Genomic DNA, 144179 nt, shown 5'->3' on the forward strand with positions numbered 1-144179 from the left:
AGATGAAGTATAGCTTTGCTTTTGATATTTTTAGTAGTAGTCTAAATTGTTCAATATAAGAACTGTGATAGTAAATTACAATTATAAATCTCATGGAGGCAGGACTTGCTTCACTACCATGTTAACCATCATGTGTTCCCCTAGTCAATGGAATAGAATAGAATAGAATAGAATAGAATAGAACAGAACAGGTTGGAAAGACCTTTGAGATCATTGAGTCCAACCTATCATCCAACACTATCTAATCAACTAAACCATGGCACTAAGCACCCCATCCAGTCTCTTCCTAAACACCTCCAGTGATGGTGAATCCACCACCTCCTTGGGCAGTCCATTCCAATGTCCAATCACTCTTTCTGTGAAGAACTTCTTCCCAACATCCAGCATAAACCTCCCCTGGTGCAGCTTGAGACTGTGTCCTCTTGTTCTGGTGCTGGTTACCTGGGAGAACAGACTGACCCCCACCTGGCTACAACCTCCCTTCAGGTAGTTGTAGAGAGCAAGAAGGTCTCCTCTAAGGCTCTTCTTCTCCAGGCTAAGTAAGCCCAGCTCCCTCAGCCTGTCTTCACAGGGCTTGTGCTCCAAACTCCTCACCAGCTTTGTTGCACGTTCCAGCGACTCAACATCTTTCCTAAATTGAGGGTCCCAGAACTGGACACAGTACTCAAGGTGTGGAGATGGCTGGAATTACACTCTTTCTATCCTCGCTTCTATGTTTCTTTCAGAAATCCAACCTGGTTGCGGCAGTTACCTCTCAGGAAGTTATAAGAATGAAGCAAGAGGAGAACATATTTATTTTTCCTTTTGGCTCAAACACAAAAGGTCAAATATATTTAGATTATAAGTGTTCTCGTAATCTGGATGCCATATACAGATAAAAAGTCTTTGGTCAGTAAGGTCTGAGGATCCCACAAATTTGATAAATTTGGATTTGGATCTTGAATGGCTTTCAGCCCTGTTGATTTCAGATGTTCTGGAACATGAAGCTTGCTTTAAGAGGGCTGTTCATTTTATGCTAAAGTTGAAAGCATTAATCCACTTTAGATTCTGTGGAGTTTTGTGTGTCTTACCATTTGTTGTAGAACAGGGACTGTATAGACAAAGTGGCTAACCATGTGGCTGTTAAAGTCAAGTGGTAGAATAGAATAGAATAGAACAGAATAGACCAGGTTGGAAGAGACCTTCAAGATCATTGTGTCCAACCTGTCAACCAATCCAACCCACCTAAACAACTAACCCATGGCACCAAGCACTCCATCAAGTCTCCTCCTGAACACCTCCAATGATGGTGACTCCACCACCTCCCCGGGCAGCCCATTCCAATGGGCAATCACTCTCTCTGTATAGAACTTCTTCCTAACATCCAGCCTAAACCTTCCCTGGCACAGCCTGAGACTGTGTCCTCTTGTTCTGGTACTGGCTGCCTGGGAGAAGAGACCAACATCCGACTGTCTACAACCTTCCTTCAGGTAGTTGTAGAGAGCAATAAGGTCACACCCCAATGTTGGCAACATGGGTCCATTTCATGTGACAAGGAGATATACAACCTAAATGTGATTATAAGTTATTGATATATTAAGTATCACAGTATCATCAAGGTTGGAAGAGACCTCAAAGATCATCGAGTCCAACCTGTCACCACAGACCTCATTACTAGACCATGGCACCAAGTGCCACATCCAATCCCCTCTTGAACACTTCCAGGGACAGTGACTCCACCCCCTGGGCAGCACATTCCAGTGACAAATTACTCTCTCAGTGAAGAACTTTCTCCTCACCTCCAGCCTAAACTTCCCCTGGCGCAGCTTGAGACTGTGTCCTCTTGTTCTGCCACTGGTTGCTTGAGAGAAAAGACCAACCCCTTCCTGGCTACAACCACCTTTCAAGTAGTTGTAGAGAGCAATGAGGTCACTCCTGAGCCTCCTCTTCTCCAGGCTAAACAATCCCAGCTCCCTCAGCCTCTCCTCATAGGGCTTGTGCTCAAGGCCTCTCACCAGCCTTGTTGCCCTTCTCTGGACACACTCAAGTGTCTCCATGTCCTTAAACTGAGGGGCCCAGAACTGGACACAGTACTCAAGGTGTGGCCTAACCAATGCAGAGTACAGGGGCACAATGACTTCCCTGCTCCTGCTGGCCACACTATTCCTAATACACGCCAGGATGCCATTGGCCCTCTTGGCCACCTGGGCACACTGCTGGCTCATGTTTAGGTGGCTGTCAATCAGCACCCCCAGGTCCCTCTCTGTTTGGGAGCTCTCCAGCCACTCTGACCCCAGCCTGTAGCTCTGCATGGGGTTGCTGTGACCAAAGTGCAGCACCCGGCACTTGGATTTGTTGAATGTAATAATAGTTAGCATTTATTCATGCTTTCTTTCCTTGGATTCCAAAGCAGCTCACAAGACCTTTTACAGTTTTGGCCCTAGTTTAGAGATGAAATTGCTAAATGAGAAATGAGTTGTTCAAAGTCTTAAAGTGAACCAGTGGCAAAACTGGAAAGGGTTCAAATTTGATGCCTTTTTCTTTTGGATCTACCACTTTATAGTTTGTTTTTTGTTTTTATTTTCTTTGTAGGTTTTTATAAATGATCATCAATTTTTTGATAGTGCAGATGGGTGCTTGTATTGTTCAGGCAGTTTTTACCCCTTGCTTTCCTTGAAGCTGGGCTTTTGGGCGTTGAAAACATAAGTAAATGGGTGAAGTCTGCATTTCTGCCTCTTTACACAGAATGTATTTAAGTTTTCCAGTAAAGCTATTTTTGACTTCCTGACTTTTTTTTAACCATATCTGTCTAGTACTGCTAGGTACTTCAGCTGGTTTTGACCATACTTGACCAGGCTGTATCAGGAAGAACAAGAGGTGATTACAGCTCTTAAGATAAAATCACCAGCAATCAGATCGACAAAGGGGTTAAAAGTGAGAGAGCCCTATCTTTTACTTCAGTGGTAGTGTAGTTGTTGATTTAAAGCTCTCAGTAAATGATTGTTGGAAATCTGCCATGTGTAGCGCAACATTCAGAAAACATCCCACAGACTCTGCTTCCTGCTAACACAGAGTTTGTCTGGCAACATCTCACTTTATTTGTAGTCTTTTAAGGCACCAGAAGGCAGGCAAAACTCAGCAGCCAGCAGCCATGGAAGAGCATGTCTTTACCAATGATTATCAAAATGTCAACACCACTATCTATGAGATTCCAGACTCTGAGGAAGACAAAGAGAATAATCTTCATGATCATGTCCATGAAGATCCAGCATCTCCTTCTTCTATCACTGCTACCCTAGAGATGATGGATACTTGTCAAGAGAGTTCAGAGGATAGCTGCAGTATTTCTATGGCCTCTCAGCGTGGGGCTGATGCGGAGGATGGTTCTTCTTCATCTCACCACAGTGCTGAAGAAGACCACCCATACCAAGAGATAGATCTGATGAGCACAACTCTGGAAGACAAGCAAGCAGAGGACATCACGTTTGAGAGAAATGTTCATTTTCCTCCAGATTTCCAGCTGCGTCGAAGCCAGGGCACTTCCAGCTCTTCAACTTCCCTCAAGTTCCCCTTTAACAATAACTTTGGAGAAACTGACAACATTCAGGAAGACTGTGAGATTTTCATGTTTGTAAAGGTGAGAGCTTGGGTGCTCCTAGGAATTACATTAGCTTTAAAAGTCAAATCAATGCATGTGTCCTCCAAATCAGTAAAATACAGCTGCCCACTGCTTTGTCCCCAGCTCTGCTGCCTATGTGCTGTGAGGGGCAAATCCATTCACTTACCTCTTAAGGCACAGAAAGAGAAGATTTGTGTTGTGTGGAGATGCCTGGGATTTCTTCACTGCAAGTAGGAGCATGGTGAAAGTATTCTGGTGTGTCTGCAATTCACTTATTCTGTGAAACTTCCCTGCTGTTGAAGCTAGACTGCTACTACTTGAACTGGTTTAATTAAACTAGTTCAGCTATCCCTTCATTTCACTACCTATCCAGTAGCTAATAGCTCAAAAGTGATAGTTATTAATGCTATAAGGAAAACTAAAGAAATAGTTTAAATAATGGCAATGAAATTTACACAAATACCCTCGAAAGATATCTTTCTCTTATTTCACTTTCACATTAGATGAATGTTTCTCTGAGATCAGTTAGTGTATTTCTGTGACAATTCTACCATATTTTTCATTAATTTCAAGTTAGGTATAAATTACTAAGGAGTTTTACACTTTCCCTGACCTTATAGAGTATTATTTAAATTTCTAAACCATAAACATATATGTTCTTAAATAAATATTATACTTTCCTTCATAAAAATCTCTCACATTGAACCATTCTCTGTATTTATTAGTCTTAACACAGACCTGACAATTCCTCTTTTTTAACTACATAAGACATAAACTGTGAAGTTTTTGTTTCCCTTGAATAGGACCATACACCCTGAGTGTAATACTGTGGTATTTTAACAGAAGACTTGTGAAGTTTGTCACTCTTTAAGATAAATAAGATTATCAAGAATATGTTCCTCAGTGCCACAGATGCTTTAAATGCAAGATAAGAGATTTTGCTGCCCCACACAGTGAGAATTATTTTCAGCAGTGCCTGTATTTGTTAATTTAGTTCATTTAAACATGAGCAGACTATAACCTTTTAATTGGTGTTATCTTGTATGAGCTAGGAGAGATCACGTGGCTTGGTGGACTCTCCTAATACTTCATTTGATTTATATTGCAAGTCTTGGATTTCTTGGAAAACAGGCTTAGTTAAAAAGTTATCCTACATTTACTTGTAGTATTAAGGAGAATGCCTCCATAAAGTGCCAGCAGATTCTTTTGAATGCATTAAAAAAGTTAGATTGAAATATTGTTCCTTAGTGTCATATCTTCCTGCAGGTAAAAAAATTGATGCTATTCCTCCTTTGTGTCATTCTCCTCTGTGGAAGATCCTTTGTGATTGCTTTTGTAATGTTTTCATAGAGGTACATTATTTAAATTATTGTCTTTAAAGCAGACAACCAAACACACCAGAAATGGCTATTTGCATAAGACAAGCCATAAAACTCCAGCCTTTTCTCCTGAATTTCAGTGTAACTGCAGCTACTCTTATAAAACTGTGTGGATCCTTCAGAAGGGGAAACACCTGCTGGGTTGCAAATCGTTCTGGGTCCATGCACACAAAAATCCTCATGAGTTTTCTGCTACTGGTATCTGTAGCAGTGGGCTGTGAGAGCCAAGTGTAAGAGCACTCAGCCTTTATATCATCTTCATAGCTTGTCCACTCTTTGAAGTGGCAACACTCCTGTGACTGGATCACGGTTGTTGCTAAAAATATGTTAATTAGCTGGGCAAAGTAAGATCTCATATGTTCTTTCTACTTCCTGTCTCTTCTTGTGGTCCTGCATACATAATGTAAAAGTTGCAGCAGTCGAGTATCTTTTCTTTCTTAGCAACTTCATGGTGTTAGCAACTTGTATGTTGTATTTTGGCTTTTAAACAATCTCTATTTCTTATTCTTTCATATGCCTCTTGTTTCAAAGTAACCGTGTTCTCTTTATCCATGAGAAAAAAGAGGAAAGTTGGGCAGATGCTCCCACTTAAGCAGAGATGTGTGGGTTAGTCTGGGTTTCTGAAAAGTGAGAAGAGGGGCATTTTGAAAAGAACTGTCATGAAGGAGAATCAAGGAAGTTCTTTTCCTTGCTTTTGTTGTGCAGAGTAGCTGAGTATCCCATAAAGGGGCTTATCAGCTAGTCTAGAGAAAAGCACAAACTTTGGACTCTATTGAATTGTGAAAACACAAGTGCCTAGTACCTTTGAGATGTCCTTGAGCCCCAGGACATCCCTACCTGGCTGGAAGATGAGTCTTTAAGGTGACTCATACTGTGATGTTCCTTTAGCAGGAGCTGGAGGCCTGATGGGCAGGGCACTTGATATTTCTGTGTGGGTGAACTCCTATGACAGCGTTTTATTCCTTGAGAAATTGATGACATTTCATTTTTTGATTTTTGCTTTTCTTTCTTTCTTTCTGGTATCAAGGTAATAAAACACTAACTCCATGGAGGGCAGATCCAGCTTCACTCTAATTATCTAGATAGCAAAAGTCAATCTATAAAATGGAAGGTCATAGAGTAATATATAACAAGAATTGTGAAATACCTGAGGGACATTGGTTCTTGCATGTAGAAAACAAATTTCTCAGTTGTGTCACTGTCTTATAGGTGGTTCCTCTCTCTTATGGTCTCTAATTCACCTGAGGCCAGCAATGCTCTGAAATTGGGTTAATCTTCTGGATTTGTTCTTTGCTACAGACATTACCAGTGACTGCAGGACCTTTTGCTGTGGACAACAGCGGTAATGACACTTCTGCCACTACTCGTAACTTCCTTTGTAGCACTGACAAACCTTTGTGAGTTGCTGGAAATACAATTGTCAGACAGAGGTCGCTGCTGGCTGACGCCCAGAGAAAGTGGGACGATTAACTGGTGTCTAATTTACAGTCTAGGTGGCTTAGTTGCAGTGCACTGCAACTTAACTTCATCAGAATATTTGAAGCGCTGTTGCACTAGCACCACAGTTGCTGGAAAATCTTTTCTATAGTCTGTTCTGTGCTATTAGACACCAAGAAAATGTTTAAATCCTATTAACTCATCTTTCACTGACTATCAGTGCTTTGTAACTATGTCATCATCAGTAGACTAATTCAGGATGTGCCAGAAGGTAAAAATTTAATAGCAGAATGTAGCAACCTGGAGATGTTTGTGTGAATTCAGCATGTTCAGGCTTGCCAGAGCCACCTTAATGCTCTTTCAATAGTGTTGCAATTCTTCAAACCAAAGCCTTTGGCATTTGAACGGAACTATGACTGACATACTGGCCATGTTACTGAGTGCGTAGAAGAGCTGTTGCTCAGAGGTACAGCTTTTCCACTCATGCTGTATTTCCCTCTTTAGCAGCGTGTTTGTTCTGAAGGTCAGGTTTCCTTGAAAATGTTAACTTTTTTTTTTCCCCCCCTGTAATTTGAGATTTTAATTAAAGAATAGACCCTCTATTTTCTTTGCAGAAGAAAATTATTGCCCTTCTGGTTTATTGACAGTCTGAGACTGGCTGCAGATTATACCCTCTCTGCACACATTTGTGGCATAGAAGCACAGTTCCTAAAAGAAGGAAAGGTAATTCTTTACACTGAGCAATAAACACTTTGTGCTATGCAAACAGTACCCTATTTTAATACAGTGGGTTAGCATCCTGAACATGTGTGCACTGAGGTAACAGAGTTAGGCCATACCATGAGTACTGTGTCCAGTTCTGGGACCCTCAGTTTAGGAAAGATGTTGACTGGCTGGAACATGTCCAGAGAAGGGCAACAAAACTGGTGAGGGGTTTAGAGCACAAGCCCTATGAGGAGAGGCTGAGGGAGCTGGGCTTTCTTAGCCTGGAGAAGAGGAGGCTCAGGGGAGACCTTCTTGATGTCTACAACTACCTGAAGGGAGGTTGTAGCCAGGTGGGGGTCAGTCTGTTCTCCCAGGTAACCAGCACCAGAACAAGAGGACAGAGTCTCAAGCTGCACCAGGGGAGGCTTAGGCTGGATGTTAGGAAGAAATTCTTCATAGAAAGCGTGACTGGCCATTAGAATGGACTGCCCAGGGAGGTGGTGGAGTCACCATCACTGGAGGTGTTTAGGAAGAGACTGGATGGGGTGCTTAGTGCCATGGTTTAGTTGATTAGATAGTGTTGGATGATAGGTTGGACTCAATGATCTCAAAGGTCTTTCCAACCTGTTCTGTTTTGTTCTGTTCTGTTCTGTTTTATTCTATTCTATTCTATTCTATTCTATTCTATTCTATTCTATTCTATTCTATTCTATTCTATTCTATTCTATTCTATTCTATTCTTATGGATGCTGGAAGGCACCTCTGGGGATCAGCTAGTCTAAGCCCTTACTCAAAGAAGGATCACCTAAAGCAGGTTGCTCAGGGCCATGATTGGTAAGATTTTGAGTATTTCCAAAGCTGAAGAGTCCACAACTTCCCTGTGCAACCATTCCAGTGTCCTACCTTCATGATAAAAAAATCATTGAAGTAGAATTTAGTGTATCTCAATTTGTGCCCGTTGTCTCTTGCCCTTTGACTGGATACCTGTGCTTATATTTAAGAAAGATACTTCTTTTAACTTCTCTGTACATCAGAACTTAAAGTTTTACCTGTTTCCATTGGGATTATTGCATTCTTTAGTAAAATTTCTTTAAGACAGTAACTGGGAAAGGAAGACAACTTCTTTGTTGTCTTGCAAGATGCTTCCCACTCCCTTCTTTCCAAGTCAAGAAGGTCTGAGGGCTCGACCTTCATTTCACAATCCTGTGCTAACACTCTCCTGACTCATGCAGTTGAGATGAACTTGTATGAATGACAGACCTTGTTCTTAATGGGGACAGTGTTATTATTTCCTTCTTTTACTGCAGAATTCATGCTCCTTCCCATTGAGTTGGCTTTTCTGTTGCTTTATGGAGCACTTCAGTATCTGTTGAGAAAGTTTTGTCTAAAAACGTGTATGAACAGTTTTGAACATGAAATTACAGGACCTAGCTAACTTTTAGCCTGTGTTAATCAAAAAGAACAGAGCCAACATAACCCCATGGATGCTCATTCATCAGTTAGGGGGTATGCTTCTGCTTTGCTGAGCAGAACTGAGCATTTCTTCGAAGCAGATGAAAAGTAAAAGAGTACCTGTCCTGGATGAACCTTTGTAGCTTTCTGCAGGAAGTTCTGCAGGTATGGGGTCAGATAAAGTGATTGATATTGATATGAATGAGAATACCAGGCTTTCAAGTTTTCTGCCACTGATTTTTTTTTTACTATGTTCATACACTACAGAGTAAACCAGCTGCACTTGCAATTATGGTGTGATAGACTTTATTGCTCTACAGTTCCCTGAAAAGAGATTGTAGCAAGGTGGGGATTGGTCTCTTCTGCTAAGTACAAGTGACAGGATGAGAAGAAATGGCCTCAGGTTGCATCAGAGAAGGTTTAGGTTTGGGATTAGAAGAACCTTCTTTGCTGAAAGAGTTTTCAACCACTGGAAGAGGCTACCTAGGGAGGTGGTTGAATCCCCATCTCTGGAGGTGTTTAAAAGATGCAGAGATGGGTTGCTAAGGGACATAGGTTAGCACCAGACTTGGTAGAGTTAGATAATTGTTGGACTTTTTGATCTTAAAGGTCTTTTCAAAATGAAGCAATTCTATGATTGATTTGCCAGCATAATTAGGTGTCCAAATACCTTTTAGCAAGGTAAGATGCGTAGTCTTTTAACAGACTCCAGTACAGCCCCTAAGGGTGGTGTTAAAGCCTATCATCTACACTGAGGTCTGCAGGTAGTAAAATGAGTTCTGTGTAAAGCCAGCTGGCAGCTGTAACTCTCTGCATGTACATAAAAATTTGACTTTTTATGACATTTTAGATTTTTAAATGGTTTTAATAATAAATGTAATGAAAGTATGCAAATACTATTTTGATCTTATGAATAAGCTTAGAAAAAGGTTAAATGTTTCATAATCCACCTTTTAAATAGTGTTAAATGGGCAACTTGAGCAAGGAAAAGATCCATTTGGTTCAGGATTACAAAACTCATCCTCCAGTCCTGCTATTTTCCTGATTAATGCTCCTGTAAGGGTTTCAGCCATTTGTCCCCTGTCTATTTACAAGCAGTTGTAGCACAGTGCTACTGTGTGGCTTACACCTGCAAATGGTTGACTTCAAGAGCATTAGGTTTCTCCAACTGATGTGATCAGATTGATCACCCACCACTGGAAACAGCATGGATTTGAAGTCAAAGAAGTGCTCTGATATATGTATGATGTGGAGCGTACTCTCATCACTGCTTTTCCTCTACTAAGAAAATAGAGATACACCTGTGATATCTCTGCACCAGACTATGCAGACACAACATGGCTTTATGGCTACCTCCTACACCCACCCTATCATGGACAGAAGACTAGAAATCTCTTAAGTTTCAACATAAAAACTTAGTAGCTTTGTAACTCTCAGTTCTGTGGAGGAAAACTGTGTTGTGGGTCTCTTCATAGTGTGATTTATGCTTATCTGAATTACTCTGTGTGTGAAAAGATTAGCGAATGGCAGTTCTGTTCCAGATAATATCCAGTTCCCCAGCTATCAGTCATGAACAGAATGTGTGCTTTAGCAGCAGGGCAGAGCAGTTTGCTTAGTGTTTTGGATACAAAGGGTAAAAAGGTCTTGCTTCTGACCTCTGCTGAATCTGTGCCTTGCTTGTGCACCTTTTCTGTCTCCATAAAGGTCTGTGAATCAATTTTCAGCTGACACTCCTGTGCTACCTTCAGCTCTTGGCTCCAGCTGCGACTGGGTATAACATAGTAGCGTAGCAACAGCTTCAAAATACAGACCCATATTGTCTAGGAAATTGTTACTGCACGGTGACTGCAGCAATAGGAAACACAATGTAAATATGTAGGTCATACTGAGAGAAAATTAAACTGGGATTTATTTGCTTGTGTATTTTCCTTATATTTTACTTTTTGTGACTTCCTATTTGAGACTGATATTCTGAAAACAAGACTGTTAGCTTCCATTGTTGGGGTTTTGTTTGTTTGTTTGTTTGTGGTTTGTTGTTGTTGTTGTTTTGCAACATCTCAGCTCCTACATTTTAAGAGAGGAAAATGTTGGAATTTGTGGATTGATTACTTATTTGCTGTGCCTCAAAATTTATATATGCAGCAGCACTGTCAGCTCTTAAATTGTTCCTCTCCAATCTAGAGTGATTTGTATTATTTTTGTTTATTGCAAAAGTACCTAAAGAGCAGCTCTACTGAGACTTGATGTTTTGCCAAATGAAAAATAATAGACACTCTCTGCAGAGCAACTGGTAATGATATATGTAATTTATTTTAGAATCTGCAAGAGGAGAGTTGCTTTTCTGTTCTGATCTTTGTTTTCTTTACATATCAAAGGTTGGATTTTTGGCTCACCCAACTTAAGGTGCATCTGTAAGGTGTTAACTACATCTCTGCAGGATGTCTAGGCTCCTTTTGAAACAAAAAGATATCTGAAATTGTGCAGTGGGACGTTAATTCCTGTGGCCAAGTATAGACATCAGCTATAGGGTGAGGCTAATTGTTCTGTAGACCTCATTTGTTGTATCAAGAAGGAGCTGAGTTTGTTTTTCCAATCATAGGTATCTGGTGCTTTTTCAGATACCTTAAGGTTTCCCTCCTGGCCTTCAGCTGCCTCTGCATAGATTCTTTCTCAAATATGTGTTTACAGATTTCCTCAGCTATCCTTGGGCCTCTCAAATGCTATTGAATACTTAGTTTTATGGAATTGAATCAAGCCATAAACTTTCACTATATACCATGGTGTTAAATAAACTGAATGCCACCAGGTACAGTTTAAATGCAAAGCCTGGATTACTAGTTTAGACTAGAAGTTAATTCTGATAATGGGTATCTGGAAACAAACTCCAAACTGATTTTTGTTGTTGTTGTTGTTTAGGCTGGGTTTGGTGGTGTGGTTTGTTTTGTTTTGGGGGTGGTGTTGGGGTTTTTTTGTTTGTTTCTTTTTTGTTGTTGTTTTGTTGGGGGTTTTGTTTGTTTGTTTTGTTTTCCAGGCTGTTTAAGTATCCTTTTCTTTCAGTGTCCACAGCTGAAGTGCAGCAATGAACGAATATTGCAGTTATTCTGTTCACTGGACAGTCTTAATCAGATAAAATCACCCAATACATCTTAGCATCTTTCCAAGACTGAGAGCAAGCACTTTTTTCAGCTTCAGTCAACTTTTATCCTTTTTTTAAGAGCAACTCCCATATATTTTTCTTTCAACTATATTTGGTTTGAAGTTACTTTTTATTTTAGACACCATAGTGAAAAAGAAAAGCCATCTAAATTTACTCATCTTGAATTCCTACATACCAGTTCAATCACAGCTTGAGATTTTAATGGTGAAGAGAATAATGTGTTGTTTCTTTGGCCCATAAGGTCCTGCATGGGAGGGATATTTTGCACTGGTCTGCAGCTGTATTTATTGGCCCATTAGGAGTGTGTTTTATATTCCTAGAGGAAGTGTTCTCTTGTGCACAGTGATTATGGCTGAAAAGGGACACCTGAATGTTTTTGTGGATTGGTGGCAATTTAAAAAATGCTTGCAACTGTCTAATGACAAATGTTACAAACCTGTATGAAACTACCTTCTAGGAGGGAAGAAAAACAACAAAAACCCAGGAGACAGCATGCCACTCTAAAAAGAGTCATTGATTTGTTATCTGTAGGTATGATTTTTGTATTTAGATGTATAGATCATCCTTTTCCTCTCAATTAATGATTCAGCCATTGTTGACTTTTTACTGTTGGTACATCTCTGATAATGCTGTATGATGTCAGTGATGTTCATGAAGTTATAATGGTATACTGAGGAATGGATGTGAAGAGAACTGGTTAGTGCATAGGTCTGGTTTCAGTGCAGCAAAGCAGGGTTTGAAGCCAAGAGCTTAACTCACAGGTTAATTGATTTTCTGTTGCAGCCTCAATGCAGTCACTTTAAAGCAGTCTACAAGTGTTAATGAAGTAAGACTTGAGAACACAACTTCCAAGAGAAAACCAGTATTTTCCTGCTCATATGATTATAAAAATGAGGCACAGAAAGGGAACATCTTTGCATGCTCACCAGGATAGTTGTTTTTCAGGCTTCTTGTAATCTTAAAAAAATGTCATGGGACTGGAGTTGACCCTTTTGAACATGAAATAGAGTCCTTTTCTGTCCCAGCCTCCTGCTACGATATATAATTCATAAAATGACGAAGGTTGATCTAGAAACTGAATGGCCATTATTATTGATTTTGGAGGTCTATTTCTGAACATCACCATCCTGATGGCTGAACAGCTTACTCTAATTTCCAAATGACATTTATTCCTGTGTAGCTAGTAGATCCTTGTTCCTCTGCCAGCATGATCCCTTAGCATTCATTCTTTCATTTAGTGCTTTTAAAAATCAGTTTAGGCTTAGATATCCTCAGATTTTTCTGGACTAAACCAGAGAATGCTTTTTGTTGCCATTTCTTCCAGTTGTCATAATAATCCCCTTCTGCACCTATCTGCCTTCCACAAAGGTGCTCTTTTTGTTTTCTTCACAACTGCATCTTGTCTCAGGTTGTTTCTACCTTTATAGCTAGACTAAACAAGCAGCAAGATTTGTAATTTTAATAGCCTCCTGGTTTCAGCTACCTATGATTAAGTAAATGCATAGTTTTATTTGAAGTGAAATATCCTGCTATAAACACGTTAGAGTCAGTCAGAGAAAGCTTACTTTTTCACACTTCTTGAGTGCCTTTCTCAGTTTTTCACCTACACTGACACCTGTTTTTCTTTCAGCAGCAATGTTGCTTTCAGCAATAAAGTGTTTCTAACATAGAATCACAGAATGGTTTGGTTTGGAAGGGACCTTAATCCCCATCAAATCACTTTCATGGGCAGGTCAAATCACTTCCATGGGCAGAGACACCTCCTACTAGTCTGGGGTACTCAAAGCCCCATCCATCCTGACTTTGAACACTTCTAGGCTTGGAGCCTTCACAGTTTTTATCTGCAATTTGTTCCAGTGCCTCACCATCCTCATGGGGAAGAGTTTCTTCCTAATGTTTGATCTAATCCCCTCCTTCAACCTGTTGTCCACGCTTCTTTCGATGCAGCCTGATAATCAGTTGGCTTTTTAGGCTACAAGCTCACATTGCTGGCTCATACCGAAGCATGGCCAGCAGGTTAAGGCAGGAGATTCTCCCTGTCTACTTTGCTCTTGTAAGAGCCTATCTGGAATATCGTGTCAAAGTCTAGAGCCCCCAACATAAGAAGGGCATGGAGCTGTTAGAGTGGAACCAGAGGACAGCCAGAAAAAATGATCAGAGGACTGGAGCACCTCTGCCTTGAAGAGAGACTGGGAGAGTTGGGTTTGCTCAGCATGAAGAAGGAAAGGCCCCAGGAAGACCTTATAGCAGCTTTCCAGTATTTCAAGGGAACCTACAGGATAGCTGGAGAAGGACTTTTTACAAAGGTGTGTAGTGATAGGACAAGGAGTAATGGCTTCAGACTGGAAGAAGCCAGATTTAGGTTAGACATTAGTAAGAAACTCTTCCTCATGAGGGTTGTGAGGCACTGGAACAGGTTGCCCAGAGAAGTTGTGGAGTCACCAACCTTGGAAGTGTTCAGAGCCAGATAGGATGGGGCCTTGAGCAACCTGGGTTAGTAGGTGTCCCTGGCTATGGCAGGGGCTTGGAACTAGATGATCTTTAAGTTCCCTTCCAACCCAAACCATTCTATGATTCTGTCACTACAGTGTCATATTTCTGTGCAAAGATGCTAAATAAATATATTGGACAGAGATCAAGTATCAAAAATTTGTTAGGTGCTGTGTGAGCTATTTTGAAGAGGCACCAGCCATTGTTCCCTTTGGGGAGCACATGGATTTGTAAATAATCAGCAATAAGTAGCTTTAAGTTACGAGGTGACAAAAAAAAGAACACCTTTGTAAAAACAACAGAGGTTATATCTATATCTATATACCTATATCTATCTCAATCATATTGCAGGATTGTGCACTTTACTGGACTTTATGAGGCACATAAAATTTACTTATTTTCACCAAATACAGGCAGAATGCTTATCTGTTGAATCAGTAAATTCATCATGGTCCTAACTCTTCATGTACTTGGATGCCCTAGCACTTTGCCCTGTGTTAAGGAGCCTGTAAAAGGCACAGCGGAAGTTTGGAGCAGCAAATCCACAGTCATTTGGCTCCTCCCTGTGAGACAGGAGAGAATGAAGTTTGGACAGGAGCAGAGTTTCTTGCAGGCATCGGGTGCTGATTGGCCCTGTGCTGATAACAGCTAAAAATAGCTCAGGTATAAAAGCCCAGAGAACAGCACAGCTACCCTGGCATTCCCTCTTCGACTGCCAGCGAGGGAGGAGACAGTGTTCTCCAAGTCCCTGCAAATATGCAAGCACAGAACATTGTGCTGCTTAATTCCACTTAACAATTAACTTGTCAAGTAAAGACGCACACTGGACTGTGTGAGTCATGGGGAAGTAACCAAGTTCTACTTTAAAAAAAACAACAAAACAAAACCAAAAAGAATTACCCCACAAAGTGAAGGGCAGATTTTCCAAGCAGGTTTTTCAAGCAGAGCACGATAGGTGGGCCAGCAGAGTGTCTTTGGAAGTGTGCCTGCAGAATACCTGTGTTTGTCTGTACAAGGATGTTATACTTGTGTATATACTCACATAATGACCCATATAAGGAGCATGCTCTGCAGCAAGGGAATTCTGAACACTTGGAAAAAAAAATGTGTTTTTATTTGACAATAGTTTGACTAAGCTGGTGTTGAGGAGTTGAGGAGTCTATTCTTAGCCTGGCTGTTGATTCTGGGGAAATCAAGTCACTTCCTTGTATTTCTGTTCCCTTTCAAGCTCTGCCCATCCTCTGTTTGAAACTGTAGACTTCTAGGGAACAGTGACTTCAATGGCTGATTATATTGGAAGATAAATTTTTGGGTGCCCAAAGCACTCTGGATGAGTGAGGAAGGCAGACACCTGTGCTGAAAGCCTCCCATTTTAAATTCTAGTTCCAACCCCCCCTGCCATGGGCAGGGACACCTCACACTAGATCAGGTTGCCCAGAGCCACACCCAGCCTGGTCTTAAAAACCTCCAGGGATGGGGCTTCTACCACCTCCCTGCACAATCTGTTCCAGTGGCTTACCACCCTCATGGTGAAAAATTTCTTCCTAACATCCAATCTGAATCTACCCATTTCCATTTTTGTTACATTTCTTCTAGTCCTATCATTACCTGACACCCTAAAAAGTTCCTCACCAGCTTTCTTGTAGGCCCCCTTAACATACTGGAAGACCACAATAAGGTCTCCTTGGAGCCTTCTAGAATTGAAAACAGGGCGCACTTGGGGACAGCATTAGGAAGTCTTAAAAACAGGTGGCAGTATCAGTCCTGTCAAGACTAAACTATTGCTTCAGGTATTAATTTGAGTTGCTCTGAGTCTTCCTTTTTGATTTTATGAAGCATTTCATTTGTATGGCTGGATTTCCTTTTAGTTTAATTATAGTTTTTTTCTGGTTTACAATCATATACACTGAAGTTTTATAATATTCCACAAGACTAACAAATGACCTGGCTAATTTGCCTCCAATTTGATTCAATATGCTTAAGTTTCTGAAAAGGTCACTTATAACTGCTAAATCATTTCCCCTTTCATAAGAACATTGAATTACCTTTTAATTTATTTTTTGAGACAGCTCTCATGGCAAACAGGAGCTAAGTTTAGATGAGACATTATGAAGAAATTCTTTACCATGAGGGTGGTGATACACTGGAACAGGTTGTCCAGAGAAGCTGTGAAGGCTCCAACCCTGGAAATATTGAAAGCCAGGTAAGATGGGGCCTTGAACAAGCTGGTCATGCAGATGTTCCTGCCCATGGCAGCAAATTGGAAATAGATGGTCTTCAAGATCCCTTCCTACCCAAACCATTCCTATTCTGTGTTGGTAGGTAGTTCTGTATGCTAGTCATCTTTTTCTGGTCAGGAGACCCAGCATGAGCAGAGGTGGTAAAAGCTCCCACACAGTGGCTTCCACCTTGATAAGATACAGAGCTGAGGGGAGTAAATCCTTACAGCACACCTTCAGAACTCTTCACCTTTCATCTCTGAAAGTCAGTTTTCTATGTTACCATGTAGCCAAGAGATAACCTGAGAGTCCCTTATTGGTGCCATCTTCCAGAGGAGGACGCAGGCTTTCTCTCGACCCACTGATCATTTGATAACAGCTTGAAGTGATGCACTAAGGAAAATGAGTTTGTTCACTGGCAAACTTTGTGGAAACCTTACCAGAGAAGTACCAAAATGGTGAAATGAAAAATGAATGAGGGCAATTTTCTGAGGAGAATGAAGGAGTTCTACAGTTCACTGTAAGGCTCAAGGTCAGCCATGTGTGTATTCCAGGCACTAATGAGGTGAATCATAATATACGCAGAGATTAAACTTTGGCACCATAAGGAGAGATGTAAAGATGATGCTTCCTGCTGTTGCACGCTGGACAAGTGTAGGTTTAGAAAGGAGCTGAAAGCCAGAGGCCCTTTTCTTAAGCCAAGTAGCACATGTTCCACAGAGGATCCTATAATCCGCTGTGCAGGTACTTTATGGATTCATCTGGCACAGCTAGATGTTACTGATGCCAGCTTTTGAACCCATGGGAACTAGTCTGAGTCATGAGTAATTTCAAGGTGAGTTGTTTAAGGCTTCATCTTTTAGAAATAATGTGCATCCGAATATAGAAAGCAGTTTCTGCTTTCAGCCAAATCGTTTGCCAAACAACAGTGTAAAACACAAATGTAACCAACAAAATCAGCAGCAGTTGAGCATCTTTTGGGCCTTATTTACTGTAAGGGGGAATTAAAATCTGGGATTTGAGCTTTGTGTTGTCTGCTGGTCTTCTTCTTGGAGTGATTTATTCCTCATTTACATGCATCAAGTCCTAATTAATTTAGACTTAATTTATGAGATTAAACATACCAAGAAATGAACAGAAATAATCTAAATAGAGACTTGTACTAAGAACTGTCGTAGATTAAGACAGGGATATGCATTAGCCTGTTTCAGAGTTCCAAGTAAAACCATGCAATTTTGGTTCTGTGACAGTAGCAAGTCATGGAATCAGAATAGTTTTGGGTGGAAAACATTTAAGATCATTTAGTCCAACCATTATTGAACTCTGCCAAGTCTACTGCTAAATTATGTCCCTTAGCATCACTTCTCTGGGTCTTTTAAATACCTCCAGGGATGGAGATTCGATCATCTCCTTGAACAGCCTATTCTGGTGCCTGGGAACCCTTTCAGTGAACAAGTTTCTTATAATCTCCAATCTGAACTTCCCCCAGTGCAATTTGAGGCCATTTTCTCTTGTCCTGTCACTTGTTACTCAGGAAAAGGGACTGACCCTGACCTTGCTCCAACCTCCTTTCAGGGTGTTGGAGAGAGCAAGAAGGTCTCTCCTCAGCCTCCTTTTATCCAGACTAAACAACCTCAGTTCCCTCAGGCACTCCTCATAAGACCAGTTCTCCAGACCCTGGGTCAACAACAAGGGGTATATCACACTTAGGTGGTGCTGTTTTCCTAGCAGTATGGAGGACTCATTTTTAAAAAGCAAGGAATGAGGATATCTACGTTCCTCTTTTCATTAGCTATGTTACCCATATAACCCAAAGCCGAGGGGAATCTGTTATACTCTCCATTCTATCCCATACAATACAACTTTCTAGAGCAGTCTCAGTCCTCTTTGGAAGTATCTTTTGTTTTTAATTGAAATGACAGTTGTTGGAATGATAGTAAAATAAAGGAATAAATCACTGCCCTCTAGAAGCTTCTCTATTGCGCACAGCATTAGGAGTTGATTTCATGCCTTCTAAATGCAACTTTCTTATGAATGGTTAGCTGTGACTGTCTCAGTGTGAGCACTCAGATAATTATCTGTACTGAAATCCCTTTTCCCACTCGACAGTGCTGAAGTTGTCAATGCTTATTAATGTTATGACAAAGTTTGATACTGCAGCCATGTGAAAGCACAATGACATATAGAAATAATTTCGTGCTTTTGGACTAGAACTGACTTTACAAAACTCCTGTCTGAGCTACTCTGAGTGATCAAGTGGTTACAGACTGGACTATCTAAAATTTGCCAGCTAATGAAGTGCAAAGTTTTCTCGCCTAAGTTTTGCCATCCCCTCCTGTTTCTTGGGACATTCAGGCTGTACACCTGTTGTTATAAGTTATTGACTTTTGTTCTATGCCCTTGAATGTGGGACAGTTTCTAAGAAGGAACAGGATTGCAGTTCCTTCTTGTTCCATCAAACAAACACATTTTGAGGCACTGAACATCTCTGCCCACCCAACCTCTGTATGTGACTGCTGAGAAGAGCTTTGTACATGTTTGCATGTTTTTTACATCTGGGGAGAGGAACACGCAGTCTGATCCCAAATATCTGAAACAAATCCCTTTCAATTTTTCTGAAAATTGAATAAATTGATAATTGGGATTCAGAAGGAAATAAAAAATATTGGATTGATTATTTTCATTTGTTAACTTCCTTAATAAGTAGCACGTTGAAGCTATTAGCATGCAAGAAATGCAGTTACAAATTACAAGAAATTCAGTACTGACCCCAGAAGATACAGTTTTGTAAGCCATTCAAGATGCTTGTTTAATACCTGGTTGCTGCTTAGTGTTGGTTTATTAGTCAACTAACCAGTTAAATAATTCCTGAGTAGAATCATAGCCTCAAATAGTATCTACTGCAGCTGCATCAAGATTGTCTTTCTTCTTCTCACCGATAAGAAAAGTTTATTCACAGCATGAAAAGTGTTACCTCTGCTGTGTAAAACTTGTAATGCTTGCTCTCACAGAAGCACCAAGTGGGCATGGGGGATGGATATACTCTGTGCCCTGATCCTTCTCAGTAACTTAGCAGTCTGCTGGAGAACTCCATGATAGAGTTACATTCTGGATGCTTGGCCTCTGATTCACCCCCTTGGAACAAATCTTTGCTGGAAGTGAAGCTTGGATCAGGCTTGTGAAAGCTGATAGTGCATCAGAGTTCACCTACAATAGACATCTTATGTGGAGATGTTGCAGATCCTTTTTTGAAGCCGTCCTCTTCTTTTATTCATGGGATGATGTGCTCATTCATTTATATATGTCTCATAAACCTCCAACTGTAATGACTTGGCTTATGGGGACTTCATAATTCAGTGTCTAATGTTCTTGTACGTAACTCAAAGCCTCTGCTACTTCTGGCTTGTAAGAAAATGATAGGCCATACTAAGCGACTCATTCTTTGCAGTAAAATGAGAGTGCACTAATAATTTATTAGTATCTTACTCTTAATTTGGCTGAAGAAAGACCTGATTTCATAGTACAAAACAGAGCCATGTAGATAATAATAACCATTGTAGTCAAAAAGGTTCCACCCAGATGTAAGTGATAAGTCAGTTTTATATGACAGCAAAGCAATAAATGCATGAATAGATTTTTAAGCAGTACACACATATATATGTATTTCCTCCTACTCACTGCCTCTTACAATATTTATCTTACATCAAGCTCTCAGAGTTTATTTTAAAAAACACAGTATTTATGTGAACAAGGACTTCATTTTGCTTAATCTCTTCTATTGGCTCTGTAGGAGGACTTTTTGGAAATCAGGTTTTTATTTTCTTCTGAGGTGATCTGAATTTTTCTCTCTGTGGATACCTACAAACACAACTGGAGTACCAGATGTATTTACTCTACTGCTTCTGTAGCTTCTGAGCACCTCATATCAAGTTCTGGCACAGGGGATGAGTGCAAGGTGGCACTTTCAGGGGCACCGCTGCCCAGAAGCTTCTTGAACCAGATGGGGTCTGGCCCATTCCTGCAGTAGATGATATCTGGGTCAAGACAGAAACAGCTTCAGGGCAACTTAGCTCTTTTTCTCTGTATTACAGTTTCCCTTCTGCTTTGCTGAGCCTCAGCACAATAATCTTTGTCTTGCAAACTAATTATAATACACCACTACACCCAGACAGTCATTGAGAAGTAAGGATTTAAATGTTTTGACACAATGAATCTCTACTGAAATTGCTACATTCAGAGTTTAACTTTCAGAAGCGCAAGGCATGCACAACTTCTGAAGTGAGAGATGACACATGCATAGAAATCAGGCAGTAAAGCCACAGATTTCCTTTACGTAATAATTACAGTGGGATTTATCTGACCATTATAGTGTCTTCATCTGGGCTTGTTAGCCTGGGCTCCCTTTATTAGTACTGGAAAAATTCTAGGGCATATTTTTTCATTCTAAATTAGACATCTAAGTAGGCCACATGCGTCACATCTTGTAAGTGCTGATATTTTGAATACTGATTTTATTTAAACATTTTGACCAAGTGTTAGTGGTATAACCTCCTTCCTCTTCTCATTGCTGACAGTATTTTCTCTTCCAGAGCCGATACACGTGCTCCTGTGATTTAAGTTGTTCAAAGTGCTTGCCTATAACGAAAGTGCTATTTTCAACTACAGGTAACCTCAGTCAAGATGATCCACTTCCCATTTTTTCCTGGAGTCCTCATTAAAGGGAAATTGCATCATCACTTGAGGTGCTAAATCAAAACAATTTTTCAGCAAAAATTAAAGCTAATAATCATATAGTTGTTCATATTTAGGAAGGTGTTTAAGAGATACGCTGACTACATGTGTTTTTGGCATACTTTTAGAGCTGTAATATATAATTACAATGTAATGATTCTTTTCGTCACATGTAAGCACACTTAGCCCATGTCCTTGGAAGTTTGCCTGTGGGCCTAAAAATAATTATACTATAAATGCTTGGTAATTAATGTGCCTAGTCCAAAGATTACATGTAAAAGTTTGAAATCAAAGGAGTAATAACACTTAATTCTCTTATAGTTAACCTTCCAGTTATTTGAATGAGCGCTAATTAGATCTAAAAACCATAAGCACACTTTTACACTAATTAGAATGTTGATTAAGTTGTAATTACAGTTGCAACAGCATGATGAGATTTACTCATTAACCATTTCAGTACTTCATGGAGTGCACATGGAGCAGTTGCTGTGGGAAATTCCCATAGAGCTTACCAAAAGAACTGTGGCGATGTTGGCTGCCACTGCTCTGGACCTGTGTCAAATGCCTAGAGGTCACAGGAGGGAATTAAAGATCACACAGCTAGGAACACTTTCAGGAAAGGCAAATGTTTGATCATGTCAAAACCATACCCAAAAGGCCTCTCTTTGGCAGAAGTAGGAGGTAAAAAACTGCTCGTGTCTGGGGGTGCGAGCTGCCAACAGCCTGTAAGCTGGAGCTGTGGTTGTCCCAAAACAGGATCAGAGGGCAAGGAGGGCAGATGTGCAGGAAGGGGTTTCCCAAGGGCAGGAGGGCAAAAAGTCCCTCCAGGACTGGCAATGAGAAAGAGATCCCACCCAAGCCCTTTGCTATTGTCTGCTGTCCTCTCCTGTGCCAGCACGCACTTCCTTCACAACTTAGCTGTGTCAGGCCTTTCTGTTCCATGCCACCCCTTGCTTAAAGCTGCAGTGTGGTGACCCCTGAGTCACACAAAGAATGCAGGGTGAAGGAAGGGAGTATAAATGACAACAGTATGTCAATAGCAGGCTGAGGCCCGTGGAAGTTTTCTTCCTTACTCCACCCCAGCATATCAGCAGTCATCTGTTCCCTACTGAGAAATAGTTATAGGGCCCAAATATTTTCTTTTCCCAGGCCCCCGAAGCTCATTGTTCTCCTGCATAACCCCATTTCTGTCACTCTGCTTCTGAACACCACTGGTGCTTTCTTCACCTAAGAGTGCTCAGTTTCAGCTTCTGCACTGCTTTATATCACACAGAGGGGGTTTCACCATATAGAGCTCTACTTTTTTGCACATTCCTTGCATTGATGCAACAGCTGATGCACAGGGTGAAGAGATGAGGCTCTATTTTTCCTTACCATTCTTAGCAGTAACAATGTCAGGATTTGAAGAGCTAGAAGCAGGGCAAACATCCTTCAGAGAAGGAGGGGAAAAAAATATTACTGTTGCATGAACCACTGAAGCCAGCCTGCTGCGGACCTTTCCCCTTCCCCTGTCACCTGTGCTCCCAGCTGTAGAACAAGGGAGGAACACAGAAACGCTGAAAACAGGGCAGAACAGAATGATTTGCTCCGAGAGTGATCCTGCCGTAGGTACCAGGAGCTTGTCTCCTCCCCTGTGAGTTAACCCCACCCTCTTTTTTTATGCTCTGGGCTATTTTGGGCAGGCAGTGAGAACTGCAGCTCTGACAGATGAGGATACTGTACCAGAGCACAGCAGCACTTGTTGCTCTGAAGAACTACACAGCCGTTAACAGGGACGAATTCTCTTCTGCCTGCCATTTTTTTTTTTCTAATGATTATTAACTTATTAAGCAGCAAAACTTGTTTTCTCCACTGGCTTTGAGCTTTATCATTACAAAAGATGTTTTAAAAGCTGTGTGAGAGCTGTTTGGAAGGGAAACCTACCTGCTGTGCAGCTGAAACCTCCTTTTGCCACTTAATAGCAGTAGATCAGCTGATAGCCTTGGGGGTGAAAAATGACAGACTCCATTCCTGCCAATGGGGAAGGAAGGGACCCTGAAATTGAGCTCTTTGTGAAGGTAAGTTGCACTGTGAACTGGACACTGGTGTGACTCTCGGATCAGCTTGGCTTCTACTGAATAATCAAACTTTAATTTTCTGGCACTGGGCATAAAGTGGTGCTTTGACAGCTTGTTATCTCTTGCATACACATTCACACTGCTTTCTTCTTCATGACACTAGGATTAGGTAATGTTCTGGAGGGAGAGTCAACGTTCCTGTATTTTATTATTATTTCTCTCCTTGTTTGCCCTGTTATTCCTAGGCTGCTGTCTCCTAAGTTTAGCCTTTAGGCTTTAGACTTCAGGTTTTTCACTAAGAATACAGGCTTCCTTTTCTGTTTTGGGGAAGAGAGCATGAAGAGCTGAGGGGTATCATGATTTGGTACCTCGCTAGAGGCTGTCAGGTCTGAAATGCTGATGGTTCATTAAACAAAAAGCTGTCAGTCTGTTGATTATTTCCTGAAATACTTTTTATTTTCTAAGAAAATAAAAATTAAATCAGTTTTTACTCTCAGTTTTGTCAGCCCAAAGCTCATTCTGATTTTATATAAGTGTAACTGAGAACAGAAACTGATTTAATGAAAATAAAGAAAAATAAGTACACCTGTTATATGGTAGGCTTTGAGAATGTTTCAAATTGGATATGTGTGTTGGTCTTGGGCCATGAAAATCTTACCACTAAAATCAGTAGCACCATTCAAACCCATTACACATACAACTTTCTTAACAGCAAACTTCACAGATACTCTGTCCTAGAAAAGAGCTCAGATTTTTTTTGATGTTCAGAGCATGTTTAAAAGCCTCTATATATGTTGAGGCTGAATCCACCATGCCCACATAAAATACAGGTGTTCAGTGTCTCTGAGTCTAAACCATCAGTGTACATCAGTAGGATTATTACTAATATGTGGGAGTGACATCAGGCCCTTTGCAAACAGAATACTGAATGATTGGGAAAGCAAATTCCAGTCCCTCCCTTCTGTCAAGTTGAGGGTATATAATTGCTTTGTACTCCCTGATGGATATTTTGGGCTACAAGTTGAAATGTCAGCCACATTCATGATATGTATACATGGCCTCTTCTTGCATCTTCCAAAACCAGTCAGTTCAGGTGCAGCCTGAGTCAGCACCAAAGTCTTTTACAAGAATTCCTGGTTTATAATTGCCCAATAGATCTTAATGTATTTAAAAGGGTCTACATGGATCCATATGTCCTGATACCTTTCCTCTGCAAGTTATTTCTACACAAGTGAGTTTAATGGAGATGTTTGTGGCCTACCAAATATCTCTGTGGATTTTAATTTTTATTTCTTTTTTGGCACTGTCATCAACAGTGTATTCTGGAATGTAAACCTTTAACTGTGACTTGGTTTAGTGCCCATACTATTTTACTGAGGCATATAGGGATGTTTGTGATATATAGTTCTTTGACAGCATCAGCCGTTACAGTGGAGGTCATTGCCCAGATTCATTGTGTGAAGTTCTGGTTCTGTAAAATACTGGAAAAAAATTGTACTGCATTCAACTGAGCCATGCCATCACCTGAAGATTTATAAGTCCAGAAAGAACATTTTTAGTAATGTGACTTCCTGCATAATGCATGTTACAGAACTACATAGACTCTCTTACATAAAACATCATTTACAGCACTGGAGCAAAAGAATTAATTGGTATCTTTCCGGAGCTCTTCCATTTAGGTTGAAAGATTGCACTTCTTGATGTTTTGGAAAGGTGCCATTAATTTAATTAAAAGTCTCAAAAGTTGTATAGTAGAGCACATAGCCAGAATGTTAAAGTTTACAGCTCAGAAGGTGAAAAAATAACTTTTAGCTCCTCCCTTGGTTAGATGTTCTTATTTAAAAACCAGAAGTATATAAGAGAATAAGAACAGGTGAAAACTTGCTGGAGCATGACATGTAAAAGAATAACATATTAGTAAGGGGAGATAAACAGAAAGGCTGATAGGATAGGAATAACTGAAAGGTGGTGACTTCTGGATAAGTAAGAGATGCTGAGACAAGTGGCAAATCTAGATGTACTGAGCCATGCCTGAGGAAAGTTCTAATGACTAGAAATGAGTCAATGAGCATTTAATAATTTTATTTTTGTAGCATTAATATTTCACTTGAGGGAAAAAGTTTTACCCTGCATCTGTGAATGAACACAGAGCCAGAAACCATACAGATGAGTGAGAAAAATATAGGGCAGTACATGTGGCCCAGAGAAAGCTGCATCTTCTACAAGCACAAATAAACTAGAAAGGGCTGTTTTTCTCCAGCCGTACTCTCTGATAAAAGCAGTTTCTGTGTTAGGTTAAAAAAAGACAGGTGTTACACAATTGCTCTATTTCCTACTTTATTTAACAAACAGGAGAGCAGGAGCCTTAGAAAGACAAGTAGAGAGATGCTTGTAAACAAAAGAGCTGTGCTGTAACCCAATGCAGGTTAGCTGTGTCCTGAGCTGTACGGATAGGCTGGGCACCACCAGGACACAGCTAGCTGAACTGCCACGGCAGAGACAGGTTACGCAGTTATCACACCGCTTTGTTATCATCCTCACCGATTTTGCTCTCTTTCAAACAGTGCACTAACCTGAATTGGTGAGGTTGGCTTTTTTTGTGAGTGAATGTTTGTTCTTGCAAGATGCTTGATTGAGAATAGCCCCTCCCCCCCCAAAAAAAGGGAAAAAAAAAAAAAGGAAGAAAAAGAAGAAAGAAAGAGAAATCTGGGGCAGAACTTAAGGTGAGAATGGGTAAAGCTGAGGAGCAGTGAGGTCTGCCATGGAAATGGTGCCACCTTAATCAGATCTGCAGTTTGTGTAAGCAGGCCTTCTGTGAATACTGAAACTCTCCAGCAACAATTACCTCTCTCAACTTGTTTGACAAGGAATTGGAAGAGGCTGCCAGAGAAAAAAGCTTGATATAGCACAAGACGCTGGCAGCAGCAGCAGCTTAGGGAAGTGAGCATCAGGAGGTAACACTTGCCCTGTGCTTAACCCAGCTTGTTGTAACTCAGGTTAATTTTAATTCTCTGTGTGCTGGAGAAGCAAAGTGCTTCTGTATAAATCACACCCTGATGGAAGGTATATTTAGCTTTTCCTGTCAGTCTTACACCTATATACTAGAACAGAATGACTAAACTGAAATGGTGCTCTTTTAACATGAAGTAATACAGACTATAAATATCTGTATTGGAGGATCACAGAACTTTCATGGCTTCTTTCAGTTTGCAGTGGAAACAGGTGTTTGGATGTACATGCCTTGAATTTCAGAGTTAGTGTAGTGCCTGGAAATAGCTGGAAAGTTAATTTAAACTGAGTTACTTTTCATACATGGAAAACAAAACATGATACAAACAAAGACTGTCTGTTTGCATCAGTCAGGATGAGTTCTGTCCAGAAAGCAAACAAACCACAGGAGTGGTCCAAAGTACATTTAAATGTGAAAATCTTCCTGCTTTAGGCACAGTCTGTAAAAATATGTATGTTAATTCCTATTTTTGACAATCAAAAGAATGGGAGTATATTCATGACAGTAGGATATCGTGGTGTGAGCTGGCAGACAGTTATTTCTGGAAGGAGTCATCATTGTGCTGTCGAGTGATTAATATTCTTTATGTGCTCATCAGCTCAGGTGTCCAAGGGATTTTTCTTAAACGGCATAAGTGTTTACTTCACAACAAACACCCATCTACAGAAAACATGAAGGTACTTGCAAATGTAAGAAGCAAGAGAGACCTCTCAAAGGCCTTGGTCTTCCACACTCACTGACTCAGACATTGAATATATTCCCATATACCAGCTGAAGGGGTAGAACACCCCAAACAGTCTCAGCTTGATCCTCTCATTATTTGCTGAGGGTTATACATGACCAGACACACTGATGGTGTATTTGCAATGGCTTAGTGACATAGGACCAGCCAAGGTATGGTTCAACGACTAATAGTATCAACATATCTGTAAGTCTTATGCTCACGGTCCCCTGGAGCAGCAAACAGACATGCAAAGAATCCATGAGCCCTTTGTCTTCCCCAGTGGTTTCATTGAGGGGAGTTTTAGGTGTCTGTTAGGAGTATGTTTAAGGACAATGGCAAGACTGTCACCAAGCTTACTATCCCTGACTGAATTGGTCAGTCAGAGAGTCTGGCTGTCCAGGAGAGAGCAGTCCTGACAGTGTAGTATGCTCTGTCAAAAGCCCAGGAGTTACTGCTCTTGAGAGGGTATAGCTGCCCTCTTCCTCTCATTTGGGCACAATTACTTCATAGGGAAGTGCAAGATTTTTATGCACTCTGGGATCTATTTTTTGTGCATTTTCCTGTTTGTTTCTTAAAAGTTCTCTCTGCCAAGCAGTGATTTCAAACTAACACTGGTTTGGATTTTGATGAACTGTTGCAATGTAGCCTTAAAGGAAGACGTAAATCACAGAATTACATAATCAGCCAGGTTGGAAAAGACCTCAGAGATCATCAAGTCCAACCTATTACCTAATACCTAACACCTCATGACAACAAAACCATGGCTCCAAGTGCCACATGCAATCCTTTTTTGAACACCTCCAGGGATGGTGACTCCACCACCTCCCTGAGCAGCATATTCCAATGGTTAATTACTCTTTCTGTGACAAACTTTCTCCTCACCTGGAGCCTAAACTTCCCCTGGTGCAGCTTGAGACTGTGTCCTCTTGTTCTGGTGCTGGCTGCCTGGGAGAAGAGACCGAGTCCCACCTGGCTACAACCTCCTTTCAGGTAGTTGTAGAGATCAATAACATCTCCCCTCCTCTTCTCCAGGCTAAACAACCTCAGCTCCCTTAACCTCTCCTCACAGGGCTTGTGCTCAAGGCCTCTCACCAGCCTCATTGCTCTTCTCTGGACACACTCAAGTATCTCAATGTCCTTCTTAAACTGAGAAGGACACAGTACTCAAGGTGTGGCCTAACCAGTGCTGTGTACAGGGGCAGAATGCCTTCCCTGCTCCTGCTGGCCACACTGTTTCTGATGCAGGCCAGGATGCCCATTGGCCTTCTTGGCCACCTAGGCACACTGCTGGCTCATGTTCAGCCAGCTGTCAACCACTACCCCCAGGTCTCTTTCTGCCTGGCCACTCTCCAGCCACTCCGACCCCAGCCTGTAGCACTGCATGGGGTTGTTGTGGCAAAAGTGCAGCACCCGGCACTTGGACTTGTTAAATGCCATCATGTTGGACTCTGCCCATTTGTCCAGCCTGTCAAGGTCCTTCTGCAGAGCCCTCCTACCTTTGTTGATCAACACCTGCCACCAACTTGGTGTCATCTGCAAAGTTACTGATGATGGACTCTATCTCCTCATTTAGACCATCAATAAAGATACTAAACAGGACTGAGCCCAACACTGATCCCTGGGGGACACCACTTATGATTGTCTGCCAGCTGGAAATGGCACCGTTCACCACCACTCTTTGGGCCTGGACCTCCAGCCAGTTCTTAACCCAGTACAGAGTGCACCTGTCCAAGCCACAGGCTGACAGCTTGGCATCTTGTTACTCCTGGTGCAAACAATCATCCCCACTATTAAGACTTTTGTGGTTTTAACACAAGAAGGCCATTCTGGTAAGACAACATATTTCAGTTGCAGAATTTTGGGGTTACCAAAACCAGTAATGGCCCTACAAACTGGGAGAGAGATCTTGACAGGAGCCTTTTAACCCATTATAACAATACAGACTCTATAATTGATCTGATTCACAGACTGCACTTGAGACATGTTTTTATGAAGAGTGGAAATTGCAATTGGATTTAGAAGACACAAAGTTAGTGTCTGTTCCTGTAGAAGTGTGGGTGTTTCACTGGGTGTTATGAACTTGACTTTTGGCTTCTGTACACAATCACTCCTATGTTCAATGAAACTTTTTAGGTAAAGAGGAAATAATAAAGAGAGAAAAGCACGAGGAAGAACAATGACACTGAAACATCTGGTTTAACCTGTCTGGTACTCCCAAGAATGACAACAATACTTTTTTGGATCCTATGTTGTAAGGCTGGCCAACCCTTTCATGTTTGGAGAGACACACCCCCTACAAAGCAGACACATAGAGCATGCGTGGTCTCTGTCACTTTTCAGCTGCCACCCTGGAAGTGGCACAATCACTGGGGATTGTCAGGGATCTTTCCTTTTTCATCCTCCCAGAGATGTTGAGAGGATAGTGGTCACCACAGTTCATGCCTCTTCCAAACTTATTTTGGTGAGACAGTGTATGGTCAGCATCCTAAGTCTCCTCCTCTAGTGCACTAGCCTTGTGCACTGGTATTAAGTTTACCAAATTTACAAGATTTCCCAGCACTCTGGACATCACCATATATACTGGGAGGAAAATTATTTCACTAGGTTTATTTAACCATCTGTAAACATGCTTCATAAGCTCCATTCAGGGGGACTCAGGTATTGTAGTGTAATTCTAACTTGGTTCCCATCTTTCTTAAATCTTTTCAAATCAAGAGTGACTGGATTGCATCCCATAGAGTTTATACACACACAGTGACACACACATATATATGTATACATATATATGCATATATATATAAATTGGGCAGAAGAAGAGAGTCAAGCCTCCTAGATTTCAAAATTAATAGTAACTTGACTACAGACCCAGCTAAATCAGGGAAATACTGCTTGCACTGATAGTAATTTTTTTGGTCTTTATATTAAGCCTTTTCAATAAAAGAATCAATAGACTAGAAAAGGGGAAAATATCCATGCTGTCAAGATCTAATTTCCCTTTGTTGTTCTGTTGTTAAAACAATTCAATAAATTAGCAAATAGCTGCCCAGCCAATGTTTTAGAAAATGAAAGTTGCTTGTTTTCCTTTGTGATGAAGAAAAACAATACTTTAAAGAAGCTTTAGCCAGAGTTATACAACCCAGAGTCTGTATGTCTGTGTGTCTGTTTTCTCTCTGAGCATTTGCAGATTTTGTTTTGCAGAAAGACAAGTGACTCATTGGTGGGAATACTAGAGACATGCACTGAATAGTTTAAGCAGGCCAAATTTATAAGAGTTGGCAGGGATATAATCACTGCCCCTGCCACCTTGAGTCTAGTCTGGAATGCTTTTAGGATTACTTGGGAAACGGGATCTCAAGTTAAAAAGGGATTTTCAACTATGTCTCCTGCCTAAATTCTGCCACAAGAAGAACATGGAACTGTTAGAGTGGGTCCAGAGGAGGGCCATGAGAATGATCAGAGGACTGGAGCACCTCTCCTATGAAGACAGGTTGAGAGCTGGAGTTCTTCAGCCTGGAGAAGAGAAAGCTCTATGGAGACTTTGTAGCAGCCCTCCAGTATGTGAAGGGGACCTACAAGATAGCTGGAGAGGTACTTTTCACAAAGGCATGTAGTCACATGATGAAGGGTTCAGACTGGAAGAGGCTAGACTGAGATTAGAAGTTAGAAAGAAATTCTTCCCTATGGGGGTGGTGAGGCACAGGAACAGTTTTCCCAGAGAAGTTGTGATGGCTCCAGCCCTGGAAGTTTTGAAAACCACTTTGGCTGGGGCTTTGAGCAACCTGATCTAGTGGAAGGTGTAAGGGGTTGGCAGAAGATGATCTCATTGGGTGAAGGGTTGGACTTGATAATCTTGAAGGTCTTTTCCAACCTATTCTATTCTATTCTATTCTATTCTACTCTACTCTACTCTACTCTACTCTGCTCTACTCTACTCTATTCCAACTCAAATCATTCTATGAGTCTATGATAAATTTGTGATCTAATGACTAGATCATGAACTTAGTTTTGGGCTAAAGTGACTGACACCCTTATCTGCCATGGCTTTGTTTTTGTCCTCATAAATGGATGCAGCTACTTGCTTCTTATTGAACTCAATGAAACCAATATAGATCTTAGCTGTGATCAAAGCATCTGATTAAAATTAAATGCATTCAAAAACTCTGCTGACTATGCATAACTTCATTTCTCCAAACGTCTTTATAAATTAAATCCATAATTTGAGTGGGTAAGTCTTCAGAAACATTCAGAATGTGTCACACCCCATGGCCATAAAATCCACTAATGTTTGTACTGCCAAGTTCAGTGACAGCAGAGTTAGGCCAGTTTAAGTGCATTTGAGATCTTGTTTAAACTCCACCTACTACTAACTTTGTTTCATCTTTTCTGAGACATATAGGCAAACCAGGTAAATACAGTGTTTTAATTAAGCTATAAAGAACTGATGATATTGGTAATTGTTGTTGCTTGCGCATGAAAGAGCCACTGGACTGCTTTGGCTGCTCTATCTTTAGCTGCAGATCACTCTTTTTCCATCTCTGGCAGCACATATCTTGTTGGGCTCACAGGTTGTTGCGTCATGGTTCAGTGATGACAGTGAAGCTCCAGTAAGTGTCCCCAGGAAACTTCTATTGGCAATATATGGCTCTGCTGCAGCTATTCCAGAACAGCAAATGTCACCGAGATCATTTGACATAACATCCCAAAAATATACAGGGATCCTTTCCAAGAGAGTCAGTAGGAAGTATGTCTGCCTGTGTCCCAGAGTTTAATGCTGGTATCAATTCACCTGTCTATGTCAAATATATTTTGATAGAAGGATGTGTAAGAAATATTTAGGGTAACACATTGATCATTACAGCAACACTATTACTTACATTTTGTATGACACACAATTCTTCAGAATCTAGCAGATACCAGCAAAATAGTCCCAGCAAAGAAATAACAAACACTATTATTTCCATTTTGTAACTAAAAACTCTGGTAGAAGATTTTTCAAATTACTCTTTTTTTAATAGAGTTGGGCAAATGTTAAAGGGTTGTGAGTTCGTTTGTTAGTTTTATAGATGAATAACAGAATGTCTCGGTGATACTTTTTTTCCATCAAAGACTGACTGAAATTCACGGGGAGAATCAGAATGAGGAAGGGTTGGGTTTTGTGTGTGGATTCATATTATGTAAGACCTATAAATCTTCCATGAACCAGGAAATTGGAGCAGGTACTTCAAGTGTTATAGTCAGTGCTTTGAAAATAGCTTCGAGTGGTTTGTTTGACACAATAGTTTTAACGCAAAGACTAAAACAGGGCCTTATTCCCTTTTCTTCCTTGCCCCTTGCTCTCCCCACCTGTTTGCATTTCTGTGTTGCTGACATGCAGTAAAATTCATCTAGATGCAATAACAGTGATACATATGTGTACATCTGGAGCTACAGCTTTAAGATTACATCTTTGGTTTTGGTCTGATTAGTTTAATCAACGTCATGTATCCCTGGCATGATACTTTATACTAGACTGAAGAATTGGAAATCATTACAGTGGAAAAAATGTAACTCAAAAAGTATTAATATTTTTTTACAGATCCAAAATCAGTATTTTTAGCTAATAATACCTAAGCATAGAACTTTCTGCAGCTGAACACCTTTACAGCATGCTCTTTGCAAGGCAACTTGATACCAAGCTCACACAGAACTGTAAAATGGGTGCATAAGATGTTTTCTCTGACTTTTTTAACTTAAACAATTCCTTATAAGTTAGTAATATTCTATCCCTCTCTGTAATAATTTCATAACTTATATTTTAGAGTGTTATATATATATGTCTTTTTTAATAGTGGTGCTGACTGGCTGAAGTAGTTATATCTTCCATGACATAGCATAGATTGCTCTTTCATTCAATGACTGTGGTGCACCACAGAAATTGCATGGCTTCAGTGTCATAAGAGAAGATGTGCTCAGAAAAGAGACTCAGACACAAGGCACCTGAAATACCATTTTGTAATGCACCAAAGCAAATTTCTGCCATGTTAAAATAGCCTCAGTGTTGTCAAAATATAAATAAACTTTTTTTTTTAACTTTGATTCTATGAACAAATCAGTTTATTATCACTTTATTTAAATGGAAAACAACAGTTCACACCTGCTGTAAACTCTGATTTTTATTATTTTCTTGTCTAGTTCTAACTAAGCTATGAAAAGGTCCTGCCATGCAAATTTTGCAACATGTTAAGTTCATCTGTATTACTAGGTTTTTACACAAATTCTTGGGAGGCTTTGTTGACTTATTTTACTTTTCTGCTTCTTTCAGTGACCCAAGGCAATTTGTCTCCTCACCTTGATAAAATGCTGATATCCATCACTGAATCACAGAACAGTGGGTATTGGAAGGGAATTATTTAATCCAACCACCCTGCTAAAGCAGGGTCATCTAGAGCAGATGGCAGAGTAATGTGTTCAGGCAGGTTTATTCCAGTGCCCTGTAACCCTCAAAGTAAGGAAGATTTTCACATGTTCAGACAGAATTTCATGGGTTCTATTTTGTGCCTATTATGCCTTGTACTGTTGCTGGGCACCAATGAAAAGAGTGAGGACCCACACCCTTTAGATACTGATAAGCATTGTGAAGATCTCCTTTCAGTTTGCTCTTCTCGAGGCTAAACAACCCCAGGTCTCAGCCATTCACCATAAGGGAGACACTCCTGCCCCCTCATTATCTTCATAGCCACTACTGGATTCTCTCCAGCAATTCTGTCTCTCTTAAACTAGGGAGCCCAGAACTGGACAATCCTCCCCCACCAGATGTGCACAAGTTGTGGGAGCAGTGAACATCCTTCACCTTTATTCCATAGCAGCACCCTGAACATCACTTAAAATGCAAGAGAAATATATGATGGGATCAGGCCGCCAACATAAAATTGCCTCCTGACAAAGTATATGGAAAATCTCAATTTCCCAGACATAAATCCAATCAGAGCAAATTGGACCTTTGTTTGCTCTCAGGTACAGACCACTGGGTGCTTCATTAGAAATCAGGACATGAACTGGCTCTAGTGGGCAGCTTGTGCAGCTGTGCTGCTAACACATGCTGTACCCAGCTACACAGTGGTGATGTGGGGAGCTCAGTTTGAGTGGCCTCCTGCAGCAGCTGAGCTCCTCATTTCTGCTGGCACCCTTTCCTCTTTTCCTGTGCTCCTTTTTCCTTCTCAGTAGCTTGTATCTTCTGTTGCACCTTCTTTTTTAACCTCTCTGTTTATTTTTCCTTTTCTTTCTTTCTTTTTTTTTTATTTCTGTGAGATCTCACAGGCATTCAGACTCATAAATTTATATCACTGTCCTAATCTACATGACTTCTCTGTTGGTGCTCAGGGTACCCTGGTTCAACTTCTGCCTGAAAGGTACTGTATATCTAGAGGTTCAGTGCTTCTCCAATTTTTTTCCCACATGCCTGATTGCCCAAAGACATTGAAACAGCTCCTTTGTGTGCATTTCTGGCAACTTTGCATAAAAAGGAGCTATAACCTTCCTCAGTGCTGATACTTACCAAGTGTACTTAGACCCCAGTTCTTCAAGTACAGTCTGCTCTGTACTTTGGCAGCCATCTCTGAAGATGATTCTCTGTGCAAAACCCAGTCCCTGAGATAAAAAATACAGAGGCACATTTTAGAGAGGCTCTGAAGCACTTTATAGTCATGGTCAGCACTTTACAGGTACAGAAGTTGAGAAGGGGTGACCTTATGCCAGGAACTCTAGCAAGATCAGCACTCTGTCCTGTGCCTCAGCCTTAGGCGTAGCTCTTGTATCTTCTGTTTTTCTGTACAGCACTTAACATGACTGATTCAGTGTCCTTGTGCCACACCTGCTGCAATTCACAGTAAATATTGCAATAACAAACACACAAATTATACAGTCACAAATATGCTTTATAATTTTTTTCCCCTGTGTCATTAGTAGGGAGGGGTTGAAGTTTAGATTGTCTTTTGTCTGACCATTTAAAATACACACAGAGCTAATGTGTATTATAATATGGGAAAATATGTAGAGAATCATAATTTTAAGGCTAAAAAATTACTTGATTGCCATCCTTAAGGCAGTTTTTTTCTCATTTAAGTAAAAGACTGAACATCACTTGACTGAAATATTAAATGTGTCTATAGTGGGCTTTTTTGTAACAAGAGGTATTAATAGTTACCAAAGACCAGATACAGTTAAGTGAGCAATAAGATTAATTGTAACTGTGAAGGTGGTTAACCACTGGAATGAACCACAAAAGAAGTCATGCCCTTTCTTTTTCTGCTTCAGATCAAGACTAGATATGTTGTAATTTAGCACATACTGCTAGAGTTAATAAAGGAATGAACAAGCCATAAAACCTACAAAGCATGAAAGCATTGCAATGGAAGGTATCTTGGCAAACCAGAAGAGAGCTTGGTTCAAGCATATAAGTCTTGGATTTACATGTCTCTGAAAGACAGCACAAATTTATTCAAAGCCAGTCTCATAGCAATGATGTTCAGAGGCTATTTGAGCATCTTAAAATATGTCTTGGTATACTAGCTGTGGTAATGGGATGCGATAAGTTCAGGTTGTGGTTAAATATGTCATTGCTTAGCTTTGAATATGCAAAGGACAGACTTTGGAAGGGCTTCCAAAAGCTGAGCAGATACCTTCCTGGCCAAAGCTCTGATTGTGGTATCAGTACAGGTCAGACCTTGAGGCTGAGATGAAGGAAGAGCTGAACTGGGAGATACGGGAGCTGAATTCCCTTTCTGTCATTACTTAAGCCATGCCACATACCTATGCCCTGATTTAATTTCCTATGAAACAGTTGCACTAACATTCATTTTCATATCTGTGTAGCCCAGTAGCTTGTCCAGCTAAAATTCATAGAATCATAGAATGGTTTGGGTTGGGAGGGACCTTTAAAGGTCTTCCAGTCCAACCCTTCTGCAATGAGCAAAGAGTTCTCATTGCGACTAGATCAGGTTGCTCAGAACCCCATCCAACCTGACCTTTAATGTTGATATTTATGGGCAACTTGTTACAATGTTTCATCACCATCATTTTGAAATATCTCTTCCTTATATTTAGTCTAAATCTGTCCTGTTTTAGTTTGAAACCATTACCACTTGTCCTGTTGTAACAGGCCCTCCTAAAAATCACATTTCTCCTTTTGTCTTTACACAGACAATTGACTATAAAAGCTACTCAAGCATTGTGATTTAGCCCATCTGGATGTGTTCCTGTGTGACCTGTGCTAGACTCTGTGGTCCTGCTCTGGCAGGGGGGTTGGACTTGATGGTCTTTGAAAGTCCCTTCCAACCCCTAACAGCCTACGAACTCCTCACAAAATACTGAATCTCTCAGGTCCAGCAGGTTTTCCTCTGTGTTGGTCACCAAGCTCATCCTCCTCACGACATTGTAACACTCAAACAAACATCCTGAGCCATGCCACATGCTACACAGACCTGTTGTTGTTTTGGGCAATAGTGTGTGTGTCTGTACCTGTGTATTGTCTGAAACAAGTGGAATTCAGAGAAACTGTCCCAGATGGATCATCACTATTGTTGCCAGTGTTTTTCTAGATTGTGATTCAATTTGTGTGGGTCAACAGGCACGTTGTGTTACTGCTTTCCTTTTGCTTTTAGCTGCTGAATGGGCAGCTTCAAACAGATTTGAATGCATATCATGGGAGGAAATTATTTTCTTTCACTGCCCTGTGTTTTGTGATGAGCCATTGCTGCTGATTCAGTGTGCAGCTGGAGACCTGTTTTGTTTGTTTATTTTTTTTATGGCATATTTTACAAAGCTGTTCCTGGATGAAGAGGGGTTGAATCATGGAGTGTTCTTGCAGGTTACAGCATCTCTCAGAATGGCAATTTTAGTTGTTTTTCTGTGCCCAGTTCTTCTAAATCTTCAGGACATGCTACGAGGATCCAGTGCTCCAGAGCCCTTCATTATTAAACCTTTATTCAGACTTCCACTAGCATTTGGATCATTTGTATTTACTTTTCTTCTCTGAGTGTTGCCTTGACCCATGCAGTTGGACAAGGCATAATATTTTTCCCTTGATTAACTGGGTTGCCTTTTCTTCTATTGGGGTGCAAAAACTTCAAATTTTTCGTTGTTTTCTTTCAAAGTCAGTATATCTGAATCCCTCAGTTAAGCCCTAGATCCAGTTCTAGGGTTGAGTCTTGTTTGAGGTTCAAAAATTATCTGTTGCTTCCTCTGCATTAAGCACTCACCGTGTTCCAATGTGGAACCACAAAGATCTCCTCAGAGTGCATGAATGTAATCTTTTGGGGCTTAGTTCATCTCCAAGTACATATTTCTCTAAACATGTCATAAATCATCTCACTATTCAGCCTATAATAAAGACAGATGAAGCTGCATACAAGAGGACTTGTTTCAGATTGGGCAGTATTTACCTGATCATTGGATAAGCTGAAACCAGCAGCCCTATGATTTGTGTTTATTGAGGCTCATCTTCTTACTGGGGTGAGCATAATCGTTGCCTGGTGCTTCAAAAAGAGAAGAATTGACAAGAATAATAGTAGTTTTTAAAGGAGATTATTGTAGACAACTATTCAAGTCTCAACATGGAGAGCCAGGGAAGGAGGTTACCAGAAGGGGAACTTAGAGGAAATGCAATCCCACTTCCCTGACAAAGAAACAAACCTTGAAACATCAATTTTCATTTGCAGTGGAAGGAAAAGTCCCTCTCTTCTGACCTTGGCCACTGCTCCCAGCCCCACCTGCACATGTGGCAGTGCCTGGCTGCAGCTTCCATGGGCAACAAGGGCTTCTCATAGTTAGTCTCTGGATGTCTCTTCCACTCTGGGCACCAAAGATTATTTTTAATTTATTAAAAATGATATTTAAACGTATCATATATTTACATAGATTTATTTAAATATTTATTTTTCATTTAGTTAGACCCATATGCAGGACCTTTGAAAGGGGGTGAAGTTAGCAGTAAGGACCCGGTGCCATGCTGTCAGAAAGAAGGTTTTGTACTGACTTGTTTAGTTCTTCATTGGATGTGAGAATTTATATTATTCTCTGCATTCCTAATTTTTGAAGAACCACCTGCATTCCTTGACATTTCACAAGAAAAACAGGAAAAAAGTAATGATTTCAGAGAGAATTGTAAGTAAACATGGAAAAATAGATAATTCTGCAGAACTTATTGAGGAAGTTAAGTGAATTGAGCCTAGCTGCACATAAATGTATACAAAATGTTCAGAAATGCGCATTAACCTGTATGATTGGGCTTGCTTAGCCTGGAGAAGAGGAGGCTCAGGGCAGACCTTCTTGCTGTCTACAACTACCTGAAGGAAGGTTGTAGCCAGGTGGGACTTGGTCTCTTTTCCCAGGCAGCCAGCACCAGAACAAGAGGACATAGTCTCAAGCTGCACCAGGGGAGGTTTAGGCTGGATGTTAGGAAGAAGTTCTTCACAGAGTGATTTGCCATTGGAATGTGCTGCCCAGGGAGGTGGTGGAGTCACCATCACTGGTGGTGTTTAGGAAGAGACTGGATGGGTTGCTTGGTGCCATGGTTTAGTTGATTGGATAGTGTTGGATGATGGGTTGGATTCGATGATCTCAAAGGTCTCTTCCAACCTGGTCTATTCTATTCTATTCTATTCTATTCTATTCTATTCTATTCTATTCTATTCTATTCTATTCTATTCTATACTATTCTATTCTCTGGACAGCATCTATCACACATTAGTGTCAGAAATCTGTCCCAAGCTACTTGCCAATTGTATTTCTCCTAGTACACACAGTTGATCAAAATTTGTTTTGCTTTCAGGAATGTTTATTGAAAAATCATTAGTTCACAGAATGTGTCGTGGCTTGCACTGGGAAGTCTTACAAGATGCAAACATTGCATCAAGAGGCAAACACTGGAACAAAGTTTGAGCCTGTGATGTGGTGTGCCTTTGCAATGCAACTTGATCTGCTTTCAGTGATAGTTGTAAACACTGACTGCATCTTGGAGTGAAACTTCTCTCATACCCTCTGCAGTACTGTTAACTCCAGAGAAGCAAAATGAGACTGAAAGACCAAGTCCTGCCCACTGCAGGACAGCTCTTGAGAGATACTGATTGCTTTTTCATCCCATTTGAAGTCACCAATGAACAGTATTTTTATGATAAGATACAAAACAAGACCACTGTGAGCAGATTATGGCCTGCACTGGGGTCAGCCAATATGGTGGCAAATGCCCTTCTCAGCAACACCCCCACCTTTCAGACTTATTTTTTTCAGTGCCTGCAAGTGACTCTCCCTTCTAATAGTGCAAATGAAGTAATGGAATTTCAATAAATAATTCAGCTCTGGATCTGATTTCAGGTTCAGCATTAACTTTCAGCACCTGGCTGCTGTTATTATTTGTTAGTCTGATATGGTGCTTAGAGGCATAAAAGATTGGCTGCAATTCATCAGCATTTGCAGAATATATTATGTGACCAGATTACTGTCCCTGGCTCAGAGATTTTTAAGAGACATTCAAATTCCAGATATGCACAGATTCAGTTCTTACATGAAAAACTCTATGTGAGATTCTGGTACTGTAATGGGAACTGGAGCTCTGTCTAGAGCTTGCTTTGAAGAAACAATTCCTTTATTTGCACCTGATACTAGAAACAAGAATCATTTAACTGTAATTTGCATTGCCTGTGACACTATTTTGACCATGATCTATCTCTCATTTTATTTTCTGCATCTTCCCTGGGGAAATGACTTTCTAACATATCTAATCAGCTCTCAGGGTAGAGAATTATCAATATTTAAATGATAATAATTGGTGCTTTGTGAATAGCTAAACCAGGTTCGTTCCCAGATTCTTTCTCCAGAGTCCATAAAATCACTTGCAGTTTTAGTGACTTACTAGAAAGATACTAGTGAATGCAGTCTATCACTGCTCTCACTAAAGCTGGTGGAATATTTGCCATTAGTGTGAATATTTTGTATGAATATTGACTGTAATTAGATCAAGTGTAATAGAGTACAACCCACTAATAGCTGCGGCATCAGAGGCCCAAAACCAAACTATGATCCTATGGCCGTAAGCTTCCAACAGGTAGGAGCTGCATTCAGTGTACATGGACATGAGCAGCCACCCAGTAGGAATATGTTGCAGGACAAGTTTATTTGTTTTAAAAAAGGTTTCATGGCTTTCTTATTCAAAGTCCTTGCCTCTTTCCGATAGATACACTGTTTTACCCACGATAACCAAGAAGCAGCTGAGGCTCAAGCATCTCTATTGACTTTTGCTAAAATTGCAATGATTTTATGACTACTGCTGTGGCCTGACATCCCAAATCCTGTGACTAAGGTACTTTCCAGCACTTAAACCCACTGCCTTTAGTAAAAGCCTACAAAGGTGATGTTCGTGGTTAACTTCGAGAACTTCACCCTGCAATGCAAACATAAGCCACTAGAGGGGATTTTACTACCACTGTAGCATCTGTCTAGCCTTAAAAAACTTTCAAAACAGATGTTCTAGTTCAGCCACAACGTTGGCTACAGACTGAATGAAATCTATGGTTTGTATTATGCGAAAGGTCAGGAAAGATTATGATAATTGTCCCTTCTGGCCATTAAACATATGAGTAACATTCTGGTCCCATCAAAGTAATGGGCAAAATTCCCATTGACTCCATCGGGGCCAGACTTCATCACATGCAGGGCAAAAGAAAAAAATAGTCTGTGCCACCAAGCATCTAGCACTGAAAGCAGGAACAGCTTTAGAATAAGAGTCACTAATATATACCACTAGAAAGGATTTTCTAAACATCTTATATACCCTCTCCACTCTGCAGCAGGATAAAATAAATCAAGACCAGTTTTGCCAATCTTTTTTCTTTTGACTTCTTCAAAGACTCCACACACACAGATCACACAACCTCCTTAGAAAGCCTGCTTTATGTTTCATTAGTCCTATAATTATACTGTAATTCCCTGGTGTTGTGTGTGTGTGTCCCCAGACTATATTGCAAATTAATCAAAATATCTAATGCTGTCTTCTGTGGACATGAATAACAATGGACAATCATCCTCTGTAAAAAAAGTCTTCTACATGGTTGAGGATGGTTGTGTAGTGGTAGCACTCATGCACATCACATTATCTTGTTGCTGTTGCTTCTAGACGCATATGCTGATGACTCATATTGTCTGTGATTGACATAAAAGCTTCATCTTTACCTTCATCCTTGCAGCCTCACCATCTATCCCTCAGCCTGTATTTGTACAGTAGATTTTGTTCTTATATCTTTCACCTTAAGATTTACTTTCCTAAATTCCATTTAAGTGATTTCAGACACTTTGCTCCAACTTCTTAGTATCATTTTGGAGTCTACTCCTCTCTTGGGAAATACCAACAACTTCTCCGTGCTTGTTGCTGTCAGAAAATGTTGTAAGGTTCTGTCTATTCCTTCCTCCCTTTGGCTAATGGATACATTAAATATGACTCATCTTGTCGCAGACCTTTATCGTACCTCTATTATTTATGTTGCTAGACTGATGGAAAACTTTATTACTCCAAAAGTATTTTTTTTCAACCATTCATAGCAGCACTTTGCACAGCTTTCATGCATATCTCATTCCTCTGCTTGGTTTAAGAAAATCTTGAGCTTATGTCAGAAGCCTTACAGCTTCCACATCCTTTTCCTTCCTACCTACCTGCTGTGCTGGATACCCTGTCAGAGAACAAAATTGCTTTGATTTAATCTCATTTGCACTGATAAACCCTTATTGTCTTTTCTTATGATCTTTACTTCTCCACACGTGCTTCTGAGCTTGCTGTTTAATCATAGAGTCATAGAATGTTTTGGGTTGTAAGGGGCCATAAAGATGGTCTAGTTCAAACCTTCCTACTATGGGTAGGGAGGCCTCCTACTAGATCAGCTTGCTCAAGTCCCCACCCAACCTGGCTTTGAAAACTTCCAGGGTTGGAGACTTCACAACTTCTCTGGGGAATCTGTTCCAGTGTCTCACCACCCTCATGAGAAAGACTTTCTTCCTAATGCCTAATCTAAATCTAGCTTCTTTCAGTTCTTTAAAGAAAGCAGAAAAGGTGATGGAACAGCATGAGACTATTTACCTACATCTAATCTGAGGTTTTCTAAATCCCAACTGCATGTGTCCTGTCAGAGTTCTCAGGCGTCACAGTTTATTTCAAAAGAATCTGTATTTCACACAGAATATATATAGTGGCCAGTGTTTCTAACTAAAAAAAGAGATACATTTATGCATGTTAATGACCATGTATGTAGCTATGAGGACCTCAGCTGATGCAGCAGATGAATCTGCTGTGCACCAGACACACAGACCAGCTTGGGTCAACTGATCATTAACTATGAACATCCTAAGCCATAATGAAAAGATCCCGAGGAAGAAGCTGATTCCATCTCCTGAAAATGCTGAATGTCTCATGAGTACAGATGTATCTCTCCCAAAACTGCAGAGATCTAAGAAGTGCAATGGTAGTTTTTTGAGAGTTGAGCTCTGCTGACATACTGCTTAGCCAGTTTCAGCGGAGTGTAAAATGCCAACTCCTTGATAATTGGCCAGCGATGTGGAGCAAGTTAAGCTTATGTGCATCTATAATGTATGTCTGTATGCATGCCAGACTTGGACAACATTTTAGCTGGCTTTTGGGGAGCCAGCTAATGAATTTCACCACTTCCTTTTTGTTTTGTTACTACTATGACTGTCTTTCTAGCAAATGGTCTGCTTTTATGTGACTTATATGCACATGGTCCATTTCCATGTGTTGTGTGCTTAGGAATATTTTTCTGCTCTATTTTGCCCTCCCTTGGAAGGCTGCTTCTCAGAGTTTCTCCTAGTGAAATGAAATCTCAGAAAAAGTCCAACAGTGTTAAAAAGCTGCACAGTAAATTTCTTATTGTTGTTCTAGGCTTCCTTTCAGGAAAATACTTAAGTATGTGCTTAAGTCCCGTTGAAATCACCAGGACTTAAGAACATGCTTAAAATCAAGCATAGAGTTCCTCTGAATTGGGATGCATTTCAGCACATGCTTAAATGCTTTCCTGAACTAGAGCCACAGTCAACAAGAGTGCCCTATGATACACAGGACTTGTGCTACAAGATTTACTTCTTACTTTAGACCTACCACTGCTGCTCTATGAATATACACTTAGTTTGCCTCTCCATTGGTGGCATTCCAAATAGCTTACTGGCTTTTACATTTGGACAAGAAGCTGTAAAAGAAAAGAGAAGAGAAACTGGAAAAAAAGTGATCCTTACTAAAGCAATACCTTGGCACGTCTGATCTCATGTTGCAGCCAATCATTTTTCCCTACAATGGAGAATTGTGCTATTGTGTGTGTGGTATAATTACTAAGGCAGATTTTTGGTTTTTTTTTCTCTAATGGCACAATAAATAGGATATTTCCTGGCCTGCTCTGAGTTTCCAATGGGATTTTCACTTCCCTTTTGGATTCTGAGAGTAAGGAGAGTAAGTGTCAAAAGGCAGGCGCTTTCCCAATTTTAAAACAAAGAGGGTGTAACTGTATGAAATGTGACTCCAGATTTTGATTATAGAGATCATGAAATCAAATCCTTCCTTAATCCTTTCAGGGAAACATTGAGGTGAATTAGCCTGCCTGCTTTTATTAACTGGTTAAATTCCTTTTGAAAAAGAAATGTGGTTTAGTGTCATCAAAAATATCTCCCTGTCATCTCCAGAGGCTGAGGGTTTGTATTGGTTTTCCAATGGCCTTGTCAATGCCTCTTATGTTACATTCTGAACGTCAAGACCTGTGGTACTTTGCTTTGGCCAGCACTTTCATTTTAAGCCCACATGACTTCAGCATGGTATTGAATACTCAGCAGCAGATTCAATTGGTTAAACCCATGACACTGCCTCATTTGCCTCAGAGGCTAAGAGAGCACTAGAACATTGTGCAGAGTGGCCTCAATTTAATGACAAATGACAGGAGGAGAACAGATAACCCCAAATACATTATAATTTCTCTGGAAAGACACACAGTGCTTTCCAATATGCAACTCTTTCCAGTGCTGCCATTTTTAAGCTAAATGTCTAGCTATTATCAATGATGATATATTTCTTTAAAGCTGCCATATCTGGGGCAGAACTGAAAATGAAACTCACACTGTTTCCCCCCCGCTCCATTAAGGTTAGCTAAAATTAGTTAAAATAACATACAGTTGTCTGTGTGCATTGCAGTCACTGTGCATGTACCAACTGGAGTACTTTTGGAACAGGTGAGGAAGTTTATTCCAGTTATTTCATTTATAGCAAAGTATTAGCTTGAACTTGAGAAGATCTCCCTGCTCATGTAATTCTGCTGTGCTGTGGATGGAGGCTCTTGATAACTGCCTCTGCTTTACAAAAGGCTTGGCACAAACTCATAAAATCATCGCTGAGACCTTTTTTTTTCTCCTGCTCCCCACCTCAGAAACTTCCATAATTTTGTTACTCAGCAATATGTCCATACATCCTCCACTTTTACACACAGATAGCTTTAATGTTTAATTAATTAATTAAAAATAGCTGAAGTATTTGAGAAGGAGCACCTTAATAATAAAGGAGAACATCTTGGTCAATCCTTGCCATTACTCAGATAGAGAGAAGCAGCTGTTATGACGATGGGGGTTTCCTACAGTAATTATACTGAGTTCCAGGGCACGACCTTGCATCAGCTGAAGTACTTAAACATCTGGAGACTTAGTAGAAAGGTTTTTTTAATAGTAGCTAAACTAATAAAAGTAAGCTTGTGTGAAGTGATGGGAGTAGAGCATGCTATTTCCAAGATGCAGCAAAAATGATTCTCTACAAATTGGGAGACGTTATTGCAGCCTTTCAATATGTAAAGGTGTCCTGCAAGAGAGATGAGGGCAATCTTTTTAGGAGGGCGGGTTGTGACAGAACAAGGGATAATGGTTTTAAACTAAAAGAGGAGAGATTTAGATTAGAGATAATGAAGACATTGTTTGCAATAAGGCTGGTGAAATACTGGCATGCTTTGCTCAGGGATGTGGTAGATACCCCATTCCTAGAAGCACTCCAGATCATGTAGGATGGGGTTCTGAGGAGCTTGATCTACTCATAGAGGTCTTGCTCATTGCAGGGGATTTTAGACTAGATGACATGTAAAAGCCTCTTCCAACCCACAAATTCTATGGTTCTGTGATAAATTCTGCCTCCATAAACTCCAGGGTTTTCTGTTGCTTAGGTCCACATTCATCCTACCTAAATTCAGTTGCACATCAGATTTAGTCAAAGGGAATGGTGGCTAGATTTATCTTTTACATGTGCACCTTGGCATTGCCTGCACAGGAGACCTTCCCTTAGGCACCTCAGTTAAACTTCAGTGAGTTGAGCACTGGCCAAAGATTTTCATCCAGCAGATCCTCAAATCTGTTTTACTCTTTCACAGTCATTCTGAGAATTTACCTTATCAGGTGAGGTCCTTCTCCCCAGAGAGAAGTAGGCTCTGAAACCCTTTCACAGCTTTGGGACTTACAGTGCGGTAAAAGACTCTTATTTCTTTGATCCTCCTGCCCACAAAGGCTCAAATCTATCCCTAGCTGCAATCATTAAATCAGAAATATCTGGTGTTACTGGCAGGGAGAGTGCATATATCATCCCCTTGCTCCTTTTTTATAAGTGGTTCACCACTTTTGCTGTGCTTCAGGGAAGCTACATGAGAAACCTTTTGAGCTCATTCGTGAATAACAGCAGGGATGAATAGTGTTTGTCTAGGTTGTCAATCATTTGTTCTTTTCTTTCCATCCACTGTTTGAGTTCTTGATCTTGATGAAGGTATTATTTAATTCCTGCATTTCTGAGCCCTTGAACTTGGTCAGATACATGATAAGCTTGTATTTAGGCACTGCCCGGGTGCTTTAAGCAAGCTGTTTTCCTTTGAAGCAAAGAGTGACTAAGCCTGGAAAGTTCTCTGTTCTTACTCATCTCCTCCTTGTAGTTAATAGACTTCACAAGGAATCTAGAGATGCTCTGATAAGCCTTTGAAGTTATTACCTACTAAGGTTTTGCTCTTTCTGAGTGCTGAACATTGAATTACTGACTGCTGTTAGAGGCAACGAGAAAGGATTCACTAAACCGACAAGAGCCTTGACCATAATTTCTGCAGAAAAAGAGCTGTATTTAATGGATAATTTGTGTTGCTGGGGAGATTTTGATCCCGCTCTCTCCTCTGTCACCAGTTTGCCTTGTGATTTGTGGTACTGTTTTCAGTTATGCCAGTCACATGAGATCAAAACCCATGAGTCAGACTCCACCCAAATCATGAGCCTGGCTTCCAGATCCAGGAGCTTTGAACAGAGATCATGTCATACTTTTTCTTTAGTTTATCTTTAATTTCTGGAATTTCCTCTGTCTATTCCCAATGTGTCTCTAGCAATTAATGTTTCCCACTCTTTTGAAAATGTTGGGAAGATATTTTGACCATTTGGGGCTCTTGGAGGCCTCGTTTGACCTGCACAATTAACTTTACTTTTGATCTCCAAGTGAATCTTATTTCTTCCAGACTTCACATCTTTTTTTCTGCCTCCAATGACTTCTGCATCCCTTATCCTGACATGACCCTTCTGTTTCTTCCCTGCCATTCAGCTTCTGTCTCCCCAGTTCAGTCCTCTCTGGTTTTGAGAGTTTTTTTGACCATTGCCCTGCAGGACAAAGAACATGTTAAAAGGTACAGATTTGGGTAACTCTTAACTTTTGTATGAGAATATATAATTGAAGGAAGCAGGGGAATGGTTTCCCTCAGACTCCTGAAAAAGTTGATACCTGCAGCACAAGAAGTGGGCAATGAGGACAGTCAGGAGATTGTCTCTGTGCAGAATGGAGACCTGTAGGAAGGCCAGAGCTTTCATGTTATTGTGAGACAAGAGCCCTTTCTCTCAAAGTATTTGCAAGACATGGCAAACCAGGGTTTTATACTCACATCAAAGGGAGTCCGGTGAAGAATGAATTAGAATCAATGAATTTATAAGCCAGGCTAAATCCAGAGAAGGTAAGATGAGAATCAACCTTTTTATCCACACTCTTTTGCACTTTAATTCAGTCATTAATCTGTTTTCTTCAAACTTTAGGTTTGCAATATATTGTTTGTAGGCTCAGTTAGCCAACCCCCTTATGAATGATAAGATTATGATTGAGATGGTGAAAAAGCTAAGGGGAAATGTGGCGTCATAGTGCTGCTTTTGCCTCTTTTCGGGAAGGGTAAGAAGCAAAAAGTTCTCAGCAATTGTTTTAACAGCCAAAGCCAAAAGAACAAATGTGACTTTGCAGTAGTTATTGCACACAATACAGTGGTGTCTGGTATTTCCATGGCAACATTGTCATTGTTTTGCCATGAAATTTGCAGAACAGATTATTCAATTAATACAATTTTGTGGAACTAGACTACTCACACCTCAGACAGACAGAAAAATGTGTCTTCTGTTACTCGTCCTTGTGCCATACCACTCTTTCACCCACAATGTTTGCTGATTCGTGCATGTGCCATATTCCAGGCATGTTGCAGATGCATAATTTCAGGTAAAAGTGCAGCCAAACTGTGCCCCCATAACCAAATACATCCCAAGTCTGAACATTTGAAGCAGTTTCTGAACCAAGATTAAAATTCTGTAGTCCTAAACTTTATGATGGGTTGTCTTCAAGCCTTTACTCCACACTCTCTCCATATTTTGTTGCATAGGAAATGTGGAATATGTCTTTAAACCCAGAATCATTAAAAAGCTGTGTTCAAGACATGAGAAAGATTCATGATGCCTACCAGAAAATCTTTCAGTTAAAAATTTCATGTGCAAGGCCTGAATTTGTCGCAACTGGACACATCTCAAAATGTTTCTAGTTGTGCTGCTAATGTTGCACAGAATTACAATGATTAGGTCAATCACCCAATTATGCTGGCAAATCAGTCATAGTATTGCTTCAGTTGGAAAAGACCTTTAAGATCACAGGATCCAACCCTTATCTAACTTTACAAAGTCTGGTGCTAAACCATGTCCCTTAGCACCACATCTCTGCATAGAAGCAATTCCTTCTTTAAGACAGAGAAATGATACCCCACAATTTGAATATTAATAAGATAAAATTTGTGAGAGCAAACAGAGCAATTTAATATTTTCCCCAAAGGAAAAGGGCATGTATTTCCTTAGCTCTTTCATCAGCTGTTTTGAACACACACTGTCTTCATAAAATACAGTTATGCAACCCATGTGGGTCAACAACAGAAGGTTGGTTGCTTCACCAGGATTATAACAATCTTTTAAACACAATGGTACCACAAATTAAAGTGGAAATCTATCAAAACCATTATCGTCCTGAAAGCTTTGGCCACAAGAACAATTATTGTAGAAGGATGTTGTCCTTGGACACAGCTTTGGCTCAGTTCAGCGAGTGTTACTTGTATCCCTCCATGGCTGAAAGTCAGAATTTGCATGGCTAAGGACCATAAATTTTTAGAGGAAAAAATAGGCTATTTCCTCAGTGCTAACACTAGCAGATTTTTATTGTTTTTTAGTGGTTTGTAGGCAACTCATTAGGTATTAGAGATAGGAACTGACTGAATGTGGTGGCTGAAATCTGCCTGGAACCTTAGAAGGATTCAGATGAAGAATTCTGTCTGGGTGTGGTTGTTTGTATATGAAGCTGTTGCTTTACTAGATGTAAGCAAGAACAGGTGAATGTCTGGAGTGCTTGGGTTTAGATCTAGATCTGAAAGTTGCCATTTTTGATGGTACAAGAGTGAAGTACATCTTAAGATCCTCTAGCTGCAGTCCACAGACTTAAATAGAGCAGAAAACTTGCCCTGAGTTTTCTAGTATGGCCATGAATCTGGCAGTCCTGTAATCGCAAGAGTCATCGAAACAATATGCAGCCTTCTGGATGTTGCTTGCCATTGGTGAGGTACACATGCCCTTTACCCTAAAATGCCTTCAGAAGAGGCATCAGATTGCTTTCTCAGGCTCATTGGTGAAGGCTGAATCCTGGAGCAACTTCACTCTTGTGTTGATGATAAACTATATTAAATAATAGGCACTGTCAGCTATTTTTAAACTGGTTATTTTTCTTTCAGCATCCAGTTTTCCATCTTGGGGGAGGCAAGTGACTGACAAGTCTGAAATCTATTTTCCCTCTCTTTCCATCCCTCAGGCCGGTATAGATGGAGAAAGCATTGGAAACTGCCCGTTCTCCCAGCGTCTCTTCATGATCTTGTGGCTCAAAGGAGTTGTGTTCAACGTCACCACAGTTGACCTGAAAAGGTACAAATTGTTCAGTTTAGTTGAAAATAGTTATATGATCCAGTATTTCTCTATAGAAAGGCCCTACTAAGTTCAGTCAGATTTGTATCTAGCCAAGAGGGTCTGTGGTGCGCAACAAAATAGCTGGGATTCAGCTTTGGGTGTTTTTTTTCACTTGTGGAATGTTTTTATATTAAATAGGGTGCTTGAGGTAGATTCAAAATCTTCTAACCACAGGAAAAAAAATTGTAGGAACTATAAATATCTGTGCAACTACCTGATCATAAAGATTAGTGATTTAATGACTTTTTCTGTCTCTGCAGAAAGCCAGCTGACCTACACAATCTGGCTCCTGGGACCCACCCACCTTTCTTGACTTTTAATGGAGAAGTCAAGACAGATGTTAACAAGATTGAGGAATTCTTGGAAGAGACTCTTGCACCTCCAAAGTAAGAACCTGGGATTTTTTCAGTCAATATTCCATTTCCTAGGAATGAAAGATGTCCTAAGAGGAGTTCCTAAAAAGCACTCTTTACTTACAGGAGTAATATTTATTTATGAAACTTAATGGCTTCAGTGAGATGACTTCCATGTGCAAAGGTTACTTGCATGACTAATAACTGCAGAATGTTTTCTCTGTACACATTTCAGGATGCCCTTGTATGCAGAATTAAGGAGACCGATGCTAGAAAAATTTTGTAGGGATCTGGTGTCCACATTTTACAAAGCTAAAAATAACTTGGAACGGATGCCAGGAATTGCCACACAAAATACATGTGCCAGGAAAAGCATTTTACAGCAAAAAAGGGGAGGCTTCTGAGCTGTATGGTGTATTGGAAAGGTTGGAAAGGGAACTGATTACAAAGTACAAGAGGAGGCAGAAAAGTGATCATTATTCTAGTCAAGAATAACAAGAGCCCATGAAAGGAAGTTATAACTAAACTCATTCAGATTAGAAATAAAGCATGGATTTTTTCACTATGAGTGATTAACCATGGGAACAAGCTACCAAGGAAAAGTTTAGATTTACTAGCTATGCCTTAGTTAGTCAAATGTTTTGGACTTAATACAAGAATAATGGGGGAGGGGGGTGGGGGTGGGGGCAAGAGTGTTAGTGAAGAAGGTGGGTTCTTATTTGGACCTTAAAAATCTATGAATCAATGAAAATTGGCTTGGTTCCTCAAGGAATGTTTTACTTCCACGTCAATCAGCAGCTATAGACCAGTCCAGAGGCAAGAGATCAGATATTTTAATTTTCTATACTCTGGTTGAAGAACACTGAAGGTGGTAGGAGTTGTTAGTTTGTGTTGGTCTTTCAAATCAGTATACCCCTTTGCACCAAATGTCTATCAAATTCAATCGAGAGACCGAAAACTTTATGCTCCTTTGCCTGGGTAATGCCTTGCTATTGCATACTGCAGTACATTTTCACTGTAGGGAATAGATACAACTGCCATTTGTGATAGAGAGAGTTGGCTGCCAAACTGCCCTTAACCTTTCTGGAAATTTGTGCTTCCTTCTGATTTAACACCACTGTATCTTGGATCACAGCAACATAAAGCACCGGTGCAATTTGCTTTGTCATGAAGCCATCCCATTGTAACTAACTGAGCACCTGCCTTGACCAGCACAGCTATTATTAAGAGGGACTTGCCAAGCTGTTGGTTTGAGATAAATGACACCATTAAATACAGTTCCTTGTACAGGGCTTTTTTTCTTTCTTCTTGTAAGTTATATTTCTACTCATCACTGTTGCTGGTAACAAGACATTACTCTCTGCACTGTTTCTCCCTTTTCAGGTACCCCAAGCTGGCTGCCAAGCACCGGGAATCAAACACTGCTGGAATCGATATATTTTCCAAATTTTCTGCATACATCAAAAACACCAAGCAGCAGGATAATGCTGGTGAGTAAGATTATTGCCAAATGTGCCACAGTGTCTGTGTCCTTAGAAATGGCATGGTGCTATTGTAAACTTTGTCCATATAACATCAGGTACTGCTGCTGACAAGCATGAGATGGTTGCTTCAGTAGACTCAATTCACATGTCCACAGCTGAATTAACTATATCTATACTAATAAATAAAACAGGCCACAGTGTGGTTGGTGGCCCCATTACCAACTGCCATGTCATGACTTCTGTCCATACAGCCCAGCTTCTTCACCAGAAAAGGTGGAAGTGGCTTGAAGTGGATGGCAGTTTGTGCTGTCCCCTTTACTCCAGATTCCTTTCCATTCAGTGAAACAAGACTTCAACTAGTCTAAACTTTTGTTGCTCCATGAGAGTGAATGAATTTACACTGCCATATCCCTTGAGATAATCTAGCAGAATATTTGCAGTCACTGGTGAACATCTCACCTTAAATTGCTAGTTTCACAGACAGAGACCCAAGGGGTGTTAAAAACAACATGTGCTCATGTCACATCATATATCATATCATATCATCATATCATATCAAATCATATCATGTCATTCACAGAAGACTGGATTTTTTTCAGGTTCCAGCTCTGCCACAGATTTAATCTGTGTGATTATATTTTGTTGCCTGGGGCTGACCCATGATATGAAAATGGGTAAATGATGATTTATGTCAGATAACAATCTGCTCCTTAATATTTTTGAGTTGTTAACAGAAGGAAGTAATTATAGTGCTTCACTTCCATGGGATGATAAAAGGCTAATTTTCCATATAATGCTGGTGGGTTGCTCAGCTAACCTCTGTTGGAAGCTGTAAAAGAAAGGTAAGTTAGATTAAATAGGTATTACAGTAAAAATAAAGTATCTTGGCCGTTTACAAGGAATTTTTATAGTCTGCTCTGCAACTGTAAACCTTAAATTTAACTGTGCTGTCCTTTGCATCCTAAAACAACCACAGGTATCTCTCCATATGCATAATCCCAATGTGTTACTTCTCAGTGATTCTGAAATATGTAAACCCCTGAATTCATAAGGAGTGACAGCAGCAGCCACTAATAACTGTCCTAGAGAAATTTGCATCTGGTCATAAGCAGAGCTTGAATTCAAGGTCACTACCTAGAGATAAGGAGCCTAACCTTGCGAAGTGCTCATGATCAGATCTTCACATTTTTACTTGTTGCAGTGTGATTTTAATGAGAGCTTTCCCTGGTTTGGCCAAACAAAATCTTGGTTTAAAGTAATCTCAAAGATGAAAGGAAAATGCTTCTCAGGGACAATTAAGCGCACCGAGATTATAGAAAAAAAGAGTTGTTCAACTGCAGGAAAGCAACAGTCTTTGTTCTCTGCAAACATCCTCTCTCCATTCTGTTATCTGGTTCATGCCCTTGTGACATCCAGAAACATTTCTATCTCTGAACATACTGAAACTCAGCTTTCCTCTTAGAAGTTTTTAGCTTAATTTTTTTGCAACTGGGATGCTGCAGCTCAAGGAGACTAAAGCAGAGACAAGCAGAGTATAAGCAGTACATACATGTTCTTTCTGTCAATGGAGTAAGGTACCTGAGGACCTTGGCGTCCTTGGGAATATGAGTGCAGATTATGAGATGTGAGAAGTAGACATCAATGTTAGCAGAGTACTTGTCTTTCTGTTTTCAATGGCTAAGCAGGAATATATTTTTTCCTTAACCCAGGGACATTTTAACCCCTTTCTTATCCAGTTCATATGAATCTACAGCAGTTATTCTGAAGGCTGATTTGCATGGCAGGTGATGAGTTAATGAAAATGGAGTTGTGTTAGATATCTTGAGCAGTGAAATGACTATGTGACAAAAAGAAAGGACAGCACCACTGTATACTATTTCCTAATGAACCTATTTTTTTTTTTTTTTTATGTGGGGGGGAGGGGGAAGAGGGGAGAATTTGATCTGGTACATGTCATTTTGCAGCAGGTTCTGATGCATTGTCTTTCCTATATAAAATTGGATGTAGTTATATCACAGTATCACTAAGGTTGGAAGAGACCTCAAAGATCATCGAGTCCAACCTGTCTCCACAAACCTCATGACTAGACCATGGCACCAAGTGCCACGTCCAATCTCCTCTTGAACACCTCCAGGGATGGTGACTCCACCACCTCCCTGGGCAGCCCATTCCAATGATGAATGACTCTCTCAGTGAAGAACTTTCTCTTCACCTCGAGCCTAAACTTCCCCTGGCAGAGCTTGAGACTGTGTCCCCTTGTTCTGGTACTGATTGCCTGGGAGAAGAGACCAACCCCTTCCTGGCTACAACCACCTTTCAGGTAGTTGTAGAGAGCAATGAGGTCACCCCTGAGCCTGCTCTTCTCCAGGCTAAGAGTTCTGTAGTAACAAAAAGCATTTTAGAAATGTAAATTGTAATTACTTAGGAGAACATACCCTTCCCTGTCTTCATATGAGCAGGTAAGATCCAAAAAGAACAGAGGTTGCTGCTTGTGGTCATCTTAAAATCTGTTATACATCTCAGGTCTCAGATGAAGGTATTACTTGTCTCAGTCATCCTCTGTATCAGCTCCTAGCTCCAGCAGGCTCAAGTGTTTGGGCTAATCTGGCAAATCACACCCAGTGACCAAGAGTTGCACATGACCAAAACACAAAAATAGGGGGGAAAAAAAAAAGGTACTAAATCTGAACTAGAATGGAGAACCCAGAGTGCTATAAAATACTGTAAAAAATACTTTTAGTTCCCTTTAGTTGGGAATAGGTGAATGCTGCATACCAAACAGGCTAAAGCACCAAATATCAGGTTATTTGAATTACACTCGCTTAACTTGGAGAGAGAAAGGAGGTGAGTTTATTAATGCATGGGATATCAGGATGGGAATTTGCAGCATTAGCCTATCTCTACATGTGAGAAGTGTGGGTTAGGTGTAATTAGGTGTAATTATATACGTATATATATTTTTTAATTATTATTTATTCCCCCTCCCCCCCACCCCGGCCCCGGCATACTGGTGTAGCAGAGATCATGCAGTCTGCATAACATGAGCTCTCACTACAGCATGTGACTATTACACCTTTGCAGAAAAGTGACATGAAGTGGTTGGGATAATAAGGTTTATGCAGTATGAGCCAGTAGATGTGAGAATTAATGCAAGCTTAATGCGCGTCAAACTTAAACCCAAGCTGGTGTTCCCTCCAGGAGGGTTTATAGCAAAACCACGAGGGTCATGAAACAATGGTAGGCTTAAGTGATGCCATCACCAGACTATGTTGGCACAATGTTTCCTGTCCTGAGAGGTGGTACCACTGATAACAGAGTTTGTCCCTTTATGTGGCTAATTATTCCTTCCCCTCCTGGCCCCGATAGTGGAAAAGTTACTGAAGAAAACAAGATCTGTAGTTTATTGGTTTAGCGGGTGCCTGAGTTTTTGTATGCAAATGAACACAATGATACAATGTCTGCTTGTTTCTAAGATTGTGATACCCTCTGCTGGCAAATATGTGAATATACAAAGCAAGCGGCTTTACAATCAAGGCTGAAACATCCCCTTAACAAAAGAGGTTTCCGTCTATCAAGACGGTTTCACTTACAAATGCAACATCATCAAAAGAGAAGTGTTTCATGGTGACCTACTCAAAGTTTTCATGGGGAAAAAAAAAAAAAAAGATGTTTTTTTCTGGATGAGTTAAAATTTCTTTGAAGTAAAATGCTTTGACATTACAGAGAAAAATAGCACCCGTCCACACCCCCCACCCCTTTTTTTCTTTTCCTTTTCTTTTTCCTTTTTCTTTCTGGATTCGTGCAGTACTTCATTAGCCACACACCATTATGTTTTATGCCTGGCACAGAAGCAGGTGATAACCGTCTCTGTGAGTCTGTATGGCAATATGTTATTGATCATGATTCATTTACTTACCAAAGGTATTTGGCAGCTAGGCTGCCCCGATTTAATAGTTCCCTGAATTTCAGAGTCTTTTTTTCCATCTTTGTTTTTCTAACTTCTCTGTCTTATAGTATAAAAACGTTGAAAGGTTTGGAATGGGCTGGCGAGGGCTGTAAGCCCAGAAGCAAACATGCACATGCCATATCAAAGTCCCACCACTTTTAAGCTTCTTGAAAGGGAAGGAATTGATTCCAGACTCTCAGGATGTGGCAAGCTGTGTTTAAAGAAAGTGTGTGCATTTATTATTTCAAGTCAGTTCAATTACAATGGGCTTGATTCCTTCCACCCCCCATGTCACTTGATAATTTTATAACAGGCCACTCTGACAGAGTCATCTCCTCATTGCAAGATTAAATCAGCTTCTTGCTTCAGTAGCACAACTGGGTTCTTCACTTCTCTGGTCATTGCCACCAGGCTTGTGCTTGAAATGACAAGTGCTCGTTCACACAGGAACAAGAGTCCTCAGGAGAGTTTAGTGACTGTGGTACACTAGACCCTTGCACAATGTTTCATGGCCAAATGCAGAGGTTTTGGTTGCTTAGTGATTGTAAACAATATCTAGGAGATCTTGTCTGTGCACAGGAAAGTAAACCAAGACCTTGTAAGTTTACTTTGATTCTTTTGGTTGATGCTGAGCAAGTCACTTAAGTGCTGCACAGTTACCAGGGTAGAAACAATTTATGTATTCATTGGAGGAGGATGAAAGTTAATTAATTGGAATGTTGTACGTATTTGGTATCCTGCTTATTATTTCTTCTTGTGAGACTGTATACTGCAAACCAAGGGAACAATCTATAGCAACCACCCATTAACCATCCTGCCTAAACTTTTAAGTTCTTTGCCTCATAGAATGAGCCCTTTGATTTCATTTATGAGCTTAAAAAGTTGTTCCTGAATTAAGTTCTTAGGGGGCACCAGCTCCAGTGTGGGTGGGCGCATTCATTAGTGGCACGGAAGGATATTTCACTGTATGGCTCTTCAGAAGGCTCAGAGCTGGGAGACCACCAACATGACTTGATACAGAGGAATTTCCAGCCGTCTGACCAGAGGACTCCACATGTCTGGTTTGGATTTACATCAAGAGGCCAAAAATAAAAGCACATTTAAATCATTAACTTGCATGTGATTAAATGCCATTCACCTCTTTCAGTAGCTGCATCACACTTTGTGGTTAGGTGCATGAGGTGGGAAATGTCTCTCTTTGTGTGCTATGTATGTATGTGTACAGTAGACATACACACACAGAGGGCTGGAATTAAAACTGGCCTACATCACTTTTATGCTGTGGAGTTACTCCTGCTAAGAGAGAGTTAGATCCATAGTGTAGGTTCGTACACAGTCTGAATGGTGTACTCTGATTCTTTTTAGAAGTTGTTGCAAGCCTTATTAAGCAGAAAAGCAGTTCATTCCAAAAACCTACCTAGAACATTCATAGTTAAAACAGCTCTGGATTGCAACCCCACGTGGCACCTGAGCTGATGTATGTAGCTGAGGTAGGAGCTTCAGGATGCTATAGGTTACCCTGGTCTCCAGCAGCTGGATGGTGTAGGAGAGCAAAATATATGTCCTGAAAGCATCTTCGCACATGGTGGGGAAGGGCTGAGGGGTCATCTGTCTTCCTTCTAGCCTGGCTTCTCACATCCAGAGGGGTCAGTTTATAACTATAAATGTGATAGAGTTTGCTCTTGGTCTTTGATCCTTCTGGCCTATTGTTTGCCTAAAGGCTTCACACTCTGTTCAGCAAAAGTTCCTGGCAAAGCTCCTCTTGGCTTTAACAGAGAAAGTTTAAAAAGCTGTTTGAATGCCCTTGTAATTGATACAGAGTTTCCTATGACAGGGGTAGAATAATAAAATCATGGAATGGTTTGGGTTGGAAGGACTATTTAAAGGTCATCTAGTCCAAACTCCCTGCAGACATCTTTTACTAAATCTGGTTGTTCAAACCCCTGTCCAACCTGACCTTGAATGTTTCCAGAGATGAGCCTTTTGCCATCTCTCTTGGCAGCCTGTGCCAGTGTTTCATGTTGGATCAGACTCAAATTCAGGACCAACATTAATGCTTCATGCTTTTTGCACAGATTTTCAAGCTGCTGCATAAACATAGAAGTATAAATATATATGTGTGTGCATGTGTGATGTCTGTATGTACATTTGCTATTAATTTTTCCTTCCTTCTCTTTAGTTTTAGGACTTCTCTTTTCCACTACAAACCCCCACACTTGTCCAAGGTCTGGCACAAACTACAATTTGTTCTGTGCTGTGATGACACTAAGTTTTCTCTGTTATAAAACCAAGAAGGACTAGAAATAGCCTTTAAAATTGTTTCAGAGAAAAACACTTGCTTTCTGATGGAATTTATCAGGATGACAGATCTTTAACTTTGACATTCTGAAACACAAAAAAAGCCATTTCAGAACATTTTAAACATGTTTTTATGGCTCCCTCTGAGATGAATACTGCTGGGCTCATGGTAGCTAAAGTGCCTGGCAGCTTTACAAAACCAGCCCTAATAAAAAAAATACCCAGTCTTTAAAACATATGTAAAATAGCTTTTCTGCAACATTTGTGGTACATAAAGTACCAAATACATGTTGGTGAGTGTGATATAAAGCTTTTATTGCCATTCATTTGGGATGACCCATATAACTCACTCATGATATGTTAATAAAACTGTTCTCCAGTCTGTCTCTTTATAAAAACACACATACAAAGACCACTAAAACAGTAGTGATAGCTGTGTGTGCTAGCTTGTTAAGTAGTGCCACAAGTTGCATTTATCATCCATCCTAAATTGCTCTATCTGATTTCTGCTCAGTAACCAAAGACTGATTCTAAAATGCTCAGAAACAGCAGTTTGCAAAATAAGTTAGCTTGAGAAATAACTTTTTGAAAGTGGTGTTCAAACTCAGGCTGGCTGGAGGCCCAGAGCCATCAATATTCTGTCTGGTACCAGTGACAGCTTTAAGGACCAATATCTTTAGACCTGACAAAACTAAGAACTGATTTTGTTATTATTATTTTTTTCCATTGTAAGGAAGAGCTTTTCAGTTACCTAGACTGAAAACAAGCCATCATCTTAATCTTGGAAATAAATAGGTTTTTTAATATTCCTATAATTTTGGTGGTGGTCTCTCTTCTAGACCTTGCTAGTTAAGGTATGAAGATTTCCTGAAGGACGTGTGAAAAATACTATTTGAAAACAATATAAAACTAAACCTAAAACTCTGCGTATGTCCAGATGTGATCAGACTGCAAGCCCTCCAAGGCAGGGTCTTGGAATTCCTGATTAACAGTCCCAGATGAAGCCATTCTGGGAACAGTAAATATTTAGAGTTTTTTTTAATTTATTTTTGTTTTGTTTTGTTTTAATATGTGTTTATGTACAGAAAATTATGTAAAGACAACATTTTCTGACACGTCTCTGCTGAAGCAGCTTTGAAGGCACAGTATACCACAGAGAGGGAGAGAAAAAAATGAACAAAAGCCCCACAGGAAACCCCAAACAAACAAACAAAAGAAGTTAAAGACACAGAATATGTGAAACCCTAAAAAACACTTAACAATATATACTGAGGGCAATTAGATTAACGATATGGTCAAATTAAGGCACGTTCTCAAGCCTTTGCTGAATCACAGCCTATATGCATAGGCCAGGCCTAGACTAAAATGCAGGTAGTTGCAGGTGCTCTTCTTTAAGAGGGAATTATTTCCCCTGTGTGTTTGAATATTCCTCCAAGTGCTGCCGGCTTTACTGGGATGCTTTGTTCTGTTTCCCAGCCGAGCTACCATGCTCACACACAGGAGCAGTAGCACAGCTGGAAGTGGATTAGAGCAATCTGGCGCAGCAGTCCTGGGAGGAATTAAGTGCCTCACTACTGGAATGGGAGGCCTAAATTACATTATTATTTAGAATTGAGTTTTAACTTCACTGGTCTATGGTTTCTCATTGGTGAATAACTCCCTCACCCTCCCCATATGCTTAGTGCAACTCAAGTATATTCCTGACTTAGATGAAGTTATGACCTAATTCAGTAAATTTGTCTAAAACTTATATAATCAAATGTCCAGATTTGAGCACCCATCTGGTCTTACTGTCCTGAGAGGATTGTTGCATTTAGCAACTGTAGTGCAAGCTGTCACATGATAGAGAACCCAGTGACTGGCTCCTGGAAGTTAGTTTGCAAAACTGCTGACAACTTCAAAGGGAGAAGAATTGGCCCAGAATCTGTTTTTCCCAAACCAGACTTTTTGCTTTATGCATGCAAATAGTCTTCATAAAATAACAGGGATGAGAAGAATGAGACATAGATGAGAATCAATGTTGCTAGTTTTCTTTATTAGACCAGATCCTAAATAGTTGACCTTTAGCTGGGATTAAGGTGACTAAATGGGAACTGGAGACATAATTCTTGTCCAAATATTGTGGCTCTTCTGATTGCAGAAAAAAAATAATTCAGAATTTGACAGAGTTTGAGGCTAGAAGACCTTTCAGTTATTTTCTGTGATCTCCTACAAATAGCAGTCCATTTTGCTTATTGAGCAAATTTCAGTATTTCACCCTTTAGCAGAGAAGTTGTTTTCCATCAGAGAAGAGAATAGGGGAAATGGAAATGTCTTTGGTGCGTGATATTGCACCAAAGGGGGAAATCTACTGGATGAGAGATGCCCAGCTGATGGCAATAGGTGGTCTATATTCTGCCCTGCAGGGGACAGTGAGCCCTTGGTGATTCAGCTAGTCATATATTTCTGGACATTAACCTGGTATCAGAATGACTCTGAACATCTACTCATCAACACTTCCTGCACTACTCCAAAGCACTGGTCCAACAATTCCCATCTCTAAAAGAGATTAAGCTGAGAGCCGTGGATACGTTTCATGACATGTCTGATTAATTTTGTATTGGGAGAAAAGGTACAGTGATTTTATTCAAGCATCTTAGGTCTTGAAGCATGAGATATAATTACAGTCATTTTCTTAATGCTCATTAGCACATTCCTTGTAATGTTAATGGTGTTACAGTCAATCTACCTTAGTCCTTCTTCAAGACCTAAAAGATAATATTGGGTATTTTAAAGTGCAATGATCTGCCCATGCAACTGTATCCCACTCCATCCCAGTTCCTCCTATTTCTGCCAGAAATGGATGAAATCTTGCCTTTTCCTATTCTTATTATAAACCCTCCAAGAAATAAGTTCTCCTCCCATCTCTCCTTGTTTGCTCCTTAAACAGTTCATTGTTTGGCAACATGGAAACTGAAATTGTTTGACTTCCATCAATTACATCTTTTTGTGCCTTTGTCAGCAAGACTGAAGAGCTCTTTCACACTTCCCAGGTGTTGTGTCCATGGGTGAGCATCTGTGCGCATTGTCCTACAAGCCTTCTCTCTGATATGGTGAACAAAGAGCCTCTTCAAACCTGAAATTGTGAGGCTTGTTTTCCAGTGCTTAAGCCTTGTGTTACTGGTCCTTTCAACCAGTAGTGTAGTTTCCAGTGCCTTCTTTAATCGGAGACACCAGAAATGGTAAAAATGTTTTTAATATTTGTGGCAGCAATAGAATTGCAACAGAGAGAATATGAGCTCCCTACTAGTGCTTGAAATTTTTTCATACATCCAGCTATAATTATAATTATTTCTGCTTCTACTTTTTTTTTCTTTCTTTCCAGAGAGGTTAAGTTGAGGCATAGTCATGATGATCACTAAGTCATTTCATGGGGCTTGTAACAAAAAACCCAAACCTCTCAAAAGCAGAGAAACAATGGGAAAGACTTAAGATATGAGTCATTTGTAAATCTCATCTGCATCTGAGTAACAATTTTTGTACACAAAGGGCAGAAAATGCTGGAAACATTACAACAAAACAATTTCAGACTGAGATTTGCTGAGTGAACTAAGGGATTTGGGAACTCAATAAACCTTAAAACTTTATCCTCAGGTTCTGCTAGCTAGGTATTTCTGGGTTTCCTTCTCCTGTACCTTCATCCCTCCTGAAGTTAAGTAACATAGTTCAAATTGTTGGAGTGTAATTTGGATTATCATAGTGTAAACAAACCCAAACTTTATTCCTCTACATGCCTGGGATTGAAAGAAATTCATATTAAAGATGCAAGTGCCAATGGTCTGTATGGGAATACTCTTTACTTAATAATTAGAACACAAGGGGTCCCCACAGCACTGTTGCTAAAGCCCAGATGAACTCTCAACCAGGTGCAAACTTTACTCTTTTTTTAATGCAGAGATATATATTTAGTTTTTCTTTGTTAGTCCCACAATCATCTTGTTTGCTCTTTGGTAATGAAACAAAAGTTTGCACTCTAAATAAGCATAGAGCATTTTAAAAATCAAGATACTGGAGTGATAATCTCGTACTACAAGTACATAGGTTTATAATCTGCAGGGTTTGATTAATTTTTTTTAGGGGGGGTGGGGGCGTGGGGGTGTGTGTGGCTTTTTTTCCAGTTTTCTGATGCAAATCAGCTGCTGCTTGTGTGCAGTTGGTTTAGGGACACCTGCACAAGGCTAGCATCACAGAGGTCAGGATTAGGCCCTCAGGGACATGCACTAAAAATGAAGCTTGTCACTTAAGTGCAGCTACAGACTTACAATGATCTGTGTAATGCAAGTTAGATACTGTTCTTCCTGGGGCACTTGTAGGCCAGTAGTTTTACATTCACTTGCTTCCTGCCCTGGGGGTCTCTTGGACTCCTAAGAGACTTGGAAATGAACTCTTCTTTTAGTGTCATTTGAACACCTGGGTTTTCTTCTTCAAAAATAGCATTTGAAGGTGCTCCAATTGCATTCTTCATGCTGATGTTACGAGTAATACATTTATGTCTTGTCTCCACTGTAAAATTGAATAAGGGAAGGAAGAAATCTGAGGGGTTTTTTTCAGGGTACAACTAAAGCAAGTCACATTTTCTAGATGCTTGAAAAATAGGTCTTTAATTGTCTTTTTAAAGATATTATTGATTGCTTTGTTTAACTAGGTTTAATTTGAGAGTAGGATAGATGGGTATCACAAAAACAGGATGATGCCCCTTTCTGTAACATTTACTGTTTAAGGCCCTTGAAACACAAGTCCGTGGCTGGTGTATTACTACTTTTACCAATGTAAGCTGTGTGGCTGAAGAATGCTATTATCCCTATTTTGTATATAGGAAATGGGAAGGCAGAGAATGTATATGAATGTCATGAAAACAAGCTTGAAAAGAGACTCAGGTCTCCTAAATCCAAGCAACCTCTTAACCCTTGAATCATTGTGCTCTGGTCTTAAGAAAGGATACCTGGGGAATCAAGGTCTCAATGTCTTGGAGACTGAGAAATACCTTCTGTGGAGTTTTGACAGGTTTGTCAAAATATCATAAATTTTTGAGATGAAGTTTTAATTGATCACTCCATGTCATAAAGGATTTGTAGGTGGGAAGGGGGTGAAAAGGGAAGGGAAAGGAAAAGGGGTGATAAGGGAGGAATCATCTCACCTAAATGTATCTAAAAACATTATAAATTAGTCATTCAATAATCTTGGCTTCTTTTGTGACCAGTGATTTGTGAAGAGCAATTTAGTTTATCTTAAAATGTGGATCTAAAGCTGGACAAACTTCCTTTAGTAGTGCCTGTTTTTCACTGTTATTTATAAAGGAGACTTGGATAACTAAGTTGGACTAATTGCCTAACACTCAGAGGCTAATCAGGCGGGGTGAATTTTATCCATAGGTAAATCAATAGATTTTTGACGTGTCTGCATTTCTAATGCTACTTTGGGTGTCCAACAGGTCTATTTCAGCTCCGTGTTCTTCTGAGTTGTGGGTGAAGTGCTCCTGGGGTTTAGCATCTCAGTTTCTCTCACTGGATATATATAGAGCATACCTGCCAACATATGTGGAAAATATGTAATTATGTATGCCTGGTTTAGACCATGTCTGAGAGGCAGCTTATGACCAAAGTTGTGTTGCCATCTGCTTTTGTACGCCTGCGTTCTTGTGACTTATCCCACCCTGGGGTTGTGCTCACATGAACACTGAACAGGAATAAAGTCTCTTTGCAAATCCCAGCTCTGACTGATTTGAAGGACAAGTATGAATACCTCTCCTCTAAGGGAAACTTCTAACCAGAAAAGTAGGGTTGAGGAATAAGATAAACTAATCTCTTATACTTCTGTTTATGCATTCTGTGTATTTGTTGATTCATTCATTGAGTAGATGCAGACAGATCACAACTTTTCAGCATGATTGTATGGGCATTTACCTTTATTGTGGGAACATGCACAAGTCTCTGTTCCAGTGAATACTGAATTATTTATCTAGAGTGGAACATCTTTAATAGGAGAGGTGACTCACCCTAGAAACTCCCTTTTTGCCCAGAGTATCCAAATGCCTTGAATTCATGGGAGTGTACAACCTCCATCCTTGTTCTCTGCATTTCCAATGGCTCTCGTAGTGACTGCCCATTCATTTGCCTTTTGATATAGACACTGCTTGGAGCTGGGGATTTTACAAGGCAGAAATATTCCTGGGAAGGATGTTGCAATACTCAAATTGGGAATGTACTTGCCCTTTGGGGAGTAAGCCCTAATATATAAGTAATTAAAAAAACCAACACAACACACAACAGGGAGCTATTATCCTACATCACTTTTGTGAACTGTGAAATTTTATTCAAAGGGTAGGATTCATGTTGCCTAACTTACCTTCCTGACAGTTAAGTATTTAGTCTGAGGTAGTCCTTTAGGCTCCATCTGTAATTCAGGTGGTAAGAAGGGCATGTATGGAGTGAGTCACACCCATTTAAATCAGATGTTTCAGGCAGTGGGAAGGAATTGCCCACCAGAGATAAGAGAGGGGACCTACATAACCAGCTTAGCCGAAGTAACTGTCTCTTAAATGGCTAAACATAAAAAAATCAAGGCAGCACTCAAATCCCAAGGGAATTGAGATCGCAAGGGGGAAGATAAACTATTCAATATGTAATACAGTGGCACACATATTGCAGTCACAGCTCCTCCATGTAAGAAGGATTAATCTGTACAGATTAAAGTTACAATACTCTGTTGAGCCTGCCTGGAAAAAAAAAAAAAAAAAGGCAGGATGGAGAAAAAAAGACAGTGAAAATATGAATCCTTGGTCTTTAATCAGGCTGTCAGACTAGTAGAATGATATTATTTTCTTACCTTAAATTGCTGTTTCTTAGCTGGTTTCCCTCTCCTACCAGAAAACAGTATTGGGTCTCATATAATATCAAACTTGGTGAATCTGGAAGTGATCAGGAAAGGTGGTTTGTTTTTTTAAAGGAAAAATAAATCCAGATTGTTTGTGTGAGACTGTGAATATTTATATACTGTTCCCCCTTTTCCCTCATTGCATATTTCACCAAGTTCATTTGCGTGTGTTATGGGATAAATCTTACCATAGGGCCGTGGAAGAAAGCAGTAAAAAAAACCCCATCAATCAGTGACCCAGGGTAGCAGCAGGAATTGTTCATTTTTGTGCATGGCTCATTGTTTCTTGAACTTACCTGGGCTTGACAATTAAGAAAGTTGAAGTTCTGACAAGATCAGTCTCAGGTGGTTTCAGGTGACAGCTACAATAGCCATTATGTTGCTGGGCTTCAATGACTTTGAAGCCTTGTTGTCACTGTGCTTTCAGTGGTACTCACTTATGAAGAGAGCCCCATATATTTCACTTCAGCTTCAAGAATATATTTTGTGACAAAACTTTTATATGACAAAAATGTCATGGGTGGTGTGAGTAACCTGAATTATTAGCAAATGTGGATTGAATTTGGTGAATGATGACTTGTTTTGGGAAGTAAAAGTATTTTTTCCTAAACTTACTGAAATAAAAGGGGTTTAAATTTGGACAATTCATGTTAATTTTGAAGATTGCCAGCGCTTTAAAAGTGACGTGAAAAAATATTTTACTGTCTAGGCACAACTTAAACAACATCTCAAAACACAGCTTTCTTTGGGTTTTATATTTGTTTGGAGACCTTATGCTATTTTGCTTTAAGCTGGTTTGGAAAATTTTGCTCTTTTTAACATAAGTTGAATAATTCAAGTTGGCCAAAGAATAAATTGTTCTTCTTGCACTCTGTGCATGTAGCTCTTTGCATAATAGCTATGAAGTAAAATCCTCATCCAGCAAATCCTCAGACACATGAAATAGGAGTCAACAAGCCTAGTTCTAGCTAGTTTAAATTTATGTAGCCAGTCTGCCTATGAGAATGAGAGGGAGAGAGAGTCTCCTCTGGTGGTGGCAATTCAGCTTTTCCTAGCCTACTATTTTAGGATGGAATGATTTGCTTTCCAGTGGCTCTTTCAAGCCACGGAGATTGGTGTTTATGTGTTTTGTCTGCTTTGCTATTTCTTCTTGTCCCAGCATTAAACAAGGAAGGAAATATTTGGAGTTCAAGAAAGGGGAAGAAGAGTCCTTGTCTGACCTCTGCAAGTGCTGTGGGTGTGAGCAGCCTGAATTGGTATTACTTCTTCTGAGCCATTTTTCTTTTACTACTTTCTAGTTGCTTTCTATTTTGCTTCAGCCTTATTTGACCCATAGAAAATGGAGATGGAAACGACAGATGATGCTGGAAGTTTTATGGCCAGTATTACTTCAGAGGTCAGATTAACTGATTATAACAGTTCCTTTTGGCTTTAAAAGCTGCTGGAGAGATCCTAATCCTACTGAAGCAAAACTTCCATGGGCTTCAATATGGCCAGGATTTCACCCCGAATACCTAGTAATGAATCTTTGTCATCTGGCCCTCCTCTCAACTTGTAGAATTGCTCTATGCATTACATTTTCCAGTCTTTTTTTCAGTTGTGGTATAAGTACTTCAAGACACAAGGATTTCTCTTTGTCCCCTGGAAATAGCTGCACAGACTAATAGTTTAAGGAAGTTTTTGCTTGAAGAGCTGAGTAACAGAGCCAAAGTCTTGGTTGAGCTGGAGTAAATATGGAATAGCTTGTTGACAATGTAGAGTTACTCCTCTTTTATGTCAGTGTAACTGAGAGCACAGTTTTGCCAATTATTAACTTTTGTTACGTTATTTGTACTTCTGTGCATGTCAGGATTTGTTAATCTTATTGTTCAACATCAAGTAACCTTTCACTGAAAACAGAGCGTCATTGTGAATTAGGTATCATCAGCTAAATTGAACCTCACCCTCTGCATTTGACAGATGGTAATTCATTCATTAAGTGTTCTGTGGTTGCTTTGAGGTTGGAAAGTGCTATTTTTCTGGCTTCTAACTCAGGAGTATTAAGCAAAGTTGTATAAAAGCATAGTTTTGAAGGGAGAAGGAAAATCACAAAGAGCTTGTCAGTTGTGTGGTTTTGTTTTTTATTTTATTAATATCGTTGTTTACTGTTGGTGGGATGACATGGCAGGACTGTGATTGCTCTGAGTTGTCTTTGGCTACATAAGTGGCCCAGAGCAGACTACTGAAGGGTAAGAGAGATGATTTCACCATGGATTTTGTGTATACACTGGTAGATCTTCATGGAATTTGAAGTTATATTAAATACATCACTGTGGAGGCAATACAGTGATGGTGCTTTTGTATTTGGTGATTTCACTGTCCAGAAAGATGGCTCTCAGGAGTTCAGGCATTGTAGCTGTTGCGTGGGTAACACGATGACAGGGCTCCTCTCACAGAGCTGGTCACATATTGAAACTCTGCAGAGTGGGGAAGTAATTAGAGGTAAAACTTTCAGAAGCATCACAGAGCCACATTCTCAGGCACAGTTCCACTTGGTGTTGCAAAAGTGACTCCTTCACCCTGACATTACCAAAGCTGAGATTATGCACTTCAGGAAAAATTCTCCACACAGCTCATCCAGGGGTAACCTAATGCAAGTGTAGAAGAGAAGACTCCATTGACTACAAAGGAAGCTCAGGGTGTTTAATTCAAACCTACTTATTTAATTTACTTCAGGGAAGATTAATGCCACCCATTGACTTGCAGTGGAGCCTCTGCTGTTATCAGCAAAATTGAATTAAATCACAGTAATTCAGTTCCATTGTCTTTGAATTGTTTTTTTTTCCCCCAATTATTATTATTTAATAACGTTTCCAAGAGGATACATTGCAGAGGGAATAAGCTGCTTAGCCACTTCTGAAATTCATTGTGGGTAGTGCATCACAAATGGGGAATTAGTCACTTTTTAGTCAGTCATATCTACTAAGATGTCTTCATTCAGTCTAGTGCTGTGACTGGTATTCACAAGACTACAGCCTTGGGGAGTGCCTGCTGTCCCCTGTGTTCTCAGTGGAGACAATGGATGGAGTCATTCAGATTTTCACAAACTAGGTGTAGTATGGGAAGTGTAGAGTGAAATCTTCCTCTGCTGAGTTTGCTCAGTAATATGAACCCACAAATATATACTCCACAATGGTTTTGTAAGAAGAAGAAGAAGAAGAAGAAGAAAAAAATCACCTGCTTTTGACATTTCTCTCTCCTGGGGGGTTGACTGGTGAATTCAAACAGAAGGTTAGTTCCCCCACCTACAGCCATGTTAGACACTTGGTTCTGTCTGAGATGTGTCTCTTAGAAGTCTCTTGCTTCAATATTTTTGAGATTCTTTTATGCATCCTCCTGATTTGAATGGGGATTGTGCTGAGCTCCTTCTCAAGGAATGTAAAACTACAGATCATATAAGGAAATCTGAATGTATCAGGGAACCTAGAAAATAGGACTTTAAACATGGGTATTTGCACATGGATTTCAAAAAATGCCTTGAAAACAATTGACAGGCTTTAAAAATAGCAATTTTTGGTTCTTACTTCTCTTAGCTATTCAGAATTGTCACTATGCAGGAGGGGGAAAAGCAGTTCTCCCTTGTTCACTACTCTTCTATTTTTATGACTCTTCAGAGAGATTTACTAGAGTCAGACAAGTTTTGATTAATTCAGTGGGATCACTGGTGTCAGTAATGGTCCAGTTCTTGACTATATGGATATAGGATGGTCTTGACCATGTGGTGATTTCACAATGAGATGCCAGGATCCTGTGAGTTCCAGCAGAGCCTGTGAATTAGGTCACAGATGCCTTGAACTCTGAACATAAGCTTGTTTCTGGCCTAAAGCTGCCATATGCATGGGCCAAGTATGAATTCAGATAGATATTTTCCCCACTGTCACAAATAGGCTTCACTCCAGACATTGTTTTTGAGACAGCCATGACGCACTTGGATATATCAGTAAGAGCAAAACCAACCCCAACCCTAATAAGTTCCAGAAAAGTTACATAAACACATCTTACCTGCCACTCCTGTCTTCATGCACTCACCTAACTGACCCCATGGGCTAGTATGAAGCATCTAATGTAGCACTGATAGCAGAAATATTGTACAGATGACTCAGGAAACTGACAGTCCTATTGGGTGACAGGGACACTCGAAAATGCTCAGTGTTAAGCCAGTTCTCTAAAATCTGGATGAGCAAAACTGAATGAAATCACAGTAATTCAATTACTCTCTCTCTAAATTAATTCATTGCAAGAGGACATAGTCCAGGGTTGACCAAGATGAGAACTATCTGTTCAACAGGTGTTATGGGGCAAACCAAGAGGAGATTGCTAAATCTTGTGAGTGTTGCCACATGGGGGGATATTACAGGCTGTGGCAGTTATTGCCCTTCAGTAGAAGTTGTGCGGTGGAGCTGCAGCTGCAGACAATTAAAGACACCACTGCCGGCATCTGATGGCAGAATGTCAGTGTCAAAATTCAATTTGAATTGATTAAATAAGGGATGGCAACACTTTTGTTTTATGGATGGCAGCACTTCAGTCGCTTTAGATGCTCTGCTTTCAGAAATAAAATTATTTCCCTCCCTGCTATGCTTGTTGGGGTGTTTTCAGTTGGATCACAGTCATTCTCCAGTCAATCAATTAAGCCAGGATTTACCACCGGGTCTAAGAGTCAGCCACAAAAGAGCTGGTATGGTTCCCTGGTGCTTTGCCAAGAAGCTTCAGTGGGAGCAAGACATCAGGCAGCTTAATCTGACTTCCACCACTGGCACAAGGCTTAATGGATGTTAGGGCAGCAGAGAAATCATGTTCTATGATGTTTAGCTCCAGCTTTCTCAATGGCCCTGTACAGGCTGCCTTTCTCTCTGTGCCAAAAACACAGGGGTGGCTGACAGCAGAGCCAGCAGAACTACCTGTGCCAGCAAGCTGCTCTATGCAGGGTGATTGCTGCAGCCTTTTGAAGCTTACACTATGCTCCATAAATATATTTATCTCCATGACCCTTCCAGTGCTACACCACCTGAGTAACTTGAAGCACTGAGTAGTCTCTCCTAAGGTAAATGGCTGTAAGTTACTCAGAGATATAAGATTTTACAGGATTACGCCTTAAATGCTGACTCCAGGCCAGATCTGCAGCAGGTATAAATCACTGCAGGTAATTTTCACCAGCTGAAATTCTGGCCCCAAGCCCACAAGTCATGTTGTTATTTTTTCACATTGTAAATTCTTGCTGTTTCCTATTTATATTGCTTTAGCACTTTGGGGCACTTGTCGCGGGCTAGGACCCCATTGTGCTTGTAACCCTTCGAACAGAGATGCAAAAGACCCTTCTTGCCCCAGGGTGTTTGCAGTTTAAATAACATGTAAACCTACATACAGCTTTCTCTAGTGCATTATTGCAATCAAATTGTTCCCTTATACTGCCAGTAATGAACAAAATTTCTGTGCCTGGCTTGATATTTTAAGTAAAAAAATTTCACTCTGCTGTATATTGTGTCTAGGTGGCATTTAAAGACTGGAATTTGTTGTAACCAGCAGTAGTGTGGGACATGGTCTTTAGTAATTCTGATGAGAATTCAAAAAAACCTCCTTTCTCTTATGACATATCAAAAGGAGAATTTGCACCTAAATTGAACCTGAAGTGAGGGGAATATCTCATCTCATCATCTCATCTCATCTCATCTCATCTCATCTCATCTCATCTCATCTCATCTCATCTCATCTCATCTCATCTCATCTCATCTCATCTCATCTCAATTTTGTGTAGCATTGTATTTATAATTGTCATCATATTGCCTTCATTCCAGTTGTAGTGTATCTTCCAGCTCTACAGAGCTCTGGTTAGCATCTTTGGAATTAGTACTATTGCCTTTAATTACCCTGGAAGGTTTTTAAAATAGTAAAACTACAACTTATTAGAGATGAAGTAATGCTAGAAAATTCTGCTTCATTACAGTCCTTCCTGGTTGCTTAGAAAAATAAATTATTAGCATGCAAGGCTCCAGTTCACTAGACTTTACTGTGTCACCTTGTCATCAGATTGTGTGGGCATTGGAGCACAAATTAGCAGCAAAGAAATGGTTCTTGTCTTTTTTTCCTAGCTACTGCCATAGCCACTGAAAATGAGTGCTTCTAAACAACTCTTACTATGCCCTAATCCCTTATTCTTTGCTTTTTGGAAAAGCCCTTGAAAGAGGCTTGGTGAAGGCTCTGAAGAAGCTGGATGACTACCTGAGAACCCCTCTGCCAGAGGAGATTGATGCAAACAGCACTGAAGAGGAGAAAGTGTCTAAACGCAAGTTTCTGGATGGAGATGACCTGACTCTTGCTGACTGCAACCTTCTGCCCAAACTCCATGTTGTCAAGGTAAAAGATGTCATGCTATGGTCAAAGAAGCATTTAAAACGATGCCCTGCTGCAAAGCCCATGAGCTAAAGCCAGCATGTATTTCAGCAGAGGTGTCCCGAGTTCTAGAATAGCACACTTTAGTACATGGGGAAATTGTCCCACCACTAATTACTGGCAAAGACAATATTAAGATCTAGGCATCCCACCTCTTTATTTTCACCCTCTGCAAATAACTGCATAGTTCCTATTAATTACCTCACATTTTTCTTAAGAGAGATGCCAAAATTTTAGTCACTTCCCACCCATTCATAACTTAAGAGCAGCAGCCCAGCTGGTATTTCACACAGAGAAGTTATAAATCAGTTGCTGCTGAGGTCCAAGATTTGAGATGCACAATAGTCACTGGTATAGTACAAGTGGTGTACATCATCCTGACTTCTAAAGATTAAAGATTGTGTTTATTTAATTTATCATATTACATGTTTCTTTAGAATAAAGCAAGTACCTGGCAGACCTTGGCAAGAAAATAAGTTAGGAATTAAAGCCAAGTCACGCATCTAATTTGGCTCTGAGAGCCAAAACATAAACTGAGCCTGGGAGCTGATGTCACATATTAAAATAAAATAAAATAAAATAAAAATAAAAAAAAAAATAATTAAAAAAGAAGTAGCACATAAGTTACCAGGTAAGAAATTTGATAATATCCTTTAAAGTTTACCTCTTTTCTGACTCATGTTTACTTATAATGTTAGAGTCAGACCTCAGTAGCAAATGTGTGGCCTCTTTCTAGTTCCTCGTTCCCTGGGATGAAATTAAACATGTCAAAAGAGAACTAAAATCTTTCTCAGACAAGCATAGTCATGGAATATTGCCTGTAGAACATATTACAGGTGGAAGAAAACAGGTAGATTATTAAGACACTTTTCATTTGGTGGAAGATGTGTCCTGGAAATTGTGAAAATCTTGACTTCAGTTGCCCAGCAGGTTTTATCTTTTCCGTGTGTGTGAAGCATCACTGAAGGCAAGAATGCTTAATTAGATGCAGTTTAGGACAGGATTTGAACTTGCGAATGCCAAGTGGTCCTAGTAATAAAACCAAATCATCGTCATTTCTGAGAATATGACTGTCCTAAGAAATCTCAGATGGAAAACATCTCTGCCATGTGCTTTAAAAAATAAAGGGGAACTCTGTGGCACATATGTATGTAATTTGTGCCCAGGAACGATTTTATACTGTCAGAAAAAATAGAGATTGGAAGCACTTATTAAATCAGCTAATCCATCCCTTCCTATCAGCTACTTCATTCTGTCACCACAGGATTATTCTATATGGTATATTCTTACAGGAAAACTGAAATGTCCCAATCCAACCAGCTACTTAACCAACCAGCTACTTAACCAACCAGCTAGCTTTGAGCACAGATTAGTCCCATTGGCTTCAATGGGATTATACAGGTGCTTAAAATTAAGTACACACACAACTATTTTCCTGAATAAGTGCCCAAGTGTTTTTAGAAATCAAAAATTTCCTTTGATAGACAATTTCCTGGTCTAATAAATCCTGAAATAACCATTTCTCCCCCAGTTTATCCTAATACCTCTGCTTCTAATGTCTGCTAAATCATCTTGGTTTCTCAGTCATGGTCTCCATACCACCCTGAATTTTTCCTTTGCCTGAACACGGATACAGCCCTGCAACAGCTGTAAATGGTTACATCCTCTGACACCATTGGCCAGGCAAAATATATTACATAAATAGAAATACAATATATAAAAAATATCATATAATGTTAAATGTAAATGTAATACATCATATGAAAACATGTTATATGTAACTCGAACTGATGCCTTTCCCTTAAAGCTATCTTGCTTTTTAAGAATTGGCTGATCAGATATTTCTTACATTCTGTCTCAGCTTTAAGTGATGCACATAAGACTCATTGCTCCCTCCCCCCCCCAACCATTATGATAAATTTAATAAAATTCAATTACTATAAAAGTCTTAATTTGGTGATATTAACCAGGTCATTGATTTAGATTGTACTTAGACCCAAGTATCATCCTTGCATGATAGGGGAGAACCAATAGTCACTTTCCAGGCTTTTCTAGTCAAAACCCCTGGGTCTCCAAACATTGCTCTCCTTTGCTATTAGTTGTGTGACAAGAAAGAGTAAGAAGCTCTCTAGAATGGACTCTGGAGATATATCACCAGCCAGAAGCTTTTAACCTGTGTTTTATCTTTGACTTAGATTGTTGCAAAGAAATACCGCAACTTTGAGTTCCCAGCAGAGATGGCAGGGCTGTGGAGGTACCTGAAGAATGCCTATGCCAGGGATGAATTCACCAACACCTGTGCAGCAGACAAAGAAATTGAGCAAGCCTACGCGGACGTGGCCAAGCGTCTCAGCAAGTCTTAACTGACCTCAGCAGTGGCTCAGTATCCCCTTTTACAGACTCTTTTCCTTGTTGCCTTAAGACATACTTTAACATTATGCTTATCTGGTTGGCATCCTTATGACTTTGCCTGGACAAATCTGCTTCTCCCTGGACAAAAGTGAAGGCAGCTCTAGTGTGGGGGCAGCTCTAGTGTGGGAGACCCTTTGAAATCTGAACCTAAGGTCTGGCTCGACTAGTATTATTCAGAATCAGTATTAGCAATGAGTCTGTTCTAATGGTTTCTTATTTCATGTTGGAGCTATCTCACCACCTGTATTCTTTAGAGTTTTAAAAATTGAAAATTAGCTTAAATTTCAAGTAAGAGAGCTAGGAACACATAGGCCTAGTTATTTTGTAGGTTTTTTCAAGGACACTTTTCCCCAAAGTACTGTTGAGATCCTTGAGGCAGAAGGAACATGTAAGAGAAGGGACGAAAAGGAGTTTGACCCTAAAGGGAGAGATGCTCTTAGCAGTTATATTTAAAAGACTCTCTGAATGCACATTCTGCCTTAGCAGGCCCAAGACTTTATAGGGCATTTATTTTTAACTTGGTGCAAGAGAAGGAAGCCTTAGTGAATATGTCAGACTTGCAGATGCTACTTTGCATAAAATTTGCATGATGTTGTTAGATCTGAATGTTTAAAATGAAAGAGAATGAATGAGCAATTGAGCAGGCAGTGCTTGGAAGAGCGAGGCTAGTGCCAAAATGCCCAGTGGATCTGCTAGCTGGTAAAGACATAGTGACGTAGCAATAATGTTGACTCCAGCAAGCAGAGGGACTTGGCACAACTGTCCAAACCGTGTAGGATATTGTCGTCTTGACTGTATGGTTGCCATTTCCTTTGTAACTGCTATCTTGGGAAACTTGGCTGGGCAGAAGAAAGCTGTCACTGCACACAAATTCTAGGCAGGGAGAAGCGCTTTCCTAGTGTTGGGCTCTAGATGGGTCACTTTCAATCACTAATCATCTCATCCCAGGAGAAATTTGCTCTAAGAGCCTCAAAAAGGGCAGGCTAAAACAGAGAGAGCCAGAAATTCAGTAAGTGTGCTAGCAGAACTCCATGCATGAAGCCTTAGTCCCACTCCTCCAAGGTTCTCTGATCTTGGTTATACAACCCTGAGTTAGGATTGTTTGCTAAAACTGATTATTTTGTTCTACCTGTAGTGTCTGCCTGGCACAGTCTGCTTTATGTTAGTGATTATTTGCACGCCACTTTAGCAAATTCAGAATGACAGCTCTTTTGCTTGAAACTCATGTTCCCTGAGACATGCAAAGGTGCATATGGCTGTAAGTATCCAGTTTGGGGTGATTTATCATTGTTTTCAAAGATAAAATAAAGATGAGCAGTAACCCAGTATTGCTCTTCTTCTGATCAGAGCTAAAGAGAACTGTACTGATTTGAGAGGAACCCCAAGCTGGTGAGCTGTGACTGAGGGGAATTTTGCAGCAGACTTTTTTGCAGCCTGAGAGCTGCAGGACTGGAGGCAGCACTGAAAACCAGCCTCTGCCTTGTGATGCTGATGACAATCTGAAGCTGTCCTGTTGCTTTGGTGGAATCTTTTCATACTAATCCAGCTGGGAGCAGAATGCAACTTGTTGATTGTGAAGATAGTTTACGCCTAACTATTGTTTCCCATGCAATGGTCAATTTGTTCTGAACTTTCAAAACTTTGGGAGACAATCCATGAGCTCCCAAGTCTTCTTCTAGAATTTTAGTTATTTTAACAGTGGCTAGACTGGAGGGCAAAGGCTCACACTCTTTAAAAATATTGCTGAGAAATCAACTGGCTCAGAGAACAGTAATAGCAGCCAGAAAAACCTAATGAGATTAGAAGTGTCTGCACAAGCACATGTGGCTTGTTAAAAACATTTCTTCACGAGACTGGTATTATTTGTGATTTTTTTTTAAATTCAGTTTTTTGTTGTTAAAAATATATTATTTATTTATTTATTTATTTTAATTGACTCAGTCCTTTCCATCTGTTTTTCTGCTTTCGTTTTCACTCCACATGCTTGTCAAGATGGCTCTGTCTATTTAGAAAAATATTAGGAATGCTCTGCAAATTAATTTCTTAGTGAAAAGTCTCCCATCTGCTTAATGATCACTGGGGTTTTTTTACTTTCAGTATGGTTTGGCTGGGAACATGCTGGTCAACAGAATCTTTTTTGTTTTTCTCTCTGTTGTGTCTTTTTCCAAGTCTGTACTTCAATTAGTTGCTTTGCTTAATCACAGTGGCAGTGTATCTTTGAATAAAGATGCAGCAGATGCAGATTCTTGATCTGTGTTATTATATTTAGCTCCTTAAAGAAGACTGTCCAAACATGCAGCAGTTCTCAGGCAGGGTAAGGGAGCCGCTTCTCTTGTCTTCTGTCTCTGAATCCTTACCAATTTGCTGGATCCTATGGTTCTGAAATGTCCCAATATGCCTTTCATTGGTTTTGCTAGAAGAGGACCAAATCACAATCAGTTATTTCAATGTTCTCAGACTGCATTTCTTTCTAAAAAGATTCATGTTTTTAAATGGTTTGGCTTAAAAAGAAAATGAGCTGTTAAAACAATGAGCTTTTTCTAAGTTGATTTGCATGCTTTTAAAACATTTTTAGGTTTTGGTTATAAAATCTGAAAATCACCAGGATACCTTCTTTCTAATGAATACTATAAAAAATTTAAAATACCTTTGTTTATCTAACAATACCCCCCCAAAAAAATCTAGATACAGTATTTTGATAGATAGGAGAAAGAATAAGAGGAAAGTGAAACAGTTCTCAGCTACTGTGCCTGATTTGCCCGCGTTCAAGTCTCACTCTGCATTCTACCTTTGCATTTCACTCATAAAGTTTTTTCAGGCTGATCCAAGATTATGGACAGGTTCAGGCATTCCCTGACCTTTGTTTGGGTTTGAAATCCAAGCTCATGTTTTCAGATCTGTTACTTTTATTCACCTTTGTGCTTTTTGGCTTTAGCCATGTTAAGAAGCAGGAAATACTGGGAATCCTACATAGAAAACTGTTTTGTTAAGATTTTGAGCTCAGTTCTCAAGACTCAGAATCCATCACCAGACTCCTTTAGGCAGGGTATTTTTTGGTGACCTTCCATTGTATCTAGAATTATAAGTAATAAATATTAATCATGCAGGATTGTATATCTACATTGGCAAGGCAGCATTTCTGAAAAGAATCTAAGTGACAAGACAGACATTGCAGATTTACAATAACTTTGTTCATAAATTTTTTGCAAGATGTAAAGACAGACATAGTGCAGAGGGGGAAGAAGCCAGCAATGTGGATTTAATCATCTACATTTCATAAATGCAGACCAAATGTCTGTAAAGATGTCCATTTCATCCAAACATTTCTTAGATATTTATTTCAAAGCTCACTGTTCAGTCAGTCCAACACTCCATTCATATTGGAACGAATATTGATTTTTCTTCTATTAGTTGTGGTATGGGAGTGCTAGAGGATCCTTTATAATAGTTACTCTTACTATGTTAGTCTGAATTGCCAAGAGGTCATCTTGGACTGCAGGTAAGACTAAGAAAAAGTCTTTTTCAAGGCTTTTTAGAAGAGAGCCCTAACAAACACTTTTAAAAATTCCCAACAGAAAAATCATGTAATGATATTGCTTTATCTGGACTTATGTGGAATATAGAGCTACAACTATCAGCTCTTCTCCTGTGTTCAGCTGAAAAGCCACTGCCAGGGAGGAATGACAGTCTATATCATAAGGAAGCTAGACATATTTGTTTCCTACAAGGAAGATCAGTTGAAATGCACCTCACAATTATTTTGAATATGTATTTATTTTATTTTAACCCTCAGACACCTATCTTCATATCTCATCTCTGCTCAAAGTCAGCCCCAAGTTAACCATAACCATTCTGCCATTGCCTTGGTGCTAAGTGGCAAAGTGGTCATGGATGAGGATGAGGAGCTATGCTTTAGCATAAATCATCCATCTCATGGGATGAAGTCCAAAGGCCACAGCTTGCAGCACTGGTCCCACCACTGTGCCAGGAAAAGAGGGCTTCCTTTCTGCACTAAGTTTAACTAATTACCTGAGTTTAAGATGTTGCAAAAATAATGGGGAAATACCACTCATGTAAAGCCCCAGTAGCACATGGAAACATTCACTTTTTAAAATGAATTGGTGTTTTAAATGAAAAAAAATAAACATGAAGTCTTCTGTCCTTCTTTGTGGTGTATCCTTTAAGCATCAGGAAGTCTGCATTTGTTTATTATCCTGCTAGATACATTCATTATTCTTGAATTGCTTTTGATATTAAGAAATACTTTTCCAGTAACATTTTGCCCTTCTGCTGAGTCTCTCATCTCTTCATTAATTTTGATATCTAGTAATTCCAGAGGAGGCAGGAAAGCTGTGAAGCTTGTACTTATTGAGAGATTGAAGGAGGTGGTATGGGTTTTTTTTTTGGTTTTGGGTTGTTTGGTGGTTTGGTGTGGTTTTTTGTTTGCTTGGTTTGGGTTTTTGTTTGTTTGTTTCTTTTGTTTGGTTTTTGGTTTGGGGGGTTTTTTTTAGAAAACAGTGTTAAAAGCATTATATGAAAAACATATATTTTCATCTAGAATACTCTAACCAAGAGTGCTAGACTGTTTAGTCTGGACTGTGATTTTCAGCACAGACCTGAGCAAGTCACCATGTTTAAGGCATCTTTGCATAGGGAATTCCCGAGGCTACATAGAGATGTTTCCTCCGAGTCACAAAATTTCCCATTGATTTGATCAGGAGGGATCTGCTGCTCTGTGTTGGCACTGAACATAGTGCAGCGGGTTGCCACTAACTAACAGCCCACTAACTAACAGCCCACTAACTCAGAGCTAGTGAAAAGAAGGGGCCTGTTTCCCAAGTTGAGGACAAGCGGTAACAATTTCAAACTGTGAGAGTGTGGATTCAGATTAGATATTAGGAAGAAATTCTTCATTGTGAAGGTGGTGAGACACTGGATCGGGCTGCCAAGAGAAACTGTGGATGTCCCCTCCCTGAAGTGTTCAAGACCAGGTTGGATGGGGTTTTTTCATCCTGATCTATTGGAAGGTGTGTGTGGGGGATAGAACATGATCTTTAAGGCCTCTTACAACCCAAACCCTGTGATTCTGTGATTCCCTTCTCTTCCCTTCTATCTTATGTGCAGGGAAATTAGAAAGCACTGGTTTTCCAATCTTGATTAGTCCATGTTTTAATGTATGACATAAAGGTCTGAGAAGTCTCCTGCAACTCCTCAAGCACTCAACATGCAACATTACAGGACTCAGCAGGATGTCAGAGATTGCAGCAATTCCCCTGCTGCCCCAGATCATTGCCCTTTCACCTTTTATTGGAAAGATGCTAAAGCTGAAAATATTCCAGAGGATGCACTTGAATCTGGTGTATTTTGAACTGTGCTCATCAGCTAACCATCTCTGAATGATTACATTGTCGCAGCTCAGCAGGTTGTGCCTGTGCTGCCAAACAGATGACCCATCAGCCTTTGGAGCAGCAGCACTGTGGTGGGAAATGCCTTGCTGCTCAGGCAGAGATGGTGCAACCCTGCTGAAAGGTTTCAGTGCCACCTCTTCTACAGCTCAGCTCTGCAGCTGAAGTGTTAGCAGCTCAGCTGGGGCCTGGATCCAGCACTAATGAGCATTTCTAGCTTGCAGCATGTGAATAGAGACTACTCATGTGTTTAATGTTAAACATGTGCTTGCCTGCTTGCCTGGAGAAGGGCCTAAAAGTCATGACAGAAACCCCTGTATTAATGAAGAGCATTATTATTCTCTTTCCTTTGAAATCTGGTGGCAGAATTCCCAGTAGGGGAATTCCCGGTAGGAATTCCCAGTAGAGCTCAAGGCTACATAAGTATGAAGATGTTTCAAGCATGGAAATGTCTTTAGAGAACAGAAAACACTCAAGGAGAAAGGAAACAGCTACAATATATAGGGTCTTACTACAGAAGATGACAGTAGCTCTCTCCTGGTGATAACTGCAGGGACACCAACAGTGCTGTCAGGCTCTGAGCTGGCCTGTCACTGGGAGCTTCGCAGTAGAGCAGGGACCAGGCTGTGCTGGCAGTGTAATGCCAAGGCATGTTCTTTGCTATCTCCAGCTGCACTCCCTATGGTTGTATCCCACAGTATAGAGATGCCTCCATGTGTCTGCCTCACTCTTATTATGAAGTGGCTTGTCTAAAGAAAACTAAGAAGGGTGGGGGATTTTTTTTTTTTATAATATATATACACAGAGTGAAAACAATCCAAATATGCTTTAATGGTTCTCAACATGATACTGTCAATTCCCACCACAGGGTGGAATTTGTTGTTGGAAATTAAATTAAATTAAACCAGAAAAGCTTGGCTGTTGCTAATGGGTACTACTGGGAGCCCTAAAAGCAGTTTTCAGCGTAGAACCATAGCAAGAGCGAACATCCTTTAATTTGCAGAATTGCTTTGGTTTCACAGGGTCATTTCAGCCTATTCCACTGCTCTGCTGAGGAGCTGCTCTTTCTCTGTCTCCCTAGGTCTATAAACTCTGCAGAATTTGGGAAATGGCTACGGGCACCGCATCAACCTTTTAATTTTTCACTTTTCTCTCCCCTTCATTAAATTAACTACTTTAGTTTGGAGGTGATAAGTAAACAGACGTTGCAAACAGCAGATTTCTCCACTTCTTCATTAAGGAAGTTTTTAAGAGCTTTCAGGAAATGAGAGGTTATTCTTTGGGAATAAACTGTGGTATAAAACACCCATGGAAGTGTGATTCTGATTAATTTAAGGAAGAAGATTACAGTTTGCTTTAAAGAGCATGCTTAGCACTAAACAAACAGAATACTCCAGAAATTGCAATAGTGATTTCAGATTCAGTTCTAATCTCCAGTGTGGGTTTTATTATTATTGTTGATTGTACAACATAGAAACTACATGTATATTCACCTTATTTAACTGCATTATTTAATGCAGTAATGCTGTGCATTATATTGTGGTGGGAGGTGGCACAAAGAGGAAAACTTACACTCTTGAAACAGTACTATTATTTCTGTGTCTCTGATTTTGTTCCTGATGGAATAAACAAGAGCTGTACCTTTTAGTTGTGTAGAAGCAGGATCTCAGCTTCACAAACTCGGCTAGTTTGGCAGTCTCTGTGGAGGACAGGGTAATTTGCTGTTTAGCAATCTGAGTCTTGCAGTGGGCGCAGTGGATTTTGGAAAGCATCCGGGACTGTGCTTGGGTGAACGGATAGCGTTGCTCACGAAGGACCACAGCAAATCCCCTGCTGTTATAAAATGAGATTAAGCCATCATGAGATGTGGACTGGCTAGCCCTGAACCAGACACATTCGCCTGCAGTGCAGCTGCTAAATTGGTCTGACATTGGGAACCGCAGCGTAAGAGCTTGGCCTCAGAAGTGAGTCAAAGCAGCATCTTTGTCACCAGTCATTTTCTATTTATAATGACACAGATCTATTTTATAATCATGGGGAGGCACAACAGGAGTGTGCTTTGTTCTGCCTCAATCACATTTTTTGTGCGGGTGCGTTTAAACACAGCCCTTGGCCCCTTGCCGCACACCACACACACCCAAGGCGGGCAGTTCTGGCACAACAATGCACACCCTGTCGTGCTTGAACGCTCAAAGACTCCTGTGCTGAAGCAATAAACTCCTGCTAAATGGCTTAAAAATGTTCCCTTAAGTGTACTGAGCTGACATACTGCCTCACTTCTCATTTACAATGCCATTTTGTGTCTAAGCCTTGGATTTCAAATAAACCAGGAGTATATTGCATTGTTTAGTGCTGGAAATTACTGGTCATTATTAACGATAAGAAATTGGGGTGAAAAACCCCAAATCCCAACACAACCTGCTTTCCTGGTGCAAAACTGGTGGCTTGTGCACGTGACTCCTTTCAGAGGCTGCAAATAAATTGCCAATAGCTGCCTGTTTTGGTTTCTGGTCTTCAGCTTTTTCTTTTGTTAAAAAAAATAAATAAATATATATAGTCTTACCCTATTGCCTAGAAATTTATGATCTAGTGAACAATAGATTTATTTTTTCAGTTGGAATGTTTTCAGTTCTAAAGCCTGAAGATCAAAACCAAGTTGCATAGTGAGATTTAGAGGTGAATGAAAATGTTTGTTTAATTGGTTGGTTGGTTGTCTTTTCCCCTCTCAAAACCAGCCCCTTTTCAAATTCTGACTCATTTAGAGTATAATCCTGGTTAGTTTGAGGGTGATTTGAGGTTGAAAGAGAGGAAGGGGAACCCACTGTACATGCTATTGTCCTTCCACTGAGAGAAGATAGCAGGAACTAGTCTGAAAACTCCAAGAGGTGTTTGGATAAGTTTTCCATCTTCAGTGTGAAAACAACCTGCACAGAGACCTCAATGACCCTAAGATGACCAATATTTGCTTAAACTGCAATGACATTAAAAAGCAGCATTTGGGATGTGAACAATGACAGTCCAAGATGGTAACTCTTCAGGGCATTATGCAGACAAAAAAAAAACTCATTTGAAAGGACACTCCAGTTTTTAGGCACAGGCCTAGACCCAAGATCAGGGCTGGATTATCTCCTCCAAACTGTCATTCTTTGAAATACCTAATGGCTGTTGGTATTGTTACCACCTGAATTGCTGGGGTGAAAGCAAAATCAAGGACTCTTAATGAAAAATCAGGAATGACCTTTTAATTTGGACCTGGCAAGCTTCATAAAAAGTTATTTATTTGTAAACAACTATTTTACACTGGTTGACAGTGAAAAGCAACTGTGTATCCAGAGGTCTCCATCAGATAAGAAAAAAAGACAGGATAAATCCCTTCCCATACTTAGGATTTTCAGTTGAGACACATCCTCTGTTAATGGTTAATTTTAGATTAGACTATAAACCTTTAGAGTAAGATCTATATGTTTCTCCTCTATATTTGCAGCTCTTAACACAACAGGAACCTTATTAGAACCTTCATGTGCCTCTTGGTCCCTCATAATATATAATAATGGGAATAATGTAATTAAAGTGTCATTGCAGTTCACCTCTAATATTACGATTGTGCTGCTGTACTCTGTCAGCTGTGAATGAAATGAATGTTCTTTTTGTATAGCAGGTAGTATGTTTTATTACTGAAGAATCAGTTACATTTAATGTTTAAAAGAAATAAATGATCTGCTCATTGTTTCATTTTAAGCTTTTAGATAAATAAGAAAATCTGTTGCATCTTTCAAAGGGTATGTATTATATGAAGAAATCCACCTTCCTGAACCGGAACTCTTTATAACCTTCTAGTCCAAGAGTGTTTAACACCTGATAATTGAAATAAAAGTAGTTTATTTTCTCATTGGGTTATTCCTGAACTTTTGTTTAATTTGTTAATTTTTAAAAAAATTTTAGTTTTAAGCAGGCAACCTTCCCTTGGCTGTGAGAAAAAAACAGAATACTCTCACCATGAATGCAGCTACACTCATCACTGGATCTAAACATTGATTTAGTAGAAATAAAGAGATAGAAAGCAAGGACAAGTAAGCTACATTTGTGCTAGGAGAAGAAATGTAACCAGAGTGTAACTCATGTACTTGTCCTCTGGATGCTGTGCCATATAGTGTCATATGTGTGCCATACAGGTAGTGCAGCAGGTAAGGCCATGCTGACCTGGACCAGAAAGCACTCTTCAAGGCAGTGTCCAAGCACAGCATATGGGATGAGAGAACTGATGGGGTTATAATACAGGTCTATAAAATAAGGGATGTGATGAAATGGGGAATGATTATTCTATATTCCTCATACTATAGGTTACATGTTCCAAATGAAATAATCAAGCAGTAAATTTAAGCAAACAGAAAGAAGTGTCTTAACATACTGTATAATTCAACTTTGGAGCCTTTACTGAAGAATGCTGTGCAGATCAAAATTAATATAGGATTTGAGTATGGATATGATAACTTCACAATGAGCAGATCCATTAATCATGATAAACACAGAATCAGAGAATTGCTTAGGTTAAAAAAGATCTTTATTGATTACAACTGTTAACTTAGCACTGCCAGATCTACCACTAAACCATGTTACTAGGCACCATATTTACACATCTTTTAAGTAGCTCCAGGGGTACATGAAAGTTTGGAGGCAATTTACAGGTCAAGAAGTCCCTAAATACCAGAGCTAGGGGAGGGTCCAGGGAGAGTAGATTTCTGCTTGCCATATTTCTTATATTGCTTCTGCTGAGAGAAGTTAGACACAACAGAGGTAGGGCTGGGTGGCTTGGCTCCGGGATGGTCTTTCTGATATGATACACAAATGTGAAGTATTGTAAATCTTATTCCATCAAAATCTTTCAATTTCGCTCCCTCAAGGAAAACCACTTCCAGAGTGGCATTAGAGACTGAAGGACAGAGTCCCTCTCACAGCAAAAGACAGGGAATAGCCATCCATCTGAAATAACAAGAGTTCATTGTTCCAGTATATGAAACAGGAGAGGAATAAAAATATTTCTTCCAGTTTACAAGCCACATCTCTCTGATACCAGAGCTCTCTCACTGTGATGTGTGGTATGAGAATTTATTTCAAATTCTTCAAACCCAAGATGGTGTCAGCCTAATGTTTCTGCTATAACTGTGCTGAAATAGATATACAGTTGTCCAGAACTGTACAACTTCATCTGATTTCTTTGGACAAAGCTCTCAATATGCAAGCACCCAGGTGCTCCTTCATAGCAGACATGATCTTTCCCTTTATTTCTCATCATGATATCATGAAGGAAAATTCAACAAAAAGCATATCATGCAATGCCTTTTTCACCTAATCAGTAGTCAGTCCTGAATGGTAGTTTGCTGTTCAGTCACTGAACTTGCACAAGGGTTTGCCATGGCTGACTGTTCTGTTAAGACTCCACTTGGAGTGCTGTGTCCAGCTCTGGAGACCTCAGCACAAGAAAGACATGGGCCTTTTGGAGTGGGTCCAGAAGAGGACACAACAGTGATCAGAGGTCTGGAACACCTCTGCTATGAGGACAGACTGACAGAGTTGTTCAGCCTGGGGAAGAGAAGGCTCTGGGGAGACCTCGTTGCAGCCTTTCAGTACTTAAAGTGGGCCTGTAAGAGAGATGGGGAAAAACTTGCTTTGTAGGAAAGCCTATTGCAACAGGACAAGGGTTGAATGTTTCAAACTAGAAGAGGGGAGATTTAGGTTAGGTATAAGGTAGATATTTTTTACAATGAAGGTGGTGAAACACTGGAACAGGCTGCTGAAGGGAGGTGGTAGATATCCCACCCCTGGAGAGATGTCAGATGAATTTGGATGGGTGTCTGAGCAACCTGATTTAGTTGAAGATGTCGCTGCTCACTTTAGAGATGTTGGACTAGATGGCTTTCAAAGGAGCTTTCCTACCCAAACCATCCTACAATTTTACAGCCAGCACTACTATGGCTGGTTGGTAACACAGCCATACATTTTCTTGCAGAAGCCCACACCTTGCACAGCTCCATCATGTCATTGTATTGCCAGAACCACACACATGAGACTGCACCATCCTGATGAGCATCTCTGAGTGGCTGGTATTGAATGCTCCAAAGGGTGTGGCCAGGAGCCCTTGGGGTTTAACAGACTGGCCACACAAGCAGTATTTCACACTGGTGGCTTCTCTCATTGTGCAAATAAACCTGACACTGGTCTCAGGCCCTCTGGACACCAGTCGAGGTGATATTTTATGGTAATGAGTGCACCAGATCCATTAGGCACTACGTGGAAAAGGAGAGGTTTCTGTGCGTGAGTGATTGGGATTACAAACCTGAATGATGAAAAATGAGGTGGGTAAGAACTTGGATGACTCATCTTTTCTCCTGTCTTTATTTTATCATTCTTTACACATCTGCTCTGAACAAGCCAAAGCTTTCCCCTTCCCACAGCCATGTCTTTATGCAACTGGTCATTTTCTGGTCATTTGGCCTCTGAAGGATCACTCCTACCCAGATAATAGCTCCATCAGAATGAGAATTTGTACTGCTGTCCCTCCCTGCTAGCCATGTGAAAAATAGAGTCCTTAGCAGTCTCTATGGATTTGCTGGCACCTCTTCCTTCAGGGATAAGGTGGGGGGAAGCTTTGTCTAGAATTTAGTTTGATTTTTCATTTTTATCTCAATACGTGCTGTAACACTCTACACATCCTGCTAGACACGCTGCAATCAGTCCAGTCTGAGCCAGACAAGAATTTAGGCATTTCAGGTGTCATCCATCCTTCACATCTTGTGCATGCCTTTCCTTTCATGAACCCAGCAGATGCCTTTAATTGCCAGCCACTGAGCTTGGCTTTCCAAGAAGTAGCAGAGGAACTATGGAGTCCCTCTGGCGAAGGATGAAACGAAGGGGCCTAGCAGTGTTATGACATTTTCTTGTACTGAGTTGGCTTTGGGAAGAATGGACTCTTTCCTCCCGTTAGATAAGCACAGAAATCTTAAGCAGATGCTTGCAAAACATCAAACAAGTATATACTTTAAAAAAATAAATACAGGCTATACCCACATGCCCCATAATCTGGCCAATATTCAGCCACCACTTGACAGTATCTAGCCTTTCTCTGGTGAAGGCTGAAGCAAAAGGGAAAACCCACAGTCTAGTCACTCTGCAGCCAGACTGCATCTGGCTCCTCCAGCACCCATCATCCTAGGGCTGAATGTGGCAATGCCAGGAGCTGGTGGCTAGCTCCCAATCTGCCCTGTTGTTTGGCAGCTAGAAGGAAATGCAGTGCTTCACTCTTGTGTTGTGTGTACACTCCAGGGACTTTAATCTATTTCATTTTCTCCTTAAATCATCACTGCAGAATGCAAAGGGGAATTTCATTGCATAGGAAAGAGGGCGCAGCGGTCTGGAAAGGCTAAATTGCCCAAACCAAAAAGAAACAGCATTTTCATTAGTGCCTGAGTAACCCTTATGCTCCTGATTTCTAGGACAGAGATAACAGGAAAGATTTGCAAACTGTATGTTTTGGGGAAAGCTGGATGGAAATATATTCACTGAGAAGTGTGAGAAAGAATTTATTGCCAGAAGTCCCCTTTCCCTCAACCCATTGTTAAAACAGAATTAAAGAACACTGTTGGTGACAAGGGAAGGACTTTAAAGAACCTGCTGTAGTTCGGATCTTGTAATCCTCATCCACCTCCTCGTGCAGGCACGTTTGTGGTACCAGATTTCATCAGCTCATGTACCACATCCTGCACAAGCTCTCCCCCATTCAGTGACCAGGATGGGTGCTGCAATTTATTCTCTCAGCAGTGTGTGACATTGGGCCTTTGTTATTCCTTATTACTGAGTCTGTTATGAAGCTCTTTAGAACAGTTATGGCATCGTGTGCTTTCTACAGCAGCATTGTCTGTTACTGTTTCAGAAATACTCATTAAATCACTCCATGTATCCCTAAGTGGAGGACAAGATGACGTTTCACAGCTTGGGAGCCAAGACTGAAAACTCTAGACGTGAGTTTTCTCTTCACGTTGATGCTCAGTTTCACCTGTTTAAGACAGGATCTTTTTTGGACTGTACAGCAATTTCAGGGAACTGCTGTACCAATAAAGTCAATGTGCTGGGAGAACTCCCAATCTCTGGCACAAAATGGCACAAAATGGCTCTTCTCTATACTGGTTTTACTCTCTTAAACTGGATGGCTGCCTGCAAGCTGCATAATTAGGAACAGGTCCTGGACTTTCAAATGACGCTGGGGATTGATGATTAGTTTGGCAGGGTGCTAGATGGTCTGAGCTAAGAAGACTCTCATAGTTTAGACATAGATATATATGTATATCACTACAAGAAGGACATTGAAGTGCTGGAGCAAGTCCAAACAAGCAATGAAGCTGGTGATGGGTCTAGATCACAAGCCTTATGAGAAGCAGCTGAGGGAACTGAGATTGTTTAGCCTGGAGAAAATAAGGCTGAGAGGAGAGTATTGCTCTCTACAACTACCTGAAAGGAGGATGTGGCAAGGTGAGTGTCAGTTTCTTCTCCCAGGTAACACATCACAGTATCACCAAGGTTGGAAGAGACCTCAGAGATCATTGAGTCCAGCCTGTCATGATAGGACCAAAGACCTCAAATCACACAAGGGGAAGTTTAGGTTGGATATCAGGAAATTTTTTTTTGGCCAAAAGTGTTGTCAAGCACTGAAGCAGGCTGCCCTGGTGTTACTTAAAATACATGGAGATGTGGGCCTTAGTGAAATGGTTTAGCGGCAGTGCTGTGTTAATGGATGGATTTGATGATCTTAAAGGTGTCTTCCAACCATGATTATACATTTATATGGTGTATATAAATTTATATAAAGTAAGTAGTAAAGGCAGGGGTTTAGGTTACACTCTCACTGTTTTCAAGTGCAGCTGGGAGTGCAGCAAATTTTCAATTACAGCAGGAGCTTCTGCACCTCAGTTGTTGCCACCGCCAGTCCCAGTGCCACCACAAAAAATAGCAAATTTGTCTCAGATGAGCAGTATTTGGTCTTTCTGAAGTTTAGAGGGTTTGACATTGCAAGTATAGTGGTGTTTTAGTGTAGGGGGTTTTTGTGTATAATTCTTTTTCTTTGTGTTTTTTTTTTATGTGTCTTTATGCCACAGGTTGGCTGGCTTTTGCGCCTTTTCTCCTCTGATGCCCGTGTTCTAGGGACTTTATTTAATGCACTACAGCAAAAGTTGTGTTGCCATGCCTGTTTGGCCCAAAAAATTCCCTACCCCTTGCCATGGGCCCACAGAGAGCCCTGTGGCTGTCAGAGGCAGTTGGACACCTTGTCCTGCATTCAGTCGGAGTAGCACTCCTATTTATGGTGTATGGGCTTAAATCTTTATGTATAAAGCACCAGCTTTAGCTTTTCATTGTCAGCGTGGATGTGGAGCTAATCAGAAAGTGGAGCAGGGGAAGGGTGGGGACTGGAAAAGAGGAGTTTGTGGGAGCATAACAATGTTAAAGAAAAAACTCTGCTTGCCGCCAGTTAAGTCTCTCCATTAGTTACCTCTACCGTTATGGATTCATTTTAAGATCCAAACTTCAATATACATAACTTTAAATCACTAACATCCTTCATGGCTCTGTGATTTGCTGGTTCCATATGTAGCCTCTTGGCCCATTAAGTTGGCACAGGTTCAATTCTTGTTCTCCTTTTGGGTTACAGTTTCCTCACTTTGATGAGGGGATCAGGAGGGGAAGAAGAGAGAAAGAGTGAAAAAAAAAAGGATGATGAGATGGAAGCAAGTGATGAAGGAGAAGAAAAGACAGGAGCAAAAGGAAAAGTTAGAATAATAAGAAAGGAGAGAAACTGTTTAAAATAAAGAGGGAGGCATAAAGAAAAAGTGCAACAAAAGCAGAAAGAGGGAAATGAGAATTGTTGTCATGGGCAGTTGTCTCCATCCTGCTGCTTACAGCAGTGCTGAAATGCTGAGGAGCAAGAGAGGGCTGATACAGCCTTTCCTGAGTGCCTGGAATGGCAGTGCCATGCTGCTGCTCCTCCCCTTCCAAACAGGCTCAGTCCCTGCCTGAACTTTATAATTAAGCTCACAGAGATTTTGCTCGGGATCCTGGGCTGACAGCTGTATTGAATTTTGGTTTATTGTGTGATTTATCAGGGCCGTCGATGGGCGTTTGGATGATTTAGTGCTGCAAAAATACCTTGGAATGCAATGCACAGCAATATCTGCATTATTAATAACAATAATAATAAAGATAAATGTCCTTCCCCAGAGCTTTCGATGGCCATGCCACTCAATTTAACATTTTAACAGTGGCATGTGGCCTCTCTATGGCACCTGGTAATGTCTGATGGATTTGAGCAGGCAAAGAAAAGGTTATTTGTCAAATGCTTAGCCTCAACTGTATGGTATTTTGAAAGCTCCAGGTCAGAGCAGCCTGGGCTGCATTCCTGTCCCTGACATCCAGTGAGACTGAACTTTGTCATGTTATTAAGCTGTCAGCAGCACTGGGGTGTTATTTAGATTTCTGGTGGGAACTCCTTGCACATGCTTGGGGTGCTCTAGTGGGATTATATCAACACCATTGTAAAACACACACAAATGAGCTGTGTTGTAATTACCACATGAAGACCTCGCTTGACTGGGTTAATCAGCAGAGAATGGAAATACCAGATAAACACAAATGGGCCACCAAGATGTTTATTCCAGTGGCAGCAATGCCATTGTATCCCATGAAGCCAGCCTGATTCTGGAGCTTCTCTGGTGTCTAAAAGATAGTCTGCTGAGCATCTGTACCATGCATGGAGGGGCAACATGCATCTCTCTTTCCCTGCACCACAGTCTACAGGCATGACTAGCAGGATCAGGACTGGGATGGTGCAGAGGGATCAAGTGATTTAGATCATGTGATATTTGCTGATACAAAATAATGTTTTCTCTACATTCTTCCTTGCATTAGTTCCACTCCAAGACTGCATGAGACTCTTGCACCCATCAGGTAGGACGGAGGCTGCTTTCTGCGCACCCCTCCCCGCAATGTTCTCTGAAGTGGAATGGGCAATTACAGCTTTATCAGTTCCAGCTGCCTGTCAGAAAGGGAATGTTCAGGAAAAGCAGCTGTCTGAGGAGTTTTGTTCTGCTGGTTGCCATTCAACAAATCACATTTCAATGTGCTTTACCATTCACTTTTTAGGGAGAGACACAACTTGATATAAATTGACTGTGCCTCCTAGTAGCCACAAGCCACAGTGGCCAAATAGGACCATGGTGGCACCCAATCATCCCAGGTAGTGCAGAGAGATAAGATTCTTCTTCCTAAACCCTCTTTTTCTCTGCCCAGTACACCAGACGTGTTTTATCTACATAGCACCTAGATGCAGTAACAAACAGCATGGGTGATGATTTGCCAAGCAGACTACTGAGATGCTAGAAAATGCCCTTATTCCAGGTTTTTCCTACAACCTCCACAACTCCATCCATGGGCAAGGAGGTGACTGAGCACTCATTAAGTCAATAGTAGTGTTTATCTAGAGTAGTTTGAATGACCAGTGAGGGTGGTTGTGCCTTGCTCTGTGAGGGGGTGATGGCAGAGCACTTGGTTAATCCTTTCCTCTGGTGAAGCTACAGAGAAGCATGAGGAATGGTGACAGATAGTGAATGGGCAACACCAACATCGTTTGAAAGATGTTTTCCACACAGCCGGACATCCTATTACAGTACTGTAGCAATGCAATAATGAGAATATATGACATTCTATGTCAATAATATAAGTTCTTGAAGTGACTGTGCTACTCCCTCAAATTTGCAGTCCAAATGGGATAAAGATGTCTTACTGAAATCTACATTTGCAGAGAGGTTGTTCAGAGATGTTTAATTATCACTCCAATGGCCAGGTTAATAGTTTAGTCCTTGTCTCCTGGACGTTAATGTTTGAAGCACAGGATCATCAATGCCTTCCCATTTCTGGCTTGCAGGAGTGTTTTCTTCTCCGTGGAGAGGAAAGGATGGTGGTGAGTTGCAAGAGAAACTTAGAAAGAAGTGGTCAGAGAGACAAAGTCAGAGACAAGAAGGAATAGTGTTTCCTTAGGTCCTTTGTGTTGTGCTGCTTCCACAGAAAAGTGTAATCAGATGATGCTCTGAAAGCTCTGCTCTGAGTCCCCAGATGAAAAACACTATTCAGACAGAAGAAAATTCTCATTTAAAAGAAACCAACATGTAATCTTGACCAAATTTTCCGTATGAAATTGCTGGTTTGGACACACACTCGAATCCCCACCAAAATAATTAATCTTCATTTACTTACCAGCATATCAAAGTTAAATATCTCATCTGAAGTCAGTATTTGGAAATTAAATTAGATTTTTAAGTAAGATGACAGCTCAAAAGGAATTGTTCCTTCCAGTCAACAAAATGGGCTATTTTTGACTGATGGTCATTGTAACCTTATGCTCCTCCACCTTGCTTTACTCTTGTGCTGTACTCTAACACATTGGCTGGGTGAACATCTTCATTTGTGTGTACCACAGTACACATAATATAGGGGACCCACAATTTACTGCTGATTAAATATGAATGAAGAGGAGGAATCAATTATCTCTGCCTTAGACTCAGAGAGGTAGGTATAGGCAGCTCTGGATTCTTCTTGTGGGTGTTCAAAGTTGCCAGATGGAACTTGGATGGGATCTTTTGTTTCTTTGAATCGTACTTGAAAAAAAAAAAAAGCATGGTCACTTATCCTTAAATCCAGGGTTGAAGTCAAGGGGATTATATGGTCTGCTGATCAGGGATAGATTCTAGCAGGTGCTTGAAGACCTGCTTGTTTGGTTTACTGACTGTGAGTGTTTCCACTGAGTTTAAAGAATGATTGATTGAAAAGAAATTCCAAGGTAAGGGAGAAGGTCAGTGTCACTGGGTGGGGATTACATTGCAAGAGAGCTCCCTCTTCCCAGCACTACTGATCAGCAACTTTAAAAGTCGGTTCTTCTTTAAAGTGTCCATACTTGGGCACTAAAGACTAGTGAAAAATACATCATTAGGGATATCTAAACATGAAGATATGTAGACAATAGAATTTAGAATAATGAAGAGGTATGCAGAGATGAATTGTTCACTATGTAGCCTGTGTTTTCCTTTTGATTTTATCAAATGTCTTAGACAAGAAAATAAAAGCAACACCTCTGTTCCTAACATGCTTGAGCGTTGTATGTTTCATATTCTGCAGTAGTGCCTAGGAACTTGCTTTCTCTTTTCCATCAGTCAAGAGTTTATGTAGCTTCAAAAGCAAAGGCATTGCATATGATTTTCCTCATAGCTGTAAAACCAAAGCATTCAATTCAAGAGAAAATGTAGAGCTCACTTGAAAAAGAAAGTTAAAAGTCTTCTCTCACCAAGGGAAAGTGTTGTGACATTTGAAAGCTTATTCTTCCTGGCACTCAAGGTTTTTGCCAGTGATCTGCATCTGCAGCCTTTCCCAAAGCACTCTATCATCAAGTGATACAATGTCATCATCAAAGAATTTTTGGCTACTGACTTTCCTTTAATGATAGTTGAGAAGTTTAATGAAAGGCAAGATCTGCATATATTTCTTTCTAATTTTTTTTTTTGGGGGTAATATTTCTGCTCAGAGAAAATTACAGTTTCTGGTGCCAGTGATGTGCTCTGTATGTTTTGTTTATTACAGTGGTTTTAACTGGAACTATGAGTGAAGGAGTATCATTATAAAATTCTTGATACCCCTGATATATTTGCGCAAACATAGTTGTGGGCACTGAAGGCAGTGGAGGATATGACATTTTGAAAGAGTTTTCTCCTTATTTCAAGCGTCTGTTCAGTCACTCAAATGTGGTACAGGCCCGCATGCTCTCTAGGCAGAGACAAACCAAGATCCTGGTTCAGACTGGATATCTGACCTCACATGTCCAATGCCACCTGGAAGCTGGTTTTCTGCAGCTGCCTCTCTGGTTGATGGTAGTACCCAGGTGGTCAACCCCTTTCTGGTATTTGCCATCACTGCTTCATGAGCAGTGTGAGGAGTTACGTGTCACAGAATCACCGAATCACAGAATCACCAAGGTTGGAAGAGACCTCAAAGATCATCAAGTCCAACCTGTCACCACAGACCCCATGACTAGACCATGGCACCAAGTGCCACATCCAATCCCCTCTTGAACACCGTCAGGGATGGTGACTCCACCACCTCCCTGGGCAGCCCATTCCAATAATGAACGACTCTCGGTAAAGAACTTTCTCCTCACCTCGAGCCTAAACTTCCCCTGGTGCAGCTTGAGACTGCATCCTCTTGTTCTGGTGCTGGTTGCTTGAGAGAAGAGACCAACTCCCTCCTGGCTACAACCACTTTTCAGGTAGTTGTAGAGAGCAATAAGTTCTCCCCTGAGCCTCCTCTTCTCCAGGCTAAACAACCCCAGCTCCCTCAGCCTCTCCTCACAGGGCTTGTGCTCAAGGCCTCTCACCAGCCTCATTGCCCTTCTCTGGACACGTTCAAGTGTCTCGATGTCCTTCTTAAACTGAGGGGCCCAGAACTGGACACAGTACTCAAGGTGTGGCCTAACCAATGCAGAGTACAGGGGCACAATGACCTCCCTGCTCCTGCTGGCCACACTATTCTTGATGCATGCCAGGATGCCATTGGCCTTCTTGGCCACCTGGGCACACTGCTGGCTCATGTTTAGGAGGCTGTCAATCAGCGTCCCCAGGTCCCTTTCTGTTTGGCAGCTCTCCAGCCACTCTGACCCCAGCTTGTAGCTCTGCATGGTGGTGTTGTGGCCAAAGTGCAGTACCTGGCACTTGGACTTACTGAATGCCATCCTGTTGGACTCTGCCCATCTGTCCAGTCAGTCGAGGTCCCTCTGCAGAGCCCTTCTGCCCTCTAACATCTGCTCCCAACTTGGTGTCTTCTCACAGGAGTACAAACTGGAGTTGTATGAACAAGTTTGTAGCAAAAACATCTCAGGAATGTAGGTTACACAGATGCAGTGGTTGGGGAGAACAGGTGGTTTCACCACAGTTGAGAATAGCAAGTGTTGGATCCCAGAGAAGTACAAATTTGTGTCATGTTTGCAGTACCTGTAAAGATGGGCTCTGGAAATGAAGCCTGATCTCTTTGCAGTTCTCTTTATTTCTTTGTTTACTATTTTCTAGCACTGAAATCCTTCTGCCTCCTTGTAGGACTCTAGAGGAGGAAGAGATAAACAAGAAATGCAAGGGGCCAGGTTTACTAAGGAACCAGGAGATGGATTTCTTCCCATTCAGTGTCTACAGGTTTTCCAGTGAGCTCAGCCAACAGCACTGGATGTCACACACTGGAACACTGGTACTTCACTCTGCAGAAGGCTTCATTCACAAAGATGTTAAACCTTCTTAGAAATCTGAGTGTTTCAAATCACAGGTCTGCTTATTTATTTATATTACTCTGAACCACGAGGACCATTTATTTGATGGTGATGTAGAGAGGGAAGGAACTCAGACTTTCATTTATCTTCAGTAACTGCTCTATCAGTAAGGGCTGTGTGTTGCTTCTGCAGAGCCCAGTGCTAAGTTGAGGGTTCACACCAAACCCTTCAGATGGCCTTGTCCTCATCAAATATTGGGTACTTCAGACCAAGATCTCTCTGCCATCAGTGATGTGAGATGAGCATCTACATAAAGCCATTTACCTTGCTGGTTGTGGACCTGTCTCTTAGGATAGGAGGAACCACCTTCTCTTTCAAAGGACCATCTCAAAGTGTGCATTTAGCTTTGTGATGGATGAAGTCAAGTGAGAATAAACCCACATGAGTCAAATGAGGCTATGGGTGGCCTGAACTGAAGCACTAGGCTTGTACACTTTTCTGAACTGGGCTATCAGCAGCTGCTATAACCAAACCCCAAGATTATTTGTTGGTTACATTCCTTGAACCACCTCTCTGGAAGGGACAAATTCTGCTCCAGCCTCAGAAGGGCTTCTCTTATTGCAGTGACACAGGTCATCACTTAGAAGATACATAACTGAGAACACATTTGCGCCTCCAATGACAGAGGTAGCTGCCAGCAAAATGTCATAAGCAGGAAGCAAGGCAAGAACCATGGACTCTCCCCACTGAATCCAGAATGCATTGGCATTTCTGCAAATCAGAGCTGAGACAGAGGGTACTGTAATGAGAGTGCTCTGTGCACTGTAGGGTTGCATTAGTCTACAAACAAGGAAGGGAATATTCTGTAGCCTACAAGATCTCTGCTGGGCAGCACAAATACAAATTTCTCTTTCATGAGCAAAATTGGAATTAATCTGGACTTGTTCTAGTGCAAAACAAACAAACAAGTAAACAAACAAATTAATTCACTCTGTACATTTTCCCATCTTTCTCCTTCCTCCATCCCCTGAGTATGCAAGAAAAATGTGTCCTGAGCCCTGTTCTGAAGAAGTGAAAAACTGAAGTCCACATGCTAGGAATGTTTGGGAAACATAATCATATGAGACAGATAAGAGGAGGGAGGAGGAAGGAACAAAACTCTCAAGAAAAGAAGGAAACCAATAAAAGACTCTGGGATAAACTCAAGGCATCTTGTTAGGAGGAGCTCTGAAAGCAAAATGTGAATGGAAAATGAAGTGTCCTGGGAGAGCAATAGTGGGTTGGATTAGTGACCAATAGCTTAATGCTGGTACTGTTGCTTTTTGGGTCTTTTTGAACAGAGACATTGTGTCTGTATCACTGCTGATAGATTTAGCAGTGAAAAGAAGCATTTTCAGGTGCAGCCACCTGAATTTTCCCCAGCATGCTTCTGGCTCCATCCCAGCAGGGCTCACTTGTGAGATGGGAGCTAGTGGAGAACAGGAACCATTCCCAGTAACAGTTTGATAAGAGATTTTGTCCATCCAGGTAAGCTCCATCCATAGAAGATCTTCTCCAATCCAAAAAAGGTCTGATCTTGTTGCATCTTCGCTGTTTGATCCATTAGGGTTCCATTAGGATGGAACTACATTTGTCACTAACATTCATGCAACACATTCCATCAAAATCTTCACACCCATGTCCATGGACAAGTAACAAGAAATCTATGGCAGCCCTATTCTGTAAAGCAGCAAGGTTGTACATCTTGATTTTCTCTGTGAGGGAAATAAGCATGAATTGATGTTCTTAACGATTCTCTATATGTTACCTCATCTCCTTTACCATCTCTGCTTTTGCTGCTATTCCTACATGTACTGACTTAATTTGACAGGTACAGTAATGCTCCTCGGACAAGTTTGAGTAAAATAAGCCCTCATTTTGAATTACCCTTTAAGAAACCCTTTCTCCATACACAGTTCCAAGGGATTTCCAGTTTCCTCTGTGTGTCATATCTGTAAAAGTTTCTCTTCAGGGTGCATATTTGCTGGAAGCAGTTCTTTTGAAGACTGATTTCTTCCTGCAGAAGGCAAACATTTCATTGACAAAGTCTGAGTTAAAGGGTGTATTTTTTTCTCCTGCTGGTATCAGAGTGTTGATTTGAATAAGCATGTTATACCTTGAAATTCAAACTGCTGGTAGAATTGGCAGTGATGGGTCCATGCACAAATGTTCCCAGCTGCCCAGCTGCCCCTTGCCTCCCTGTTGGGCATCACTGTCCTGCCCTACTCACAGTAGCATCAGTTCTTCCATGGAGATGTGATACAGCCGAAAAGGCAGAATGCTCGTTGTCCACTAGCTGTTAGGTGAAATCTTCAATAAAGGCAATGCAGATCAGAAGAGGTGACATTCCCAATGGCATGTTTCTTGGTGGAGCCCTAGTTTTCCAGCTCTTTCTACCTGCCTTGACCATTTACACCAGTGAAAAGTGTAAACCTATGCCTGGATTGTTCATTCAGCTCAGGAGGATGTAGCCACGCTACATGCTGATTACCTCTTGCCCATTATATTAAGCATTACAGCCATCTAGTCATATACCACAACAATTTGAATGGCTGAGGTGCAACACCGAGGTTCATGCTCCATCCCCACTCTACTCTTAGTGGCTCTATGTTCATATCCATCAGAAAAGCAGGAAACTACTGATTTTGGGAGGTGCATTGCCACAGGGAGACCACACCAGCTCTAGCAATGCCCAGCGCCTGTGGTTCTGGCACCAGTGGAGCTGACAGCCACACTTTCACCAGTGGATCATGCAAGGCAGTGGAGAATTCAATTTTGGGAGAATTCAGGGAAATTGCAGTTTTAGTAAGAGGGCAGGAGTTTTCACCCACCCCTTTCACCCTAGTCTGAATCTTACAGAGAGCAGTTATCTGTGTGAATTGGCTTTCTCAGTCTGAGTCATTTTCCTGAGCCCTAAGTTTTAAGGGAATTTTGTGGCTACATATTGACTCTGGTTTTGTCCTTGGCATCCCTACAGGAAATTGAACTCCACAGTTTTGGTGTCAGACTCAGCAAAACTGCCCTAGACTGAGTGGGAAGAGTTAGACCCTCTGGGAGAACAGAGACAGCACAAAGAAGCAGGGTGAGGAGAGGTTGCCCCGTTGCCATTGTTATTCTAGTTTTGTGGATAACCAAAAGGTTACAGCCTTCAGCACTTCTGCCAGTTAGAGCTATTTTTAATTAAAAATAAAGCCAGGAAGTGTTTAATACGGACAAACCCATAATGGCTTTTGTCACTGGCAACTTCTAAAAATTATACCACTGAGTCTTTACTAACAGATTTATTTTTTTCCCATGGTTCAGCCATGGGCTCAAATCTGACAGGTACTTTTCTTGGTAGAAACTTTACCTGTATACTTTTGCAGAAACTGACAACCTACTCCGGGACACTAGTACAACAGACACCTAAGTGTGCAATCTGAGAAAGGTATGGTCAGCAGTATGTTCTACACTAAGCAATAATTCCCTGTTATTGTCATGTATTTGCATATTGCTCTGCCCTCCAAAAGCCTCACAGGACATTAGAATATGTGGCAACCCATCAGTGATTAAATATGGATTATCTGGAAGATGTGTAAGGAATCAGCTTGATGTAAAGTGAAAATGCATGTGATGAAGGAAACTATGTGTTTGGCTGAAAAGAAGTTGCTAGATCAGTTTTCTCCAGAGTTATGCTTGTCATTAACCATTTCTTAAGAATGAGTATATTTAATATGGCCAATTAGTCACTTTAACACAAAGACTATTGAGATTTGTTGATGACACAAAGAGAGGGACTGGGGTATTGTGCATGGAAAACTGATGTCCTGAGGGTGAGAAAAGCAAAAATAGGATGATACTCAACAGAACAAAATACAAAGATTTCACTTCAGACTTAATAATTGGATTATTTTCTGGAATATCAGAGCCATCAACTGGAAGTAACTGAGATGGGAAGGGCATTAATGTCTTAGCTGATAACACATTTATTCAGAGCCACTGTCATAATGGAACCTAAATAACACATGAACATTCCCACTGCTCCCAGTAAGGAAGCTATTTTAACACTGCTGTTAAAGGTCTGCAATACTGCCTTCTTCCTGGATACCCATTGTATTATGGACAAGCCTGAGCAAATCAGCCCTGTGAGAGCAGACTAAACGGTACCGCTACATGGGCTGGACTGGTGGGCAGAAAGAGCCTCACGGCATTTGCAGAAAATTTTCTTCAAGTGAAATGAACTTTCACCTATCCAGTGACTGGATCTGAAGTGCCTCCTGCAGAGCTGTGAAAACACATCTCCTTGTAGGCTCCTCTCCATTAACACCTTTTGCTGGACATGCAGCAGCACTTTTCCGATGCTGCTGCCCTACAGTTGTCCGCTTAAGTGTGCCAAGAACATCTTCTGAAGCATCTGATAGCAGTCATGCTCAGAGACATGACCATGGTAAGATGAGCAGTTATTTCCAATTTGTCAGCCTGGCAACATATTTTCCCTGGGAACTGGCCACTGCCCACATACAGAGCCACTGTGTAGGAATCCATAATTAATGCAACATTTGCTCTGCCATCAGTCTAGACACATTTGTCTGAACTATTGTTTTTTTTTAAAAAGAAAGAAATAAAAATATAAAAAATGTCAATCCCCAACAGACAGAGAATAGAGAGTAAACAAAGCCTGGCAGGCTTTTTTGCCTTTGATCACTTCTGCAACATTCCTAGTTGTCTTTTGAAAGGGTCTGGCACAGAACTGCAAAATGTGATTTCCTTTACCCTCTTTGGTTTTAGAGTTGCTCTGTATTCGTTGGCATCGCACAGCAGAAACGTTGTTAGCCGCCGCATTTAGAGTTCAGCAGAGCTATGTTGTATGTTCCTTGGGCACCTTTTGCTGTTGTATTATTCTGGTGTAATTTTCTTCATCTTGCAAACGGCCACAAGAGTTCAGAAAAAGATTCACTTATCTCTGCAGTTCAGTTGTTTGTGAACTGTCGCACTGAAGGAATAATATTACAGAGGCTTTTATATCTGAAGTTTATCACTAAACATCCAGATAAAAGCACAGGTAAAAAATCAGTTGATAGCACCTTGCTTTCTAGCAAATTAGGATTTCTTCTTTAAAAATCCCATTGAAGATGACCATGTAATTTCCCAATGCTGATGCCATTTTCTAACAAAAAGGTTAATCCCTCTTCTTTCTTTTTCCTTCTTACTTTTTCTGTATTTCTTGCTTGCTTGCTTTTGTGCTTTCTTGCTGTGAATGGAGTGGTGGATGAAGGAAAGTCAGAAGAGTGAACAGCAAGAAGCACAATATGCAGAAATAAAGTTTTCCTGCTGTAAGTAGCCTGGAACACACCAGAAAATGAGGCTCAGTTATAATAAATTACATTTTCCCCACTAAAGTAGACATTTTAATAAAAGCAGTAATTCACTTCTGTTCAAAATTTATACTTCGCCTATAGAGTTCAGGAGGATTTCTTTGGACTTAAAGGACTGTAGGTTTTGGAGGCATTTTGGGGGGTAGAGCACCCTCAGTGTGGATACAGTATCCTGTAACGAAAATTTTGGCATCCCACCTCTCTAAGAACAAAGCTCAGGGAGCATGCTGAAAGGCCAGGATGTATCTTCTAAAGTTCAGTACAACATAAGCCTACAAATGTACACAACTTTCATCCAGGAATTTAAACATCTCCCCACTCTTCAACCTCATGCACACACATGTGTGCAGGAGTCCTGTTCCCTTTCCCTGAGTGAACATCAGCAAGCAAACAATGACCTGCAAGTCGATTGAGGAATGAGACACACAATTAGTAGTGAAATAAAAACCAGCTGGTGCAACTGAATAGCTGTTATTCGGAGCACACGAACCTGAAAAGATACTGTTTATTTTATAAGACAAACAAAATTTCTCTTCTGTTTGATCTAGGAGAGCATCTACCATTGGGAGCTGTCCATTTTCATTTAGTTTTTCTGGTGCCAGGGCCAACTGTGCAGAGCTATAAACAAAGAGCAGAAAGTATCGCTTTCCATGTTAATTTGACAGTAAACAGTACTAATTTGACTGTGCAGCTGTTTATTGATACCACCTCCCCAACAATTTGATATACAAAACAGTAGCCAGTGTGCTGGGACTGCGCTGTTTATAAAAGTCACGGAGCCAGAGTGGTCACAACCTCTTGTTGTAAGGCAGACATAAGGAGGTACTGAGGTTTATTCTTCTGCATTAAGCCAGTTTGTAGAAATTTGTTACTCTATATGAGCAAATTTTTCTTCATACATGCCTTCAAGATGGTGTTTATAGAACTATTTCTTACTACTCTTTCTCTGTTTCCTGTGAGGTCAATGAGAGCATTACTACCTACTTTCATGGTGTCTTCTCAACTAACTTGCAATATCTTGACACTCAAATTACACTTTATGTTATGTTTTGGTTTTTATTACAAAGCTTTCTTAGTACTAACTGTCTTGATGGCCGCACCCAAAGAGTGGCTGTCAATGGGTCCATGTCCCAGTGGAGGCCAGTGACAAGTGGAGTCCCTCAGGGATCGGTCCTGGGACCAGGCTTGTTCAACATCTTTGTGGGTGCCATGGACAGTGGCATTGAGTGCACCCTCAGCAAGTTTGCTGATGACACCAAGCTGTGTGGTGCAGCAGACACGCTGGAGGGAAGGGATGCCATCCAGAGGGACCTTGACAGGCTGGAGAGGTGGACACAAGCCAACCTCATGAGGGTCAACAAGACCAAGTGCAGGGTCCTGCATCTGGGTCAAGGCAATCCCAGGCACAAATCCAGGCTGGGCAGTGACTGGCTGGAAAGCAGCCCTGAGGAGAGAGACTTGGGGATGCTGGTGGACGAGAAGCTCAACATGAGCTCTCAGTGTGCACTTGCAGCCCAGAAAGCAAATCAGATCCTGGGCTGAATCAAGAGAAGTGTGGCCAGCAGGTCAGGGGAGGTGATTCTCCCCCTCTACTCTGCTCTGGTGAGACCCCACCTGGAGTACTGCGTCCAGTTCTGGAGCCCCTATTACAAGAGGGATATGGATGTGCTGGAACGTGTCCAGAGAAGGGCCACGAGGATGATCAGAGGGCTGGAGCACCTCTCCTATGAGGACAGACTGAAGGAGTTGGGGCTGTTCAGACTGGAGAAGAGAAGGCTCCAAGGTGACCTAATTGTGGCCTTCCAGTATCTGAAGGGGGCCTACAAGAAGGCTGGGGAGGGACTTCTCAGGATCTCAGGTAGTGATAGGACTAGGGGGAATGGAATGAAGCTGGAGGTGGGGAGATTCAGGCTGGATGTGAGGAGGAAGTTCTTCACCATGAGAGTGGTGAAGCCCTGGAATGGGTTTTCCAGGGAGGTGGTTGGGGCCCCATCCCTGGAGGTGTTTAAGACCAGGCTGGATGAGGCCAGCCTGATCTAGTGTGGGGTGTCCCTGCCCATGGCAGGGGGGTTGGAACTAGATGATCCTTGTGGTCTCTTCCAACCCTGACTGATTCTATGATACTAGAATGGAAGAGATGCTGTATTGTATTAAATTGTGACTGGCAAGATTTGTGCTGAAAAAAATGAAATTGCTCCTATGCTGCAAGATAAAATTGAAGAGGGATCACGCAGAGGCATGCTGATTTGCTTATAAAATATGTATATACATAGATTTGAGCCAGACTAGATTCTTCACCATCAGCTCTCAGGGTGAATATCCTTAAACCATTTATCCTTAAGGGACCATGAAGGCAATCCCTTCAATCAACAGCTGGTTTTTTTTGCTAAATACCTTCTGTTTAAAAAGCTCCTTTTGGTACAACTTTATTCTTTTGGCAAGATACTGGATATCCTGCTCCATACAAAATTCCCAGGTTTCTGACCTGAAAACTAACAAACTTGAGGCATTAGCCTTGTGATTAGCAAATACTTCCTCTTAGTTTTCCAATATTTCTCCAAGGATTTATTATTTTATCCTTCACACTTGCTGAGTCCAAAGGGTTGTCTGAATTCTGCTGAGAGATGGTTGTGGGAGCCAGTATTATGTTAGCTAAGAGTACTCTGTGATACTTTATCTGCATTACAACACCACTTCCCCAAGCCTATCAATTTATAAACAACCCTACATGCTCTTCTGTACAAGTAAAAGCTGAGGGCTCTTTGCAACCTCTCTTCTGTAGTTTTCAAGGGTAAAAGTAAGAGAATCATGGAAAGATTTGTAGTTCCACAGAGGACAAATAGTGATGAATGATTGCACTGTCTTGCCCTGGTCCAGACAAGTGAGGAACACTGGTCATTATTCCTAGTATGCTTTCAGTCTGTGGAGTTGGGAAAGATACAGATCACGTAGGAGAGCAAGCAGTTACTCCCAGGTTGCCCAGGGATGTGGTAGAGACCCTCTCCCCAGAGACATTCAAGATCAGACTTGATGTGGCCCTGGGCAGCCATATCTAATTGAAGGTGTCCCTTGAGAGTCCCTTGAGAGTCCCTTCCCACCTGATGCAGTCTGTGAAAGGATCTTAAAGACCAGCTGGTTCCAGTGCCCCAGCCAGTAGACCGAGCTGCTCAAAGTCCAATCCAATCTGTCCTTGAACACTTCTAGGGAGGGGAGATTCACAACTTCTCTAGGCAATCTGTTCCAGCATCTCATCACTGTCATAGCAAAGGATTGCTGTCCTAAAGCAGCAGCTGGGCCCTAATTCTGTGCCTCACTTTCTGGTTTTGAAGATATAAGTGGATCAAACCGGACTCAGAGAGCAATCTTAAAAGCAACGCTTTGGCACTAGTCCTCACCATCGATGTTTATGAGGCTCATAGTTCATTTTGGCCGTCTCTCTTTCCTAGTAAAGTAAACAAGATATTTATGTGCATAAACCTGCAAAAAACATTTCTTTTAGGTGGGCATTTGCCAGTGGTTTATTGGCAACCTCTCCAAAGCAGAAATTCCCAGAGAGGTTCACTGTGTTGTCACAATGTCTTTTTGATAAGAGGAGTTTTGGTCCCTGAAGACTATGGAGAGAGGACAGGGGGACCACAGTGGATTGTGCCAGTGGTGGACCATCATGACAGTCTGGTGGACCAGAAGAAGTGTGTCTCAGAGAAAAGAAGAAAGCTACAAGTGGCCATGCATGTTCTGGGAGAAGACCCAGGGTGTTGGCTCTGCTTGGGGTGTGCAGGTAGGTGGAAGCTCAGCAGTAACAGCCATATTAACCACAGGGTCAAGCTGCCATCAAAAGGTGTGCAGGGAAAGTGGCTGGTCTTGCAGAAATGCAAGTTGAGAGGGTGGGGCTGGCACTGAGGCTGACTTTCCCTCATAATGGTGGAGTCTGCAAGAGACTCTCTCCAGCCAAGGATAACTTCCACTTTTTTTTTTTTTTTTTGGTTGTTGTTTTGTTGTTTTGTGCTTGTGGTTTGGCCTGGAGCTACCAGATGCTGGCAGAGATCTTCGGCCTCTGCAGGGCAGTAAGGGAAAAGTTCAACAGAGTTACCATCTTGGCGGTTTTATTTTCTCAAGAATAACGTAGATACAGCTTTGTGTGTGTGTGTGGCCATAGCCCTGTGACACCCTGCCAGGATGTACAGTGTTCTGCAGGAAATTTGATGTTCCCATCCAAAGAATACTCAACCTACATAGATGACATGCAGAAGCAGACTACACGAACTGTCATATTTGAGAAGAAAGAACAATGAAAACAAAATTAAGACATTCCTTGCCCAACCTGCATGACTTTTAATAAGAGGGTTTTGCTTTTGTGTTTTCTTTTCTCTTACCTATTTTGTTAATGTTTCTTTGCAGTGATGACTGATGCTGTATCAGCCTTTCAGACAAAGAATTCTTTTAAAGGTTGTAATGAATGCTTGGAAAAATTCATACCACTTGATTATGCCAAGTTTTGATTGGATCACTCTCACTTGGCAGAGATAATGATATCAGCTTTGATTTTTTTTTTTGTTAAATCACTGTAGCCCAATTCTGAAACTCAACAATCTGATAATTAAAAATATATGTATGGTTTTTATTGGCTTGAAAGGGAATTTAAGCATATGCATGATTTCCTTCTATCCATTGACAACTGGGGGTGTAGCAGAAATGAAAACTACTTGCCATCAAATACACAGAATGCGGAAGAAGAGTATGGGTGTACCAGCAAAAACACTGTGAGCCCATTTGCTTTGAGATTTTTTTCAAAGAAACTGAAAGAAGCATTTAACATCTCCATTCTCCCCTCAAAAATATAAATAAAAAGATAATATAGATTTAAAAACATAAAAAGATGGAATAGCATCCTGACTCTCTTCCTGATTCTCACTCCATGCAAAATCAAGAACTGCACAAGTCTGGTCTGTGGCGCTTGTAGTTGCCTGACAACAGATAGCTACTGAGATGCTCCTGAGCTCTGTCAAGTCAGGATATTCAGATATCACCCTTGTGATGCAGCTGAGGAACATTGCCAGTCCCCACGTGTGTTTGCAAACATGTAGGGATATACCTCATATTATAGACAGCCTGTATATAGCTGCAATAATGTCTTAAAATGTACAAGTGTTACTGAGAATTGTTCTTCCAAGTGAGCCTGAAAGATGTCTCTTCCTCACCGAGCTCAGCCAAGATTATCTGAGCTGGAAAATGTACTTCTCTTCTGGGGCTTGCATTTGGGTGGCACCAATAGTAGTTGCACCCTGGGACAGATTTGGACCCTGAAATGGCATTATGAAGTTAATTTTGTGGTTTGGTGTTTTCCCTACATGATATTTCAGCTTCAACAAAGGAGGCTATCTCTGAAAGGCAGAAAGCTGTCTACAGCCAAAAGCTTGCTCCATACTCCTTCCTTGCTCTTTCATACCACTTTGCATATTGTTTTGTACCTGCTGGACTCAGGTTAGGGGTAGTAATGGGAAAGACAAGGAGTGGTTGTAGCAGTGGTCTGTTACTGTGTCTAACTAAATCACTTTTGGAGCCTAAGTAATGATATCAGGCCTGGAAGAGTAGCCTAGCACTTCTCTTAAGCAGTGGCAGAGCAACCTATACACATTTCTTTCCTCTCATCTTTATTCTGTGTATGTTCGTTTCATTTTTTTTCTCTGTATGCTTGTCTGTTTACTCCAGATATGAAGACCAGTGCTTGGAATTGTTTAACCTGGCTTGGGATTGGCTTTCTCTCTGAGCTTTCATAGGAGCCAAGGGCTGTTGAGCATTTACATGACCAGGATCTTAAAGATCTTTGCAAATGATAAATTACACATTTTAATACTTTTCTTTTGTCTTGGCCCCAGAACACAGATTTCAGGTTTCTGAGTTCCTGTAGGTGGCAGCTTCAGGAGAGTTGTTTCCAACTCTGAAGTAACATCTAAACTGTGAGGTTTAAGCTCAGGGAGCCAGGAACAGGAAGGGTCCTCCCATTTGAAACTAATTGGATCCATGCTCCGATATCCGTGCCTGTTTCCAAAAGGGTATAATGATTCCAGCCAGACTGTTTGCTCAGTGTCAGTCTGAATTTAACTTCATGCTGCTTCATTTTATTTTAATTTGACATTATTTTTGTGTTTATTTTACCTAATAAGTGCATCATTTAACTATAAAAGACTCATTTTGGAGGGTTAAGGGTGGAATCTGGAATGGGTGAAGCTTGGAATAACCACTGACCTGCTCGATTATGCTAGAGTAGGGCATGAGCAATGATGTCACATCAGGGAGGCAAGCCAGGTACATAGGGGTGAATAGAGCTGTCATTTTCTCTTCCTAATCCGTGGAAATATCAGTAGTCTTGCTTGAAGGAATGATGCAGCTGAGTTTGTGATAAGGACACCCTACAATCTTCAATCAAAATTCATTAACATTATTGAATGTCACTTCAAAAAATGACTTGAAGAATTGAAGGCTTGAAGAAGTTTTAAGAGAAAATAATGCCACAAAAGCACTGCTTCATTCAATCTGCAATATCATGATGTAAATGAAGCATGAGACTTTGAAAGTGGCTACTGATTAAGTAAAACTCACCTGAAGGGGTGCGTAGTTTGTGATTCATAAGGTGTACTGTGGAATGGGGACAAACCGTTTCTGACACCTGGGCTCTTTCAGACTATCTTCCAAAATAATTTGTCAGTTGAATTTGAGATTCTTTACCAATTAATTGAGTTATTCCTGCTATATGCTGTTATGAAGCTGGCTTTAAGGAATTTTTATTGATACTTGAGGTGGGATTCATCTTGTATAACATTAAAAAAAAAACCCACATGAGGGTATCTACAGCTGGGATAGTCACCCCAGATATCTTCTATAAGCAAAGGAAAGAAATAGATGTCTTGGGGATTGCTTCTTGTAGTTATTTTTTGTTAAGATAGATATATGAAGATACGAGGAGGAAGTTCTTTACTGTGAATATGTTGGGACACTGAAACAGGTTGCCCAGATAAGTTACAGATACCACATCATTGAAAGTGTTCAAGATCAGGGTGAATGAAGCTTTGAGCAATTGAATCTAGTGGAAAATATCCCAGCCCTTGCCAGGGGGATTGATCTGGATGATTTTTGAAGGTTCATTGCAATTCAAACTGTTTAATAATTCTTTGATTCTATGGCTATGAAGAGAGTCCAGAAAATTATCTCTGTGTGATTCTACTGGGGCAGGGGGATTGGATTTAATAATCTCTAGAGGTCCCTTCCAACCTCTAACATTCTGTGATTCTGTGATTCTGTCTAGTGAACAGGGACATCTTTAACTAGATCAGGTTGCTCAGAGCCCTGCCCAGCCTGACCTATCTGGCTACCTATTGGCGTCTTCTCACTTTTCAGCCTTGAAAAATTGCACATCAGTTTTGATCTTACTTCTAGAATGCTTCTGATCTTCTACTGTTAAAAACAGTTATCAACTCACCAAAATCGCATTCAGGGTGTGTAAATTACCGAGATTTGTTGAATTTAAAAATCCATCTCATTCTGTAATTCCTCATAAATTGCCAGAGCATGTTTCCTGAAAACAGTTTGTCGGGAAGCTAAACTCTCCTCACCTACAAACCACAGTCACCTGTGGTTTGAGAACCTCTTTAGATAGGCTTCATAGAAGTCTGGGCTGGAAGATATATCTACACAGGAATTGCTGTTAATAATATATGGGCACTTCCTGCCCTGAAAAAATGTTAATGCAAGGTCAACATACCTGAGGAATGACTGACCATGAGCTTTTACCACCTGGGGGGGGGAAAAAAAAAGGAAAAAAAAAATACCAAGTAGCTGACCTTCACAAATCCATACCTTCACCATCTCCACCTTATCCTTTCCTTTTAAACATTGAATACTGAAATCCTTTTATAGGCCAAGTAATAGAAAAGCGAATCCTGCCCTCATTAATACCAGTCCAAGCCCACAGAAGCTATTAGGGTTGGAAGAGTCCAGCTGACTGCTACTTTTATCCCAATAGTGGCATTTTTCTGCTTATGCAAAACCTCATCAATGAGATTTCGGATAACCAAAGCCAAATGTGACTGATTTAAGAGAAGGATGGTATTATGGTCAAGGCTCTAGAGTTGGGAATAGTATACATAAGCTCAGTTTCTAGTCATCCCACAGGCTTCCAGTTTGACCATGGGTAAGTGGCACTATGAGGGTAATATATTAATGAATGCAACACAGAGGTTTTGCCTAGATCTGGATCATATTTTAGTTGAGACAATGAGGATCTAAGTGAGCTAATTTTAATTTTGCAACCATAACAGACCTAAAAGTCTTTCTTTCCAGAGAAAGGAAGTTACTCAAAGGATAGAGGTTAAAGATATAAAGGATAAAAAAGCGTTAGAACACAAGCAATGATGTCTTGTCAGTACATGGTGCCTGAGTAATAAGTTGATGAACATTTAGTCATTCATAAAGGATCATTGTTACAAAGGTTTGCTGTGGTTTTTTTTTTTAACTGCACCTTCAAATGAATATAAAATTACTGTTTTAAGGGAATAAAATGATTTTGTGACAAGGTCCATTCTGTTGGGCTGAAATACAGCCATGCAATTGTCTTACTGTTACGCAGCAGAAGTTTCTTATTGACAGGCAAATAAGCTTTGTGCAATCAGACAACCTGTATCAAATAAAGTGAGTTAGACAGATTTGACTAAAGTTGTCTTGGGCTCTCACTCTCTCTCCACCACAGTAATCTGATCCTGCAAAATTTCACAATGAGTTTTTGGCAGTTGTTCGCTGAAGGTCCATGACTCTTCCGATAAAATCCTAGACACTGATCGGAAAAAAACCTTCAAAGCTAGAAAGGGAGCACGTTATTACAGTGGTTGGCTTAATGACATATGGAGGAAGACATTACCACTCAAAAATTGTCCATGGCAGTGTGGTGAGCGCTGTGGCTTCTCCTAACTTCAAAGCTCAACACGGTAGTTTACAGATGACAATACCCACTTCCTCGGGCCTTACTGAATTTACTTACTGCACTTCTTGAAAATTATCTTCTCTATCCACCACATGAGTGACCAAAAAGAAAACCTCTGAAAACAAAAAAGTCATTAGCATCTGTACTATGGCGTCAAATGTGCCTATGTTTATACTGAAACTTTGATGTGTGTGAATAAGTGCTGACTCTAGATCTTGTAAATTTTGTAAGTGTCCCTAAATATTTTTAATGCCGTTTTTGAACACTGAGAGAACATGAAATCTGTTATCAGATATTTAGCATCTCAAAGAAAAACATACCTCTGCTTCTGCTGGTTGTTCATACCTCTGCTTCTGCTGGTTGTTTAGGAGCTTTCATCTGTTTACTTGTCTGCCTTGTTGTTCTTCAGCCTGCCCATCCACAGAATCATTAAATGCCCACAGGCATAATATGACATCAAGTATTTTTCTACTGTATGTTGAGCAGTTGTATTTGTGACTGTCTAGGGGAAAAGGATGGAGTTAGGTAAAGTGTCCAAAGTAGGAAAGAGACTGGGAGACGTCAGAGGGGGATGGTAAGGAAAAATGAGCCTGGTTTTGTGCCCATTGCAGTCTGGATGACTCCCAACATGTCTATTGTTCACTATTCCTTTGAAGTCAGTAAATGTCTGTGAAAATTACTGGTGAAGTTTTCTCACCTCTGCCTAGTTCTGGTAGAAGATGACAGGTTACTCTCACTGCTACTTTCTCTTTTAGCTTTAGTAGGAGTTGGTCCATGGACATCATCAACAGAGTACAGTCCCCTGACCCAGCCAGTTATCAACTGGTGGCAACTGATGAACCGTGGAAGGGGGAAGGCACTGTGGGGGTTTTTTTGAGATCTAGTATATTGCATTTAAACATTAAAAAAAAAAATAATCCCACTAACCTGAAAAAAACAACCAACACCAAACCCCACCAAACCCCCAACAAAACCATAAAACATTTTATAGTTGTATAATCAGGCACTTAAAAGCTGACAAATGCCAGAATTAAGGATGTCAGTCAAGTTTGAAACATTGCCTTCTGGCATGGTAAATTATGATACAGTCTTTAGTTATCTCATCACATACAGGGTTTTTTTTTCCCCTCAAGGCTCTATTAGTGCACATGATGAGCAGAAAAAGAAATAGAAGAGTTGCCTATTGAGTTTGCATCAAATGAAGCAGAGATGAGTGTAAAATAGAGCTGGGGGGAGGGGGAAATAAAGCACTAATACCCAAAAAAAGGGATTTAAACCAGTAATTTTCAGATTATAATTTTTTGACTATTACTGCAGTGTCTTCTTCATCTCTGGGGAATCATAGGATGGTTTGGATTGGAAGGGATCTTAAAGATTATCTAGTTCCAAATCCCCTACCATGGGCAGGGACACCTTCCACTAGACCAGGTTGCTCAAGGTCCCATCCAGCATGGCTTTGAATACTTGCAAGGTTGAAGCTTCACTGGGCAACCTGTTCCACTCCTGGAAAGTGTTGGTTCAGATTATAACCTGTCAGCTAGGCAGTCAGCACTTTGACAAAGTGATTCCTCTAAGGCACTGCAAATTCTAGCTGGTTGTGAAACCATAGATGCTTTCATAACCCTTACAAATTTGGTTTCACACCTATAGAAACTTACAAAATATATAGAGAGGTACCTGAGTTGCTACGGCACCTTTCTTGTTTTCACCGAAACAATACTGGTACATGATTAATTCTTTAACATGTTTTTCCCAGCAAATATCTTTCATTCCTCTCTTGCTGGTAGAGAAGGCAATTAAAAGTTCTATTTCAGAAAGCGTTTTTGTACAGCCAGTCAAAGCTATATGCTTACACATACAAGTCACGGACATGTGTGCTCTTCTTGACCTGTCACAGGGCAAGTGCATTCATGGCCTTTGTCCAAGCTCTGCAGAAGGAGACTCAAATCAAAAATAACCTCATCAAAACATATACAGCATCTCTTCTATCTCTTTATATCATTTGAACACCTTTAGTCTCATCAGGACTTCAGCTACTTATTGCTGTCTAGGAAGACACGATTAAAAGAACAGGTTTTTAACTTTGATTACTGAGTTTTGATTTGATTTGGTTTTAGGGATTTTTTTGTGTTTGTTTAGTTATTTAAAATTTTCAATTTCTTGGCTTGAGCCAGCTCCAGAGGAACCTCTCATATTCTCCAGCTCAGGAAGAGCTTATCCTCCCCAGCATCTCAAACAGCTTCCACCCACAGCACAGTGAAGAGCTGTTCTTGCAGTGACAAATGTGCTTCAGCCCTTTTCCATTTACCAGGAGTAATTTAACAACACCTTTCACCAGGAGTCTCGACAGTTAAGTCCTTCTCATATAATGGCCAAAATAAAAGATTTGCTTTTACAATTAGGAAGGACTTCAGACATTGAGTACTTCTTGTGGTGAGAGATATTTACCTAGAAAACCACTGTAGTAAAACTTACAGTTAATTTCTATCCACTTACCACCCTCTGTCACAACTACATATAATAAATGGATTCCTTCCTGTATTTGCTGAGAAATTTCAGTATGTCCATAGACATACAACAGCTATTTTCAGTTCTGTCTGTCATCTCCATTTCTAAAAATGCATTTCTGATGCTTGGGTTTTTTTGTGTTGTGCTTTTTGTGGTTTTGTTTTGTTTTTCATTTTCAATCTAATAACATTACTGAAAAGTGAAATAGATAAATATGTCTGTTTCCTCTTTCATTCTCAGGCTCACAACGTATAATGTAGAGGGTGTGCATAAAGTGCAGGAGATAGAAAAAACCCAAACCCAAAGCCAAAATTCAAGTACACATCTTTTTCCTTCTGCTGTGAATGAAAGCATAAGTTTCTGAAGTCCTACAACATTTGCAAAGGTGGCATACTGCTGCCAACAACATGCTGTCATTTGTGGCTTCTCACACTTCCGTGACCACAAGAGTCTGGAGACAGGAATCCTCTACTAAGGTTTTGAAAAAGCTGTATTAGGTTATTGAGCAACTGGATCCATGCAGCTTTCCTTGTTGTCCTATTTGTGGTGTCTTTCAGCTTTGCAGCTCATAGTAAAATGGCAGTTTCTGACTGCATTTTTACCTAGTGTATTGCATCTTTTCACATTAGATAGTCTGATATCTGTGTTAACTCAGAGACAAATTAGCTGGGAAAAATGTCTGTTACATAGAAATGCACAGACAGATTCTTCTGTACTTCAAGAGCTTTGGCTCAAAAAGGCAAGCAAGAAATTAGGAAAAGTCACAGCTCAGGTAGCTTTGCAGCCTCAGTTTTCTTTCCATGTGCAGAAAATCTATGATAACATCTTGAATCTTAACAATTCAGTCAGTCTCAGGAGTGAATGGGAAGCATAGAGACCCAGGACCTGCCAAACAGCAGTATCATACCTTGTGTGAGGATGTGGGAAAATAGATTATGGCCCTATGAGGGAAGAAAAGAGTGGTGTAATGGGCTCCATCTGCTTTCTTACTGTGATTCTTGCTCTTGGTGCTGCAAACAATTGTGCTTGTATCTTCTCTGTCATAATTAGAATGACTTCTTTTCTTCCAGCTGACAGCACACAAAGCTTGTGCAGAAGGTTCATTTTTCATTTTAACAACTATATAAATTGCCAGTTCCAGTAATTGTGAGGAAAAGCTTAACAGACAACTCCAGCAACAACGACTGGGTCAAAAATCCATGGCTGAGGGTCTGTCTTTTTCCTTGCCCTGCTTATACTCGTCTCCCACCTGACTACTGTATTACTCATCTCCCTCCCCAGCATGCTGCTCAACTCCAGCAGGAGGAGCAATGGGAGCACAGGAAAGGCATCCCCCAGCTCTCCACCATTACCAGCACCCCTTTCACAGCCAAAAGCAGCAAATTATCTGGAAACTCGTATTTGGCTCAGGGCTGGAGGAAACTCAAAAGCTGTTAAACTTGAAAAAAAAAAGTCTCTGTGGGGTGTGTGTGACCTCAGAGTTCCCAAAGGCTCATTTCGTAGGATAATTTCACTGGGTAATTTCACCAGAGAAGGTTTTCGCAGGAAAAGGCATGTCTCTGACATTAGGGTAAGCCCCTTGATGAATTTCAAATCTCTGTTCCAAAGGAGAGGGATGCTAGAATGTTTTTAATGAAACACCTCTTTGGGGTTTGTTGTGTTTTATATGGCAAACCAATGGATTTTTAATTTTTTAAAATTTATTTATTTATTTTTTTCCCTAAGGCTCTGTTTTGGAAACAGGTGAGCCACATTTGTAAAATTTCACCCCAAATGGTGAAATCTCCAAAGTTATGAAGAGCTGTAAAAAGAGTGCCATCGTAGGAGGACTTAATGGAGTTCCTAATTCCACAATGGTATAGCCCACCTATATGGTATAGGACAATGTCCTGTAAACAATGGTATGGAGCTGAGGGTTCTTGCATTTCTTCTGCAAGTGATGATCTGCCACCTTCTTCCCAACCTTGTCGCAGAGGGTATGTGCCAAACCAAGCAGTACTGAAGGAGTGCTAAATTTTCCGTATTCTCCTCTCTTCCCCACTGGTACGTGTACTCCTGAGTAGGTCCAGGATACACTTAAAAGAGGATTGGAAGGATTTTCAGTTGCAGAACTTGTCAGGTTCTTTCCTGTGTAAGAGTAATAGGAGCAAGGATTTGTGGCAAACTTAGAGAATATAGCCGGTGATGCCTTGGAGGCATCTCCAGGGTTATGTGGGAGGTAAGGTGGGGATTTGGATTTCACAGGAGCTTAGAGGGATAGTGAGGACAAGTTAAGCACCCAAGACCTTTTATGACTCTTGCCCTTCCTGTCTGATCTCCATTAATCCCCCAGCAGCTGTGCAATGAAGGATGTTGTTAAAAATGGGACGTTTGAGGTGGAAATTATTTTCAATAAAGCCAAGCCAAAGGCCTTGAAAAACTCTAGAGAAAGCCAAGCTGTCAGAAAGGAAGAACAAACACTGGTGTGGTCCTCCTGGAATTTCAGTGGTGCATTTCAAAGATGGATCCATGCCATGCAGATGACCCACAAAGTCAGCACCAACCATTGCAAGACATCCATGCATGTGGGATGAAGGGTGATCCAAAGTGCATGGCTCTCACCTTTTAGAAGGTCCCCTCCAGTACCCTACTAATTACCTAAATAGCCACGGAGGCGGAGGGCAGCTGGTCATGTATTACCCTGAGATTCCTGAGGCTGGAAAGGGCTGACAGGGCTGAGGTTGAAGTGCAGCGTGCTGTGACTCTTGTGCTCCACTCCACCAGGAAAACAGCAAGACCAGCTTGGTACAAGCCACTGTGAAATGGCAGGACATTCTTGTGGTTGGCTCTGTTATAGTTTGCTTTGGAAATAGTTTGGACGTCTCTTTTCTTTGTTGGGCAGGCAGGGGAGGAGGAAGTGTTTGAACCTTTAAACCCTGTACATCTGGCTCTGCTCCTGCTTACTGCTGTGTAGGAGGGTGAAGGCTTGAGCTTAGAGGAAGAGCAGAGATGGTTCAATGTTTAGTACCTGCTAATTGTTGATTTATCTAAGGGACTTATCCAGTGTGTTGTGTTTTCCTCTTTCACTCTCTCTCAAAACAACAGTTCTTGGGGCAGTTGGACAGTTTTGGAAAGGCAAATTGACCTCGCAAGTGATAATGTTGCGTTTAAAAAAGCTATCCTGTTTTATTTTTCATCTGCTTTATTGTCTCACAGGGCTTTGGAAGTAAAATAGTATTCCCATAACAGCAAAGTGGTAACAACAAAGTGGGTTATTTAGGATCCAGTCTAAGTCTTCTTTAGACGGATATCAATTTAGACTAGATACAAGGAAGAATTTTCTTTTTTGTTTGTTTTTAATGATGAAGGTCCTGAAACACAGATTGCCCAGAGGGGCAAGCAATTTGCCCCATCCCATGAAACATTCAAGGTGAGGTTGGCCTAATCTCTGAGCAACCTGATCTAGTTGAAGATGTTCCCTCTGTCTAACTGCAGAGGAGTTAGAAGAGATGACCTTTAAAGGGCATTTCCAATCTTCAAAATCCCACAATTCTATGATGCAGTATAAAAAGGACATTGGGACAGAAAAAGACAAATTCAGAATCTACTGGTCCAAAGAGTGGATGTAACAGCACCAAGAAAATACTCTGATGTGCAGGACATGCAAAACTTGGACTGTGAGTCCTAATGCCAGAAATTTCACTTCTCTGTGCCTCAAATGATTACTTGCTAAACCAGACTTAATGATACTTGTCAGCTTTGTAAAATAATTTGAGGATTATTGGCAAAAATGGCCATCTAGGAAAAAAAGTGTTATTAATATGATTAGTACTGATGACATGAAGTTAAGCTGTTTCAATTTTTTTCCAATGGCCAAACACACACTCCAGTTTTACAAATTACAGTGTGAGCTATCCAATTTCACGAGCACACTTGCCACTCAGTGTCACAACTCTATACCTCTGGTTCAACAGTTAAGGTGAATAGAGTAAAATCACCATAGAATTTATGTCAATTTTGTGGAAATGTTACAATTATTCACAGCTGAGACTTCAAAGACATCCTAAAGCACTTGATAGCCATAGAGTTTCCCATCATGATTCTCATGAGATCTGCCTGGTTCACTCACAGTCTGAAAATCTGTCCACCATGCTGAAATCTGTGCCCACACAGGAAGCCCAGCTCCTGGTATTGGGAGTAAGCCTGGGACAGCAATATTCATGTTTGCTTCTTTTAATTGTTTCAAAGTGACATTTTCTGTGTCAGTGCAGAGATGCACAGGGGATGGCACATAGGTAAAGTTTTAAAAAGGAGGTTTGCCAGATTATTGCCCTAGGATTATATTTTATTCAATAGAATAGAATTGAATTGAATTGAATTGAATTGAATTGAATTGAATTGAATAAACCAGGTTGGAAAAGACCTTTGAGATCATCAAGTCCAACCTATCATCCAACACTATCTAATCAACTAAACAATGGCACCAAGCACCCCTCTTCCTAAACACCTCCAGTGATGGTGACTCCACCACCTCCCTGGGCAGCCCATTCCAATGGCAAATCACTCTTTCTATGAAGAACTTCTTCCTAACATCCAGCCTAAACCTCCCCTGGCACAGCTTGAGACTGTGTCCTCTTGTTCTAGTGCTGGTTGCTTGAGAGAAGAGACCAACCCCTACCTGGCTACAACCTTCCTTCAGGTAGTTGTAGAGAGCAATAAGGTCTCCCCTGAGCCTCCTCTTCTCCAGGCTAAGCAAGCCCAGCTCACTCAGTCTCTCTTCATAGGGCTTGTGCTCCAAACCCCTAACCGACTTCGCCGCCCTTCTCTGGACATGTTCCAGCAAGTCAACATATTTTCTAAACTGAGGGGCCCAGAACTGGACACAGTACTCAAGGTGTGGCCTAACCAGTGCTGAGTACAGGGACAGAATGACCTCCCTGCTCCTGCTGGCCACACTGTTCCTAATATAGGCCAGGATGCCGTTGGCCCTCTTGGCTGCCTGGGCACACTGCAGGCTGCAGTAGGTTCACCCTACCATTGACCAGTACCCCCAGGTCCCTCTCTGCCTGGCCACTCATGTAGATGTAAACCATGCTTTTAGAACCAGAAGTATAACAGTTAAAGTCTAGTCAATCACCTTCCCCATAGTAACCAAAATTTCTACACACACAGTCTTGAGATTGACTGATAAATCTTTTTGTTAAGTAAGAGTTTCCATAATTCTCTCTATTAAAACCTATGAAAAAATATTTTTCCTGATGTCAGTGGATATCCACAGGGTTAGTTAAATGGACTAAGAACCACTAGGACATTTGAGAAAATATTTCAAAGTGGAAGAAATGCACATAAAACAATGAACCATGTAACACAGACAATTTAAGTAAAACAGTTTATGTCTGAGCAGTAACTATCTGCTTTTGATACCATTTTAATACCTATAGGAAAAAAGAAAAGAAAAAAAAAGTGAAGTTCTGTGGTATGGAAACTTAATTAAACGCTCAAAATAACTTGTTTTTTTTCTTTCTCTTTTCTACAGTGGGGAAATGAGAGGTCTGAGTCAAAATCAAGGTGTTCTTACACTATGTTGTACAGAATGAGAGGAAGAAGTGGGGTCTGGTGTTAAAAGATAACTGTCTGAAGAAATGAGATCACAGACATTAAAATACAAGCACTGTTTTCCTTATGTTATAAAAGAGGAACTAGCAACTACATGCATGAGGCTTGAGCATCAGTTTTAACTGAGATGAGAAACTTGCAGCTTGGGAAAAAAAATCTGTTCCATACAGTATCAGTCCCTCTAGTTTCTCCAGAAGGGTCTGATCTTGCATTGCAAAGTAGATGGGTCTAGATGGCTTTGTGGTTGTATCTGGTCACTCTGGCTTGGACAGTGTGATACAAAAATGGACCCTGGCAGGGATGTCATTTTGTGACTTTGAGGTTGACAGCCACTTCTGGACCAGCACTCTGCTTGAATTTTTTTGTGACAGAGAGGGAAGACAGCCAGGTGCTGAGCTCCATTTCCCTTTTTTTTTCTTCCAATTGGTTTGCTCAGTGTCTTTTGCATTCAGTAGATCCTCTCTGGGACCTGCAACAGGGAGGGTGCTGCCCCATAAATAAAATGGAACAACAACCTTCTGGTCTGGCATATTTCTGAATACTGAAGGTCCAAGACACTGTGGGATTGCACTTCTCCTCTGCTAAGAGGAAGCTTGTCTGCAGCACCAAGGTCTGAGAGCTTTGCAAGTGGTAGACAAGTCCTGCTTACTTGACACATCATAGTGCAACTCAGGAATCTCCAGACCGGAAAGCCAAGCTAGAAGTTGTAATAACTCATATCTGCTGTGGGTTGGTAGAAAGAGGACCTGAAACTCAGGCACTCCAATGGTTGCACAAGCCACACACCATTCTCAGATTTTGGTCTTCATGCATCAGTGGGAGGTTTGTATTAGAATTAAGGTTTGGAGTTAAGCAAATGAAAAACATACCTAGTGTCAGGTCTTCAGTTGCATTTTTTCTCCTTTTTGAGAAGTGAAATGATGTCTTATGCATATGGAGCTACATAAGGCCACAAGATTAGGTAAGCACAATAATAAAGGGTTATGGAAATGGACTGACCACAACTCAAAGCACAAGTCACAGTATATAAGAATACAGATGTTTGGGGGTTAAGTTTATGAGAAATAAAGACCTGAATGATGCTGTGCTTGCCAGTCATAGGCTTTGTGTTTTCTTAATGCCAGGAGTGATTTATTTCTTGTGAACTGTTTTTCTCAGTTGGGGCATCCAGGTACTACAGACCTTGTTTGGTATAAAAACTAACAGCACAGAAAAACATTGCTCTAGCTAGGTTTAACTGGTTGTCAGCCCAAACATGTGGCTGAATATGAATTCCACTGCTTGAAATATCCTCTAGTCACTCAGCAACATCTTAATGTCAAAAGGAGATTATAGTCAGCATTCCCATTGAGCCATGACTCAGAGGTACTGTATGGAAGAGAACATTTCCAGCAAAAGCATGGTATGAAAGCTAAACATGGAAGTGCTGGAAACCTTCACTCTTGTTGAGAAAAAGAAATGTGAAAGGCTAGCTCTTCTGAAGTGGAAGTTCATCTGCTGCTGGGAATGATATAGAAATACACATTACATATATAACCGTGTTTCACAACATGTTTCATTGGCTACCTTTGCCCTCACTTTTTAATTCAGAAAAGACAACAGAAGAGACCTTGCTTCTCAATAAAAATGAGTGCAAAACCTTGGGAAGGTGACATTTTTGCAAAGCAGGAACTCTCAATAACTTGAAAGAGTGTAGTTCTGCTTGCAAACGCATAAAAGCTGGCTATTAACATACCTTAGATACTTTGAGAGGTATGGAAATGTTTTATAAAAATATGGACTGAAGGGATTTGCTCCAGCAAAATTTACATTAAAAAAAAACAAGGAGACACTTAAATATTCATAGTTTCCATTTCTAATCTTTCTCTCCTTATGTTTCCTGACATACAGAATTCTCAGCTATGTTTGTGAAATGCCCAGCATTCTGAGGTCAGATGCTATTTCTTGTGTGGGTCCAAATAAGTTATTTGAAAAGGTCTGATCCTATATAGGTTTGTACACAAGAGTAACACTAAAATGATCAGGATTACATGCAATTTTAAAGCCAGCCACCTACTTTCACTTACATGTATATATATTTATATATGTAAGTGTTTGCAAGATCATGTGGTATAGAATCTTGGGGAGAAAAGAATAATGTGTATGTGATATGCCAAGCTAAAACAATTATGACATACTACTGACTTGCACCAGGGGCTTATACTGTGGCCAACAGTGTTTAATATCTTTGTTAGCAGTGGATGGAAAAGAGTTGACTCTCAGCAAGTCTGAAGGTGATACAGAACAAGGATGAGTGGCCAATACACCAGACAGGTATGCTACTCTTCAGAGGGATCTCAACAGGCTGGAGAAATAGACCAACAGCATCTTCATGAGATTCATCAAAAAGAAATGTCAAGTCCTGCTTCTGGGTAGGAACAACTTCATGTTACACTAGAGATTGTAGTCCATCTAGGTGGAAACCAGTTTTTCAGATCTGGGGTCCTGGTAAACATCAGGTCAAATGGGAGTCAGAAATGTTCCTTTGCACTTGGTAGCACCATGAGCTTCATTAGGTGAAACATTGCCATCAGGTCAAGGGAGGTGATTCTGCCACTGGTGAGCCAACAGTTGGAGTGCTGCATCCCAGTGCTGGCCATGGAGATACTGCAACATCTGTCTCAGGAAAGGCTGAGACCTGTTCAGCCTGAGGAAGAGAAGGCTCAGGGGAATCTTACCACTGTGTATAAATGCTTGGCTAGAGGATGAAAGGTGAAAAAGGAAGGAGCCAGACTCCTCTCAGTGGAGCCCACTAGAAGAAAATGCACCGGGCATGAACTGGAGTACAGCAAATTCTGTTGAAATGTAAGAAAAAGCTTTTTCACTGGACAGCTGCGCAGACACTGGAACCAGGGAGGCTGGGGATTCTTCATCTCCTTGGGAATATTCATAACCCAAGTGACACATTTACGGGCAACTTGTAGGTGACCCTGCTCTGCGCAGTGTTGAACTAGGCAATCTCCAGAGGTTCCTTCCATACTCACCAGTTTTAGGATTTTGCAATTCTGTTGATGAGAACATGGTTTGTTGGATTTATCTGATGATTTCCTTATTTGTTTTAAACATAAAAGTTTGTAGAGAATTGAAATTATGTCCCTTGTTCCAAAACCTGAAGGCCTGCTCTGCTCATATGTAAGATTGCTTTAAAATCAATTATTTGGTTTAGGTCCTCAGGTATATATGGTAATCTTATCTAAAAGTAATTAATTTCACAGACTCACTCTCTAGGATGTTAAAAAACTATTTCCTCCCACATGTTTGAAAGAGCTTCATTGCCATTTTCTTTTTCCTTCAAGTTCTTATACTATGAGGCAGAGGAAATAGGAAAACTTGGGTTTGCCTTTTATCTCAAGTATCTTCTGATGAAAAGGTACTTATGCAAAGCCAGCATGTGATAAATTCTGCTAGGCTTGGAATAAAAATATGGAAAAATAGGGTGAAGTACTATGAATGAAGAACATAGATAGTAGGCTATGGAAGGGCTGTCTATTCACTTCCCCCCCCAGTATTTTTCTTTTCACTTGGGAATTTTCCAGTCTTCTACATGGAGCAGAGAATGGCCCAAGCCCAGTTATGACACTGGTCTTAGAAATCATTTGTAATGAGACTCTGAGCTGAATTTCATAACCAAGAACAAAATCTACAGATGTTTGAATTGTGAATTGGATTCAAATTTTGTGGTTGAGGTTTTCTGAAATATTTGTTACAACAGAAGACCTGGACCTCACTTTGCTCTCTGCATAAACTGCATTAAAAGTGATTTCTTCCATTTTAAAAATCAACAGTCCAACAAAAAAATAAATTAACTTTTCTGCATTCAAAAGCCAAGCATTCATTGGAGTAGTTTGAGACTCTCCATCTCTTAGGTGTTCCGATGTAGTGGGAGCTGTCTGGGGCTGGAATAAATCATCCAGCATGATAGAGCTGACCATGAGAATGATAAGAATGACTATGAGAATGACGAGAATAAGCCATGGAGTAAAATCCACTAAGCTGTTTCTGGGACTGTGATAATTTATGGGGTTTTGGTCATGGTCATCATCTTTACATAGTATGGCAAAGGAAATCAAAGAATCACAGAATGTTAGGGGTTGGAAAGGATTTCTGGAGATTACGTAGTCCAATCTTCCTGATAAAGCAAGTTCAAGTACAGCAGATTGCACAGGATCAGGTCCAGGTGGGTTTTGAATCTTTCCATAGAAGGAGAATTCACAACCTCACTAAGCAGCCTGTGCCAGAGCTCTGTCACTCTCAAAGTTTAAATGGAACCTCCTGTGTTCCCATTTGTGCCCATTGCCCCTTGTCCTATTGTTGGGCACCTGAAAGTTTGGCCCCATCCTCTTGACCCCTGCCCTTCAGGTATTGATAAGCATTGAGAAGGTCTCCTCTCAGTCTTCCCTTCTCCATAATAAACAGCCCTAGCTGTCTCAGACTTCCCTCATCAGAGAGATGCTGCAAGCCCCTCAGCAGCTAAGATATTTAAGAAGTGAACCAAAGTAATGAAGATACAGTAGGTCTACAGATATTTATAGGAATTTTTTCCACACTGAAGAGGCAGCCTGCAAAACAGGTGCAAGGGTGTGTATCAGAAGAAAATAGCAAAAAGACAACAAAGATAACTTCACAGGCAGCTCCGAGCCTCTACTTACTACTAGGCAGAAATACATAAGAATTATGCTGACTTTTGAAGAGCTGTGATTTGTTATTTTCAGCTGCAGCTTGGAAGAGAATCCAGAATTTTGTTACTGTACCGCTAAAGATACTGCTACTGCTGGCATAAATGGGAATCTCTTCCAAACACAGATAAACAGCAAAGGATGCAATATTGAATTATTCTGCCAGTCTAGAGGTCACCCTTCTGAAACAAGCTTGAGGCCTACATGTGCATGGCAATGTGGTGAAGCATGTTGCACGACTGCTTTCACTGTATGTTTTCCGTGGCTATGAGAGGGCTTCAGTCCTCAGGGCTGTCATCTGGGCTGAGGACTACATTTATTTTTAAAAGTAAGTATTGGTGGGCTGATGTGTGCACTTAGCCTTGATGAAGTCGTTAATGTGGTTTCCAGCAAACTGTTCATGAAATTCGTGGCTGCACTTAATTGCTACCACGTTCTTCCTAGTCAGATATTCTTATATTAATAAGAAAAAATGCTGAAAGCTCTAATAATCTACACACAGAAGAGGAATGCAAGAAACTGCAGTTAGCTGGTCACACCACCACAGATATGCAGCCCAGTTGTCAAAAAGGGGATTATGTGTCACTTAAGGCACTAAATAACAGCCAGTGCTGTGCTCCTTACCCAAATGCCACTAACATACAGACACCACCGAGTGTGATTGGTGGGTGGGGACAAAAAGAGGGTGCAGCTTATTTACTGTTAGAATTGTTCACATTTTATATTGGTGGTCTACACCTGCAGTACTCAGCTCCAGGCTCAGTGAGGAAGACATGTTGCCAAGATAAGAAAAAGACAGGGTTGTCCCACCAGGGATGCTTCTTCTGGGGAATTTCTGTGTAATGTTCCTAAACTGGTTTCTCTACAAAGGGCCAGGACAGGGCCTTGGTGCTGCCCAGCCTGCTTAATTTGGGGCTTTTCTCTTAGAAGAAGTAAGAGAGGAGGAGAAGACTAATTAGCTGATAGTTGTAGCAAACAATTTCAGAACCTGAACTACTTTTTTGCCTCTAGCTTGGTACAGATGTAAAGAGTTGCACTTATCTCACTTAACTTTAGCTCTTTAAAAGCTTCTTGTCGGAACAAATTTTTTAGTATCTCTGTATGATTAGCACCTTCAAAGGCCCTTAATCCATCCCTGTTTAAAGATATTCTATCCCTTGGTAATCTCTCTCTACTCCTGATCCTAATCTCTCCCTGATCTTTTCCTTCTTGGTGCAGTGGAAATCTCACTGACTTGCCTAAGCCTGGTCACTAACTGTTGGAGAGCCAAAATTAGGTGAGATAAGTTCCACTATCTATGAGTCAGTCTCAGCCTACCATTTTCTACCAGGTTCCACCTAGCACATGTTAAAAGAATGTGGTAGAGCCTTCCACTTGCATTGATGTTTCTCTAATTCAGGTCTCCAGGGAATGTTTGAGCAGTGACTCTGCACAGACATCAGCATTTCAAGACTTCAAGTCTTGATAGTCATATCCTATGGGAATAAGATCTTCTACTTTGTAGGCATACACACTGTAGTGAGATTGGCACAGTTATGCCAAGCAGACATTCAACCTCATGCATTTAATTTATGCCAATACAGGGGTTGCTGAAGGATACTGTCAGAGAGCCAGGATTATCCTCCAGCCAGATTAGATGGCTTGTGCTGCAAAGTGGACCAAGGTGTGCACAAGCCAAACTCCTACGGTAGCTTTCCTTTCAGTGAGCCTTTGATACTGGTGTGGAGCTTTGGTCTGTGGAAAATCTAGTGGTTAATGACTGGGGTACTTGCCACTCTCTGCTACAAAGCTCATTTGGTCCACTACTGAAATTTGGCTAAGGAGGTTGTAAGAGGCTAAATCTTGTCTCTCTTGATGTGACTCAGCAAAGATAAAACCACCTTTGTTCCTTGCCCAGACAATAGCTGATGTGTAGTGGGCAGACACCACTGGATAAATGACTCTCTGGAATGTGCATAGACAAGATCATCTCTACCCATCAGCTACCCCAGAAAGGGAGGATGGTGAAAAGGACAATGATTTCACCACCTGGACACATACCTAAAAAACTGTATAAAAGATTGGATCAATACTGGCTCAGAAGAAAGAAAATACTTGGGCAATGCCGCTCTGAAGAAAAACAAAGAAAACACCAGGAGAGAAAAAGACAGACACATCACCATGTAGCCTGGAAGAAGCAGACCAGGAGGAGCCCTCTCTCCATGTCCTAAGTTCCACCTGCTGCAACTCATGGAGCTGAAGAGGCTGCTCAGAGAAGGACTTGGACTTGGACTTTGGGATCTCTCCCTCCTTTCCTCCAGTGGAGGACAGCACAGCCAACAATGCAGCACCCTTCCTCCACAGACCCAAACCATCTTGGGGGGTGGTGGGTGGTAATATATTTCCTTTTCTCTTGTCTCTCCCTCTTCTCTCTCTCTATTTTTTCCCTCTCTCCCTCTCTCCTTGTGATCCATCCACTTTATTCTGTTGATAAATAGTTTCACTGTTGATATTTTGGCCTCATTTTATGCTTTTAATTTCATAACATGGGAATATTCAAAAGAACTGAGTCTCTTTCCCTCTCTGGACCAAGACAGAGGTATCTGGCTGCGCATGATGCTACACACCACCTCCAAACAAGGCTGAAAACATGCTTTCCCACTAGCTACTGTGAATGAAACAAGCTGTAAGCAGAGCAGGACTTAACCAACTGATAAGGAATGAGACCTTCAATTTGAAGTCTCCTGGCTATATAATAGAAACAGGAAACAAACCTCTTCGTTTCCATCTCCCTCCAGAACCTGACATTCGAAGTTTACAAGAGGCATCTACAAAATGTTTGAGGGCTAAATGTATCACCATCTGGAATGGGATTGCCAGAAAGACTCCTTTTTTAGCATGTAACTTGTTTAATGAAAATAAAATTGCTCTTGCGTTTCTGACACGGGGCTGTAACCGCTCCACCCTAACTCGCTTTGTCATGTTCAGATCTACGAAGTAAGAGGAAATTATAGAAATTTATCATGTCTGGGTTCTCAGGATTGATTATAACTCACTGCTTTTATCTTCCCAACAGTCACTAAATCTAATTGCCTTGTTGTAATGGATTAACCCCTGTGGTCCACAGTAGCATTTGTATTGCGTTCGAGGAGACTGTTAGAGAGTTGGGATACTTTTTCTCAGCAGTATACTTTCATAACATATAGGTGCTGTGCGCATAACTCACCCTTTGTGGGTCTTGGGGGTCTAATTGTCCCTTTCTGAAGGGGATGAATTTCACATCACTATGGGAGCAAGTAGAGATGGGTCAAAGGGCCTTCCACAGCATAACCACTTCTTTTAAATTACAATGCAAACAGATTTTGAAACCTTGTGTTCAAACGTCAGCATCTGTATCATAATAAAAAACATTCCCTTGCTGATATTCATGGGATTAGTATTGTTATTAGTCATAGTATCTTAGCCCCTGGGAGACCTGACTCTAGGGTCAGGGCCACAACAAGGAGCTGTATAAATACAGACTCTGTGTTAATAAAGTTACCACCTAAGCTGTCTCATATTTGCTGAGGGCTAATGACTTCCACACAGGCCCGCCTGGTTCCTCAGTGGTTCCTGGTGCTGGTAATGAGATCTTGTACTTCAGCAGCAGATGTGAGGCAAGGTAGCTGTGGACAGAAATGGCAAAGGAAGGAGACAACTGCATCTTGCTGTGACAGTCAATAGTCAAAGTATGCATGCACCCCAAATCCTGACCAGGAGATATAATGGAGAAAAATGTTTTAATAAGGGATGTGAAAGAGGAGAAAGGGATGGTGATGAGGCAAATGTGATGCAGGGGAAAACTGTACTGAAGGGTTTGGTAATATTAGGATGTAGAATTGTCTGGGAATAGCTAAAAATATTTAGCTATAAGGTCAGCAAAGTTAGAGAAAGTTATACTGGGTAAAAGGGAAATCAGCCAAGTCTTAGGCTTGCCACAAGAGTCTCTGCACTCAAGAGGGATGTGTGAAAAACAGCTGGAGGTGAACATTATATATGGGAGGCATGGCAAACTTCATAAGGGGGAGAAGACACTAAAGGAGACATTAGGAGCAAGTCAGGGGCAGAACCCACCACCAAAGTAGAGACCAGCAACAAAGATTCTAGTATGTCTAGATTTTCTGGGCTGCGCTTGATGAAACCAAGTCTAAAGGCAGGGTAGCACAGAGCAGAACAGGAAAGGTGGTAAGCCATGAATCTGACAAGGGATGTCTGGACAGCAAGTAGGTATGGAGATACACTTTTGTAAAAATCCTGCTAAATGAGACTTGAGCCAGCCCTGAGGTCTGTAAAAAGATTTTAAAGGAAATTATTTCAGTCATGAATCAAGGCCCAACAGTCAATCTAATCACATTTTCTTCTTTCATCACACAAGACATGATTGCAATCTCAAATCAGTGTAACTGAATGTTTAATAGCTTGAAGCAAAAGAATAGAGCAGGTGAACAAATGTCTTTAAATTGCTTACTTTAAAGAAGGGCAAATTGTCTGATACATTTTTGTGGGTGTACAATTGCCAATATTATTAGTTTTATTTGACTTTTAACAATGTAATTTTAATTAAAACTATTAGGGAAATGCATGTCTTAACCATTTGCTAAATAATTGCTTTTAAAGATCTCCTTCACTCCCAAGCTGGCTTTACAAGCTGATTGTCATACTTATAAGTGTTTAAATGAGGTAATTCACAAAAATTGTCACTGGAAAATGGAATCTGTTCAAAGTCTGTTAAATGAAAGTACCTTTTAATTACAGAAATTGCAAGGAAATACATTCCTGCTATCTATACAGCTTGAATAGCACAGTTCAAGTTGTGCTGAAGTGGCTCAAGCTGCCCTCCTGTTTCACCACTGAGCTTGGTACAATGACTTCCAGAGGTTAGTTCAGGAGACTTCATTTGCTAATTGTAACTCAACATCTTCTGACTCATCTGATGTTTTCCCACTGAATCAAGTCATGAGGATTCACACAAGCAGGCTGAGATTCCTGTGTCTAGGGATATATTATTACTCTGGGTATAACCATGACATCTTTGCAAACAACAAACCTTTCTTATCTAAGATGAGCTTAACTGTACCACTCTGAATCTGTATTGCAGAATAATTTATAGCAGTTACGTGGGACACAAGCTGATACAGAGAAAGAAAACAACATTTTTACAGTTTTGTGCACAGTTTCTTCAGGGAGCTGTAGCCTGAGTTAACTGTTTCATTGCCTTTTAAGGAAATTTGTTAATGAGAGTAGACCACAGAAATTTGCCTGTTAAGAATGTAAATTCAGTGCTGCTTTCCCTATGCACATATTTTTATGCAAGCTAAGGTACTTCTGGATGTTTCTGTGGTGTGCTTCAGCATTCATAATTTGAATATTAGTATAACCTTGGTTTCAATTCTTCCTAGTGGCAATGAGTTCCCCAAGTAAACTGTGTATGAAGGTTTTTGAGAATGTATTAGCACTGCTGGAGAAATCTGTTTTCATTTCAAAGCCCAGGTTGTAGCTTCTCTGTGGCAACCCTGATGAGAGCCCAGAGCCTTGTTATAGCACTCTTGGGTGTACTCCTGTGGTGAATGTGCTCATGCTGCAGACAAGTGCACTTATGCAACCCCCTGACTCATGTCCTGTGGACCTGATCTTTTTCTTGACAAGTGGCCATGATGTTGTTTTGTGACCATGTGTGTGCATGTATTTCTGTGTGTTAAATGTAGAAGGCTGGTTTCCATTGAGCAAAATAATAATTAAAAAAAAAAAAAGACAAAAAACCCAAAACTAGCAAAACAAACCAAAACCAGCAACCAATAAACCCCTCATAAGAAAAAAAAATAGAAAAAGAAAAAGAAAAAAAAAAGAAAAAGAGAAAAAGAAATAGAAAAAGAGAAAGAAAAAGAAAAAGAAAAAGAAAAAGAAAAAGAAAAAGAAAAAGAAAAAGAAAAAAAGAAAAATAAAAAGAAAAAAAGAAAAAAGAAAAAGAGAAAAAGAAAAAGAAACAGAAACAGAAAAAGAAAAAAAAAAAGAAAAAGAAAGAGAAAAAGAAAAAGAAAGAGAAAAAGAAAAAGAGAAAAAGAAACTAGACTAGTGTCTAAAAATGAATTTGGCACCAGAAATCTTCCCTCATGTTCAGACATTTACAGAAGGCCCAAGCACTGGTAAGAGGAGGACTTAAACAACAAACTAAATAGTAGAGTATTGTATTTATGTGGGACCAACATGATGAACTTCAGGTTTTATCCCAAAAGCTTAACCTTTTGTAGTCTGTGGGTTTGAGCTGCACTAACAAGAAGCAATTACTGCGGTAAAAGGTTTTTTTTTTGCTTACGGTCTAAGGCCCCAGGCTTCTCAGTGTGGCTTCTCTCATAGCTGGCACACAATAGCAAGGGTATATGCCAAAGTTGCTTTTACTTCTCCAAGGCAATGAATCAGACAAAGCTGTAATGTTCTAATCTGAATGCTTTCTTTACTAGACTGGAAATCCATCGCTTTCTTACAAACCAGACAGACATTGCAATCCCTCCTGCTTTTTCATGTATTCTACCATAGATCGCTCACTGGAGGCATATATACAGACATTTTGACTCAGCAGCATGATGGATGAGGAGTCTGGTGACACACGAAGTGTGATTTGCTTTATTTAGATGTCTGCACCTCTCCTGTAGAGAGGGGATTACAAGGATGGGCAGAGCAACCCTTCCTTTCATGCTGGTTGTTGGCTCCCAAGATATCTCAACATGGGAAACAGCTCCAATCACAGATTCAGGAAAAGAATAAAGGCCAGAGACAACAAAAGTTGAAATTCAACAAATTATTAAGAGCTCCTAAGTGTGTCTACACTATTTACTTTCCCTTGCAGTCGCAGGGTTGACTTGGTGCCCTGAGATTTCATGATCTTCTGTCAACAATTAGCCAGAAAATTAAAACTCACAAGGGCGTAACAGCATGTCTTTACATGGTAGAAAAATTTGCTTGCATGCCAAGAAATAGAGCTAGAGATTCTGTGGGAACACTGCCATTTGGAGTCACCTGCTTTAAACCTATTTGTATGCATGGAAATGAGCATGAGCATGTATCTGTCTCTGTGTATGCATGTATGTGTGTGTGTAGATGCCCACAGCTACCCATAAAGTAGATGGATGAATATGCATGATACATTTGAGACAAGGCAATGTATTTTCTCCCAATTTCACCTTTATGCAGTTTTTGCAATGCCCTCAAATGATTCATTCAACATCTTTTTAAAAAGTTCTTTGGCTGCCTTTCGTAGATTGTTCATGACCACAACAAACTGAAGATCAGATCTAATATTCATTCATCACAAAGGAAAGTTTTCCATTGGAGACATTGCCTAAAGACTGAGGCAATATATAAATAATCTGATTATAGGTACACATATATGACACCTGGAGACACAGCTTTTCCATTCAGAAGTAAGTGAGTACAACTGAAAACACAGAGCTAAATAAATAGTACTGGGGCCGGTTCTTCTTTATAAATGATCTGGATGAGAGGACACTCAATAAATTTGCAGGTGACACCAAGCTGGGTGGGTGTGTCAATCTGCTGGAGTGCAGGAGGGTTCTTCAGAGAGATCTGGACAGGCTGGATAGATAGTATTGGGCTAACCCTATGAGATTCAACAAGATCAAGTGCTGCACTTGGCCACAAAGACCCTCTGGAATGCTACAGGCTTGGGGCAGAGCAGCTAGAGAGCTACCAGGAGGGGAAGGACCTGGGGTTGTTGATCAACAGCTAAACATCAGACAGCACTCTGCTCAGGTGGCCAAGAAGGCAAATAGCATCCTATCTTGTATCAGGAACAATGTGTCCAGCAGGTCTAGGGATGTGAGTGTCCCCTACTTGGTATAGGTGAGGCCACACCTCACAGTACTGTCTTCTACAAGAAGGACACTGAGGTGATAGAGAATGTCCAATGAAGAGCAACTAAGCTGGGGAAGAGCAGTCAACAGAAGTCTTATGAGGCAACTGGGGCTGTTTAGTCTTCGGAAGAGGAGGCTGAGGGGAGACCTCATCATCCTCTACAACTACCTCAAAGGAGGCCAGAGAGATTTAGTGGTTGGTCTCTTCTCACGAGTAACAAGTTATAGGACAAGAGGAAATGAACTCAAGTTGTGCCTTGGGAGGTTCAAGTTGGATATTAGGAAAAATGTCTTCACAGAAAGGTTTATCAGGCATTGGAACAGGCTGCCCAGGGAGGTGGTAATGTCACCACCTCTGAAGGTATTTAAAAGATGTGTGTATGTGGTGCTTAGGAACATGGTAGCGGGTTAGCAGTAGTGGTGAGGTTGGGAGCTCCAGGTGAGTGGTCTCTTCCAGTCTTGACAGTTGCATAATTCTCTTCTATGAGATCTGAATTGTTTTCATAGAGATACAATGAGTTTGAACTGCTCTAATTCAAGACCACCCCAAGACCTCTTTTCCAGGAAAATTAGTCTGTTTTATAAGACATACATGCTAAGTGCAGACTGCAGGCTAATAATTCACAAAAAGATGTAACCAATAAGTCCTGTCACATTTTTTTGATTCCATGATTCCATTGAGTTTATTCTATATTCTGTATTTGTGGTTAATTATTAAGTATTTTTTTTTCCCCAGATCATTATGACTGGACAGTCATGGCCAGATTTTTAAATGGAAGTGTCCACAGTTTACCCACCTAAGAGTACCTGCTCATGTGATGCTTGCAAACTCACTCCTTTAAACAAAGTCATTTGCACAGTGGTTGAAGCTATGAATACTCATAGTTGATGATGCACATTATGTTCTTTGAAAACGCTGAGAAGACTTCCTTGTACTTCATGGCACTGAAGAGAATACTTATTAACCTTTAATTTCTTCTTGACTAAATTGTTTTGGATTAATAAAAATATACAAAACAGAAACAAACAAAAATCATCTCTAGAAGCATGATGTCTACATGCATGAATAGAATCAGAATAAAAACTGTTTGCACAAGTCTTATCCACGTGAAGTTTGCGTTTCTTTGTGTGTATTTCTAATGAATGCCCTAAGCAAATATTTTTGCAGTCTATGACATTCCTGTTTTTCAGAGATCTGACTGAGGCTTCAGAAACTAAGTTCTTGCTACATCAAACATTCCTCTATCAAAATGCACTGTTTAAAAAAAATATCTTAGCTTTTATCATTAGTGCCTTAGCTTAGCTCAACAGTAAGTGGTACAATGGAAGTGCACGCGGTCCTGCACACTTCACCAGAATACAGAATTAACCAGGTTGGAAAAGACCTTTGAGATCATCAAATCCAACCTATCACCCAACACCATCTAATCAACTAAACCATGGCACTAAGTGCTTCATCCAATCTCTTCCTAAACACCTCCAGTGATGGTGACTCCACCACCTCCCTGAGCAGCACATTCCAATGGCAAATCACTCTGTGAAGAACTTCTTCCTAACATCCAGCCTAAACCTCCCCTGGTGCAGCTTGAGGCTGTGTCCTCTCGTTCTGTCACAGGTTGCCTGGTAGAAGAAACCAACCCCCAGTTTTGCACTGCACAGAGCAGAGGAAATTCTGTATCTCACAAATACTAATCATAGCCAGTGAGCATCAAGGAGCTATCAAGTTCAAATGACACACCAGTGCCAGAGACTGGATCCCAGTACCTGTGGTTTTTGGTATCCATACAGATGCTATTTCAGCTCTACTATTTACATAGCCCCCTTTAAGAAAGTATGTGTTTCATTAAATTTCATTTTATGGCCCTAAAGATGAGCAGTTGACATTTCCTGAAGTTAAATAAGCAATTGATCTGCATTTATAGGTCACAACTGGCTGCTTTCCTGCTATTTTAATTAAGGAAAATAAGAGACGTTGTAATTTTGCTGGGAAGACCCTGCTCCACAGAGGGAAGAAAACATTATGTTGGTACCTAAATCCAGATTATTTGGTACAGAGCAACATGGGACTAGCCAATTCCTCATCCAGAAGCTGTAAATCAGCTCACTGCAAAGAACCTTTGACCTGCTGGCTGACTGCTTTGGAGATGTCTAAAGACATGAGATGAGGAGGTCAATCTCACATTTGGAGGCTTCCAAGCGAGGATACTGAGGACTGTTTATGGATGTCTGGAAGTCATCCCTGATAGGGTGCAGAGATATTATTCTTGTGGTTTTGTTAAAATAAGAAAGTGAGTGTTTCATGGACATTGTGTGCCAATAGAGATACATAGAGAATACCATCAGGATTTGAATTGTTTTATTATATTCTTAAAAATGGTAGGATTTTTAGCCATTCTCCCATTCTTTTGTGAGCTTCACTGCTGTCCTCTGGCTTCTCCCTGGTCAGTATACCCTCTTAAAAGAGGTGTCAGAACTGAATACTGTGTCTCTGCTTGGAGATAGCTGAAGAGAAAAGGTGAGGTGCTTTGTGCCCTTGTGGTCTACCCTGCTCTTTGTCACAGTGACCTTTTTTCCTGACAGCATAACAGTGTTGATGTTCATTCACTCACTTTCTGATCCACTGTAATGTCTCGACCTTTTCTAATAAAACTGCCAGTCACCCTCATCTTGTATTTGTGCTGTTGATTATTCTACTTCAATCTGGGTTTTTGCATGCGCTGGTATTAGATTACCCCCTGTTCTTTCAGACTGTTTGATCAGCTCCTCCTGATCCAAATCCACTCATCCAGCATGCAGGCAGCCTCTCCTATGCTGTTAACACTTTTATATTTATATTGCCCACCATGCAAATAATTTGTGAAAATATTTCAGAAAATATTTCTCCCCAGATCAGGGCAGACCTCTCCAGGTATTGTATTTGTAAAAATCCGAGCTTGATTTTCAGGGAGACACTTCTAAGTTCATTAGCATTGACAGCTATAAAGATCTCCTTCAGAGAAATGCAGGAAGTTTATCTGAGGGTTGGAGTGGGTGTTCAGGGGCAGAATAAATTACATCTGTGCAAGCTGATAGACTGACAAATACTGTAAAAGAAGGCACACCATCAAGATGGCTCTGGGCAACTTATCGTGTTTCTCGCTCCAGCTACACACATTGCCATTAAGTGACTAGATGGGTCCAGAACTTCATCTTGTGCAAATCTCTGCTAGACTGCAGCAGCTGAGCCTTCAGCTTCTTGTCTCCAGAGCTGCAAAGCCAAAGCCTTTCACGCATAAAAAGTCAAACTGGAAAGCGAATTTCTTCAATAAAATCCAGAGAGGTGTCGATGTGCCCTGGCACTCCGGAGGATTGTGTTCTTCTTGTGTTACAGAAGTTGGGCTGAATTGAAGAGGTCACTTTGTTAAGCAAAGTAGAAAGTATTAATCTGTGAGCTGATACAAATATCTATTGTACGATCCAATAAAAAAAAATCACTTAAAAATAAGGCTTCTAAAAATTGTAATGGGAACAGTTGGAGGGAAAGAAAGAATAACAAAAAAGATCCATTTTGAAAGTGAAATGAAAGCTTTAAGTAAATGCTGAAGAATATGTTACACGTAATCCTGAAAAACTGTCTATGAAATCTCAAGAAATTTCAGAAATCTATTGATTCCTCGTGGCAAGTAATTTATGTAAAGTTATGAACATTAATGTAATTAAGGTCTTTCACTGGTAAGAAAACCCCAACTACAAGAAAACTTAGTATAATATATTTATATACGCATTTGTGTATTTCATAAACGGTTCACTGTAACATGCAAATTTCTTGGCTCTCAACACAGCCCTACACAGATGGTGAACTTTAGTCAGTTAAATAAGTGGAACATTTCACGTCAATTTTTTTCTTTTATCTTTCACCTTTCTGTGCTGTTTCCCTCCCGTGATTTCTGCCAGCTTCTCCACAAAGAAGCCTGGGAACCACTGTAAGTCAGTCTCCTCAGATCGCTTAATATTACTTCTATGAAGATGGCCTGAATTCAAAGGCTCTGTGTGAGAGACTGGGAATATCTTCATTTCTCCCTTGGCAGCACTTGTATGCCAATAAATAGTAGTTTGATCTGCGTGCTTCAGTTAGGAGAGAAGATCTGCACAGGCTGACAGCATTAACAGCCTCCTCCTAGAGTAGTCAAAACCTCTTTCTGCTCATTTAGGACATCATGTACACAGGCTATACATAGCCTACCTGCATCAACTTTTAAACTAGATCCATTCAACTCACTTCTAATATTAACACCATAATCCCTTGGCTGTGCCAAAGCACTGCAACTGTGTGCTCATAATGTAAGATTTGATTGGTGACTTCGTAGGCACTCAAACGTTGGAATGGGGACACCATAGTAGATTACTTGAATTGGCGAATCACATACCAGACTAGCCACAGTAACCTGGCTGTAGAATTCAATAATATTTTTTTTATAAAGCCATCATTTTGTGTTGGCTAAAATATGCTCTTGTCCAGTTCTGGGCCCCTCAGTTTAGGAAAGATGTTGAGTTGCTTGGAACATGTCCAGAGAAGGGCAACAAAGCTGGGGAGGGGCTTGGAGCACAAGCCTTATGAGGAGAGGCTGAGGGAGCTGGAGTTGCTTAACCTGGAGAAGAGGAAGCTCAGAGAAGACCTTATTGCTGTCTACAACTACCCGACGGGAGGTTGTAGCCAGGCGGAGGTTGGTCTCTTCTCCCAGGCAACCAGCACCAGAACAAGAGGAGGAGGAACAATTTTAACCTATGTGTGAAACGTCTGTGAAGAGAGGGGGACTGACTTAATAAGGGGCTTGTCCACCTCATTCCAAGCAGATGCCATTCACTTCATCTCTCAGGCAAAACTGGACACATTTAGTTTCTAATAATGAAAAAAACAATAATCTATTTTGGTCTCTGCTGCAAAGAAAAGTTCTAAATAGAGGTAGACATGAGCTATAACATGATTTTAGATCTGAATGCAAACCTCTACACCCTCCAGTAGTGGATGAAGAAGTTACATGGAGACATTTGATGGCCAGTCCACTTGCATTACAACCTCTTGGACCATCATACAGCTGATGGTAAAACTCTTTGAGGTAAATATGTCTGCAAAATTGTTATTAGCTCAAGTGAGATATTTGGCTGTTTTCTTTGACCTGAAGAGAGCTTGATATTAACAAAGAATTGCTGTTTAATGAAATCAATTTTTCTCACTGCGGGTTTTTCCTTCATGCTGTTACAATAGCATTGGGTACATTTTCCTGTTGCTTTGACAAGCGGTCAAACGCCTTATCTCTTACTCACCTGATTTCAATAGTCTGATTACTACCAGTTGTACAGCAGCACAGCATATGTAATCTTCTATTCTATATACTTCATCATGCATGGATGTTGGACTCTGGCTTTTGGCTGCAACTGACCAGCAGAAGGAAAGGAATAAAGGTCTGATGAAAAGATAAAATTTCCAGATGTTGAGGGCTTTGTGTAAAAATATGTTCCCTCCTATGTATAAAATATTACAGATGCTAAGGGACTGGGAAATTCACAGCAAGGTCTATCAATCCTTTAATTTGCTTTGCTTCAAAGCAGTGCACAGTAAGCTGGGAGGTAACCTTAATTCCTGCTTTCTCCTTTCCATTGTCATGAGGGACAAATCTCCATTTCACATTTTCCACCGTGGCATTTCTCCACTTTTGGATCATTGCCCCCGTCAATGAACAGGACAGACATTCACTGGAATGAATAAATACTCCCTGATTAAAATAATTGGTGTCCTTACTTCATTATCACAGAAAATCATTATGAAAACATGCTTAAATTAGATAAAAAGTGATGAAGATTGCAGGACGAGACATGTGGCCTGGTTGATGCAGCTACATTATACACAGGAATGTGAGTTTCCACCAATCTCTTTTACTTCCTTGCTTTCAGGCTCCATTAGGATATGATCTGAACCATTTCACCACAGAGTTCCTATTTTAATTGCTCTTCTTTTTCACTAGACCTCTATCTCCTTGTCTAATCTTAACTCTCCTCATGCTGTCTTCACATCTTGTAATATAGAAGTAATATTTTTTCTGGGCTCTGCATTTACAGTGGGCTGAAGCATTTGGGTGACATTTCAAGAGAATTTCGGCTTAGAGAAAGCACATTGCATGGAAAAAAAAATCAGACAAATCTCCAGAGAGAGACCGTTGAACAAAGTATCCTACAGTGATGAATATGCAGCATTAATGCTGGTAGAAGAACTCTAGAACCTGAAGTTAAACCTGGTTTAGCAGTCTTATAGAAGATAGGTGCATTTGATCTTCACGAAATTATGTACCTCTTCTTTATCACCTCTTCTATTATTGCAAGCAAGATGCTCCAAAGCCCTAGGGCAGTCCCCTTCTACCTACCTTCTTGGCCAGACTAAAATAAAATCTAGTTGTAGAAAGCTAAGAAAAACTCAAGACTCATGAACAAACAAACTGGGACACTATCCTGTCCAAGGTGGATTTTCAAATTCCAGAAGTCATCAAGTCCATGAAAACTGCCTTGAAGCCAGTCTGAGGCTAATCTGCTTCAGGTGCTTTGTGGGATACTCTGCTGATGGGCACCAGGTTTTTTTTGTTTGTTTGTTTTATAAATGACAGAAGCTGCACACTGCCCTAAGGTTAGCAGAAGTGTGATGTGCTCAGTTTTATTGATGCTGTGTTTATTCTCTTTTCCAGCAGTGAATACTGTTTAAATTACAGAAGAAACTTCCGCCAGCCCTGATAATAGGGGTGGGAGACAAACCTGGCTTGCAGCTCTGAGTAATATATACCCCTCACACCAACACTGCAAGATACTAGCTTAAGGCTTGTCAGGTTCTTGGGTTTTAATTAATGAAGTTCCTTTTAAGGACATTTTTTTCATCACTTGCTGTATTCCAACACATTTCTTTCATTTGAAACCTGAGCCCTTTGCCAAGCAGACTCCCAATGTCAGAAGGGGAGGGAGAGCCTGTCTAAACTACAGTCATCTCTCTGTTCAACTTGATTCAATTTAGTAGAATTTCACTTTGCTGAATGACAAGATGCTGTATTTTGACAGTTGCCTATTTATGCTAAAGTGGAGGCATAATAAAATGGTTTTGGCTCACTCTATCTGTAGCTTTTACTTAAGAATCTGATGATGCTTTTTTTGGTTCGACTGACATTATTGTTTAGTTTCTGATGTGTTGGACTGTTTTCCCTTTTATTTTATTTAATTACATTATTATTTTGTTGTTTTTCAATAAAAGCTTTCCTAAGAAACTGGCATTCTCTTCCTTGGACACACCCTTCCTCAGCTGCAAGTCTGAAAAAGGAGATGGCATTGTTAAAAGGAAGGAATTTCTTGCCTTTTTTTTTCCCCTTTAAATTTTACTAGAAAAAAATTAAATACAACAACTAGACAAAACACTGCTACAGTTTTAAAGTAACAAATGCTGAGGCTGTAAGAGGCATTATGTTACTGAGTCAAAAATCCCCTCCTGACTTTGGTATGAAGTTTGTGTGATGATGGTCTGACGGCTCATATGTTGGTATGATTGTATGTTCATATGCTGGGCTCCCCACTGCGACCTGTGACTGCCTTCCAGTAGTGCATAGAGAGGTATGACTGGCATTTGTCATCTGCTTTCTGCTCTTTCTTATACTTTCACAGCCTTTGATCTCAAGCCCCAGAATGTAACACTTCACAGGTAGCCTCATCATAGCACTTGCAATCCCAGCTCAGTTTTTGAGCTGAATCAAATAGCACTTATGTCAGAGCATTTCTGTAGTCCTCCCTGCCTGAAGGAAGGAGGATTTTGAGAAGGAAGAATTACTAAACCTGGTCCTGGGCTCACCCCAAAGCAGGACCTGCCTGCCAAAACAATAATTTCCAAAAGATGGATCACTGAAGACCTATGCTGCTCTCTCCTTACATCTCTTACCCAGACAATCAGAGCATAGACCTAGATCCCAATGCTCTCTCTAGAAGGCACCTGCTTCTTAGACTAAGGGCCCTGGCTCCAGTGTTAGTTGCCCCAGTCTAAATGAAGCTTCGTCCTGTGTAGATTCAGAAAGATTTTAAGGTATTTCTGCAATCCCCTCCCTGTGTTCTTTATGCCAGAGGTGGTCTTGGATGACAACCTTTACTCTGGGGTTTTCTGAAGAATTACTGCCTGTGTTAGTGCACATAGAAGGAACAACATAGAAACCCCATACTTACACCCTCTGGTCAAATACATGCTTTATTAAAAAAAAAAAAAAAGTCTTGGTTTATGATCTGTATATTAGATCCAGAGCAAAACTGGAGGTTGGATAGCTTCTGAACAAAAGAGTTTGTCAAGAGTCCTAATGAATTATGATCACTGCAAATCCCTGTTCATGATCAGGCACCCTGTTATCCTAATTTGCATCACAAGGATTTCTTTCAAGCTGAGAACTTAACCCCAGCTCTGTCACCTGGAGGAAGGAAAAGCACTGGACTCCAGCTTATTTGCATGCCAACCATGAGGAGGTCTCACCTCCATCACTGGCTCTATCTTTGTTCTCAGAACTAGGTTCTGCCTCAAGATCTCCCTCAGCAGAGTGGCAGCCAAGCACAACTCTGCACCATGCATCAGTAATAAGGTCCTTATCAAGATGGCAGCTGTTATAAACTGTAACAGGAGCCTCTAACTTCATAAACATATCATCTATACCTATTGAGGCCTGTATTAGAATCTGATTTTAAATTTATGAGTAATGATTTGTGTAGTTTGCCTTTTCTTACATGCGTGTTGGCCAAGAATTACAGGGAACGTCAGACTGGAGGATATCACCTGAATAATCTAATCTCCTCCCTTCCAAGTGAAGATGCAACAGATACTAAACCTGGGAGCCCCACTAAGGGCCTTCCTATGCTCACATCCAGATATCATTTGCTATGTTCCCCAACATTCAGCAAAAATAATCAGACTGAGAGCTCAAGAAAGCAAAACAATCTCAAAGCTCTTGAACAGAATGAGGCCTCAAGTTGTTGCAAATGGTTTCAGCACCTTCAATTGCAGGATGCTGGACAGGTGAAAATATTTATGGATTATAATCTACGAACAAAATTATTGCAAATCTAATATGGAAACTCATGAGTGGTTTAAACGTGAGCACAGGAGCAAAAAGAAATCAAGAGTGAAGAACAATGTGCCTGACCTCATGTCCCATGTCAGAATGCAGCCAATCTTTCATAAACCTGAGAAAAATAAGGAAAAAATAAACACCAAATACCAGCAGCCAAGTTATTCATCAAAGGTGGGAAAAAAAATATCCTTGGCCTCTCTAGGCACCCAGTGGAAAACCCTGAAGCATGGAATTAATTAAATACAAAGAAACATAATTAATTTAATTAAATGCAGTTGTTTTAAAAAGGTTTGCTCTGATTAATACCTCCTCCTGCAAAAGCTTATGAATATATTTAACTCCATTCCCAAAGACATTTGCAGCATCTTGATTAGCTGCTAAAAGCTCACTAATATAAGTGTAAGTAAACAACTTGCACTTATAGTGTGAAAGCAAACACAAGAAATAGCATTTTAAGCAGCACTCTCGGAATAGAGATCAAAACACCTTTTGGCTTAGTATTTTCTGGGGCCAGAAGGCACTGTTCAGATCACCTAGACTAACTCTCTGCATAATTCCAACCACAAACCTCACTGCATGATTCTCACATTAGGTCCATCAGACTGATCCAGACAGATCCTGCCATCCATTTCCATAGCGCAAGATTTGCGGGGGGGGTGTGGGGGGGTAGGGGGTGTGGGTAGATTTTGAGACATCAGTTTCATTTTCTGATAGCACTTGGCAGTGATTGAGCTCACATTCTTTAAGTCAAATAATTTCCCAAATAAGAGGCAAACTGTATCATATCATTGGTCTTAATCATCTCCCACAAACCAGCACCCATTAAGTAAGACCTACCAGCTGAAAGCTTTAGAAAAGAATCTCAATCTAAGTCACCTCCAGTAGAGGTTGGTAAGGGAAGGCTCAGAGACAGACAGTTTGTTACCATTGTCTAGTTATGTATTTTAGGTCTTAATAGATCTGCTGCATTTCTTGGCCTTCAAGACCTTGTGGAAATGTGGAAATAGCTGCTCGGGTTTTGGTTTGGTTTTTTTTCTTCATCCTGCCAGATGTCTTAGAGAAATGTTTTGCTAAAAGGCTGAAAGTCTTCCTTGGAGTTTTATGGAAGAGTGACCATCTGCCACTTCTCATGTATATTTTACTCTTCAATATTATTAGGTTATCTCCTCCTTGTTCTCTACAATTACCTGAAAGGAGGTTTTCAAAAGGTGGAGTCAGTCTGTTCTCCCAGCAATCAAGGGACAGGACAAGAGCGAATGGCCTGAAGTTGCACCTGGGAAGGTTTAGGTTGGATATTAAGTAAAATTTCTTCACCAAAAAAAAAAAAAAAGTTGGAAAGCATTGGAACAAACTGCCCAGGGAAGCATTGGAGTCACCATCCCTGTAAGGATTTAAAAGTCATGTAGATGTAGAAATTATGGACATGGTTTAGTGGTGACCTTGGCAGTACTTCGTTAACAATAGATCTGATGATCTTAATGTTCTCTTCCAGCCAAAATAATTCTATGATTCTATTCCATGAGTCTTTAAATGTGGTTGTTGTTAGCTGTTGCAAAAAAGTGACTATTACTAGAGCAGAATTCATAGCATTTCCCCAGTCCACCACTCTTTACACTACAAATACTTTGATTTCTCATGACTGAGATTAATAAAGGTTTTAATAATGAGCATTGTGATTCTATGGAAATATTGACAATTTTCCAGTGAGTTTACTTCTCTATGAGAGGCACTATGAATATGAAAGTTGTTATTTTTAATTCAAGCTCATCTTTTTTGGTGTTAATATGTATTTTTTTTCTTAGTCTAAAGTAAAACAAATGTTGCTAACCTCTGCCTCCAGATAGGAAGCAGATGCAAAAGATCTTAGCTGTTCTTCCTGAGGCCTGTTACGAGTTTTGGCTCAAATGTCAACACGAGTCAACATTTTACTTTTAGTGACAGGTTGGTTTAGTTTCCTATTTAGTATTGGTTGAAACTCTGCAAATCCCCCTTAGAGACAAAACACTGACTCCTTAGCAGAAAATTGTTCTAAAAGCCTTAGTGAAATTTTCCCAAGTATTTTGTGCATTTTCTCCCCATTTCCTTGAAATTACAGCAAGAAGGAATTTTATCATCAAAGTCAGCAGAACTGGCAAGGCATGAATGAACATAAACTAAAGAGGCTGCTGATTGTGTCTGTCTTTGATGAGATCCATGCACTGCACCTATGTGCTCTGTCTGTGGGGAGATGCCAGCTGTCATGTTAGTGTTTCATCCGCAAATTTCACTCCTCCTCTAGAGAAGTGTCTAGAATTTTCTTGGATTTCATACAGTTCATTGGGTCACTTTTATGATACTTTTGTCAGGGGTTTTTTGTTTGCTTGCTTGCTTGGTCATTGTTGGGGTTTTTGCTAAATGTTTTGGGTGTTGTTTGTTTTTGTTTTGTTTTCTTGGTGTGTTTGTTTTGTTCTGTTGGGTTTTTTTTTCCTTTTTGCTTCCTAGAGGGCCATACAAACAGCCACTGGGTTGTTGGGTTCTTCTTGGGTGCTTGAACAGCAAGGTAGCCTGGACCCTTTCAAATTTAGTTAAATAAATACAACTTTTTTTGTGAAAAAATTCTAAGTTGCCACTTTGCAAAAAAATGGAAAATTGCCACAGAAATAGTAAGGAACAAGTTCAAATCCTGGCTGTGAACTGGGCAGAGAATGGATTTCAACACGGCTTTTGCACAACTCAAGAAGTAGCTGTGAGCACTGGATACACATCAGTTGTCCTCAGCTGTCATCAAAAGTGATGCACATTTGCAAAGTACGTCTGGTTTTGAACAGGCATAATTTGCTGGTGGAAATGATGCTTGTTGAAAATGGATCAACCAAAATTCTAGGTGATTAATCAAATTCTTGACAGAACCTCTGCTTGGCAGTGGAACGGTTATTCAGCCTATGCTCTGCTTGTCCCACCTGAAATAAGGAGGTACCAGCTCCAGGCACCAAACAAGAGAATACCAGCAACAGACTAGAGTAACACTCAGCAGGACCTTTATAACCTTACTAAGACCTTCAGGTTTACATGGCATGATGTTGTTTCAACTGAGGGGTGGAAAGACATAGACTATTGTTGAGAGGACTCAGGTTTTGCAAGGGCATGTAGTGATAAAAAAAGGGTAATGGCTTTAAACTGAAAGAGGCTAGATTTAGATTAGGTATAACATCCACTGCAAGGATGGTGAGGCACTGGAACAGGTTGCCAGAGAACACTCCCTGAAAGTGTTCAAGGCCAGGCTGGATAGGGCTTTGAGTAACCTGATCCAGGGGAAAATGTCCATGCCCATGGCAGAGGGGTTGGAACTAGATGATCCTCTAGGTCCCTTCCAGCCCAAACCATTCTATGATTCTATATTTCTATGATTCTATGTATGAACACAACCACAATACAAATTAATCTTCGGTATAAGCTAAAGCAAATGCCTTCTGTCCATTCTTCTCCTGAGCTAAATTTTATTATCTGTCAAGTCCCTGATTCTATAAGCAATGGTTTGCTTATCTACCTCTGCTATCTTATTTCAGTTTCCACTCCCTCCAAATAAGTAACAGATACTGAACACTACTGTTCTTAATTCAGGCACACTTAGGGGCAGCTTCCCTTTTCATTCATTCCGAAAGGATCCTGGGAAATGGCGCTGAAGAATTATTTGACCCTTCTGCCCACAGGTAACAACAGGGAAGGGGATTTTCTGGGGCTGAGTCACTGAGGCCAACCTGAGCAGAGGAAACATTGTTAACGTTGACAGCGAAGGAGACACAATTGTGTCGAGTGTCCTTTCAGTCACTGAAGGGTGCTCTCACTAAAAGATCTGACATCATCTTCCTGACTGGAGTGCTCAAATCTTCAATGACTCTGAGTGCAGAGATAGGCTTAAAAGAAAAAAATTATTTTCAGTCCAGTTGTCAAAATCCTGAACAAATGATCAGGTTGCAGGAGAAGGATCCTGTTACTCTGCTAAATTTGATCACCCCTTCTTCTACTCTTTCCCTAATTCTGGGCTTTAAGTGAATTCTCTTCCCTGGGTTTAAAAACAAGGTAAAGCAGAAAGATGGACATGTGTTTGACATGGGGAAATAATTTCACATAATATTACAAGAAGCACAATGTGCTAATTCACATAGACTCTCTAAACATCATATTAATAACCAGAATTTGCCAACAGAATGGCAAGAACTTAATTGGTCTGCGATCTAATTGATCACAACAAATAGCAGACTGGTGAATGCACTGAATTTATGTGTGTTCACTATGTTTTTAGAGAATTGTCTAAACAGGGAAGTTGCTATGAAACAAACTCAGATGTAAGTTTACAGCACACTCTTTTGCACAGCTATCTCATCCAGAAACACTTTGTCCAAGCAAGTATGAAGTAGGTTGCTTTACTGCAATCTGGGGCCCTGTGAAGACATTTTCAAATCTCCAAAGGCTTTGAGTTTCCATAGTACTCTACCGAAGTAAACCACCTGTTAGGCACCTCACTGCTATTTATGCCAGTGAAAATCTGTTCCAAAATCTCAGCTCTGTGTCTGTCTGATTTAGTGCCTTCTGAAGACAATGGAAACACAGGATCAACTGAATAAACAACATAGGATTGCTGTAAAAACCATAGTGGGATTAGAAACTTGACATGCTTGTCCTACATGAATAAGAATCAGATTTGCCCTTGAGATGTCTGTGATGAAAATGCAAGAAAACTTTTAAGCACATTTGGAAGCTTTTCTCTCACTAACGTATAGAAAGCAGATACTGATTCCTAAATAGTTACTGAGATGAGGTATTTTTCAACCAGAAAGCACAAAGCATCTGACTAAACATGATACATGGGAAGAATGAGTCACATACAAAATGAGTTGTTTCTAAATGGATTTACTCTTGAAAGTGTCTATTTGTGGGATGACATGAATGAAATATTGAACATAAGGATTATAATACCTTTACACTGAGCAAGAGTTTCAAGGGCAGATGTCTGAAGGAAAGGGAATGTATTACATAGAGCAGAGAAAGCGTTGTATTACTGCTAGAACATGGACTTGAAGTCCACAAAGCAAATCATGATTCTGTGTGCTAAGGCTTTGCACTTCTATGTGTCTGTATGTATCTCATGGGTAAGAAGATCTTTTTGCTATATCTCAATTCCCCACTCTATTGAGTCAGAAATATAATCATTCCCTGGTTTTTAGGGTCATTGTGAGGATTAATCCATCAATTTCTACAAGCACATCCTGAATTCTTCAGATGATGTCAGCATAAGAATTGAAGGAAGCATTGTTTTAGGGAAAGAATGAATAGCTACAAAGGATTTTGGTTCAAAAGAGCTGAAGGCAAATAGTTTGAGTATCCTTAAGCAAATTTTAGATGACTTCACTGCTGATGGTAAGGGAGTATTCAACAATTTTACTCTTGAGAGTAATCAATATGTTAAAGGAAGACAGGATGGTTTTATTAGCCAGAAAACTCTGTTAGTTCAGTATCACAAATGACATTCAATTTCATAAGCAATTACAGTTAAAAAACCCTCAGGCTGTCCTTCTCTATCCTAAAATTTTCAAGGTATTATAGCAGTGACAGGGTCAGCATCAAGATATTGCAGGCCCAAAGTACCTATCTCCTGGTCCTGGATCTACACAGCCTTGTGTCCAGCCTGAATACATATTTTCTGTCAAACTTACAGTGGAGAATAGCTTTCAGAGTCCTTCTCCTTCTTACAGTTGGTGGACTTAATTTATGGCAAAGGTTTCACAAAAGGATAAGCCTTAAGAGGCAACACAGAAGCTAAAGGCAAAGGGTCTGAGATGATATTTCTCATTTAAAATTACAGTATCTTTCATCTCTAACTATTGTTGGATGTCATTCTCCTTCTCCTGCCTCCTCATGTCTGTTAAAGTATTCAACTAATCAAAACACTAAATTCCAATAAATCACAGGGCCTGCCATATGTTCGAGGGAATCAGCACTAGGAAAAAATTTATTTGTGCAATAAAATATTGCAGAACTAGCAAAAGCATTGCAGAGCAAGTTTAAGTTCCTTCAGAGCATTCATTTACGTCCACTTTGGAGAGACAGTAGCATGCACAGTGATCATTGCCATACACCATAACTGAGTTTCCAGGTGGGGT

At 40.6% G+C, this 144179-nt stretch overlaps 1 protein-coding gene across 2 annotated transcripts; it reads left to right on the forward strand.

Annotated features, from left to right (window-relative positions):
- The first annotated feature begins 3004 nt into the window (after positions 1–3004).
- CLIC5 (chloride intracellular channel 5) lies at positions 3005–74228 on the forward strand. 2 transcript variants are annotated; one of them, XM_009905297.2, is made up of 6 exons: positions 3005–3616; positions 49128–49237; positions 49540–49665; positions 51016–51122; positions 70484–70665; positions 72897–74228. In XM_009905297.2, the coding sequence occupies exons 1-6, from the start codon at positions 3131–3133 to the stop codon at positions 73062–73064; spliced, it is 1179 nt and encodes a 392-aa protein (XP_009903599.1). In that variant the 5' UTR covers positions 3005–3130; the 3' UTR covers positions 73065–74228. The 2 variants fall into 2 exon arrangements, with proteins under 2 accessions (XP_009903599.1, XP_009903600.1); XM_009905298.2 differs by lacking the exon at positions 3005–3616 and adding an exon at positions 22994–23225.
- Positions 74229–144179: the final 69951 nt, after the last annotated feature.

Source organism: Dryobates pubescens, chromosome 3 (assembly GCF_014839835.1).
Source record: "Dryobates pubescens isolate bDryPub1 chromosome 3, bDryPub1.pri, whole genome shotgun sequence".
In the NCBI taxonomy this organism is placed as follows: domain Eukaryota; kingdom Metazoa; phylum Chordata; class Aves; order Piciformes; family Picidae; genus Dryobates; species Dryobates pubescens.

What these genes read in the sequence shown, in the direction of transcription:
- CLIC5 (XM_009905297.2), top strand. Translation starts at nt 3,131, where the DNA reads ATGGAAGAGCATGTCTTTACCAATGATTATCAAAATGTCAACACCACT. An exon ending in GAGACTCTTGCACCTCCAAA is followed by an intron (nt 49,666 to 51,015) that starts GTAAGAACCTGG and finishes CTCCCTTTTCAG; the next exon opens with GTACCCCAAGCTGGCTGCCA. An exon ending in CCAAACTCCATGTTGTCAAG is followed by an intron (nt 70,666 to 72,896) that starts GTAAAAGATGTC and finishes TCTTTGACTTAG; the next exon opens with ATTGTTGCAAAGAAATACCG.